This window comes from Melozone crissalis, unplaced genomic scaffold (assembly GCF_028551555.1).
Source record: "Melozone crissalis strain CALT ecotype California unplaced genomic scaffold, PUWL_Pcris_2 ptg000042l_1, whole genome shotgun sequence".
NCBI lineage: Eukaryota > Metazoa > Chordata > Aves > Passeriformes > Passerellidae > Melozone > Melozone crissalis.
Window position 1 is genome coordinate 20101236 of NW_026535820.1, and position 144179 is coordinate 20245414.

Sequence of the window (144179 nt, forward strand, 5' to 3'; positions counted from 1 at the left end):
ATATTACTTTTAATTATTATCTACAGGTTATTCTCTCTATATATACTATTTTTCTTTCTAAATTATGAAAATAAACATTTATTAACAAGTCACTGGGTCAAATCCTGCTCTCCACTGAAGGCAAATCCATTGACTTCAATGGGAAGGAGCCCCGTGTAAACAACGAAGGGCAAATTTGGCCCTTTATGTCCTGAAAAGTCTGCTTGTACCCACTGCCTTTCAATCCTGCAAGGAAATAGAGATTGAAGGGTGAACTAATCCTTACAAATTTCTCTTAAACTACCAGGGGAGTGTCAGTGAGATGCAGCAAAGATGTGAAAAAAAAAAAAAAAAAAGAAAGGAACCAATAAGTAATACTGCTTTAAAGAGAATTTTATCCATGTTTCAGAGCCAAAGTACAAAAAAGAGAGTGGATCTGGATCAAGCGCTACTGGCCTTTACTTTCTAAGCAACAACAAAATTCTTCATTTAGCTTCGGTGAAATGTTACACAACCATACAAAACAGAAGGAACCAAACAGTCCTTTACCTTTGCAAACATCATTTGCCCAAAGGTGAACACTGTCATCCCTTTGGATTCTCCACTAACTCCCACTGTCTGCACAGTGGAGTGGCAGCCACTGAAGACAAAACACATCTACTGTGCACATGAGTGAAACCTGTGGTGTCTTACAAACATAACATTTCGATGTTTTGAATACTAAAGAACACTAGGTGCTTTTAGACACAGAACAATACGATTTCAGATGCATTTACCACTTTTATTTCACTATGCAGAAACATACATTCACCATGTGTTGTGATGCAGCTGACAGTGTAATGGACGCTATCCCTTCCGTGGGTATTAGAGCTGGACACTAGCGAGTTTTCAGTGGACGTTCTGTACAGGTTAAGGCTTGACTCAGAACTAGATAGTAAATGCTGACCAGATTCTCAAACAGATTTTTTTTTTTTTCTCTGAGAACAAAAGGGAAATCAATAGAAAACCATCACGGTTATTTCAGATTAATAATTTTCTAAAGCTGCAAACTAAGTAAAATACAGATTTTTTTTTTTTCTCCAAAATAACTACATATAATTTACAAGGTTAGGATCTGTGAAGGGTGACTGGAAGATGACTCTGAACAATGCTGACAAAAATCATTGAAGTTAATATACTAAAATCATTACTACCTCATAAGGTATTCAGTCAGGTATACAAAGCACACTTTGTAAGCATTTATATGTTTTGATAAGAGTAAAGATTCATCATTGTTTATCGGGCAGTAATAAAACCAGATGAAACAAATATAAGATTCAAGTTGTTTACTGAATAAACTGTGTTATTGGCACATCTAATGTGTGGTAAAACATTATACACAGTACCTATACAGCTTCTAGCATTTTCGGGGTAATCTTCATTTACAATATTTGTAAACAAAAGGCTTGCCACCTAACAAATTTTAATTTGTTTAGACTTTCAGAAACTGTGAAAGGCATGAACTGTTTATGTGTTACATGAGATCACTGTTTATATTGTTTATGAACGTGCAGGTAAAGCTGAAAACTTAGACATTTTAAGAAAATTAAAAATGCTGCTTTTCTGTAATTTTATTGTTGCTTCATGCAATATTGTTTAACTGCTGCTGATTCAGATTGCTTTCTATGGGAAGGTATCTCTGCCAGTTTCTTTATTAACGGTCAAGATCAATTCTTCTGTACTGAAATTTTCCATAGACAGATACAAGTCAGTCAGGTTGGAACTGAGACTCCGTATAGGTTCTCGTATTCCTACTGGTATGCATGTCTGGATTCATATGCATTCTAGGTTATTCCTGCAGAAAAGAGAACTGAGTTAATTATTCAAAGCAACTACACTCTTGCAAAAGAGATTTTGTCAATTTGTTCATACAAGAAAAGCTGTTTGACAACGGCATATCCCACTATAAGCAACTTGGACCAAATCCAAAGTCCACTGACGCCAATGGAAAGAATTAGGGACATCAATAGACTTTTAAGCAAGCCACATTGAGCTGTCTCTGAAACAATTAGCAGAATACCACAAGAATCACAGCTACTCACTCCTTAGTGACTGGTTCCATCTTCCAAATAAATAACTGACACTGAAATTCAGTTTTCTTTAGGGTCTGTATATCCAAAAGCAGGAGAGCCAAAGAGCTTCAAAAGGTGCTGTGCATTATACTCTGTTACTTACACCAAGTGCTAGGGAATACATATTGTTTTAAGAATAAAATGCTGCTATCGATTCAACAAATCTGACAAGCAGCTTTTTCTTCCCCTTCTGCATACAGCATTCAAAGCAATTTGTGCAATGGTGCTGGCATTAAGAGCTTTTGCATAGCAGGTTAGTATGCATGACATGTTTCTGCACACAGAATAAATATAGGAATATTGAGACGTCTGTTTAGCCAGCCACTATTGGAGAGCATGCCTTTGCTGAGGAAAAGCTAGACGCAAGGAAAGCTGCATTATCATCTCATCCTGATAAACAATGCTGCTTTAAAACATTAAATGCTCTTTCAAGTACAAGAAAGCCAAGACACCCAAATACTGACAAACTAATTCACTGCGTTTAAAAACAACTTGGACCATATCTTTGCAAGTCGGGAATTGAAGCATAACTTTCAACATATCTGCACAAGACATTTAAAAAGCAGCTGTAGGTTTTTTCCCTTGGCATTTTTAAACAAAAATGCACACCTTTAAGAACAAATTGTTTTTGTTCTTAAATGACACAAAAGCGGACAACAGATTTTTTTATGACTTCAGAAGTAGAAAATTAGACTATAACAAAGCATGGACAATGAGGACTTTTCAGAGAGCCAACAAAAGCAAATGAGTAGTTTCTCTTTCTCCAGCTGGCACTGTTTAATGAAGCCAGATGTCTAGAGCTGAATATGGTTTACTTTCAAATATCAGAACTGATAACCAGCAACTTGAAAATGCCAGTGAGAGAAAGTGAAGAGTTAAAGGTGAAATATGGTAGGAAAACAACATCTGCAACATGCCAGCCCAGTAAATGCCTAGGAAAATCATCTGGTCCTCTTACCTGTGGTCAATCCTCCCCATCTTCTGGTGTGATTTCTGTCTCTTTATGTACCACTACTTTGGTCACTGACATGTCAGGGTGCTGCTCTTTGGCTTCTTTAATTGCCTGAGCCAGCGCCTATCCCAAGGAAACCACAGAAGGGCAAAAACAAAAAGGAGGTGGAACATGCATGATCAATAGCAAGGTGGAGAGATTCATGACATATTACACAATTTACAAATGAGGAAAATGATTAAAATATGAAATATACCATCACTAATTTAACTACTATTCCAGTTTAATATAAGGCATGCCAGTATGGATATCTGTCAAAGCAATATTTAGAAATGTTCTCTTTTTCAGTCGTCAGGGTGGCCTTTTTAGCAGTTTGTAGATTTTACCTGATCATGATCAATATCTGCATCTCCAGTGATGACTATTCGTTTTTCAATTCTTGTCTCTGAGATGCCTCCTTTCACAGTCTAGATGGGAGGGACAAAAATGCATGTCAGTAACTCACTTTAGATACTGCCATTCTCATGACTGGACCAAAACAGCTCAAAGACGTGACAACCTGGACTGCAAATGAGCAGCTCTGAGTTGGCCTGAATGCTCTGAATGGACTACTGACCTTCAGATGTCCTTCCAACACAGGTAATTTTATAATTTGAGTTAATCTGCGCATGCATCAAGAGAGATGTTTGTGTGTCAAAAATGCCAAACTTCTCCCATGAAAAACAGAATGGAAATACAGACAGCCCCATATTCAGACCTATTTAAGTCCAACTGCTTGCTTCAGAATGGCATACGGGGTGGCATGGCCTTTGTATGGCTCATCTACTAATGGGGGAACTTCAATGCAGAAAGATGAAATCCTGTTCTCAGTGAATACTGGTAGGAGTGCTGTCACAGCACTTAGTTTCTATTTAGGGAGGAACTGTTATTTAAATGCTACCGTAGAACCTGGAAGACACAGCAGGGTTTGTCTGTGCAGACGAGCTTTCGGCCTGGCTGTGGGCAAGCTCCTCAGGGTACCACCCAGAAACACAGCCAAGGTGTTGGAGCTGACTGAATGTCCTGTTATGGCTACAGGATATAGATTCACTATGTGCAGTGCTAAAATCTCAGGGCTGAAAGGCACAGTCATGTCAATGGAGCCTCATGTTCACACAAGTTATTCCTTCAAGGCTACCATATGATGCCAATGTGGTTTTACTCCTTCCAGTTCCAGGTAGCATTTGCAGCTAAATCAAGTGTTTCTGTACAACAAGGTTTTGTGTTTGCATAGACATACCTTAAGGGTTTAGGATTCATGTCAAGTCATTGGATGATGTATTAATCAACTCAGCATAGCCAAAGACAGGTGAATAAAGACAAGTATTTATGGTAAATTTACAACATATCGTCAAGAGAATAACAGAACATGTTCCCTCTCTGAAATAAATCATAGAACCAAAGCTAAGATAGCATACACCCTGGTGAAAAAGGAGCTCTCTGTTTTCTGAGGACTCACTTTGGTGATATGTGTAGTAGTTGTAGTGCTGGTGGTTTCAGATGTGATTGTTTGTGCACTCATCAATACACCTGGTTCAGAGTCAGCACCACAATCCACCTAGAAACCAGAAGAGAAAAGCAGTTACCAAAAAAATTATCCTGAGCACAGAACTGGACTGTTAAACTTCCCTATTTCTACCGTTTTCTTCATAAAGTGAGTATCTTATGGTATGAAAAAACTGCTATGAGGGCAACAATGTGTGAGTATTTCTCTGTGTATCTGGAGGCTGTCCCTCCCCTCTGGAAGCAGAGATGAGAAGATGACACTTAAATCTGCAGTTTCATCAATGTTCTGGAAAGGCCCTACAACAGGATGTGAGAGTGACCCTCAGGTAAGTTATTCTTATGTACATCCTCCTCACGCTAATATTTAATACTTGAACAACTTAGAAAATTTCACACTAAAACATACACTTAAAGATGGGTAAAGAAATAGGTTCCTTAAAGGCACATTAAATTAGACCATGTCTTTTGCAGAATTTCTTACCTGAGAAGACTCATATGTAATGGTTTTTGTTTCTGTATGGACTACTGGCACTTCCTTTGTTGAAATTTCAAGGGTTTCCCCACCAGCGGGAACACTGCTGAAACTTATAGTCTCAGTCTTCACAACTGGTGACTGCATGAACAAAAAAAAGAAGGAATTGGAACATTTAGCAGAGGTTATGGAATTCTCAGAACAATTTTTTTTTGTTTGGGGAAAAGAAAAAATAGCTAAAAATGTTCTGCATTTTAAAAAAAAGATAAAATTCTCTTAATTACAGTGGTACAGTCACATGTATAATGCTGGCAACATTTAGCACTTCCCTGGATTTTACAAAAACAAAGTCCAAAATGCTCTAAATGCTACAAGAGGCAATGGTCCCAACTTGAAAAACACGAGGGTCCCTGAGAACATCAGGAAACACTTTTTCACTGTAAGAGTGACTGAACACTGGCACTGGTTGCCCAAGTGTTCATTCCCACCACTGTGGAATGTTCTTCCTTGAATATACTCAGAAGAAGCTCTCTGGACACGTTCTTGAGCAGCAACTCACTCTGGATGTCCCTGTCTGATCAGAGAGCTGGAGCAGATGACCTCCAGAGGGCCCTTCAGCCTCAACTGTTCTGAGAACCTGTGATTCTACATTTTCTTAGAATGACAAGAGAATTAATTCTGTCCAGGCTTAGTCTTTAATCTCTGGGGAAAAAACCCTGCACAAAACAGCTCTTGAAATTCTACTAATGGGGCTAAAACAAAGAACCTGCTCTGTTTAAGACACAGTACACTTATTTATAATTGCATCAAACATGGAAAAAACAATCCTGTCTTTGGGGATATGTGAACTTTGCCAACCTCAATGGACTTTCCCAAACAGAATGCCAGCTGATCTTGTTATCTGTTGCATAAAATGCCATGAAATTTGGTACTTCTCTGTAGCATGAAAAGCAGTTACAAGTAAAACATGCATGGCATTGTGCTAATGATGGAAACCAGCAGCAAGCCTTGCAGGTGACATGCAAGGAGGAAATAAGAGGAGAAAAAACTTGCTTTCTGTAAAAGTGCAATCATATAAGCTGTGCACACTTTACTTTCAATGACAGGAATTAACTTAGCCTACTATTAGCCTACATTCACAATTCAGCACAGACACGACCAATTTAACAACAAGTTACCTCAAAATGAGGTTTTCTTTCCAAAGACTCTGAAAGTTGGACTGTTGTTCTGTGCTCCTCCGCCTGCTCACACGAAGCAGCGGCAGCGACTCCTTCCTGTTTGGTTTGGGCTTTCCCAGCCTCCTCCCTTTTTTCCTCCTTGGCCCCCTCAGTCCCAGCAGAGCCCTCCTTCCCTTTCACGCCGGCAGCCACCGCCGACGCTGCCTCAGCCTGGGCATCCAGCGTAAGTCCGGCCACTTTAGCAGGATCCCCGCCTGCATGCACCTCCATCCCATGTCTCTCCTTGACAACTACAGTCTCCTGTACAATCTTCTGCACTGTATCCTGATCCGGCTGAACTGCTTGCTTCATGTCACTGGAAGTTATCTCCTGAGACGTCGTTGTGTCTATTCTCTGCAGGGAAGGAGGAAAAAAACCCTCAGCATCAGAGGCAGACAACACTATCTGCAGTAGCGCTCAAGATTAATGTACTGTGAACATACATTTAAAAAAAATGGGCATTATATTTTGCCAAATTATTTCTCCCACATTGCATGGATTTTTGTTCTTGGGATGTTATCAGTATAGCAGAAATGGAAAACAAGGCAAGAAGCAAAATTTTTAAAAGTGAAGAGAAATTTTGATGTCGATGTTCTTCTCATTGGTATTGTTGTGTGAGTTTTTACAAAGGCAAAATACAGCACCCCACAAAATGACCAAAATAAAATGAAATTAAAGAAAAGTTGGTTGCAGCCTTTTTTTTTTTTTTTTTGATGAAGCTTCTGTTGTGGTCCATTGAATCAAAAGAAAACACACATGAATACATGCATTAGTTGTACAGTTCCATATTGTGCAAAAAACCACAAAATAAGAGAAAAGCAAAAGTAATTGGTGCATGGTTATGACATCGATGGAGGGAATCAAGCAGCCACCTGAGCCCAGGTATGGGAAGTAGAAGTAACCCCTCCTATGAACTCAGTTGGTTTTCTGGCGGACTCTATTAAAGTGAAGATATCTGAACCATCCAAGGTTTTTTCACTGGTGGACTGTTTAGTCTAAATAGACAAAGAAATGTAGAGTCATACACAGAAAAAAGGCAGACCCATATGCACAGACATATTAATTGCCAAAACCAGAGGCAGAGAAGGAGGAAAAGGAGAGAAGGTTGCAGGAGCACGGAGAAGTTGGAAACAGGAAAAGAATGGGAAAATAAATCAGAGCGAATTCATAATGGCTGTAGTAAGCAATAGTTAAAAAGCGTTGTTGTTAGCATTGGCGTTTTGCTGGTTCAAGCAAACCTTTTTTTTTTTTTCCTTTTATTAACAAGCCACAGCAGCAATACTGAATTTCAGTACATAAACCAGAAAGGTTGAAAGCCTTATATAATGTCTGCTTCAGACCGTGAGACGGATTCAAAGTATGAGAGAAAAAAAATAAGCCGGGTTGGCTGCTGTCAACATAAAGCCAGGCAGCAAGAGAACCAAAAGCTAGGGTGGTGTGAAGGGATTGCCTAAAAGAAGTCATGCTTTTATCTTTAAATCGTGGCATGAAGTCAAAGCCACTTGTTACCACTACTCTTGATGCAGACGACTCAGTAACATAGTGAGCAGTAGCAATGGTAAATGGCTGTTCTCGGGAATATCTCCACTCAGACAGGCTCTTATCTGTCCGGGCAAACGCCCCTGCTTTTACAGCTTCTCCACCAAGATGCTTTTCTGCTTTGCCAAGCTGTAAGCTTTCCAGTGTACCAAGTAACTTCAAATCCTGGTCCATCCTTAGTGTCTTTTTCAAACTCTCCTCTTCAGGACTTTGCAACTGAGATTCTGCTTCCTTTATGGGTGCCAGAGAGTCAGACAGCTTTCTTCTTGTGCTCTGCACATCAGATCCCCGCCTGGCTTTCTCATCAGTGACAGGCTTGAGGACTTCATACTTGGCCACTATTGGAATGGTTTTCACAGACTCTTGAACTTCCCTTTCCAGTTTTTGCAAAGTTTCTCCTGAAGGCTGTACCGCTTTCTCGCCCTCTTTAGCTTTACTTGTCATGGTTACAATTTTCCCAGATACGGTATCATAGGACTTTCCTAGGGTGAACATTTTCTGCTTATTCTCCTCATTGGATTGTATTTCACTTTCCAAGTCCTCAAAGCTCTGCATTAGAACGGTACTGGATTTTAATATCTCAGGTGGAAAGGCAGTTTTACTGCTCACAGTCACTACTTTGTATGCCAGATTTTTTTCCGATTCACCATCAACTACCTCAGAGGGTATTTTCTCTATAATAACCCAATCCTCAGTGCCCTATATTTGAGATATAAAAGCTAAATTAGAATATCTACAGGTTTATCTGTACTTCAGGAGCACTAAATTATGAAGATTTTTAAGAAATCATGTTGTTTCTTCTGAAAGCACATAGTAACTTCTAGCATTGTACCTCTCAGAGCAGTTATCAAGCAAATAAACAGAATCACCTTAGGGAAAATATGATTTCTTTGCATATTCTCTCTCTTCAGAGGTCCATATAACATGGACCCAAAAATATTACTTTTGCCACACTATTTCTTTGTATTTGTTTGAAGCAAAATAGCATGTCAGCACGTAATTATAGTGGTGATTGGAATCAGCTTGGGGTTAAAAATCACATATTGCAGTGGTTAACAAAGCTACAGTCAAAAACAAATTACAAAAATAGGGCAAATAAGCCCATTCAAATGTACCCTAGTTGTTACAAACATGCTGTTAATGACGTTTTAGAATAGTACTCTTCTGTACGTAGCCTGCACTGAATTTCCTTGTTTTCATTAGAACATCAAGCCCTTCAGGATTGTTTAAATGGAGAAGCACAACATAGCAAACTGTATAAACTAAGCATACTACTAAAAATTCTGAATGAAACTTAATTGCAGCATCTTTTTTCCTCCTCATGCAAATGTGCTATGTGATTTGCTTTGACTATGCAATCAGCATCCAGTTATTTGACTTTAAGACTGTAACTTCTGTAATTAACTAAGCAAATGATGTAGTTTAAAATCAAATGAGTTAAAAATAACCTCTAGGGATGATGGGATACTTTTCTGGATAATGATTTGATGAGAAGTAACCAAAGTGCCAGCAGATTCTCCTTCCTGCAGCTTCTTCTCTATCACACTTGGCTAATAGAAAAACCAATAAAAATATAAAGTTCACCATCACTCAACATACTCTAAATTCAGTTGACAATATAAAGGAAATGCATTCTCGTGACAGAAGTGCCTCATTCCCCAAAACGTTCTCAGTGAGGTTTATGCTGGAAATGCATGCAAACTGCAAACAACATCCAAACTGCACCGTGCAAGGAGACTTCTAACTGGCAGAGAAATCAGTCTGCTTTAGGAAGCCGTAAGCTCTGGAGAAGACCCATTCCTCAGAATTTGGTCTCCAGATTATACCTCTGCCTGGAACTTATTAAATAATAACAATAAAATAATATGAAAAGGGAGGGCTTGGAAAGGAAAAAAGATAATAAAATAATAAATCATTGCCATCCTTTCTGACTGCATTTCAATGAAGTATTGTTTGTTTTTACCTGCATTTCAAGGAATGTAGTACCTCCCTTCTGCAAAATTATGAGTTTTTCTGATTTTTCTGTTTCTTCTTTGGTCTAATGTCAGGGGAATAAATGATTTTAGTAAATGGAGGGTATAGATACTATACTTCACAGTAGCTCATATTTCTCTACAAATTATTAATCTCATGGAAAATTAGGAAACAGAACTAAAGAGAATCATTTTGCAGCACAGAGGTTTCCAATGAGAAGTGAAATCAGCGTCTCTCTATGGAGAGGAGACATGAGTATACAAATGGTATGCACAAGTGTAGCACAAAACCCACTAAACTGAGTAAGACCCAGGTGTGGATGCAGTGTGCTTGTTTCACTTCATATGATTTATTTAGCTGGGGCTGATGCCAGCTCACACAGCTTCCACCAATAGCCCAGAACAGGCCCCTGCACCTTCACTCTGGGCAAGGCTCCCTCCTGAGTTTGCAGCCCTCTCTGCTGAAGCAGGCAGAAGGTGTGCCCAGCCATGATTTCAGCTCTCCCTTTCTCCCTGCTGGTATTAGAAGTCTTAGAAGCACTTTTCCTACAGAGGGAGCTAACTGCTGTTCTATTATCCTGTAGTGTGACACCGAAACCTCCTCACTTTTATCCCATCAGCGCTTTCCCAGTGCTATGGGAATAATAAGAGTAGCTCTATCGTGGACAACTGGGAAAATGTTAAATGTAGGCAAGACTCAATTTCCCAAGGCTTTTGAGCCCACCTTCTGGGCTGGCCTCATTTGGCCATAAGCCCCTGCAGAGCAAAATGGGTTTCTTGCCAAACCCTTTCTAGTGACTTCAGTAACTACTATAATCAATAGATATGCCAATGTAAGTCCTATAACTGGCGTGATAAAAGGGTACATATACTCGAGAGGAAAGACAGAAATTTAAAGGGAAATATGAAACTAGAAAGGGATAAATGGTTCAACTCCCTGACTGCAAGGAGATGCACAACTCCTTTATTTCTAAATTGTTGATTTCATCCAATTCAGGTCAGATTAAACATTGTCAAGGACTTTGTCAATATGATGGCTTTTATGTTCTACAGCTGTCTGGCTGTAGATGTATCATGGAAGATATTTAAAACTATATTTTTCATTACTAAGGAAAACCAAATTATTTCCCTATCTGTTCTAAGAAACCAAGCAGTGACCAGTGGCTTAAAGTCACACTGACCAAACACTCAGGTGCCATGTGCTTGAAGATCGTATTTTGAAAAGACATCTTTTCTCTTCTGTTCTTGTTTTATTATAAGAAGGGGCTACAGCTAACAGCACTGAACATATTTTTAAAGTGGATAAGGTGTAACTTTTTTGACTAGCAGAAGGCACTACACTATCTTGACTTCCTCTGCATTTCTTAGTAGGCATCAAGATGCTGATTTTGACCTATGGATGATGGCTGCAGCTTTTTCCTGAAAAAATTCCCTCTCATCAGGACATGTGGACTGAAACCATCTCACTTACTGGGACCAAAGGAATGGCCAGGTGCTATCTACTGCAAAAGTCATTTCAGAGTTAGGCTCTGATAGCTCAAGTCTGCTCTTAATTTTCCTCAGAAATACCTTCATTTGGATGAGGTTCTGTGAAACAGATGTATTACATAAATGCATGTGTAATTCTTGCCCTTTTCCTTTCCAAATGAATGGTTAAATTCAGATGTGTTTCCTCAGGGTGAAGCCTACATAGCTGTGCAATACTCCAATACTGCTTGTTTGTTTTAATTAAAACTGTTTATTACATTTCTAAAATAATAAAGATATTAAACAAACAGGGTGGTGCTAAGTTTGCTTCCCCTGTAATCCTCTGATTCAGGCTCAGCTAGCCACCCTTTCCAACAGTTCCTTACATCTTAATTATGATAAATGCATTCTGTTCATTTTACTTACAATTTTAATTCTTAGAAGGATAAAACTTCATTTTTAACTACAATCAAAACAACCTGTTAGTAGGGTCTGTTATGATTCCTGAACATGGCAGTACGAGCAACACTAAAACTCCTCTGTGCTCCCCTCAAAAGGGAAGATTTGAGCACAGAGCCTGCTTTTTTACGTATTTTAATCCAACTTGAATGCCACAGTAATGCACATCTGGTGCCAGCAGCAGCCACTGGCTATAATGTGGGAGAGGAAGAGGTGAGACCCCTTTCCTTGGCAATATCCCTTTCCCTGTGAGGAGAAGCTGACACTTGCTACCTGCATGCCTCCAGGGATGCCCTTCCCCAGAGTTATGGGTCTGCAACACCAACCTCTGAGGTGAGAAAGCAGAACACTCTTTCAATTTACACTTTCCAGACAATTTTTACTGAGTTCCCTACAACATTATATCAGTGCTGTGGGCACAGGGAAAATCTCATGACCTTTTATTGGTTTCTAATGCTAAAACCAAGAGGAACCCATAAAGATAATTCCTGTGAGACAGAAACCAGATATCCATTAATAATAGAATAAAAAAATAACTCTCAGGCAGACCACACAAGCTTATTTCTTTTTGCTCCACTGGACTTAAGCCAAAACACTGCACTATGTATTTTATTGCAACACAAATGTTGCCTTGCTACCCCTACATGTCCTTATCCACCTACAGATCAAGTAAACACCAGCTTTTAAACTGGCAAGTTTCTCACAAGCTCTTCAAGAGTGCACAGTGAGCAAGATTTTTTTCACACACACACACTGCAGGAAAATGGAGATACTTAGCAATCTGCATTGGGTCTTCAATGACACTATCCAGCAGACTGCAGCAACCATCAGGTTCCTTATGGAACTGGCCAAGAAGGTCTAATTATTGTCATTATTACTTCCCCGTTTTCAGAGGCTGAGAGTTCTGCCCTTTGTTCTGTATTTTCCTTTCAAGCTTGGCACCACAGCCCCCACCTGTCTCACTACACCACTTTCCCCAGCCAGTCACCATTGTTTAAATTTCCTCTCCATCACTTTCATGGTTTCTTTACGCATGGCTGGACTTCCTCAAGCTCACCGAACCTGCAACAACGCCTGTATTTTGCACCCTCAGAGAGACCCAGTTCTGCCACATGGCTACCAGTGAATTTAATTCTCTATATACACATATACTTATATATGTATATATTTAAGGTATCTACTCTTCCTTTCATGCTTGCTGCCTGTGTCCTGAGAAAAGGGAGTGCCTGCAGGCAGGGATTGGCCTCTAACTACGGCCTCTAATCTAGTGAGAGCTGCTATAAGTAAAAATGCATAGAAAAATACATAATGAAGCCTTTCAGCTCACGCTGACCTCTTCAGGCACTAGTGGTTCAATCATAGGAGCATCCTCCTGCCTTGCTGCAAGCCGAACGGGAGATGTGGAAAGCCTCTTCTCCCACTCATTAGACACAGTCGTTTCTGTGGAGGTTTCCAAGAAGGTGCGTTTCAACTCGCTTATATTGGTCTGATGTTTCATCAGATCTTCCTGGGTTTTGTCTAGATCCTAGACAGTTTTAAAAGAATAGAGCAGTTTGTGATACATCCTAAGCCAACCACACTTTAGAGCCAAACACACAACTTGGTTAGTATAGAGGGAAGTAACAGCTCAGGGAGCCGGGGAGCACAGCACCAACACAACACTCTGTGAAAATGTGGCATTTTGAAAGAGAACAGCATAGCATATCTCGTACAAGTGAGCCTAAATACACTCTTAAAGAGCCTATCCATATCACTATAATTTGCACCTGATAAAGAGGCTCCAAACAAACATACATATGCGCGTGGAGGCACACACATAGAGGCACACGCATATATCGATATTGATAGTACAAGTTAGAGGAGTCATCATAATCTGAGAGAAAAATAATCTATTAGCAGGTGGGAGTACACAGTTCATGCATCATAGTGCAGATCCACAGTTTACCACTAAAACTAACACACATGTACGTACATGCACTGGTATATACCAATACCAACCTCTAACATAAGATTACTATGTTTGACATACACATTTTCACCCTGTATTCGCTTAATCAGACTATTCTGAAAGAAGTGAAAAAGAAAGGGAAAAGTAAGGGACACAGTATTGAAAGGATACAAAATGCTGTTTCTACACATTTCTTCACAGAGAACCGACAGTAACATGCTGAAAGAGGCAAACACCTCCAACATTGATACCTGAGCAACATCTAGACCTTTTGTTTCTGTACCTGTGCCTTTAGATCTCCGTCCTCCTCTTGATCCGACTGCCAGCATGAGAAAGATTGGAAAACAACACCTTACCCACTTGTATGAATGAAGGCTTTATGAACATTGGTGAGAGGTACACACTAGGTTAAAATCCCATTTTCTTCTCATTAAGGGTTTAAGGAGAAGGAGTAGACACACTCACTGGCTTTGCATGGTTTTCCTAACTCAGAGCAAATGTCCACTTCACAAATTTGTGTTTTGTTATCAAAGGGGTGTTAAACATCTTCTTTTTATAAATATTGCTACACTCCAGATTCATAAATCTCTATTTATGGAGCAGCAGTTGCACCTTCTCACCAAGGTCACGGCTAGTCTAGGACGGAACAGCAACAGCAAATGCTTTGGAATTCTGTAATCCCAGAATTTACACATAGGACATAATCTGGGCCACAAGCAAAGCTTTGCATAAACTCACCACGGGCAAACAACTTGCAACACTTTCTACAGAAAGAAGCACATTTTATCTGCTTAAAATGCTATTTCCCTAACCATAGTCCCTTTCTGTATTTCTGTAATTTTATTTAATATTTAGCCTGTATATATTCTTTCAGGACCTATCACCTGGAATGGCACACACATCCCGTCCACTTCAGTACACATTTTCAAAAGCAACACCATAAGGACTGTACCAGCAGCCCTATTTCCAAATGTGCAATTTTCAGGTGGCACATATACCACACATTTTGAAAATCAGGTATCCATATCCAACTGATATGTGCTATATCTTCTCTAAATAAAGATGGCAACTAGGAATAATAACACGCATTTTTTGGTAATAAACCGAACATTTAAAATGTCACAATTTTATGATTATTTTGTACTTTCTGTAGTGCTCAAGGCCTATGAGTGGAAGAAGCGCTTCAAAGCATTTTGTACTTCTGACTCATCTCAACAGACTTTATGTTGTCACACTGTTTGAATTCTTTTAATGCCCATGCTGCTATTTTATTATCAATTTTTCATATATTCCTAATTAGACAAATGACTCATGGGAAAATCTGTTGATTACTTTACAACTCCGTTCAAATTTATTTTATTTACAGCCAAGGCTGAATCGTCCTGACGTGTCATATAGAAAATTTTTCCTTGACGATAATTTTAACAGTCTCAAATATTAATGAGATCCTCCTGAAAACCTAGAGTAGTGTTTGTGGTAAGACTCTGTCTTCTAGCAGATGTCAGATGAAATTCAGCTCATGTTTGCAGCTGCAACCATATTAATTATGAAAGCATTACATGCACTTCAGTGAAGTCACATAAGGTTGAATTTGCCTGCACAGTCTATGTACCATGTTGTGGATATGAGGCTTCTTAGTGTAAGGAAAATATAAACATTTTACATTTCTCATCTAAAGAGAATACCTGGACTAGTAGTGGTCATATCTGAAGATTACATATGAAAGCCCTATGTGAAATTACATTAAAGAAATAACTTAGATATTTAAAATGCGAGAATATTCAGTAAATTTGAAAACAGATTTTCATTGTCTTCTCCCCACTCTCCCACTCAGGCTTCAGAGTCTAAGAGCAAACAAGCAAACAAAAACCCCCACGGTATGATGTGGCCAGCAGAACCCTCCGGGTGGGCAGCACTGGCGCGGGTGACACCGCCACTGCCCCACCAACCGCGCAACGCAGAGGCCTGGCAGCTTCCAAACCAAACTCAGGAATGAGAGGAGCCCACAGGGAACACCAGAAACTCAACGGTCCTGGCAAAGCTGTCCCGCTTGCAGGCACGCACATGCACACGCGCGCAGGGAGGGACCCTGAGCTGCCATAGTAGCAGACATGCGGTCAGGCCCCCAGGGTCGGGAGGAGGCGAGGCCAAACGCTCTCCCCTGCCATAGCTGGGCGCTGGCGACTGTACAAACCTCGGTGGCAGTGGTCTCACCATCAGCCGCAGTGTCCGTCTGCTCACTGTCAGTCTATTGGGTTAGACAAGTACCCGGGTCCCGAGAGGAAGGCAGGAATAAAGAATAAACCCAGCTCATCAGTACACGCGGCTCACGCGGGGAACTGTTAAACTCAACATCCCTGTGAACTGCATTAGCATTGCTCTTCAAACAACGCACATGTCAAAGAAGCAAAATAAAAATGCTATATTAGTAAACAGAACAGACTCAGAGGAAGACTCGAGGCGTACTGTACACAGTATATGGCTTTACTGGAACAAATTTATAAGCCAAACAAAGCATTCCTGGAAAAGTGTTATTTGAATAGCAGATTTTTTTTTTTTCCTTAAGAAAACCAGATAGTTTAAGAAAAAAAGGGGAAAAAAGTGACTAATATTTTCTAATTGAACTTTTCCTTCCATAATGAATTTTACAGAAAATTATTGAACTAATTTTTTGTTCTAGCCAATATAAGTAGTGGTTAAATTTTTATCTGGAGGGGAAAAAGATAATTTAAAACAACAACAACAACAAAAAAGCTACTTTAACAGTCATCTGACTTTCAGCCCCTCATTTGTACAGAGGTTATTCTTGTCTCCACATTTATACACCATGAGGCTGTCTGCATTACCAAGGAGTTCAAATAACCGTACCCCCAGCCCATCTACTGTCTGTCTGTGGAGTAATGGTAAGGCTCAGATCTCACTCGGTTCCAATAAAGAGCAGCTGATAATTGTTAATGATAGTAAAAAGAAAGAAAACTGCCATTAAAAGAAGAAAAAAATACTTCTCATTCCATTTAAGAGTATGGATGAAAGCAGGAGAAAAACAAAAGTAACTCCCCCCACCCCCAAACACTTACTAGGTATGAGTGATAAAAATGAAACAAAGCACAGCATTGCACAGACTGATCTATCCCTGCTTTGCATGAAGAACATTTCAGTGGAGAACACAAGTGTCAAGATTAAGAGAGAAGGGAGTGGAGGTTACTACAGACTGCAGAAGAGAGCTCAAAAAACTACTGTGATGTCAGGTAAGCATATGGAAAACTAGTAAGTAAAGTGCACCCTACTGCCCCAGACTCGCAAGACTGGCACATCCAAGTTGTTTTGATCTCAGTAAAAGCTCTGGTTTCCATTAGTGATTTTCTGTGGTCCTTAGATAGTAACCCCGGCAGGCAATTTAAAGCCAAGACAACACATCTCATCCTCCAATCCCATCAATATGAAATAGAACAAAAGAACAACCTACTGGTGGATGGAGTATCAGTCTCAGCTTTGAATTTCCTCCATTTTTTGGTCATTTTCTGACAACTCCATTGTTTCAAATGACACTGTTTTGATTTTTTTTCATAGCTTTGTTTTTTATTCTTTGAAGAGTTTGTATTGTTTGTGTGACAGACAGAAGAATAAACAAGCATTTTGCACTACTTGCTAAGTGCATGAATGGAAGTGACATGAAATTTTTCAAGTCATGACCACTCTTGAGACAGACCACATTTATTTTTAAATGGAAGTGTAATGTCAAAGCAGTCTATTAGGCTGGTCCAACTGCTTTCACTAAAGTGCTAGAAAATTGTTTCTTTATTAACAAAGGTTCTCATGTCTTTATAACATTACAGACAATTGTAAAGATATGGCAATAGAAAAAAAAGTATGCATTGTCACTCCTGTTTACAAAAATAAAAAGAAACAAAGAGGCATTAATGCATCTAGGCATTTAAAAAGAATTGAAAATTGTGTCAAGGCACTGTAACACATGTCTGGCACATAGAGTTCATTTTAAGAATGTGAAGTCAATAGAAAATTAGCTGCTAAGGTAAAAAACCAGAAGCTAGTGAATTCCAAGGAGTGAGATTTCATCTTTGACTGCATGGACTAACTCCAGATGCATAGCTCAAGGGAGAACAAGCTCAACAATGTAAGGTATTGGTTCAGGATACTGGCTGTAGTCCTCTGCATCCCTGTGTGCAATCTTTTGAGAACTGTGGGGGGCGGGAAACATTCCCATTTCTTTTACCACGAGTGGAATGAAATCCTAAATAAAGCATAAAGCTTGCTTTGTTGCAACATACATATCTGCTAATCAGCCAATCAACAGCCATGGAGTCAAAGTCAGCATTACTGAGTTACTTGAAAAAAAGATCTGGGGCTATCACAGAGCAGGGAATGGTGAGTTAAGGCTGAGTAAGGCAGGTCTCCTCTGTAGTGAAGAGTAAGGAAGGCCAGGCTCAGCTCCAGGATGGCCTGAGGTACAGCTGAGGTGGGGTTGGCAGGCAGGCGAGGGCTGGAGCGGGACAGAGGCAGCTTCTCCTGATGTGCTGTGGCCGCACCTCTCCTACCTTGTGATCATAATTGCTGTGATTTGTTTTGCCAATGTAATGCAGACATGCCCGAGTTTAAAACATATTCACTTTCATGCAATAATTTAAACAAGAAATACCCAGTGGATTAGGCACAAGTCTGTGTTGTCTGCCAGGAAGCACTGCCAGAGTAATCACCCTCATAAAAGAGCGATACTAAAAAGCCTATTTTAGATGTTTTTATGCTCAATACTTCCTAACTTTGCTAACAAAAAGAAGTGCTCATTTCTGAAAGAGGAACAGACTAATGTATTACATAAACACTGCCTCATGATTGCCTCTAGAGCTGGAAATATATTAATGCTGTTACTGCTATTAGATTAATCCAAGTGCAGAGCTAATGCAAATTGAGACCTAAATGCTGTCTCAAAATAAGGACAAGAAATAAGACAGCAGCAGTTTGGATGCCTTTTTCAGAAATAGTACATTATTTTTTAGTTGCAAGGCATCACAGAGCCAAAAGCATTTAAAGACAATGTTTTTACAAGACAAATTGTTGTGACTTTTGTCTTTCCATGAAAAGGAAATTAAATCCTGCACCAAGTCTTACAAAACCAACAGCAGCAGATGACAATGTTCAAGTTGGTTATTGAAGAGAGCTACTGCAATGGACTATCAAAAAGTGGCCAAGGTGGCTTTTTACATGGCCAGCCTGGTCTGTGATCATCTAATCTGGGCTTTTTTCTTTAAATACAAAGCAAACCTGTACTTTTGTATTTGAAGTTGAAAAAGAAAACAGAAAATCAAGGAAAACCTGAACTCATTATTTTATTCTGTCAACAAAGAATAATCAGGCTCCAGCAAAAACTGAGACGCCAGTTTCTTTGTTACTTAAGCAGATTCCTTTCCTATTTCTGGATTTACCATCACATCCACAGTACCCAGAGCCACTTCAGACTCCTGCTGCAGCTGGTTCATCTGCCCGTGATGACCCTGGTGGCTTAAGGCATCAGTTTTGGCAGTGCTAAACAAACACTGCAAATGTCAAAGCAGCCCACATGGCATGCTCCTGCAACAGCTGCAGAACAGCTGTCCCAATCTGACCCCTCACTGATAAGTTGGATTTAACCATGGGAAAACAATTTAATCTGCAGCAGAGATAGGATCAAGGCTGAAAATTGAGATCTAGGTTTTGTTGGATCAGAAAGACTTTTCTGGGGTTCAGCTACAGCTGATAGCCTTTTGCAAAAAGCTGAATCTATCTAGACTTTGAACATACTGAAGTTGCTGAGCGTGCTCATCATTGTTAGGCAGGTAGTCATATAAATAAATGTAGATACAGATTCATATATTTGGATGTTCAGTAATTATGCAGAAATATACTTAATACCCACTATATAGATAACTATCCTAACCCTAAAACTATTCTAAACTGATAGAGGGAAGAAAAAGGTCTTGTCATGTAGTGCAAGTCACTTTGAACCACCTGACACTGAGTTCAAGCCAAGCCTCTTCTACACAGTGTTGTGCCTAACCCTGGGCTCCGAGCTGTACTCCCAGCATGAGGAAAAAATAAAAAAGAAGAAAAAAATTAAAAACCAAAACAAAAAAACAACAACCCCCAAACCAAAAAAAAATCCCTTCTAACATATCAGCACAGACAGAAATGAGGCTCTGAAAGTAGGACCACTATTGCAGCAATCTAACACTGGTTAGGACTGAAGCACTGAACACGAAAAAGAGTGTGTTCGATGCCGAGGTACACACCTCTTCCTCTGAACTGTCACTCAGGTCATTGGCAAGTGAGGCACTCAAGGAGGCCGCCTTGGGCTCCAGGTAGCAGAGGCACATAGCCAGAGGAAAGGAGAGAGTGAGGGCGTATGGCACTGAGAAAGAGGCAGAGAGCAGAAAGAAAAAAATGAAGAGGAAGCAAGGCACGAGGGAGGGGGAGCGGATGGGGAGGTAGTGCTGCACACTGGCAGGCAGGAGGTTGGTTTCGGAGAGGTTAGGGAGCGACAGGTAGCCATCGTCATCCAGGAGGGAAGGAAATGACTCTGGAAGTTGCAAGGAGAAGGAGAACAGTGTTCCGCCTTTGCCGGCTTTTTGCTTGTAGCCAAAAGCCACGTCTTGCTCGGCGGAGCAAACTCGCCCCTTCCTGTCAGAGTCTGGCTCCGACTCGCTGTGCTTTGGAGCGCTCTCTTTGGGGGCCTCACAGCCTAAGGACTTTGTCCGAGTGCTCTCCTTGCATCTCCTGCGAAGCTTTGCTGAAGATACATGGGGGCCAGGCTGAGAGGATGGCGAGGAGTGGTGGGAGTCAGTGCCAAGCAAAGATGGCTGGTGACAGAGAAAGGGCAGCAAACAAGGCGCAAAAGCAAAAGGACAAAAAGAAAACTGTAATTAGTTAATTTTCTTCCGTGATGATAAATAATATATATTATATATTTAAAATTATAAACAGTATTTTAACACCACAGCTTTCCACTGAATTGAACGGTGCATGTTCCCACGCCACACACCACAGGTATGAGCGAATCAGGCTTCCAGCTTACAAAAGGCAACTTCTTGATTCAACATTTGTCTAGTCCTCTGCAGCACAGGATTTACATAAAAGCCTCCATGGCTACATGGGGAGTTTCAGGTGTTGCCAATTTCCACTTACTGCAAGACTGGTTTCTGATAATAAAGTTTTCAAACAAGAAGTATATGGAGAGCAACAAAGAAGGAAACATATTTCTAATACCAGCACTACTTGTGACAGCATTCTTGCAGTCAGGAGGAAACTTGGTGGGGGCCAAACGCTTCCCATCTATGCCTTGGACAACCTCAGCAGTAATAAGTAAAGCTCCAAGGACTTTAAATTTCTCAATTGCAGTATTTTTTAAAAAATCTAGGCCATAAACCAAATTAAAACACATTGTTTGGTGGGGGGAGCAGAAATCCATTCATCAATGCACCTGATGAAAAAAAAACCTGCTCAACAGATATTCCAGCAGCCAGTTCCTCAGCACGGCTCCCACCACTGGGCCCTGCTGGACATTCCTAGAGCCCTGCCTCACCTCTGCTCACTGTGAGCCCGAGCAGGCAGTGCTGGGGGCTCAGCCCCTCCCAGCCATGCACCCTGCCAGCCCCTCCATGCTGCCATCCCTTCAGCCGTACATTGGAAGAAGGGAGCTGAGACTTGAGGCTCAGCTGATCCCATAATCTCTCACTGGGGGTCTTAAGGGGGGCTGGCTAGAGAGAGGTCCTTGCCCCACACAGCCACATCTTCTCATAACCAAAATGTAACCCTTTACCCATAGTGAAGAGGCAAAAGTGCCCCTGATGCTGTTGCTACGCATTTTACCACAATGCCAAGAATACTGGCTGCCAACAAGCAGGATTTGCTTTGATATGCCACTTGTAGAGCATTCAACTGGCCTTTCAGGTCATTTGAGGTCAAAAAATTGGTAGGAGGAGGGAGGTGATTCAGTGGAAATGGTGACTGTCATTTCACATGCTCCCTGCAAGCAGAAACCACTGCTCTTTCGAAGGACAAAAACCACTGTCATCACCAAAATGTACACCCAGTACAACACATCAGCCACAATGCTGATGGATCAGAGATGTTTTGGCCAAAATCCCCCAAGTGCACGTAGCTGAAGTGGCCCACTGGATCCATGACCAAGCCCTAAGTGCCTGAGCTGCTCCATCCGTACTACATCTCCCCAGGGAGCTATAACAGCCATTTCATTTTCACTCCAGGCTCCCAAAAGCAAAATTTCTTAAAAACCACAACAGTATCTGCCTCCTGTTCAAGCTGATGTTGAACTGGAGGCAAAAAGTAGATCCAAGTTTTAGACACAGATTGCTACTAAGCCCGACTGTTACCAGGTATATTAATGGTAGGAATGGGACATAAGCCTAGTAATTACATGGAAGAACTCATTTCCTTCCTCTATCATATCTCCCTTTCTCTCTTCTGTAACAATTTATCAATTCAAAGAATCTGTATTCCCAAACTAAGCAATCAGAACCAAGCCTAGCTTCAAACCACTTAAAATGCCTTTATGGGTTTAATGTAGTAAGATCAAGTCAAAACTTAATGCTCATGGACAGGTTTTTGTGTGAGCTAAATACACACACAAATACAACTTCTCTTTACTGTAATGACAAAAATCCAAAGTAAATGTATTTTTTTCTAATTCAGACTATTCACTTGCTGACATCTCTACAGTGTTAATATTTAGAATAACTTCTGGTACTTCAATACACATGGATAAAACAAAGGCAAAATGTCTTAATGGAAAACACACCTAAAACACTTATATGCCCTTAAAAGGGATTTGATTTTGAGCTTGTACTTCTTGAGACATTCTCTTTATGATGACAGACCAATCTGTTAGCATGTCCATGTGGAAGCAGGACTGAGATCTCTGTAGGATTACACAACTGTAACTATTTATGACGGTTTAAAAAGAACTCATCTCTTGAGTGGGGGTAACAATCAATCATTTGTACATATAAAAGTTCCATCAAATTAGTCTCCTAAAATATCTCTAAGTATTTCTATCCATATATAAGGAATAGCTAGATGATCTTCAAAATGCAACTGATCCCTCCATTGACTTAAATTAACAAACACTTAGAACAGAACTAGCTTCTTTTGAATGTTTTCTACATATTTGTTTTTTATCACTCTTATTCCACGTGGAAACTAAAGGAGTTTCAAGAAGACCCCAGTTAAATTTAGTAGATATTATCTTTTAAATGCTACAATACAGCACAGACTTTCAAAAGAAAATCTTTCTCATTCGCAATTTTCAGTAACTCAATTTGTTTCTGGTATTCAGTAGCTTAACTGCAACTCTTTTTGAGGACTTGGTCCTTTTGCTATGTAGCTCATTGTGGCCTTGTACGATAAAGCTAAAAGTTGAGGTTCTAACATTTGCATACTTGACAGTTCTGTGGATATAAATATATATATCAAGGTTTTTCTTCCTAAAAGATGGGGGTAAACCTTACTTGTTTAGCAAGTGCATGCCACAGTACACTTTCTGAATGCTATTCTACTGCATTCCTCTTCACTGTCAATCTCTATTTACTATTTTTTCCATCCTTCTGTTTGGTTTACCCTGTTTTAATATCTCAGTAGATATTATGCACAAACATGTGTGTATGTTTGTGTGGTGGTGATGGTGGGATTGAAGATGATGAGGGATGACTCAAATTTAACAATTGTTAAGAGAACCATCAATAAAAAATGCTTTCCTCAACAGAAACTTCAAAGAAGTGAAGCAAATGCTTTTGTAAGCCAGAAAAAAATTGCTTATAATAACAGATTAATATCCAGAAGTTAATAGAGAAAAAATGCTCACTGAAATTCATGCAAGGAAACAGTGTTATGAGAAGTATAAGAGGAATAGTTTAAAGCACAGAGCTACATACAAGAATACAGAACTATTTTGTTGCCTTGTCAAAATAAAATCCAGGATGGCCATACTAAAGTCAAGATATGACCAAAAACCAGAAGGACAAACATGCACCGCCAGGCTACTTCTGGGCATTTCCTAAAGAGCTGTTGAATGTTGTGTGAAAAACATCATTCTGACTGGTAAACATATTTCAAAAAAGAAGTCCAAGGCAGGAACTAATCTTTACAACATCATATGAAAATTGAAAGGACTACAAAAACACTGATCCAAGACATGTGTATAAACACAGTATATTTCCTTTCACAGAATCAGTTTTATTTCCTCTTTCTCCCCTTTCCCTAAAAATTCTGTTTCTCCAAGCACTCTCAAGGCAGCCCTGTTTAATACAAAACCCTGAAATTTCTACCTTGGTGTCATGGCGTATTGCTGAAATCGGGGTGACTTCCTCTGCTCTCTTCTTTTTGCCCTCTTCATCATCTTTGTCCTCTTCTGTCTTTTTCTCTGGAGTCACAGTGGTTATCAAGTTGGTCTGAGAGATGCCCTTTGTTGTGGCGTACTGGCCAGTACCAACCTCTGCAGCAGACACAGAATCCTTCATGTACATTTCATGGTTTTCATTCACTGATGCTAAAAGCAAATATTTAAAGAGGGAAAATCTGAAATAGCTTTTGCTGAGAAGCTGCATAAAATTAAAAAAGCTGGTTTAGAAAAACATTTGAGATAACACTGAAAACACAACTATGTCATGTTTCAGGAAACCAGAAGCATGTGCATACATTTAAATAAACTGTTTACTTGAAGCTCATAGCTTTTATATGCATATACATATATTGTGGATGTGTATACACACATTACTATAGCTAATGTGTGCATTACACAGTTGTTAAATGTTAGCAAGCTGTTAAAATTAGTACTGTAGTAAAACACCACATAAAAAAAGCAATGCATTGCCACAGTTATCAGGCAGGAAACATAAGGAGAACCAGCTATGACATCAGCCATGGGGGTGGAAGAGATTTTTTTTTTCTCAATCTGTCAGAATATAAAAATGCAGATCAAATGCAGATTTAGTAACATGCTGCATTACACAAAATGACAGTATTGATATAGCACAGGCATAATACCTGAGAAAAAGGAATTGTGATCCTTGTATTATTGAGTACTAAAGTCTGCCACTTAGGTGAGCTCATTATCCTAAAAAATTCTGTGAAGTGATGATATTCAGTTCAGCAGACCCAACCAGAATATTTTAGGATACAAGTGCTCAATAATTAAACAGGTTTAAATATATAAAAGCCATTTTGAAAGAAATTATACCTTTACAGACAGAATATAATCAAAACTGTAACATATGCCCAGACCCTGCTCTTGACTATTGAGTAAATAATTTCTAAACCAATAGGATTATTCAAATTTGTAAACTCACTTGCATCTGTAAAAAATGACAGAGTCTGGATCTCAATGTAAGCACAATGCAGAATGCTACAGACACGTCTGCATTATAGTAACAATGCTAGTGATGAGATCATAAGCATTGATTTAAAAAACCTCTTTCCCCCATTAGCACTCAGGCAAATTAACACCTTGCAGAGTCTAACAAATGCTGGGTAAAATGTTTCAGGTATCTTGTCTCTTGGGATTAAGTTTAGGAGGCAGAAGAAAGCAAAGGGAATAAAGGGAGGCATCTTATTTAGATGTTACAAACAAAATAATGCAGAAGGATAATTTCTGCTTTGAAACACATGCACAGCAATCAGGTCACCAGTTGCTTGGTAACGAGAAAGAAGCACATCAGAATTAGAATATTCCAAAATAATCAATGACAAGCAGCACCTTTAGAGGGAGAGAAAAAGGCTTGTCACATGTACTTTTAAATCAAAGCTTCTCCCCATCCCCACCACCAACTATAGTCATTGCAATTTGTGATATTCTGCAAGAGAATTCACCTTTTTTTTTAATCTGTAATGAATCTGAGTTTAGTCTCAGTCTTTTTTTTTCCTACAAAAATAAACTACAAAACTACAGACTCTTTTAACTCAACAGCTGACAACAGTAACAGCTGATGAAATAGCTGATACTCTGAACTACACACTGATTTAAACAAAGTCAGCAGCAGAACCATGACCTCCATGAAGCAAGGATAAAGAGAGGAGGGATGCACTATTAACCTATGTATGTTACTCTCCATTTCATACCTTCAAAAATAATGTATGAAAAAATTCTCTTAGTGCTCATTGGAGTAGGATGTGAGGTAATTGGAATCAAGTGTTATTACTCAAGGGAAAAAATTATTAATTTCTGGATTGTAACAACTTAAGTGAAAAATCTACACAGAAGAAAATCTCAGATTCCACCAAAACCCAAACAGTCACTCATGCAAACTCTGAAAAAGTGTTAAAGCCTGACATTCTTGGGCAGGCAGGTCCATCCCATCCTTTCCCAAATCAGGGAAGCAGATATGAGGCCAAGGACAGAGGCTCTGTGAAGAGTGGGCTCCAAAGGATGTCACCCAGCCAAACATTTTGTAAGGACCACAACCGTACATTCAGCACAGAATTTCTCTGCATCCTCCTCCTCTACCCTTGCAGTGCAGGTACTCACAGCCTCCACCCAGCCAAATCTCAAGGAGAGGAGATGATGAGCTTTACATCTAATCTAAAGCAGTGACAATGTTTGATAAGGTCAGCTGAGAGGCCCTTACCCCCATCCAAGCTGCGAGACATGGTGTAACGTTTACTAGAGGAGCGCTCAAAGTAAGGGGCAGGACGGTCTATGAGGGCGCTGGCTCTTCTCGTCTGCGCCTGCGTCCGGCCGCTGTAGCGGAACTTGGAGCCCAACGTGAGGAACTTCTTTGGAGGTGCTTCTGGCAGCAGGAGCCTAAAACACACCAAGCAGTGCACCTGTTATTTCCTCTCCTCCAAAATCAGCCCACTGTTTCTGCAGAGGAGAGAAGATGACTGCTGGGCATCGCTCTCCATCATAACCTGTGCCTCAGAGGTCTGTGGCTAAAAGGGAATCAAAGGATGCCCCTCATACAGCATGACAAAACCACTTAGCTAAGCATTTGAAGATCTGAGTTCTTCCAAATGGGCAAGAATCACTCAGTTCCTTCATGCTTGAAAATCAAATTTACTATTTTCTGATTACCAAAACTAAAAAGAAGGTGGTTCCTTGTACCAGAGGCCCGACTGGGCTGAAATGCAGATGTATCTCTTAAAATTTAACATGGTGATGTTATGCTGAGGACAGGGCCAGAAATGATTTCCAGTGAATGACAGGCAGTATTCATTCACAGGGGTGTAGACATTTTTCAGGTTAGAGCTCTCCCACCCTCTGCAATTTGGGCATGGCAGCTGGGTGAAGAAGCCATTCTCCTGCTATGGAGTCTATGCATCAGACTATGCATTTATTTTTCATTAAAAATCAGAAAATACCCCAAAAATGCACACTCCATTTCTCTTTAGATCTTTTGCTGCTAAGACTGCATTTCATATGAATGTACAGACAGCCTGAACCAACAGTTTTAAGAAAGGAGGGAAATCCTTCAGTACTCCCAAACATTCTAAACAGTACTTAAGCACTGGACACACCCTTTCAAACTGTTGAAAATCTAATCCTTTTGGGTTTCTCTTTTTAAGTATCTGTTTGGTGACTATCTTAGCACAAACTAATTACAGCACTTATTTCACTATTCCACATTTTTCTCTGGTCTTCCTAGAAGTCAAAAAAATAGCTGCAAAACTCCTTAGTAATCCAAAAATTATAGCTATGGGTTGTGTATTCTGGGTGACCAAAAAATCCATGACCTACTACTGTCTGTACTTTCATATATAATTTAAAAAAAGTCTTCTTTTTTAAACTCTTTCCCACATCCCCCTGCAATCTTCCATATAAGTTGTTCTCTCTATGCAAGCTTATATGCAGTAATGCAGCAGAGTCCTTCACCTCTTTAATTATAGCAGCTGATAATATCATGGCACAGATAAAGCAAAGTGATTAATTAGGAACATATGGTGATTTTAAGCAATATCTATCTGAAGTAGTATGAATAATTTGGGTGCAGCATCTCAACTTTTGAAAAAGCAATAATGTTTCTTTATCTGCTCAGAGGTACCTCATGATCAAAATGAAAATTTGATTTGAAGGGTTTCATCTCTGCTGACAAAACTGATATTTTCTGTCGCATTTTACATCACACCTTTAGAAAAAGAAATCCACATACCTGAAAAATGTATGGTGCTCAACACACACTTTCCATAAGCGCTTTGCAGCACGATGATTTGGCAACTTAAACCCAATAGTGCTTTCAAACTGCTCAAACTAGGTAGGAAAAAAGAATAAGTATGTTTTTGATGCTGTGCATCTATTTCTAGGCAGTGTACACAGGTTCATCTCCATTTCCTCTGTCCGTATCACCTCATTGCAAGGGCAAATGTATATGCTCATGTACATAACCACATATATCCATATTCTACAGAAAGAATTCTGGGAAACAATCTGTAAATGATAATCTATGGCAACCTTTGAGGATCATTTCTGGGGGGAAACACTAGCAATGAGCAAGAGATTTCTTATGGTGACAGTGATGTTTTATACCCTATAGTAACAAAGAGTTGAGTTAAAACTTGGGGGACTTCTGAGAAAACATCATTCAAGTGTTTTATCCTGTTGATTTAATTTCACTAGTTATAACTACAGTGGGAAGCCTAGTAATAGCTGGAGGTGAGTAATAGTCCTTAGGGACTGATTTGGTCTCACACAGCCTTAGATTAAGGATATTTACAGAGAAAGTACTACTGTTAGTAAATCACATTGGTTAGAGTTAATTCATCTGAGGAGGATGAGGCAAGACAGGTAATTGAAAAGAGTTGTCCAGAGATAAAAACAGACCTCTTTAGATTGTACTGCAAATTTATATATTTCAGATGCAGAAGCTGTGCCAGCTATATCTGCTGTAACATGTTGATGGCTACATGCAGATAGCTGAGTGGGTAAAACAGAGTTGCTGTGATGGGGGAAAGGTAGACAGAAAGGCACTTGCAAGGAAGTCTGGATCCCTACAGAAGCTAACAGGGAAATAAGGCAGGAAATAACAAAATAATAAAGATGACGTGAGTTAGTGAATCACATTATCATCAAATGTAATTTGGACAGAGGCTGCATTGATTACAGAACTACAGAAATATTTTACACATGGAACTATGGCCTGGTCACAGGATACTGTGTACCAAGACCAGCAGAGCTCAACAGGGTAGCAGGGGTGGAGAGCTTCAGTGCAGGCATTGGGAATGCCAATGACTATTTGTTTGGGTTCTTAAAATCAAATTCAAGGCTAGAAATTTGGTTAATAAAACTGTGTCTGCTAATGGGCAGGAGACATAGGTTTGTGGACTTTGGTTTAGGACTCTAAAAAAGGCTCAGGCTCAGGGGTGGGGAGCCCCAGCAAGTTTCCCAGATCAATTATGAAGTCAGTCCCAGAGACACTGGCTGCATTAAGGGAGAAATGCCAGTCCTCATCTAAGTGGCTTCTGTCCTGCTACACAGCTCCACACTCTAAATGGATATGGGGATTTCATCTATCACAGGCCAACTATTGTAGCAGCATTTAAAATGGAAATCCTCCTTTGCTTGTGATGATCCTGAATTTCCCAAGAGTTACCATCTTATAGGCCAGGTTGGATGGAGCTTTGGACAACCTGGTCTAGTGGATGGCGTCCATGCCCACGGTGGAGGGCTTGGAAGTAGATGATCATTAAGGTCCCTTCCAACCCAAACCCTTCCATGATATCCATGATTCCTGGGAGGGCGCATGCTCAGCCCATGAGGTCGGTATTTGCTTCGCATCCTGAAGCTGAGCCACGAGAGGGCACTCACTGTACGAGGTTTCACATCCCCTTCTCCTGAGCCAGCACAGGAGCTCCTGCGGGCCTGGGAGGGCTAATGCGTGCAGCTACCCAAAATGCTGCAAGTATACTGGTCCTATATGTTTATAAAGGTTGCTAAGGCCTGTCTACATCTCTTAGTGGCTGAGATAAATGCCAGCTGCATGTACAACATGAGGGAGGATAAGAAGCTCTCCATGAATAAGCAATATGCTACTTAAATGCCCAAAGTATTCATGATATGGATGAGATTTTTATGTGCAAATGGCCATATTTATTCCTTACATTAGTTCATGGATGTAAACAGAAAAATACCAGAGTTGTTTTTTACCTGTATCTTAAAGAAAGTGTGTACCTAACCTTTCCTAGGAAAATCAGCATAAATTAGGAAATATAAATGGAGAGGAGTGTTAAAAGCTTATAAGACAAAACAAATCAACAAATCAGTAAAAACATATGTTTTCTCAAGAGGCTTATCCACTTAAGAGAGCCAGGATGCCCTTACCTCCCCTGGTCGGATTTTGATGTAGAAGTTGTTCCTCTTGTAGGAAATTTTCAAAACCTTTGGCCAGGCAAATCTATTTATTCTGAGTCTGTCTCGATATATTAAGAGTCCACTTGCACAGACTCCTAGCATGATTTCCACTCCTTCGGAATCCTGGAACAGCAAGCAGTGCACTTTGTTGAGCATTTCTATCCTTGCATCCTACAGTACTACAGATTCCTGTATCCTGTGTTTCTATCTGAGCTACGTCTTTTTAATGCATCAGCTGTAGTGACCTGATTTCTGAGCGTTACCCTCCTCACTGAATGCATTCATGCAAATAATAGTAAGGTTGGGCAGGGTGAAGGAAACTGAGGGTTTCCAATGTTTCCTTATATTTAACAAAGACTCCAAAAGGAGGAGGAAAATTTTAGATGTCATTAAAAGAAATACATCAATCATATAGCAAAGCTTTATTAGCATAATAAAAAAAGTGTTATTAGCATAAATACCAGATTGAAAGTAGGTATGACAGCATAAAAATTTACTTCTCCTGGTATCACTCATCTCCATGACTAAGCCTTGTGAATCCTTAGATAAATTTTTCTTCTGTAGTTTGCTCACCTTTAGTAGGTGGCTTTAGAAAGTTTGCTAATTTCTTTAATGCTTTTGCGTCTTTGCTCAGTATTTTCACTTTGAAATGCCCAGTGGGCATAAAGTTGGGCATTTGGACCAGAAAGGATTATTTTTTAAGAGTGTGTGACTGTGACTGTGCTATAACCTGTTTGCCAGGAGGCTGTAGCTCAGACGCAATAGCACTACACAAAAGATTTGTCCACAATCTTATCAGAACATAGGCATAAATACTGTTTTTTTTAAGAAAGAAATATAGATTTTTCTTTCCTTTAGAAGTCTTCAAATAGTCTAAAACCAATCTTCACTGTCTTACTATCTTCTATCACTGTTTTTTCATTTAGCTAAAGTACTAGTACTGATAGAGTAAAGAAGAATCCACTTCAAAGTACTGAGTTCTTCACAATTTGTTTTTAAATAACTTAAAGTCACAAAAACCTGAGCGCAGAAGCTATGAAGATGTTACCCTCTGATAAACATGAAAGGAATTCATAATTTTCCTCTAGTTTTCCCAACCAGCCATCTTTTAGGCACTTGGTGAAAATCTGATTCATTTCAAGACCAACACAATGGTATGCATGGTCAGTCATGATGAAACAGCTATGGCACAGCTTGAAATGAAAAAAAAAGTTTTAAAATCACAACACAGAAATAGTGCCACAAAGTCACTCCAGTGTTAGAAAACACATCAATAGAGGACATATGTTCCAACAACGATGGTACCACCACCTAAAGATAGATTTTTTCTAAATACAGCTCATGTGTGGTATCACCATCAGGCACTACAGAAATGACAAAGCTATTTTTTTTTCAGTGTACTTCAGTTTAATTTTCCTAAGCAAAGAGCAGTATCTAAGTACACTGAACAATTCTAAAATAAAAAGTCTCATTGCAATAATCACACCGCCTGGTGAATATCTGAAATGCAAGTGTGCTCATACATGGCACGTTTCTGCAGGTGCAAGCAGCTTCATCATTTTATACACTTTTTCAAAAATTGTTGAGAAATACCTTCTTCTCTTATCTCCATCATTACCACAAATCTAAGTTTATTCAAGACTTCTGTTACTTGGTGTCAGAGACTGTTTTCCAATATGCTACTTCTATTGCAAAATGAAACCTGAATAAAAGAATTTGGCTATTTGCAGGAGCCGTGTGGTTACATGGGACAGGAACCCGTTAGCTGTAATGTCCAAGGCACATCCCTCTAGCTCTGCATACAGATGGGGTGGCCTTCCTCAGAATGGTGACAGCCCAGAGGACAAGTCTGTCTATTTGAACATATTTTTCATCACAGCCTTGCATTTGATAACTGAGAACTCATTTTAATCTGAGCTGGAGAGTCCAACATTGAATATATTGGCACAACCTTAATGAATTGACATTTACATAGAGACATTTGCTGTGGCATGACTTCCAAAAGACATGCACAGAGATACTTGTCCCCTGGCCTGACATCATCAAATCTCACTGGCAGACTTAATTAAAACTAAACATGACTTCTCACGCAGAGTCTACTTTTCCCACCTTCAGTTCAGGTTTCAAGATGATTGTGGGGTTCCTTAACCCACAGACAGGCACATCTTGGTTATCACTGCAGCTTTTTAAAATAAAGAGCATCAGTTTGGAGAGAGATTAGCTTTTCTACTTTTTCTACTTTTCTCTGAGTCTTTCAATTTGAAAAAAAAAAGAAGAGCAAACCAGAATACTAATACTTTTTCAGGAAAGAATAAATAAAATGTTTTTTTATAATATCCCATCTTAAAATTCACAGCTTTTCTGCAATATTCTGAAAAAACACTTAGGCCTTAATGCTATGTTATGTAAAACTTTCAGTAACAAAGCCTGTAACTTTTTTAAAACAGTAATCCATTTAGTTGCTGGTTTTTGGACTTCTTTGCATTGTGACATTTGCCAATCCATTTCTCTCTGCTCCAAATGTGCCTCAAGACAGAGTGTGTATCTGCAGGATACAGGGAAGGCAGTGGCATCCCTCCTGGTAGATGTGGCCCCTTGAGCTGTACTCAGATTCTTCATTTTCAGTGAAGGCAATTAACAGAACACAAAAGATTGCCTTGAATTCTGTAACACACATGTACAACTCCTATGAAATGCCCCAGGGACACCGTTGCAGGCTCTTTCAAAATCCAAGCAGCAAATTTATCTCAATTCTTGAAAGGAGCTGCAGCAGCAAAAAACCAAGCTCACAATAACTTGACCTTTAGAGAAAATGCAGTTCCCTCCACAGGGCAGGATTCTTTGGTTCCATATTCATTTGCCAAGGATGCTTGCTAACCTCAAAAATGCTAAAATCCATTAGTCTTACTCTGAAGAGTGAAGAAAACAATAGTAATTATTTATTTGGGAAAAAAACCTTAAAACCAAAAATTCGACAACCAATACAAGGCTAATAAGTGACTCTCTCCAGCCACAGTAAGAACGACCATGTTTTATTCATAACTTAGCCTGCTGATGATTAGAGAAACTACTTGATCATGGGAGAATGTTTCCAGGAGAATTACTGCCCTCCCTGTCAACCGCAACAACCACACTTCAGGAAAGAGACAAGCTGCTCTCTCCCCATTATCATCAATCTGATTAGGTTTCCAGCACAGCTAAATAATTGCTTTAAAGTCCTTTGCAGCATAAAAATGATCTGCTATCCAGTTAAGATAGCATGGTTAACCTTACTAAACTGGAAAATGTAGCTGAATGAAAAGAAAATTCACCACTCTCCGGACAGCTTCTAAAATCCTCCCTCATCACCTCATCCACTAAGTATTTTCCTCAAGGATAGCGTTTGTTTAATCAACATGAAAGTTGATGTGCAACATCTTTGAATCTATAGGATAAGTTATGTTATGGTTACAAGATATATTTATGCTTATTTCATGAGTCACCTTTCCTCATGTTGACACATGAGTCATCTCTGTCTCAAAAATACAACAAAAAATAAATCAGGGAGTCCATGCAGATCCATGTACCATGCCACAGGAGACATGGCCAGTGAAGGAACCAAAGCACATACCTTGGCATGATGGAGGTCTACTCCATACATTGATAGTTTTTTGGCATTCTCCAGGAAATGCATCTCAGCTTCTGCAGGTGTCATTCCCCTGTGGAAAAGTAACCAGTTCTAGCATAAATGTTAAGGAAACAGAATCCAAAAGAAAATCCAGCAGCTGGAAAACACTTTCAGCCTGTCAGAACTATAGTTTTACCTTTTATGTATCTGGGTACCTACCAGAGCCAGAGCTCTAGTGCAGACCCTGTTAATCGACATGCTGCAAAGCTCTTCTCTGTCCAAAGACATGCAGAGGAGTCTTGCTGGAAAAATCTTAAGTACACCACTGCAGAATTTAACATCTCCTGATGCACCAAGATGGTACCTGAGGCAAGCTGGAGCTCACACTGACGCCTTGTGCTTACCTGTGGCTCTTGTGCAGCTCGATCACTTTGTCCTCCAGCTCCTTGGTGTGGTTGGGCGCGAAGCGGAACTCACTGATGTAGTCGCTGCCGTACTCGTCGGGGTCGTAGTCGCCGAGCTCCGACTGCACGGTGTAGGAGCCCAGCAGGGCCAGCGTGACGAAGGAGCAGGGCAGCCGGCCCGAAACGATGTCATCTCTCAGCTGCAGGCAGAGGTAGTACCTGCAGGGGAGCACCAGAGCAGCTCAGACAGGGCTCCTGCACCGCTGCCCCCAAAGCACCGCCCGAGCACTGGAAAGAGTTCCAACAGGCATTTGCAGACAGCCAAGCCCAGAGATCTTCAGCCATTCACAAGGACAATAATAATTTTGTAAAAACAATCCCAGAATGCCCGGAACCCCAAGCTCTTACCTAATTTATTAGTAGGAACACCTAATTTATCTTTATACAGCAGCATGGAGATCTCTAAATAAAATTATTACTTTGTTTAGTGAACTAGATGAAGAAATACCCATTAAACATACTAGATTTCTATCATAAATCACTTACATATAAAACTACTTCATAATTATTTCAGGAGAAAAAAAAATCTCTCATATAGTGTTCATTTAAGAACAGGAGAACTCCAAGTCTTTCAAAAAACATAAGCTGTCTCTTTAGCAACATGTTGTGCTTTCTCAAAAATACATTGAAACAGTAAGTGCTGTTAAAACCACAGAAATCTGCAGTGGAAGGTTTCACCAGATACATGAAAACAGAATAAAAAGTGAAGAGCACTGGTTTGGTGGCAAAGGCAGAGCTCCCAGGGGAAATTTAGGAGTCTGAAGAGGAATAAGGCAATCCTTTCCTTTGGAAGTCCTCTGTTCAATTGTGAACTCTTGGCACACTGTCTTTCTGCACAGTACCTACCACAGGGGACCCTGATCAAGGCTAAAGGCTTCATGCTACCTTAAAAGCATCAAGTAGTCCATAAAACACTGAAGGTTAAAAATATTCAAAGGTTGCCAAATGTTGAAAGGCTGGGGAACAGTTTGCTGATGGCACAAAAACTCATCACAGATCAAAACTTTTGTGCCTCCTTCCAAGGAGGAAATCAGGTGAAGTTTTGGGGTTTTTGTTGAGGTTGCAATGTGAATACAAAACCAAAGAGTAGAGGTGTAGAGTGCAGAGCTGAGTGACTTGAAGAGGAGGGAGCAGCTATTAATACTACCATATTCTCTATTCCATGCACATCAATTGCTTATTTTGTCAAATGATACACAAAATTTGCATATGCATGCTTATTCTCATCTATCCTGGCTTCAGCTGGGAGAGAGCGCATTTTTCCCTAAGTAGCTGGTACAGTGCTTGCTCTGTTTTGGATTCAGTATGGTCACAAAATCACAACATTATCTCACTTCTTTCCTTTGACAGTCATGATTTTACTTACGGTAATAACTTGTTACCACCATATATACAAAAATGGGCATCAGGCATCTTTGTGAAGATTAAAATCAACTGAAAGGAATTTACATATTGAAAAATCTGGGGATTAAGCTTAAACTACACAAAATACTTCATAACACAGAGGATAGACACTGTTCACACTATCTTTTTTGACAAAGTATTGCGTATTTTCCATAAGCTCATATGAAAAAGAGAGAGAATTGGAATATAAAACATTTCTTTTCTTGTATAATTAGAGTGTAAGTGCTACCAGGAACAGCTTTTAAGCCACTTCTTAAAAGGTATTTAATGTTTAAAACACCTGGTAATGTCTTCAGATAGCTGGGCAGGGTCTGGAGGGTAGAATTTCACATTAAATGCAAACTGCCAAGCACCACCTGGAAAAAAACATAGATTGACTGAAAGTACACTGCAAATGCAAACAGAGATGCTCATGCTATTCAATCACCAGCGGACTTAAAAATATCCCAGACAAGCAATTAATAAGAACAGGTTTTAGAATATTTTTCCCACACATCATACTGAAGATACTGTATTAGATCAGATTTTCTTTACTTATTTAGCAGGATTTCCACGGAAGTGAGGACTCTGGGTGAGCAGTAATTTATTACTAATACTAAAAAACCTCTCAGTGTGAGAACAATGTTTATTGAAAGTAAGCACCACACAGTCTGTACAAGTTTTAAAAACCAATAACCCAAAGCACAGAGACCACAAGCCAGAGTGAGAATGGGCTCTGGAGTAGGGTGATGTGCTGAGGCCTAGCTGCCCAAATCAGCTCACAGCATCCTCTCAGAGTGCTGCCTCAGCACATAGTTCCTTTCTTCAGCAGACATAAATTATTGTGCAGACAAAACTGCAAGGACAAACACAGAGTATGACTGCAAAAGTACATAGCACTGGGGAATTCTTATTTAATCATTTCACTAAATTTAGTTGACCCATGGGATGGATACTGGTTTGTATCTCCAGAGTTGGCAAAATTATTTCTGGAGTGTTAGCTTTAAACGTTGTAAAAAAAAATTATATCAAGATTTAAAAATAGAGTTGAACATGGTAGGTAAATTTAGAAGCTGTTCTGAAAAAAAAAAGGGTTAGGTTACACTAGCACATGACTAGAATGCAAATGAAAAGCAATAACAAAACCCCAAACCACACTGTTCTTACAAGCAACAAGGAAATTTTATCCCATGGGAGATCTCATCCACTTTGGTTATTTACACATCTAATCTCAAATGTTCAAGGCCAGGCTGGATGGGGCTTTGAGCAACCTGGTTTAGTGGGAGGTGTCCCTGCCCATGGCAGGGGTTGAAATTAGGTGATCTTTAAGGTCCCAACCAATCCAAATGATTCAATGATTTCATGAATGTGCAAGAAGAGTTTTGATGTTAACCATCAGGAATTCAGCTCTTGGCACGACTTTTGGGGTCCTTGATTCTAGGAACTTTTCCATTTTCTTGAGACATAAAAGATGGAGAAAGGAAGATTTGGCTGGCAGTGAGGATGGGGCATAGTCCCAGCAGAGAGTAGACCGTCCCCAAGGTGGGAATGCAGCCAGAGGTGACACCTGGTTCCACAACAGATGGAAGGGACCATGGCCTGTAAATCTATTCCTTGGCACAAAAAATACATCAAACCTATGATAAAGCCTATCATAATAGCACAGATGGTGAAGATAGAGGAGTAAGCAGTCTTCACCCCATTTTTACAGGGTTGGAATAAAACCTAACACTCTGCAAGTTAGTGGGATATAACTAACGGGATGTGAACCTTTCTCAAACACTGGGATGAAATCCCAGCAGTGTGGTCTGCACGTTGTACAACTCAGCCAGTTTAGCAGGACTATATATATGCTTTGGAAAGCAGTATGGGTAACAGCACTGCTTTTCCACTGTTGGCCTGTTCCAAACTTCTGGGATGAATTGTAGAGAGAAAGGAAATTATTATTGTCATTTTCTGCAAACACCACTGTCCACTGCCTCAAGTCCAGGATGAGATGCTTCTGCCCTGCTTAATCTCCCACTGTCACAACCTTTCATTGTCTATTTCATGGCTTGGGTACATATTAAATACATTTCAAATATGTGCTGGGAAGTTGAGCTGCTTTGCTTGCATTGACCATCTGTGGAAACTGACTCATTGTGGTCTAAAGCACCTTCCCCTCCAGATCCATCCCTTCAAGAGACTTAAAAAAGGCAAATCTACATTACTTTGTATTGCAGATCACTTGTAATGAAAATAATACTGGAGGAAAGGGGAAGTTGCTCATAGTAAGTGGGGAAATTTTCCCATCAGTGTAAATTAACCCTTTTAATCTTGAAGAGGGAAGGGATTTCTTTGCCAGGCTTTACCCAATTAATGTGAACTACCAGATACATTTGTTTGTGGAAGCAAAAGGGCTAGGTCATTTACAAAATGTGCAAAGAAAAAAATTTACTGGAGCTTTTCTGCCCACAGAAGCCATACACATAGACATTTTGTAAATTTTTAAAAGTGAGGGGAAGTAAAAAAATCCAAGTCTAGTTTTGAACCCAGCAGTCTCAAAAAGGTTTTCCTTTGAGCCGTTTTTGAATTTCTAATATATGAGGCCACAAAGTGAAATATAAATATAGATTTAGAATACATATTTTTGCTTTTAGTAGAAACTTATACTAAGTTGATAACTAGATGCCTAGTTATAACAACTGAGCTTTTAAAAAGATTAAAGTGAATTAGAAACTTCGTGGTCATTTTTGGAAGAGAGATCAATCTTCTGAAAAAGAAAGAAAAGGTATTTTAGAGTAATATTTTGCATCAGTGAATTATTTCAGTATGGGGCATGAACAGTGTTTCTGCATATGTTATAAATATCAGTAATGCAAGAAATAATTCAAATACATGGCCTAGTCCCTAAGGTTACATTGCTTAATGTCAAATTTCAGGATTTTGCATCACTGCAAATGTCAAGTTGTTTTCAGCAACACAAGTTCACGTGTTGTGAGCATAAGAAATGCTTCACCATCATCCTAGCACAAAAAATCTAAAGGATGTACATAATTCTTTTGCTAAAGACTTGGGACAGGATACAAAAGATAACTGTGAAATATGCTTTGTCCCCATGGGGAGACGTGTAGAAGGGGGCAACGATAACAAACTTACTTCGGATCTGCTTCTTGATTTCCTTGGCAGGGTCCAACCAATTCTGCAAAGAAAATGTTTCCTTTTTTCAATTTGAATTAGAAAACACAATAAATGTTATTTTTAAAATAGTGCTATAAGTCAAAGCTAGAACATGTGAAGCTCTGCCACTCCTTTCTCCTTGGGGTAGGCAGGGCTAACACTAACTTTCCAGATGTGGCCCTGGGTATAAACAGGAATTTCATTATCCTTCAGAGACTTTGAGGGCATGAATGATTTGAAATAAAAGAATAAAAAATAGGATTTGATAAAATAAACCCACAGAGATCTTTTTGCAGAGTATTTTCAGGTAAAATTGAATTTCTACTAGCTTGTTAAAAAGAAGTGGTTTTGATAGTTTTTTTTTTCCTCCAGTCCTGTGAAGGCTGAAAAGACTTGCTAGAGGATAAGCAAGCGCAGAGTAGGGATGTTTGCAATGCAGCATGGGCATGAGGGGCTCTCCAGGGAAAATCAGAGGCAGAACCACAGCACCTCTGCCCCCATCCACACCATGCAGAGCCCAATGACTATGCAAGACAAAACCCCTGCTGAGGAGGTGGAGAATTATCCCAGCGATGTGTTAGTACCCCAGGGATGCCAAGGAGCAGATAAAATCCCCCTGGAGGAGGCACACAGCAGCTTGGGGTCTCAGTGCCTCTGCTGTCTTGACCTCTCAGAGAATCATATTAATATTTAGAATGCGTCAGAGCCCAGAACAAAAAGTTCGCTTTCCCCAGGAAAGTTCCACTTTCTCCAAAGAAAGATAAACAGATATATCAGAGAGACAAAAAACCACTAAAGAAATACCAAACAAGCAGAACACAACAATCCCTCCCCAACAAAAACAACCAGTTTGCAGCTGTCCAAACCTGCTCTGTGGTGCAAAACCTGAGCCTGAAGATCTCCAGCTATTGCTGAGCACAAAAGCACATTATGCACCAAGAAATTAAAGACACATTAGGGTTTCTGTTTACAAAGAGGACATGGGATGTGGGCACATATGTTGTTGTCTGGCTGAAAGTTATGTGCCAGAGGATGGAGATGAATTGTTAAGTACTTTGACATTAAAAATATGCATGTTATTGATCAATAAAAGGGGTGGCAGGCAGTTGTTCTTTTAACTGTTCAGGTCTGTAAAGTAACTGGTCACCTATAAATATTTAGTGCTTCTAAACCAGGTGTTAATAATGAATCCATGCTTCTCTCTCCCATAGGAAAGCATACCTATCTGAAAATGCACTTAGATTTCTGCCTAGCTTTTCTCAAAACCCAAAACTAAGCACATGCTAGGACATTATCTTGTGCTGGCATGGACCAAGTATCCACTTGAGCGATTTTCTGAATTAGAAACAAAGAAGTCTGTAAAGAAAGGGGAAAAAGTAAACAAAAAGACTGATTAATTTAATATCACATATATTTGAAACAAAAGGAAGCCTAGAAAACACAACTGTTGCTCCCACAAGGCATAAACAGCTAAAAAAGTAGTAGAAGCACCAGCTCCATCAGGGAAGCCCTTACAGGCTTCACAAAGCACAAAATACCCTCAGCTGATGAGCTCTGCTGATCTACTGTGCATATTGCTAAGAAGTTTTGGTTTCTGTCAAAATATTTATCTTAAAATGCCAAAATAACACAACATATTTTAAATTATTTTTTGATACTCTCTCTTTCACGGTACCATGTCCCAAACACCTTCACATTAGATATCTTCAACTCTTGTAATACACAGCTTGTTTCATATGGAAGCTGGAATGCAGGACAGCAGAATGTGATTCACTATTGCTACCAACTGCTTCTGAAGACTAATGTCTTTAGTCAAATCAACAATAATGCTAAGATGAAGTCAAGGCTTAAAGCCTTCCCTTATCTTGGCAGTCAGCAGGAACAGCCAGACATCCCCTGCCTATTTGTGTCCCAATCACTATTATTAAGCCATATTTTAGTACGATATGTTTTGCAGTGTATCTATGAGTGTAAATCTGACTTTCATCTTGACAGTAAAGGAATAAATCATACTGGAAAGAGCACCAGCTCTATGATTAATATTTTCTATGTCATAAATTGCCGAAAGAGAGGGAACCCAGGGAAGCACAGGAGATGCTCTTGAGGAGTAAAGTCACAAAAAGACAATTGCTCAAACTGTGTCTGTGGAACTTGGCAAGGAAGATAAAACCACCTTCTGGATTGTTTACAGCTGTCTGGGGAGTGTCTCAGGGAGTTCTAATGCTCACATGCCAAAGGCCACCTGCATTTTTGTGGGTTACCTTTTGGTTTTCTGTGTCTCTGTATGTTAGCCCAAAGTAGTCTTTTTCCAAAAGGTTCAGATGCTCACACACTTTGTCAAATAGCACTTGACCTCTGGAACGTTTCTGTGGGAAATAACAGAAAACAAACAAAAAGATGCTTAAGTTTGCAAAATAAAGTAATATAAGCATTAAAATAACACCTTTTCTGTCAAACCAGTAACCTCAAAATGATTCAAATCAATGCATCCATCTTTCCAACCTATTGACCTGGAGCTTCATAACAATCTGCTGAGTGGGGCAAATCCTCTTTTCCTAAAACCTCAAGTCTTCTTGCAGAGTTAGAAATAAGTCATATATGTCATATTTCAACTTCCAGTAGTAAAATCTCTTCTGTCTTTCAGAAACCCCAGCTTCAAGAGCATGATGAGGTCACACCTTTGCAAACCGAAGCAATTCTTTGTGTGCAAGTAGCAACAAATAGCAGTACAAAATATTCCTGGTCATGGACTATCAGAGTTGTGACTGGCGGGGCAATCCACTGGAGGAAAAACCAAACATGGACATACTTTTTGCTTTGGTAACAGTGTGGACTGATTTCAGGACCCATTTTTGTCGTCACACAGGGAAACGTGATTATGCCATCTATGGAAATCATAAGAAGAGCCTGGAATCTGACTGGGAATGCAGCTGGGTAAAAAACAGCTTTCCAGTGCCCCAGTAACCTTCTTTACTGCTGGCACGGCAGATGAGAAGACCTCTCACTGTCAACATCTAGAGCCCTTAGCAGAACCTTTGCAGTATCTATCATACTGGACAGTAAAAATTCAGGTCATGCTGTTTCTCAGCGTTGTATGTGAAATTGAGAAAATAACCCTCCAGAAAACCAAACAGACAGAAACATCCTCTTTATAACCTACACATGCCAACTTTGATATGCATTAACTACGATAAACAATTCAAAATTATTTGGGCCATATTTATTGCTGTGTTTCATCACTGCCTGCTTCCCAAAGTGCAACTCAGCTAAAGGAAAAATCTCTCCACTTTATTCTGACCACACGCGTACATAAATATTTTAGTTGATGTCAGCACAGCATTTTCTTTATCTGTAGGTGGCTAGAAGCAGACTGGAAACACACTACTTGCTTCCAAGGCAATGCAGGCAGTTGACAAAAAAGAGGAGAGAATGCCACCTCCAAATTTACATGCATCTGCCAACAGAGCTGCACCCGGACTGCACTTCCAGCCCAGCAGCCTTGGCTGGGAGAGGGCAGCTCAAAATCCAAGCTGACACAGCTATGCCAGCAAACCCATGGTGCCCAATGCTGGCCTCAAAACTATTTTAGAAGTCCTAAGCAAGCCAAGAGAAAAAAAAGGAAAGAACTGAGGGTTGCTGCCTAACACCCAGTGAAAACATCACAAGAGATGATGAAGGGAGTTGTGCAGCGTAATCTAATTTGTGTTAAATTCGGTATTTTTACTGGCATTCAAATGGTATATTGGAAAGGGCGCTGGAAAACATCCTTTACGTTTTATCAATGGAGAAACTGAAGCGTGGCCTAAAAAATGTTCTCCAGCTGAGGAAGGAAAACCAGGCCCAGAAGTGCATTACAAGTGTATTCCTGTAACTTCATTTACTGTGCCTTCCAGCATTATTTGAGCAAACAGCTTTAGGGCCTTGTTCTGTGTGTCACATGCTTTCCACGCTGTAAGTAGGAAGCACAAATATGCTCCAGCTCCTTTATAGTGTCAAAACAAATGTTTAGTTAATTCTTCACGCCCTGAACTTGAAAGTAGGTAACGGGAGGTTGCTGGTTTTATATTTGGTGCTCTCTGTACAGAAAGAGGCAGACAAAAAAGATCTTAATACTAGTGTGTGGAGAGGAAGCAACTCAGAAACTTCAAGCCAAAATGGTGACATTTCTGCTGTGAGCAAGCAATGTTGCATTTTGACAAATTTCTTGCTCTTCTACTTGTTAACAAATTAAGTAGTTATACTGAATTGGGAAAAACAAGCAGGTTAGCTCTAGAGGACACCAGCTCTGAAAAACACTGGTCTGCACCAGTGCACCATTTACATGTATTCGAACTGCGGCACTTCAGTGCTCTCCTAATTTTAAGAGTCACTCAAGGCCAGCACAGGAGCTGTTTTATGTGGCCGATCCATAGCTACAGAGATCTACCCAGACGTCTGTTTTGAGAAATAGTAGCTAGCAGCTGCAAGGTATGATGTTTTAACAGGGAATTACAGGAAACAGTTGTGCAGGACTGCTGTAATAAAAACCAAATGTCCAGGACACCCCCAGTGCTCAGTATTTCTTGTTTGGCTACACACTGCAAGTGAGAGTATCTACAGCAATCTGGAACAATTTTCTTGGCAATCTAACCTCCTCTTCCTCCTCCTGAGTGAAGATGTCCAAGTTGTACATAAGTCATTTTCCACAAAACTCCTGCTGCATCAGGATGGGGGAAAACTCTGCTGGTGGCGCAAGAGGACATGAGAAATCAAAATGTAACTAACGGCCCCTCCTGGCCAGTGTCTTCTCTTCACAATCACGGGGTAAGAACTGGTGATAGTTGAGGGAAAGCCTGACCAAGATCACTTCTCCTCCTACAGAAAGAGCCATTAGTGTCCAAACACTCACATTGAGTGTTGGATGAGCCTCACACCATAGCCTCACCACTGCCCCTCACCCTGCCTGTTCTCAGGTCAGAGATGACCTGTGGGAGAAGGATTTGAGGGCTCTGATCACCTGGGGAGTTGGAGCAGCCTTAAATGGAGTCACCCCTGCTGTCCTCCTAATGCAAGAGAAATCCTCATGCCCCTGCACATAGGCAGCAGTGCCACTTTGTACCCATGTGTTGTGAGCAGGCACACTGTTTCTAAAGCACCATTGCACAGAAACAAAGTGAAGGGAAGCTGTTGCATAAATTCATGGGAAATTAGGAGATTCATTTGGAAATATATAATTAAAACAATTGAACAGCCTGTTTTGCCCTTGTTACTTGTTTTTGTTTTACTGCATGCCCAAATAACCCTGCCATGAAAGGCAAGGATATCATTGCTTTGGCAGGGAGAGAATGGGAGGGGAAGAGAAAGGTCAACTTACAAAATCATACAGCTTCTCAATCCATCCTAAACCTTCCTTTTCCATTTTGTTGGAGAGACAAGTCTAAGACGATGAAAGATTGACAGTCTGCTGGTTACTGTGGATCACAACTTAATGCCAAAAATGCCAATCAATTTCCAGCAGTCCCAAAATGTGGATCAAAAAATAAATCAAAAAGAAGACTTTGTGCTATAAAATACTGACTTTCTAAACGAAAAAAAATTTCTGAAAGGTAAATCTGGCAAGAGCATCCACTAGAAATATCGTTAGATATTTTTCAGGCATGAATGGGATGAAAGGAAATGTGCAGATTTGAAAAAAGACACTTAGCTTAAGCTCTGGGAAATCAAGTAAACAGAAGGGATACAAGACACAGATTAAACGGTATAAATGAACACAAAGGTCTGGGAGCAAAAACGTTATGTTTTTTCACAGCCTCATCCCTGCAGGTCTATAAAGGCCACGGCTCTCTCTTGAAGCTGGAATGGGAATAAACAGCCTCCTGGTGAAGTTCCCAGTGAAAGGAGCCAGCAGCAGCAAACTTGGCAAACCAGTGCCTGCCAGCAATTCTCACACATAAGGAGAAGCAGCCTCTCTTCTCACCAGCTTCTCCTCAGTTTTGACGCTAAGTTTCTCCTTCCTTGGGATGATGAAGGTCACAAAAGTCTCTCTTTTCCTCTAGTGGGCTTCTGCATTATGCTCAAATCTTCCCACATCATCTTCCTCAGCCCATATCCCTCCATCATACCCCCATCACCTTACAAGATCACCAGACCAAGATTGTGTGAACAGAGTACAGAGTGAAGAACTCAAAAATTCAAGAACTTCCACTTTTGCTCTGCCTGGATAACAACATTATTATCAAGTCAATTATTCTCATTGGCAAAAATTTAGATACAAAATTCAGCATTTCTTAATGCAGAACAACAATAAAAAAGTTTTCCTTTATTATGATTAAACTCATGAGCTGAAAAGTACTTATAATAAGCAAATATTATCAAAATGACAAAACCCCCTGTATTGTGCCAACCCAGCTACCAAACCCATATGTTATTGTACTGTGTTAAGCCACGAGGAAAATTACATTGAAAATGAGCAACCAACAACTTAATACAAAGGTATGATGCCAACTTCCTTGTCCTACAGGTGGTAGTAAGACTCCAGAAAATTCCTTTGGGAGTCAGTAAAATATAATGAAGATATCAGGAAGATTGAAAATGTTATGTGTTGGATCGTGTGTCCCAGGCTGGAAGCCAGTTGTGCCAGAGGAAAATTTATGAGGATTCAGATCTGCCACCTCCAATAGACAAATTTTATTTCTATGAAGGGCAGTAGGCTTAGCTGCCCCATGCCAGGAGGCACCACCTCTCCAAAAGGTCTTCAAGCTGCTGTGGCTCCTGGTTTGGCAAACCTGCCCTGTCCCTGAAACACAATCATTTGCAGTCTTTCTGCAGGCTATTTTGGCACCCACCCTGATAACGCAGCCTGAGGCTCTTCTGTTGCCCCTCAACCTGAATGACCCACTTTCACTTGTTGGGTAACCTCCAACCTACAGGCCCAGCCACCTTTCCTAGCTCTATGCCAGCTAGAGCTGTCCATGCTGAGGACCTGTTGATACTCAGGCTTCTTTCAGACAGAATCCAGCCCTCTGTCTGACAGATTTCTCACTGGAGGGGCAGTGCCATTCTGGGACTGGCAGCTCAGCACGGCTGAGGAGCCTCTGTTCTCAGAGGGTTTCAAGGCACTGGCCAGACAATGCCACAGCTGGCCTGACCACACCTGCTCCCTGCCCTGGCCACTGCCCTGCTCAAGTCAGGGGCCTCTCCAGCCCCTCTGAACCAGCACAGCCATGATACTGGGATTCCTGTGCACCTCCCCGGGTGCCAAGGGGTTCAGTGTCTGATTACAGCATAGAGTGCTGGTCTACTCTCAAGGCTCTATTTTTGCTCACTAGCAGATTACCCTCCTCTCACTGAGAGGGAAACAGGATGAGGAGCTGATGAGCAGCAAGCAGCCCTCTCTGCTTCCTAAAAATGAAAACCATTGCAGCCTCCAAAGGGACGCACTTTGGGGCGGTTCTGCTTTGGCTTTCAATGCTGCAGTCTCATGTGGGTGCAGAACGCTGAGTAAGGGCTGCTTGCAGCATGGAATCAATTACAAGGGATCACATTCAGACCAAATTTTGCAGTGCTAGGGAAAACAGAGTGAGAACAGAGTTCTTCAGCCAGACATCTATAACAGGATTCATTCTTGCCACCAATAACCATCAACTCCACTGCACAGTAACCACAAGGTCAGGACAGCCTGATGAACTGAAACTCCACTTCCCTTTCTAACCAGCCAAGGAGCACAGCAGGATGAAAATGTATCACAGCTGTGGACCTGGAATTTAAAAAGGATGAGTTTGCATGTAACTTTCTGCACAAATACATATGCAAATGACCTTGCTGCTTTCCTGGGAAAAGCTGCCAAGCTGCCAGTGAGCAATGTCACACTAGCTCCAGCCTGGCATCCAACTCCACACAATTACTGTAATAACTCTAGTTAGGCAGGATCGCTGGAATAAGGACAAACAGATCAGTATCATGAAATCCCAGTACGAATAATTGGACTCGAAGTGATGTTGAGGTTATCTGGTTCACATTCCTAATTAGCACTTGCACTTTCCAATGGATCTCAACAATGCACTGTATAAATGTGTGGGCTGGCTCTAGCCTTGCATGCTGTAATGTATTTTGGCATGTGGCTGTACTAACCTCTTCCTCTTCCCCTCTTCCTTCTGGTGGGAAAGAATTAGCTATTTTTTTTTTCCTTTCCAATGTTTCAATTTTTTTTTGATGAAGAAGATTCCAATTGTGTGCAGACCACTGATTTTATTTCATTTTCCTGTTACAATTTAAATTAATTTTGGCAATTTAATTTGGTTGATACTTTCATTTTCCACACTGCATGGGCTGCATGGTAGTCTCCTATGTGCAAATACAAGTAAAACACCATATACTAAAATGTATATGGCAACAAATAAGAAGCATAAACGAGGGAAGCTTCTCCATTCCCATGTTGCAGCTTCTGCAATTATTCTTGCAACACAAACAAGTGAAAATGATTAATTGGTTGTCAGGAATACTTTGTACTAACCACAGAGAGCACTCTCTCAACAAAATTCCCCCAGCTGAGTCTCTGAGTCGCTGAATTCCAGCCTCCTGACAACACAATTTCTCATTCTTTCCTCATGAACTACCCCATTAATACAAAATATATGCCAAATCCCAGAAAAAAAAAAACCCCAATACTTCAAATACTCATTACTTGCAAGCTAAAGTGACCAAGCTTGCAATATCACTTTTGTATGGAGAATCCCATCTCTGGGGGAGGGATATGAACATCACCCATACGTAATAAATTAATATGCATAGGCAAGTATATATATAATTTGATGCATACAATACATGGATACAAACAGATGTGAATTTGTAAGTGGATGTTCATTGTAGTTCCAAATGTAGAGAAGCTTGTGGCCACATCATGTTGCTTCTCCATCTACAGAAAGTCAACCAGAGATTCTAAACTCACACAGCTGTTCTGGTAAGGAGCACATTTTTATCTGTGAATGAAATAATAATCAACATACCATAACATTTCCCATGTTTTTCATGAAAAGAGTTTGAACGTTCAAGAACCAAAGAACTGAACTGAGAAATTCTAGGAGCTAATCATTGCACTTTAGGCCAGAAAGTCTCCAAACATGGAAGACATGTTTTTTGAACATGCCTTGATTCAAGCCAGCAGAAGGAAATCACTATTTTTCTCAAGGAAGATGAGTGGAAAAAGTCATTCCAAGAAAGTTTAACTCCATTTCACTTCTACACTTTTGTAATTTGCATTTTCAAAGGATTTACTCTTTCCCTGTTTACACTTCTCCGCAGTTTCTCTCCACAGGGAAAAGAAGATGAAGCAGAAAGGTGACAGGAGTGAAAACAATCCCCGAATTTCTTCAAATCTCTCGTTTCTCAACTGAAGTTCACAGCAGGAAGCTAAGTAAGGAGAATCCAGAACGAAAAACAGGATAGAGAATCTTTACTGGAGTCTTAACTGGCTGAAAATCAGTAAATTTTCCTCTGGTTTACTGAAGTAAATATCACATGTGTAATGTGTAGGATAAAAGCATCTGGGAGCATGACATGACTTAACCACTGGAATTTAGGTCTCTAAATCCCCCGCCGTGCTTGCTGAAAATGGCACTGGCAGCTCCAGAAGCATCAATACCAGTTAATTCATCAGAAAGTTCAATGTGTTGCGAGTCATGTTCCAGGCATTCCACAAAACATTTTCAAGTCTTTTCTCCTAGGGAAAAAAAACCTTTGGCAAAGTTATCAGTGCAACACTGTATGCCAAAGACAAAGGTAGGCTATTCATTGACAAAACAAACAAGAAATGCCCTACTCTTCCACACAGCCCTTTAAAATAAAGGAAATTAACTCATATTGACTTCTTTTTCCAACTACTTGGTTTCTTGCAGAAAAAAATCTGCATATGCAAACCATTATAAACCAATGGCCTGGGTTGGAAGTCCCCTTTACGATCGTCTAGTTCCACACCCCTGCCATAAGCAGGGACACCTTCCACTAAACCAGATTGCTTGAAGTCCCACCCAGCCTGGCCTTGAACACGTCCAGGGATGGGCATCCAAAACTACTCTGGGCAACCAGTGTCTCAGCACCCTCACAGAAAAGGAAATTCCCAACATCCAATATTTAGATTGGATGTTGGGAATTCTCTCCCAACATCCAATCTAAATATTCCTTCTTTTAGTTTAAAACAGTTCCCCTTTGTCTTATCACTATCTGTCTGAGTAAAATGTCTCTTTCCCTCTTTTCTGTAAGCCCCCTTTAACTCCTGGAAGGCCACAATAATTTCCCTGGATTCTTTTCCAGGCCAAACAACCCCAACCCTCTCAGTCCTGTCTTTACAGGAGAGGCACTCCAGCCCCCTGAGAATCTTTGTTGCCCTCCCCTGGATGAGGAGGAGACATAAATGTTCAAAATATAACACACGGTCATTAATCATAAATGTTCATAAATGTATCCCTAGGATGGACAGAACCCTCTCATCCAGTTTGTAAACAGCTGGCTAGCAAGTGTAGGAGATATTGAACAAGATATTTTTTCCAGCCTTTTAGGATAAAAAGGGTAAAAAGACATACTCCAAGAAAAGAAAATGCGCAAAGCAAAATACATTCATTTTTTGGTTCTCAAAAGTTTTCCATAATTCAACGATAAACTGTATTTGGTAATGTCCCAAGTCAAAACTCCAGATAATATCTACTTAATAAAATATTTAGCCAAAAGTAGGGGGAACTAAGAATTAGGCAATTTCAAAAAATTTTTTCTGAATAAAAGCTATATTAAAAAGACTTTTTTCCCCATTATGAAGCTACTTCATGTACAGAAATGCTTTTCCTGAAAGCTGCATATCAATGTAAGCTCTCCAACTGTTCTACTTCTTTATTAACTTCTTTATGTGTGAACCTTCATAAAACATCCCAGTAGGTGACTGATGTAGAGTAATCGTTTGAAATAAAACCTGCAATAATATTTTGCATATCTGTCTCTGCCTTTTAATTTAGAACACTATCTTATACTGCCTTGCACATATAAGTGATGGCACATAAGGAAACAGTAGATGAGAAGGTATTTTGACATACAGTGATGATTGATCACTGTCTTTTTTCCCCCATGATGGTAGTACTATAATTCAGCATCTTGTTGATATTTATTGTAGTACACCACATTGAAATGTATTACCATTCCTGAAAATAACCTTTTCTGTCGACTGCTAACCAAGCATTTAGATCAACAGATAAATATGTAACACTGCCTATGCTACCATTAAATACCTGCAGCAAATGTCAATGACATTGTATAATATGACATAGTTTTTATCAGGGGCAACCTTCTTTAATGCCATTTGAGCTGGCAATCCTAAACAGCCAGCACTAATCTAAAAAAACCCAGGGGACTGCTAAATCCCAGTAAGAAGATTGGTGACCTAGTCCTGATTCTGGCATCAAACCAAATTAGGGTTTTTGCCTTCTACCTCAGCAGCAGAGATCACACCAGCACTGGCACCACACAATCTCTAAGTGTACTGATGGGTGCTCCACACAGTTTGCATCCTTGGGAAAACAGTGAGCACTCCTTTCACGACAATGCAACCGTGCTGGGGGCACTCGATAAAAAATAAACAGTCTGGAGCATGTTTTTGGATCTGGAAGTGTGAGAGCCATGTCTGCACGTGCACAATGGCTACAGAAATACCTGTCAAATGTGATGATTATCAAATGCATCCCAAGTGCATCAACAGACTGCATACTGTATAAACTGAGGTCTGCTACCAGCTTATGAGCACTACCCTCTGATTAAATGAATATAAAAACAGTCTACACAATTTCTCAATTAGAAGTTCTGTTCTCAGCACATTTATTAGCTTTACACATTTGCTAAATCGTGACATAAAATAATAAACAGTATTCCATTTATGAAGGCCTTTCAGCAGAGAAAGTAACCCCCTCACTCAGCTTTCTTAAGAGCACAGATTGTTTGGGCTAGGATTTTAGCTAGACATGCAGCTGATCCATTGGCTTAATGCCTCCTGATTGCCCTACAGCCTCCTGCAAGACACTCTGCAGTAACTCAGGCAGGTCCCTTGGGATTCATGCAGCAGCTGAAGCTTTCCAGCAGTGGCTATAAATATTTTCCTTATTCTACCTATACTTGGATAAACTCAGCAAACACTCATCTCTCCTCATCTCACGTGCTAACTAACTGTGCACAAGCCTAGTACCAACATATCAAGGGGAACCAATCACTACCTGAGATATAAATAGTCCTTGGCATATATTGACAAAAAAACCCCCATAAACAGTTTGTTTATTTTCAGCTGAAAAAGCTCTACTGTCAACACAGTCCGATTTACAGAGTAATCTTGCCATATGAATTTAAAAGCCACAGAGCTCTCTCTGACCTACATTGCCAGCCTGGAGTGAAAAAAAAAATACACTGCAGAGAAAGAAAACTGCTTGAGGCAGAAGAGGGAGCAGGATGATCATGCTTTTAGATTTGGGGTACTTGAGATGGTATTGCACCATCAATCCTGGGGTTTTCATGAAAACTAACAAATCCTGTTCTCAAGCTACATCCAAGATTTATCCACTTCAGATCACAACCATTTCTGCCAGAGTGAGATAAACCATGAGAGACAGACCTTGCTGCCTATCAACACTTTGCTTTGCAAGCAGATACTTCACCACCCAGTCCTGTCTATGATGTTCTGTTCACTGTATCAACAGACAAGGATGAGAAAACATAAAAGCAGAGCAGTGTTGCACGTGGCTCAGCTGGAAAAAAAATAATCACCCGTATGAGGCATTAAGATTTTCTTTGACATGGTAATACATTTAGAGGATGATAATATAGTGAAGATTTACTTAGTTTGGGTCTGGAAACGGCAACTCTAAGTGTAAACGTGGGGAGAGCACCTATAAATTGGAGCAACTAGAGTTGATGAATTTAGACAGCTCAGTTGGGACTGGAACAAGCAGCAGGCACTTCATTGACACAGAAACAGAGCAGGAAACACGACAAAATGCAGGGAGGCTTGGCAGGAGCGTGACTGGGCAATGACATGAAAATCAGCAACTTCTGTGTTGGTTGGGCATGAGGTAGAGGAATGTACACATTGTACAGAAACAGCAGAAGGCTTTGAGTGTCCATTTGGAAAAGGGAAAAGACAAAGCCTGTCATCCACTCTTTTTTATTTATATTCCAGCAGTCATTAAAAAATACATGCAGAGGTTGGGTGCTGGCTGCACAAGGCACTCCAGTAAGAAGCTGGAGGCTCTCTGGGGCCAAGACCAGCCCAGGCAATAAGCCTGGAGAAGACAAACATGAAGGGTCTGATGCAGTCTTACCCTGGCGAGGCCATCAGCAAGGATGGTGCCAAGGACAGGACCCCTGGAGCCAACAGACATCTCTCAGTCTGGAGTGAAAGGCAGGTGGAAGATCATCCTCTCCTGGGCTCTTGCAAACAGATTAACCAGCAAGGAACCTTGCAGTACCTCAGTTTGAGTGTGCATGATCAAACCTAGTTTTCAAAAACTTTGCCAGATGGAGAACAAGCTCCTGTTGCCTGGCTTGTGTCCAGCTGCTTCCCCAAGGGGAGGGAACAAGAGACTATTTCAGTAGAAAGTTTTCAGCTAACCATTTATTCCCAAAATATATGCAGTTTCAGAGCAGCTAAAAGTATTTGTCAATGTAGGTGGACTGCTCACAATAGTTTTCAATGTAATGAAAAATGGCTGGCACCTCCAAGGTATCAAAATGAGTATTTTTGCCTGATAAACTCAGCATTTCACTGCACAAATAATTTTCAGAAACTATTAACAAAAGGCACTAGTTAAGAGGATTAGATGTAGAAAATGTAGATCTGGAGAAAATGTGTACAAGTCTTTTTTTCTGTTAAGCTTCTGGCATTTGACTGTGACCATGTCCTCTGCTGTGCCAAAATGTGCAATTTAAGGTTGCACCTGCTGTCCACTTGGTACATCTAAAGGAGTGACTTAGTTTTAATTTAATTTAATTGGTTCCTCATTCAGTCTCTAAAATACTTGCATGTGAACTGGAGAAAATATCTATCTAGTGGTTTAGGTGTCTGCCTGCCAAGGTTATAAGAGACCTTCCCCCTGAATAACACACAGCCCAGATGTTCCCAGCCACAGGAAGCTGTGGGGGGACCTGAGCCTGCCCTGGCAAGGCAGAAATTCTTCAGCCCCACTTCCTCTGCCTTGTGGAATTTTGAAAAGGCTTAGCTCAACCTGACTTGTTTTGATTTAGACTTCTTTAGCTTCAGTGAAATAAGAATAATAATCATAATCACTAAAAGGGAGCCCAAACATTTTTATTTTTGTTTTAATTACCAAACTGAAGGAAAAAACCCTTTCTCTTCTCAGCCTCACAGTTGATTATTGAGATCATTATGACACTGGTGCTGATTTCCAGATCATTATGCTTCTTGAATTGACAATTATTTTAACTCATAAAAAAAAGACCTACAGTATTTGGAAAAAGCAAGTCAGAAGAACTGTTTATTAACTTTATTCAGCTGAAACATATTCAGGCAATACTCAGACTCCTACTGACATGTGTCAGGTAACATAGATCTTAAGTGAATCCCCTGGCTAATCCGAGTCAGCCCTAATTAGAGGGTCTGGGAACAGAAAACATGCTGTGTAACAGCGACGATGCCTCTCAACCCAGCCACTTTTACTGAAACATATCCTGGGGAAGAAACAAGACCCAAAACAAAGGTCTTCATATTAAATTAAGTGAAGTGTAAGCAATGAGTAGGTCAAAAGGAAAAGACTTATTTAAAAAACTCCTCTTGCATTCAATAATCAGTTTCACATGTAAAGCCATTTGCAAGAGACTGCGTGGAATTCATTAAACAATTAAAATGTGCAGGGGGTAACCGAAACTGTATCCTTCAGAATGCAGAGTGCATCTTATTACAAGGTTTCCTTCCTGACCTTAAAACCTACCTCAAAACCAAGGAGAAATTTGATGTTATTAAACTCCCTGTGAAAAAGCAGCTGGCAGGTCCACACACGGAAACTCCCAGGGAAGGGCTAACTGGGACTGTGTGGGGAGGGGACCACAGGGCCATGCAGTCCCCCTCTATCATACAGAAACACAGGAGGATTTTTCCTCCAGAGGGAGTCTTGCAGGTCAGGAAAAGCAGCACAGGCAGCCACTGCTCTCCTTCTTTGCTGGCAGAAGTGGCAGTGCAGAAATAATTCTGCTTGTTCTCAACCCTTCAAGCCTGTCCTAAGACAAGCTTGTAGTCACACTTTTTAACAGGAAAATGAGAAATTAATGCGAGAAGCAATACTTCAACTATTAGAGAATCCATTTATTTCATGTCCATTTTGTCTTCAAAAAGGATTATCAGCCCATACTTTTGTAGGGCAGAAAGGGAACAGTTCACTCCAGTCTGCCTTGGTCCATGTTACAAGTCCTGGTTTCAAATGTATGAAAAGAAAACTTCTTGCTATTTAAACTCAATCATGCTACTCTGATGTCACCTGAGGATGTGGGGAAATCCATTAAGAAAGTGGGGTCTCCACCAGGGATGAAGTCACCAGGAGTTCATTACAAAGGTGTAACAGTGGCTACAGCATGGGACACCGAACCACTGCCCAAGTTGCGTGACTGAGAAAACTGGAGTTAAAAATACCCATCTACAGTGTATTTTTACTAGTCCCTTCCCACCTCAGCTGACCCCCACTCACTCAGAAGTGGGGTTAACAGTAATACTTTTTGAGTTGTTGTTTCTCCATGTGTTGTGCAGCTTATCTGGATCCTACGTCAATTTGCTGTTTGATGTAGGGCTGCAGAGATGCCACAGACAGGCTGCCATGGAAATATTTGTTTGCATTCACTGGTGGCCTGCATGATAAGAAAGTCTGAGTGGTACAGGAATGACGAAAGAGTATAAATTACCAATGGCCTCAGACAGCTGAGCCTTTCAAAATGAAATCTAATTATTTTACCATTTATTTAGACAGATTATGTTACAGCTTTCTGCCCTCACATTGTGAGTGACAGCATGTATATATTTAGAGCAGCAACAAAGACAAATTCCGACTTGTTTTAGGAAGACACTTTAAATTAGGCTATGTGTAATGGAGAGCATGACAGCTTGTTCCACTTGCATCTTTTAATTAAAATGCAGTGGTCTAGATAACAGAAAATTGAGATGGGGCAGATATGGACAAAAAGGGAAATAAATACTAGAAGAAACATATTGTACTACAGCATTTGAAAGCTCCTACTTAAAGCTGAAGAAACCCAGAAATAAGTCATTTTTGCTTGTTTTCTTGAATCTTAGGAAAAACTTGAACTAGTGCGTTCATTGCCTTTTTTAGGTTATCTGAAATTAATTTGCAGTCTTGGATCTTGCTTTCTCCTTAGCTCTTCAAAGCAATGAATGCAAAGCATAAGTCTAGCTTGCTTAAAAGAGACAATTTGAAATGCAGTTTTGGCCACAGCTCTGGCCTTGGATGCTTTGACAATCAACATTTCTGAGCATGATGCTGGTTGGGAGAACACAATGAACAACCCAAGGAGAACCACTGCCAGCAGCGGTGAACATCTGGTGGAAACCACCAGGCTTTGTCCCTCTGAATGGACTGCATTGACTCCTGTGATCCAACGCCCCTCAGAAATCCCCAGGTTCTTCGTGACATGGGAGAAACAGACAGCTGCCCTGAGGCTGTTTGTCTTGGCAGACTGGGGACAATGTCAATGTACAAATACCTCTTTCCCAAAAGCCAACAGCTTTCCCTGGGGAGGGGAAGCACCATCAGGTGGCCATCCCACCTTGGAAAGGAAACCCTGCTCTGAAATATGGCTGCCACTACCATCTGCAGGCTTCTGACAAGAGCAGCACTGGGGGCACAGATGGTGACACTGGTGGTTTATGGTTTTGGAGGAGGATGAATGAACAGGTTGGGTTACCTCCTTAACCTGGTTTTGGCTTGTAACGTGTTACTGCATGAAAGACTTTCTGGGTCAGGACAGATAGAGCACACAGGCAGCAACACTGCAGGGCCTCAAGGGAAAGCTTTTACCTGGTATTTGCTTAAGATTCTTTCACTGAATGGAGACTACATTAGATGACCCCCTGTTAACCTCAGCTTTGAAGTTGGCTCCACTACACTTTCCCTCATACATCTCATACAACATGAAAAAACCCCCAGTGTCACAAATGCAAAGTCCTGAATGTGAGAGAGATTGAAAGATATAGCAGCAGACAGTGAAAATGTTCAGCATTAAAAATGGAATAAGAAAGAGGGGCTTCTGAAACAAAGGGCAGCAAGGGCATAATGGATTAACCAAACTTGCCTCAGAAGTGTCTCAATCTGTGCGTACGTGCCACGTCGGCTGCCAGGTCATTAGTGGGATGAACACATAATTGATAAGTTGCAGGTTGCGCTCTACTGGAGAGCAATAAACTCCTTTAAATTACATTAATATTTAACATACATAAAAAGCATTTGTCATTTGCAAAGCACTTTATAGAGTAACTGATGGATTCTATAATGATCCCCAACTCCCAGACTAGGGAATGCAATTCTGGAGAGATAAATACCTGGCCTGCATCCAAATCAAGATTCACTGACAGAGCTATTATTCTAGCTCAAAATTAGGTTTCTAAGTTTCTGGTCCTTCCAGATTACATTGCTTTGAGCCTTCAGTAGGTAGAAGCATGATACACACAGAGCAGAAAGAAAGGAGTTGACAACACAGGGTGACATTTCTGACTCACATTTAAAAATTGTCGCATCCCTACCTTGGGTCACTGTCACTCTGAAAGATGCAGTTATGTGGGTTGAACACAAGGAATGGAAGTATTAAATATCTGATTGCCATGTTGTCTGTCCCTCTCCCTTTTCTTTTAAAGAATTAGTCTTGGGGTATTTACTGACCTCCATAATTTGTTGGGTGCCTTACTATACTTTATATTTTTTATATATATAAGAAAGAACTGAGATTAGCTCACTTGTTTACAGCATGGTGATAATAACACCAAGGAAGTAGGTTCAATCCCTGTATTGGCCATTCACTTAGGAGCTGGACTTAATGATCCTTTTGGGTTCCTTCCAACTCATAATATTCTGTGATTCTGTAAAGCTTCATGGCTTTGTGTGCTGCTGACAGAGAATAACACACATACATACATACATACATGCATACACACACACAGACACACAGACACACACATATATATATATATATATGTATATATATATATCAGTATGTGTTTATGCTTGTGCATATATACATTTCCCCCCCATTTAAACTGATACAGTGAGTTCACTTGAAGGTGATCCTTAAAATATGATAGCATTTTTCTGAAATATGATGGATTGTTTCTCATGCTGCAGCACTGAGTTTTTGTTACTGACACAGAACTTTATTACCCAAAACTTCTGTAGAACTTCGGCCTCCTACACAACTTCCTGAGATGTCTCCTGAGACTGACCCTCAGCTTTCCTGCCCTACTAACTCCCTTTGTGAATACTTTTTTACTCCTCTGGAGAAAAAGCACAGTGAAGGTCACATCATTTGTCTTGGCTGCACTCAGCACTCTTTTGCTGTAGCTAAACTTTATGCATGTAGGAAACAGACTTCCTTTGGATCTACCAAGAATTGCCATGGGCTAGAGTGGGCTGTGCCACAGAAGCACCTGCAGTTGTATCATCAATACAGATGCAAAGTCTGAATCACACTGTTTCGGGCATGTAAGGTGTATCACCATCCCATTTGCACTCATTCCCTGAAATATTTGTTCCTCCTAACTAATTTTTGTTTCAATGTACCCCATGGTCTACTCATCATCATAGCCTTACAGCTTCATCATTTTAAAGGCATCCTTTTAGGAGATCTCTCCTCATCAGTATTACATTCTGCCTGGGAAGCCTGATCATCTTAGAAGCAGATAAAATGATTACTGATGACAGTCAATACAACTTGAAAATATTTCAGCAATGTGAGTAGAAAAAAAAATCATACAAAACTTATATTGGACATTATTCAAGAGCTATTCAGAACTTGCAAAGCAGAAGGAGAAATTTGACAAGCAATAAAACAGGACGGCTTCCATATGCCAGTATTTTTATGCTTCAAGAGAACTCAAGTAGTGAAAGAGTGAAACTTCTTATAAAAAGTATTATTCACAGCATTTTTTTGCATAAGTGGAAATCTAACATAACAAATCTCCCTTTCTGCTCCATCTTAGATTCTGATAAAGCTCAGCCTGCTAGACAAGATTTCCATACAAATCTTATTTGGTAAGATTTGCTTGATTGTATTCCAAAAAGTGACTCACATTTTACAAGCAAGTGTCAAAAGCTGAAATGAGTTGACTCTTTCCATCAAAGCCAGTATGAGTCATTCCTCCAGCTTAATGGCTCCCACACTATCCTTGAGTGACAAGACTGAGACTGCAGGTCAAGAAATGACCATTTAATAGTCACAAAGGACGTGTCCAGATAGCCAGTCCTAGGCTGAAGGAAACAGCATGGGACTTGGCCAGTGAAATTAAAAGATACTCAGCCACATGGACAGCTAATTTGCTGTAAGAGTAGTAAAATAACAGCTTCTGTTTGCAGCTCACTCCTAGCATGACAACATTTGACCCAAACTGTAATGCTAGGGTTAACTATAAACCAATAAGGTTTTTCCTCACCTGCAACTCTCCAAAGCCCCTAAAATGAGAGCAGTTGAAGGACAAGGGGGCTGTGCACAATGTGATTGTAAAGATGCCAAAGATTTGGCTCCCAGTCAGGTACTCCTTTTCTCCATCCTTTCTCCTTCCCCATGCTCCTGTGGATTTCCCTTTCAAGCCTGCAGACTATTTCATCCCTGCCTTCATACTCTCCTGTTTGCCCCAGGTGGATTTTCTTCTCCATGGAATTCAGCAATTACCCAAAGGATGGCTGACTTAGCCAGGCCCCCCAAGACTCATCCTTCCCCTTCAGCCACTGCTTGGTCAGGCTCAGCCTTGTCTTGTGTTCATGACCTTCTGACCTAAGACGGGACAGGCTGGTCCACTGCCCAAAAATCACCTTGATGACAATGACTGAATGGAGAAAGGGTCCACCCTGAGATTCTGAATTTTCTCATGCTTACTCTGAGATGCTAAATGTGCTCACTTTTTGCTTTTCTGGGGCCTTCTGGAGTTGAAGGCATCCTCTTAGCATGGGTCTGCCCACAGGCACAGACTGGCTTTTAGAGTGACAGCAAAGATCATCCCTCCCAAAAGTAGGTTCCTCTCAGAGTCCCAGCAGGGAAGGCAAGATTCCTTGCAGAAAAATCACAGCATCTTTTTGCCAGTAACATTCAATTACAGTTATGATTCACAGACATCATGGAAAAGCACACAAAACTCTCCATTCTCACTGCTATTTGCACTTGACATTTTCCCCACTTGCCCAGGGTGTCTCTCATACCCACAGTAATCTCACAATAGTCAGAATTTCTGTATGGACAATGACTCAATGGAAGACTCAACTCAGTGAAGTACCAAGGAAAAGAAAAGCCCAGTGAGATCAAAATCCTTATTTGTTTATGGGCTTTGTTGCCCATACTTTGTTTTCTGCATTCTGCTGTGGCTTTTACAACAGAAAATTAATCCACAGTCTCTGGCTGTTTCAGGGAGTGCTCAGAATCCCTCACCTAGCACAAATCTGTGCACCATCTCCAACAACCTCCAGAGAAAACAATGAAAGTTTCTCTGTGCTTGGCACTGGTGAAATACCATGCCATTCATCCTTTTTGTTAAATTAGAAATACAATGTTCACCATTTATCTCCTGACAGGATGAAAAAAAAAGGTGACAAAAAGCCCTTTACCTCTACTTCACAGGCATACTCCGATCCATCCAGGAGCGTCACTTTGCATTGCATATTTTTCGGTTTCTTGACGATCTTTAGAGGAGACTTGGAAAGTTTGCTAGATGAAGATTTTTGAGAGAGCTTGTCGTCCTCTAGCTGCTGATATTCCAACTGTTTTGCACTCGCAGCAGCAAACTCCTGTTCTTTCTCTGTAGCCTATAAAGAGAAAAGAAAGATGGTTTTTGAAATAAGATAAACCAATCATGCCCTCCAATTCACTGTACATGCTGCACCCAAGCATTTAAGTGAGCCTTTTTTGGGAGCTTGGACAAGAAAGCCACTGGTGCAGGAGAGAGTCTTTACTGAAAAGATTTCCCATATTCCTTCCAGCCCTCCCTTCTCCCTCCAAAATGTACAGAAATGCCCACGAAGGAGGGGCATTCATGAAAATATTTTAAGGCTTCTGCTTTTCCCACAGGTACAAAATCCCACTTCCTGTACTTGTTTTTTGGCATTTTGGAAGCACTGAGTAATCAGAAAATTTTGTTGATGAACAGATACTCCTACACCTTCCTGATAATACTCTGAAGTCCTGTACCTGTTAAATAATACGATGTTTCCATGGTGTCATATGAATAGAAAAACACCATCAAGTTTGCACTAATTTTGCTGTCAGTGGCAAAACAGTCCCTGAATGAGAGCATGGATCCCCCCTGAACAGTGTGAATTCATAAGGGGCTGCTGACATCCCTGAGAGAGTGAAAGGCTCCTCAAGCACACAAGCAAAGGGTTAAGAAAACACGACAGAAGTGAGGGGCCAAACAACTTTAATGTGCAGCCAGCTGGCTAAACATACAGGATGAGAGGATGAGTTTTGCTCTCTCCTGATGCCCAGTAAGTGTCCCAAAGCTGGAGAGAAGGAGGTGCTATTTGGAAGAGGGGCAAGAAGTAAACGACCCTGGCTGCTTTTGCTCGGGTTTATCTGAGGGTCAGGCCATTTGAATTTCCCGTGATGCAGCTCAGCCCCCAGTCCTCTCCACAGCTCTAGATGAAAGCCAGAACAGCTCTACAGCATTTCACCCTTCCTAGCAACAGCACTGTGCTGCAGTCATTACCCTTCTCATCAGTTATATCCCTGGTAGACTCCAAACAAAACCTCAACAGGAGTGCAGTAATACCTTAGCTAAAGCTCAAGTTAAATAAAAACATCTTTCTGTTATCTCACTACAAGGCAAAAAAACCCAACCTGCTCTGGCTCTGAATTATTTCAGTGTAATAAGCAACAAGCATTAGTGGAAATATATTGTAAATTAATCCTGCAAGTCTGTTTCCATTCATTGTATATAATAAACCTTCATGAGAATGGAGCAAATCCATCCAAAGGCTCTAAGCTGCTTTGAGACCAGAACAATGTTGCATCATATAACCTGAAACAACATTGTACCTCTAATCACAGGGTACTGTCCCTGAGTGATTTCATAGAAAAAAGCTTTAAGTTCCTCCTGACAGTGGGGGAAAGGACAATTTGGAGCTGGCTGTGATCCCTACAGTGTTAGCTGCCACCAAAGCCCACAAATTACAAAGAGGTATAGCAAGACCTCACAGTCCTCCTCTACCTGCAAGGAGGACACAGCAATGGCCTCCTGGGCATTCCTGGATGGGAAACTGGAAAAGAGTGGGCTTAAAAGATAAAAAGGCAAGAGTTGCTTTCAAAAGCTATTGCATCTCCTGGGCCATGAATGTTCTTCCTCAGGAGCAGCCTTGCATCAGCCATCTCTTCCCCCATCTGGCTCCAGCACAAGAGGAATTTCTCCTTCCAGCAGCTGGACACCAGCTCTGTACCTGGACGTCAAGGTCCTCACATACCTTGAAAACTGGTGGGACAAGAAGGCACAGTGTAGGCAAGTGGATCAGCTGTTTGCTGAGCATTCAACACTCACAGCAGCTGTGCTGAAGAGGGAGAGACCCCCCGGGACCACAGCAAGGCTGGAGGCCAGCGAGCCTTCTACCACATCTGCAGCCAGCTGGCAATTGGTCCAGCCTTGTGCAAGGAGAAAAAACAACACTGAAGATGCCTCCTGCTTGGGCCCCTGTGCAAAACTGCATTGCTGCTGGTGGGAAGAGGGGCTGTGATGATTTCTGTATGTTTTGTCAAAAGAAATCTGCCAGAAAAGGTGCACATGCATATATGTTGGTAAAAAAATTAATTCCAGTGATGGGGAAAAATGCACTGTCTTACCCACTGGCTTATTACATCTCTCATGTGAGGGTTAGCCCTGTGCTCCAACAAAAAACAACCAACAAAATACCCCAGCATGGAACTAATCTCTTTCAAGAAAACAGAAAAGCTGCTTGAGAAAAAAATACACAAGGACACCCCTCATCCATTTAAACCTTAGAACCATACTCAGCCTGCAAGCAATTTATGTGAAACCAAATGGACTAGTCATTATTTTCCTTCATAAAGACAGTCAGTAGATCAGGACTACTGCAGAGTTTTGCTTATTTATAAATATTAAAAAATATTACTGAGGTTATTTTGTTTGTTAAGGTTCCCATCTACATTAAGATCAGGGGGATGTGTCTAGGTTAAAATCATACAAAAGGTTTTCCTCTCATTTTTCTGGAGAACAAAACATGCCAAGAGCTATTAGAGAAAATTCCCCCAAACTATGCTGACATGTTCAGGCATTGAGGTACTTTCAGACTGTATTAAGTCTCTTCTTCCTAAAGAAACCTGACATCCTGGAATCCAGGAAAAAAAAATGGCCAGTGAAAGACCCATGTACACAGTGAATTATTTTTCACTCTGCAAGCATGGATTCATTTTCTCCTAAATTCTTCTCCAAGGTATTTCTGCACTGTTTGTTTGTTTGGTTGGTTTTGTTGTTGTTTTTTTTTTTTTTAGTTTCTGTGTCCAGTTTTTGCAGTATTTTTAAAGTACTATGGACAAAATTCTAATGCAGCACAAGTTGCTTCAGGGTTTGCATTTTTTGAGCATAATCTCTCTCATGTATGACACACTATGTTCAAGCCCTTCTAAATCTGGACCTCCTCTCAAAGGATGCCTCTGGATTCAGGGGATTCAGCAATAAAGATCTTGGATCTTTAGCTCTGCAGCTTCTCACTGGGGTATGAAGCGATGTTGCAACACTTGCAAAACACATGAATCCCATTTACTTATGGCAGTTACTCAGAAACTTCGGTGCTCAACCTTGTGTGATGCCACCTTTTCTTTGTCAAAGAGACAGGAAGGCAGACAGAAAGTGAGGTTGCATTATTACACTTGATAGGAAGGACTCATTTTTCTAATCCTGTTAATCTCAATATGAAAAGGCTATTCACCTACATTAAAATGTTGGGGGGTTTTATGGGCATAGGATGACAAAGAAAAGTTACTGTCATGGACTGGTAACTTAAATCTTCCTTCCCAAGGTTCTCTCATACAAGTAAGAGCAAAAATACAATCTCTCACTGGGATTATGGACAGTAAGAGGGAGAATAAGATCTTTCAGTTTTTGGCTTTTTAATGACACTATTGCAAACAGCTTTGTCTCTTAGTGCTGCATTTAAATGTTCCTTTCCTGAGATGCAGACACTTAATGCACTATGAAATACACTGGGCTGATCCGTGCAGTTGGATTTGGCAGTCTGCTTACAGCATGGACATTTGGATTCAGTCTGGTAATCTCAGCAGGAAGGTGTCACATATCCCTTTCACTAACCCAGTTCTTCTATCTTGCCTTCTACAGAAAGCAGCTCACTGGTGATCTTTGGGAAAGAAGGGGATCATGCAGAGCACCCCACACCTCTAAACACACATGGACAGGCTTGGTGTCTAAATTAGTTTGGGCTTTTTATTGTGTGTGTGGGTTATTTTGGAGTTGGGCTTATTTTGTTGTTTGGAGTTTTTTTTTCTTGCTGTTGCTGTTGTTTATTTGTTTTACATTTTTAACGTGGAAAGAAGCTTGAAGTGGAAAGATCACTGAAGATGTCTGGAAAAACATCCATATAAATAATAATACTTATGCCAAAGACTGATAGAATTACGCTTTTAATCAATGACCAGTTTATTCAACACCTACCTCTTTTGGAGAAGCTTTGCTTCTTTTCCCCAAACTAATCTCAGGAAACTTCTGATCTATTTGAGAGATGAAAATTGCTTTGCCAGCATTGTCTACCCCAACCAGGTAAAGAACAGGAACCCAGTTCAAACAGATTTTTTAAAAGGATGGAGAAGAGGAGGAGCTAGACTGGCTTATTCCACTCTCCAAAGGTAAATGTAATCAGATGAGGGTCATAACCTTACGAAGCTAAAGGAAGAGATTTGCAGGTACCTCATTAATTGTGTGTCACTTACCCATGAAGAAAAATGTCTGTTAATCCTATTGACTGGAAATTATTAACGGAAAGAAGAAAGCAGCTTCTGGAAATTTAATAAGTGCAACAATGAACTAAATGGAAAAGCACGCAATAGCTCTTCTGAAACCTATTACATGAATAGCTCAAGTAATTATAATGCAGTCATTTCAGACCCACGAGAAACTTAAGGGACCACAGCTTCTTCATGGCTCACCCATCAGACAAGCAAGCATGAAATCAGTGTTCAGCAGGTGTCAAAAGAAATGAACTCTGAAAACATTTTCAGCTTCATAAAAACTGACACTGTTTGCTATCTAATGCAAACACAAGGTCAAAGATGTTTCCTGCTTAGTTAATGAGACTGCCCTCCTGTTTAAGCACTGGGGGCAGAAATAGCTGCTGTGAATTTGAAAACATTCTGCGTGACAACCGTTTTCCTTTAAACGCGCAAGACCAACCAGCCCAGACCTACAGCATCGCATCAAACGCCCTTCCACGCGTATCTGAACGTGCATTTGCGCTCCACACTGCCAGGCTGGTTATCCCCTGGGAGCAGTAGGTGGGCACTCAGCCAGTGGCGTGCAGTGAGGGTGCGTACGTGGCTGCCTTACCTGCTCCTTTCTGACGGGCGTGCTGTGCGCTGCCACGGCCGAGAACTGCTCGAGCGCGGTCTGCTGCTCCTCACTCGGCTGCTGCTGCTGCTGCTGAGGCTGCTGTGGCTGCTGCTCCTGAGGCTGGGTCTCTGCCGCCCCTTCCTGAGCAGGGCTCTCCTCCTGATCCTGCTCTTTATCCTTGGACTCGGAGTCTGATCCCGATTCTGTAGTCATGGTTGGTTATTCTGCAAGACAGGGTGAGCAGTACTGAGTACAATCTCATGGATGTGAAAGATCAGATGGTTTTACTCTCAATATCCTCAGCCTTTAAAACTTAAGTTCCTATCACACTGGCCCAACCAGGATCCCTAGGAAAGCTTACCTGGTGCAAAATACCAGGTAAGTGTATTGCATCCATACTCTAGGGAAAAATATGTTGCTAAAAAATCTTATTCTACATAGTAATACACAGACATCATAGGATTTATGTGCCAGTTAAATAGAGAATACATAGTTCATAATTCACAGAAATAGAGCAACACATTGGGCCTTAAATCTAACAAAATCCAGTGGAGTTTGGGTTTCTAAACCATGTGGAAACTTGAAAAATTAAATATTTTGTCCTTTACATTGAAATCAACAGAACTTAAGCTCCTCAACATCTGTACTCACTTTTAGAAATGTACTCAAGTACTTTTGATGCTTCCAAGCAATATATTAATAGTTGAACTAGATGATCTTAGAGGTCTTTTCCAACCTAAACGATTTTATGATTCTATAAATACTAGAAACATCTGAAATGGGTCCACCAACAACAGTGTAAACATACGTTTGCCCTTAAACCCAATTCTGTCCTCCCCACTTGAGTTCATCTACATTTCTATAATTTCTCTCTAAGTGCTAGAGCATCTAAAAGTAAAAATAGACTTCCATTAAGTCATTCTAAATGTTAGATTTCAAATGAAGGGAATACAACTTTCACTGAATGTGAAAAGTCTATGTTTGTACTTAACTTTGTCCAGTACTAAATCAAAATGAAAATATTAGCAACACTAATTCAAAATTTTAGCTACTTTAATTAAATAGTTTTGTAGCAAATATGTGGCTGGCACCCAATTCTCAAATATTCACAAACTCAAACTTTAAAAAAAATGCTGTGATTTTTTATCAAAACAAGGATTTGAAAAAGCAGACTGTGTCAGTTCAGCAAAGGGAGTGTGCTTTGATGTTTGTTATTCATACGTTCTCAGACCTCACAAACTTATTCTTGAATAGTTTGCTACTAAGCAACTTGTAGGCAAACCAGTCTGCTGCTATCTATTTCTGTTAGTCATCAGGACATGATTCCTTTAACCTGGTAGCCATGGCAACTGTGCAATTACAGGTGATTCCACAAAATATACATCTGCTAATTCACCTGCTAGAAAGTCACTGTGAACTCCTAGCATACACTACAATGCTTACTAGTAGAAGAAAGTTTATTATAGAACATAATGGAAGTACAAACGTTTCCCTTTTTCTTCATTTAAATGTTTGATAAGCTAAATTGGTTGGCAGAAAATGTTATAAACGAGGCCAATTACTATTTTCCAACTCACTTGCGTATTCTGCACTTTCAAGGCTAAGCTCTCCAGTGAATACATGTCTCTGCAGAGCAGAGCAAGTCACAGCATTCAGCCTGTGCTCAGCTCCTGCACTGTGTGTGAGCAGGGGGGTGCCTGCTCCCACCCCCTGCCAGCCAAAACAGCATGAGAGAGAAGCAGAACTAGAAAGCACATATGGCAGATTTATGCTTCAGGCCACATTTTCAAGGTACTAACATGTGACACACATGTTTAGAAACACATCATAAATTTCCACACTCAAACTGGCACAACTGTATAAAAAAACACTTTTTGAAATGTGCTATTTAACAAATTGTTCTTAGCATCTACAAAAAGCAATAATTAACTTGGGTCTTAAAATGTGAACAGTGAGAAAGGTGTTCATTTAATCAAACTCCAGCTGATCATATCTGAGATGGTCACTTTAAATGCAGAGCAGAAAAACAGACGTTTCAGAGAGGGATTCATCTGACCTATTTTAAATTCCTGCTTTAAGCTGTGATAAATCACATACTAGAGCGACTTCAATTTGCTACGAAGGAAGCCTAAACAAGTTCCTCCGATGCAGATCGCTCAAACCCATCCTCCATGTTCAATTCTCCTAAGCCATTCTTTTTTGTATGCTTTAAACATTAAATTGAACAACAATGTTAATCTCTAAGAGTTTTTCTTTACCCATCTGTCAAATCAACATGGAATAAACTATTCTTCATCTGGCACTCATCATATATGCCTTGCTTTAAAAACACCCAGGTCTCCACAAATGTCTCAAGTTTGCTGCCGCCCACCCCACCCTGTTTTGAACAAGTGCTTGAGGACATGAAATGCAAATTAGTCAAATAATTAGTGCAGTAAACTCAAACTATGTGTTCAGTTTTCTTCTCCATAAACCATGAATTAGGAAGCTACCAAAACCTAACTTAGAGCTACAAGAATCATTGCTCAAACAATATGAAAGAGCGCCTATGACCAATACAAAGAGTAAGCACAAAATAAGTTGTAATACTTTTTCCCTCCTCTTGATATTACTTAGAGCAGTGCAAATAAACAGCAACCATCCTACCTGATATATGATACATCTCTTTAGAAAGAGGTATTACTCTCTATAGGATCAGATTGCCAGCCAATACTAACCAAAACTCTGACTTTCAGCTGCCACTACCACGCCTCTGAAAGCTCATTTTTGCACCTGTGTAGCTTCTTAGCTAATGAACATTTGTATCCAGTCTGTTTGCAAGCATGGAAACAGACATTTAAAATAACCCCATAAACCAAAACTCCAAGTGGGATGAGATGTAAACAAGTTTTACTGTTCCTACCAGTTATAATTTTGAATCTCAGGGAACAACAAATGAGGTTCTTATATCCTTCTGGGACATTCCTGCATGAAGCGTAGCCTTATAATAGTGAGTTACTCTCTAGGAGTCACTGGTTTTCTCTCCAGTTCGATGAGTTCTTGCTGGCTTTAAGAGTGCTTTATTAGAAAACTTTGTGTGCTTTATCAAATCTTTCAGCGTAAGAGATTTCCTGGATCCAATATTACTATCATTAGTCAGACAGCAGATGGATTTAATTAACCCAGGGCTGCCCATTTCCAAATGTCTTTATTTCCCCATGCATGCAGCAGGTTTAATAACAAATACTGAGAACAAAATACTGTTCTTCCCACACTGTTCTCTTACAGGTGTAAATAGAAGCAAAGCAAACACATTGCAAACCCCATTTCTGACAAACTCCTCAGATGAGAGTATTGTTAAGATTTATCTCCTTCCATCTAGTGCGGGTTGGAAATACTAAATTACGAGGCAGGAAATAACATTCCTCTCTCAGTGCAAACCAATAAGTTGTTTTGCCTTCCTCAGCAAACAGCTGCTTATCCACATGAACTCTGACAGCATTTCATTTGTTATAAGTAGCACAACAATCCTCCTAGGAAGAGGTAATTTCACTTATTGAAAGAAATAACAGTAATCTTAAGAAATTTACCAACATAAATATTACTCTGCCTTTGTTTGTATGCAGCAAACCTGACAGAATAGCTGGTAGTGCCTAAACCTTTATCAAGCACCCAGCTGACTCGGAATTTCTTATTCTTATTTGATTATTTACTATAACTGGCTATGTACCAAAACCATGACTTCTAATGTGAACTTCAGCACAGGAAGAAAGAAAACACTCAAGTTCCTTAAACTTTTTCTGTTGCCAGCACAGCCTCTGTATCAAATTCCCCTTTCCAGCAAGCAGAAAACAAGGCAATGAAGAAAAACTGGGAGCACTACTTTATACAAATGAGGTAATACTATGCAAGCCAGATGTGCTCTTGGATAGCTCCACTTTGGCTTACAACCCAGTATTCAAAGATTCCAAAAGATTAGCTGAGTCCAAACTTAACACAGATGCTGCTATAACGAGATAGTCCAAGGCAAAAGTACATTTGGCTGCAGAATGAAAATAAGAATGAAAATTAAGTCTTTTGATTAAAGGGAGGGGCAGGGGGGAGAGGGGAAGCCCAAAACTAGCTTATTTTAATTGACTACTAAAATTTGAAGCTAAAATTGCATGTACAGTCGGCAGTGCAAAATAAAAATATCAGTAAAATATTAAAATGTCAGTGTTTTAGTGCTGCTGACAACAGGTAAGGGAATATAGATAATAATATACTATTAAAGTATTAAAACACAACTTCAAAAAATCAACATAGCATTCTGTAATGATTTTATATATACACAAACTTCACACTACACAAAGACATTACATAAGGATTACAAAACCTGCAAACCACTTATGCAAAATCCCTACATCCTAAAACCTGACACAACACCTAGGTCTTCTTTCCTTCAGCTACCAACCTACTGCAGCTTGAGAGATTCCCATTTCCATTACCAATTACTCACTACAGACTTAGACAATGTATTTTTTCAATAAGGGAACCAAAACCATGTCGTCCTCTGTGTCACCTGGTCCCCTGCAGCAAGTGACAGCCCCAATCTACTGTATAAATTCATACATTCAAAAACTTGACACTCTACCTCTCGTTTTCAGAGCACAGACTTTCTGTGCTGCATCCACTGAGCAACAAAATTCACAGCTAATTGACAGCAGAGCCCACAGTTTAATTAATGCTGCAGTCATTAATGAATCTTTATTTATATATAAATACATACTAGTGAAATATCAGCTATATTAAGCAAACAGAAGTCACATTAGACAAGAAATTGCAAATTGATTCCGAATAAATTGTGATGTAATGAGAAAACAAAATTGAACCCAGTATAATTAAATGAACTATACATAGCCACTAACTATTTCCTGTAATGCATGGATTAATGATTTACATTTAAATGCTTCTTTGATCTGATTAATTCTCTTTGTAGAAAGTTCTCCTTTAATTACAGTAATTCTTGAAGATTGTTATAAATCTTTGCAAAGGTCCAAATTTGGAAATTATGTAACAAAATAATGATTCCATACTTCAAAAATAATTTTCTGCATAATGAGAGACATATTTATCCAATAACGATGAGATGCTGATGAGAAGAGCATATGGAGAACAATATTGCTGCAATGAGCAGTGACAGAAATGCCAATATATGTTTCAAGAAAAGAATACACGCCAGAACGCTGACTTCTAAGCTTGAAATATAAACTGTTTTCATCAAACTGCCTGAACCTCAGCACACTTCATTCCAGTTTTCCAGTTGGGTTCCCTTTTAGGAAAACAATCATTTTCTGTTGATCCTCTTTAATGTGGATGAGTTTCACCCTCACAAGCAGGAGGCACCCAAGCCACAAACGCCTGGCACAGGGTCCCCAAGAGTTAAAACCAGCTCTTTCTTGATCCATCACCAGTGCCAGCAGCCTTGCAGAACAGCAAGCCTCACAGAGCACAGAGGGGGCACTTCCCTGGCCTTACAGTTACTTCAGTGGACATCAACCAGCCAAAGCAACTGTAGATGTGTCCTGAATGGACATGGGTGGGAACAACCCCAAAAAGGGCCACTGGATGCCCCCTCCCAACCTCATGCTCCTGTCACCTTTCTCATGCTGGCACCAGCGTGACTTTGGGAGCCTGGTGGTTCAGCTGGGAGGGCTGGACCTCCCCAGGATGGGGAGGGGGAAACAACAGCCCTCCTTTGGGCACTGCTGCGTACCCCATCTGTCTGACACAGCTGCGGGGCTCCAGCCCAGCAAGTGCAAACCTTATGCTTCAGTGCACAAACACACCGGCTGGGAGTTCACTACTGCACCTTAAATGTACATACATAAGCACAAATTCATCTAATCAGCACATTAAAAAAAAAGCATGAAAATAAAGTAAAAAAGGTAATAAGAAAAGAGACAAGAGGAAAAAAAATTGGAGAAAGGTGCTAAGCATCTGGATGAGCTGCCATTGTGCCAGCAGAGAGTGCTCTGGGCTAAATGACTTAACAGATGTGGTGGCAAAGGACAGGGGCCCAAGCACAGATGCAGGAGGGAGACTGCAGGGAGGGCAGGGAGGTGCTAATTAGCAATAGTAAAAAAAACTGGTTGGAAGTGTTGCAAGATATAGCATGATTTAAAATATTTGTTTGGCCCTCTAGGAAGGCGCATGATATGGATTTCTTTAAAGTTTCTTGATGAAGATGAAAGGAAAACCAGATGCAACATCTAAGGAAGTAGTAATATTATCTGGAGGAGATGGAGAAGGCACCTTAAAACCACCAGACACACCTTTCAAAGGGGACAAAAAGGGAACTGCAGACACGAGTTACTTGTCAGGACCCAAAACTCCCTGATCCCAGGCACATGTGCACCCCTTGGCAGCACCACCACAAAATGAAAATACAGCCAAGTGTTTCTGGAGAAACTTCACCTAGAAAGCCTGGGGACAGAAACTGACAGAAGCTTTGAAAGGACCTGGGAAGGGGAGGAATATATCAAAAAGGAATTGTACACCAAAGCAGAACCAGAGAGACATGACTCGGGGATGAACATAAAAGAGAAATGAAGACTAGGATGCCAAGTGACTTAGAATTAACCAAGAGATGTGGCAAACAGTAAGAAGAGAGTCTCTATAAACACATGAGAAGGAAAACCAGGCCTGTTACAAAACATGAGAAAGGCTGAATTCTCCAGTGCCTCATTTCACAGCAGCTAGCTGGGACCAGATAATGGGGGCATATTTCACTTGACACACAGGATGTGTGAGTTCAGGTTGGATGGAGTAAGGGAAGAACAGAGCAAACACATCAGTCAGCCAAGTGGTTTCAAGACAGCAGGAGCACTGAAAAGGTTCCTACAGTGCTTGGGGAACCACCATCAGTCATCTTTAAACCATTAACCACTGCTATGCAGATGCCAGAGAGGCCAGGTAACGTCTAAAATAAATGAAAAGACCAAACACAGCACCCAGCCTTACAAAGGAAAAATGGGAGCATAAAAGCCAGAATACTTCTAATATCAAAGTTACTGGAGCACACTGCAGTAGGATTTCTAATCCTGTAAAAATAATGAGATTAGGAACAAAACACCACAAATGGCCAACATTAATGTATCAAAAAGTCATGTCAAACTAGAGTAATGCCTCTCTCACTCTCTCTGACAGGGCATCTGTCCCAGCTGATAAAAAGGAAGTAGAGTAGTACAGATGACAGAGCCTATCTTTAGAAAGGCTTTTAAAACAGCCCCACATGACTTTTTCATGAGTGAAGTACAGAAATAGCTCACATTATCACAAAAGAAAAAGGAAGGGCAGGGGGCGGAAAGGTGTACAAGTGATTAGAAGAACCCAAACCCTTGACTACCTAGCCCACAAAGTTATCAGCACCATGATGACAACCTGCAAAAACTTATTGATTTTAGGAATCACAGCTATTTGGGGATCAGTGGAAGATGGGAGAGTGCCTGATTTGTGCTCAGTATCACACTGATGAGGTTAGGATACACCACTGGCATCCTCTCCTGACTTAAAGAAGAGCAAAGGAGTCTGAAAGAAAACCATATATGCGCTGACTCTGACTGCGTTCCTGTAAGGGTAATGGCAGCATCAGCAGGGACCTCAGAAGTGAAAAGTGGTGAGGAAGATGTGGCTTAGGCAGCAGGAATGAACCAGCATGAGGGTCTGATGAATTTCTGTGGGACATAATGCTGGAGGTGCTCTTCTCTCTGCAGCACCAGGGAGAGGTACACTGCATATTATATTTAAGATTGGGATTCATATGTTTTTGAAAAATATGCACTGAAGAGTGTCAAGAAGGGAGTAGGAAGAACAATAGCAGCTTTAGAAAATGTGACCGGTGGAAAAACATTTAAGGAACTGGATTTGTTTACTCTGGGAAAGGGAATAGAAAGAGGGCCTGATAAGAGCCTTGCAATACATTCAAGCTTCTTGCAGACAGAAAGTAATCAAGCATTTGCTAACAGTGGAGCAAGAGCTTGATTGGCATCAAGTGGGATTTAGAGTAGACAGCATATCAACTGTAATGACAGTCAAGAAGAGGTTATCTATAGCTGTGTGGAGTCATCATGGGACACTTAGATACTGATAAAAAAATCAACAAAATTCTCTGTTTGCAACTTTGTAAAGCATAAGATATTAAGATTTCTTCTCTTTTGCTACCCCTTCCACTTTGGTTGACAACCCTAAATTCACAAAATGCCTAAATGGTAACAACCTAAATTCACTTCTGTTTCAGAGCACCTGGACGCACAGGGTGACATTTTTGTCTCCTGTTTACCTTTAATTTCTATGAATCAATGAAATTACCTGGGTCTGTTTTTCTCTCTGAATGGGGGACTTCACACAGCAATAAAGCCCAGGATCACTGCCATTTCTGCTGCCCCACTTGCACACAAGGTTTACGAAGAGTCTGACTGACCAGGTTCCCTGAAAACACCGGATCACCTTTTGGAGGTCATAACACCTAGAGCACCCCAAGGCTACCCTAATTTCTGAACAGGAGAAGAAAAATCAGGCCATCGTAACATGTTTTGGATCACTTTTTCCTGTCCTGCTGATCCGAGCAGTTTTCCCCAGGGGCAAACATGGATTTGCCAGCGGAAGAAGGGAACTGCATTTTTCCCACTAATTTCACCATTCAGGTCTCCAGGCATGGGGTGCAGTTGTTGCTGCACCCTTCCTGCATCCAGAGTGAGGGGTGGCTCTGCCTCCCTCATCCCCCACTGCCAGGATTGATCCACCAGCTCCAAAAGCAGCGTTGATTATAATTACAGCCACTGCTCACGACTCAAGCCAGTTCCTGCAGATGGCTCCTGCCTGGAAGATCTCATGTACACGAGCTGGCAAAGCACACACCTCTCTGAGAGTGCTGGGTGTAACTGTAGAAATGCACAATTTAACCCAAACCTGACACTTGTTTTATTCATTAAAAAAACTCAAAAGTGAAAGCAGAACTCCTGAGAAACACAATGAACTGCTGCTTATAACAGACTTCACCAAAATGTCTGCTCCCAAAAAAGCTTTAATCCACTCAAATACTGCATTGCAGGAAGTTAAAGGGAACCAGAAATAATACACAAATAACTTAGTAAGTCTGTATAGTGAGAAACAAGAGGGAATTACAGGAAGGAGGCAGATGTGAGGAGGAGGAGAAGGAAATGAAGAAACCCATAATGGAGAATACAGCAACATCCCACAGATGTTGATCATGAGAGAATTGCATAGAAACACACCCAACTTCACCTCTCATTTCCACATTTCACAGAAAAATCTTGGCCAAAAAAAAACACCAACCCACAGCAAAACTGGTTGTAGTTTGATTACAAGCAATTGATAAATACTTCATTCAGAAACTAAAAAGGCAAGAAACAGCCCTCGATGGCACAGGCTGATTTTCTGCAAACAAGTGACTTTGATTACTTGGGTTACATTTACATGAGGTTTTGACCTTTCTAAATTGCTCTGGAGCCAAATGTTCACATGGGGCTCCCTGTGCAGCATTCCCTATTTAAAAGTTGTATTTAATGTCACAGAAGCTGAGTGTGCTTCAGGCATCACATCATTAAAGTTCATATTCTCTTATATTGAGCAGAAAATAGAACCAATTCAAACTTAAAAAAAAAAAGAGTTGCAGGGGGTTGCTGACACATGGCAGGTGTGCTACATTATCACACTACCCTCAGGCCAAAATACTGTAACACCTGTGAACAATATTTTTTGTTTCATGCAGTACCTAAATAGACTGTACTCCAGTGCTCCCAAGCCGGTGACCTGCCTAACCTCACAGAAACAAGAGAATCAGACAGACAAGGTACAAATCACAGCATCAAGCCCATCTCCTCCAAGGGCTTCTGACTCCCTCTGACCAGACATTTATCATTCCAGCTCAGGGGATGGAAGAGCCTATGCAGTAAAAGAAAATTTGAACTGTAATTTAAAAATATCATCTCAACTTTTCTGATTTATCTTATTAATTAGAATCCAGCAATTAAACCACTTGTTTTTTGCTTTATTTTACTGAATAGTGCTTGAAAAAGTCACAAAGGACTGCTCACTGACAAATTAAACCCTCCCTAGCTTATTACTTCCAAAAGCAATGTAGCAGTATATATTTTTTTGTTTGGGTTTGCTTGGATTTCTTTTCAGTGACTGGATACTTTTCCCCCATTTTTATGGTTTGGAGGGAATTCACTTACGTTTTTGTGGCCTTTTTCCCAATCCAGTGTGGTTCAGAGATGGAAGAAAGGAAGACAGGCATTTTGCAGCCAGTGGCCTGATGTTTCAGCTGGCCATAGCCATTCCCAGTGTCCAGCACTGCTTCTTCCCAGCAAGACACAAATCAGCACCGTGGCTGTCCCAGCTCCCAGCCCTGGCACAGGCTCACAGGCACTGCTGCCCTGCAGCATGCTCAGCCTCAGCAGGTTTTCCATAAAGCTCCCCAGAGCTGAGCATTTTAAAAGCAGTTTTTAAGGGGGTCATGAATCACTTCTTCCCAGAAGCAGATGTCTGACCTGGGTCATGCAAGGCAGGATGCCTGAGCAATGGCTTCCCCCACAACATCCCAGAGCAGTGCTTGCTCTCCACCTCTAGGAGCTCCAAGTGGATTCCTCCATGCTGGATTAAAATAATTGAGAAAACTTCAAAAATTCAGGCAGATGCCAAAGGAAGGAAGAAGTCACAGGCAGTGAAAAAAATGCAGAGGAACCACCCTGAATTCATGCTGGGTCCTAGTTAAATAAAGGCAGCTCTGTGTGATGAGAGCCATCATGCTGAGACCTGGGGACAAAAGTGCTCCTACTTCATCTTTTCCTTTTGTTCCTTCCTATATTAACACTAATAAAACCCCGTGTTTCAACTTTTGAAGACGCTAAATGGGTCTGATGCAGCAAGACTACTTGATGGTGAGGCATCACAGTGGTTTTAGTTGTAATAGCTTCTGTTTTTCTGAAATGGATTATTCATTTCATATTTAGATATTAATCTCCTGGGCATTCATGTCAGTTTTGAATATAAAACACATCCTGCAATATCAAGTAAAAGACTTTCCAGTATGGAGCACTGCCTCAGGAAACCACAGGCTCCCCAAACAAATTAAAATCTTGTGCACCTAAGCAACCAAACCCATGGCATCAGGCAGCTAGGTTTCCATACCTAAACTCTTCTGGGATCTCCATGGTCCCCAGAGCTTCAATTACCTGCTAGAGATTACAAAAATAGTGCTCAATTGGCACCAGCAGCTAGCCCATGACATGTGTGCTCCAGGTTACGCTGTCACTGGAAAAACAATCTCCCAACATCATCTGAAAATGCAGTTCCACATTTCCCTCTCCCCCACTCCCAAAACTCAAATGCACATACCAGCAATCAGCCCTAACGCCTCACAGACACCAGCTGTAAAATCATGTGTTGGATGCAAACCAGGATGTGAGGATGGTGTGGGAGCAGGGACTTCTAGGAACAAATTGGTCAGTGGAAATGCACGATCAACAAGTATATTTATGGTGGGTCCAGGCATCTGTAGAGTGATCTCACTCAAAAACAGCCAGAAAGCAGGATTCTCTCCAGAGCCAGTCACACTTGGATTTAGATGTTTTAGAACTCTTTTTAGTTACATGTTTCCAAAGCACAGGAAGCTCCTTTCACATCTCCCAATGCACACTAGTTCAGACCTGAGGGTCATTTGCACAATCAGCTCTGTAGGGAATTAAGAGCAAGCTTTCGGTGTCTTCATATAACATCCCAGTAAAGCCAAAATCTTCCACCATCTGTGCAGCTACACCATACTACAAGGATTTGCAGACCAGCATCCAATACAGCCTGACAAAGAAAATAGCTTTCTTTAAAGAGGCTCTAACCCTTTTTACCTATTAAACCCTGAAATGCTCCACATACAGCTCCATCGTAATTACATTATATAGTCCTGACCCAGTGTTATACTGGATTATGCTGTCTCTGAAGATGGATGTCACCAGATCTGGCAATTCCTCTGCAATGTGTATGACCTTCTTGGAGTTCAGACACATAGAAATGACAGCAGCTCAGAGAGGACAGAAGGGGTTGAGGCAATTGGGACAGACAGGTGGCCTAAAGTGTCCCCACAAGACAGCAGTCAGAAAACAAAAAATGAGGGAGGAAGGGAAAACAAGAAAGCAGAAAGTTGCAGTAATGCAGCTTAATCACAAAAAAAAAAAAAAAGGAATGGACAAACTCCTGCAGCAGAAAGAAAAGCTCTTTGAAAGCTCTTTGCAGCTTTTAAATCACTAGGGTTTAAAAAAAGTAAGTCACATAAATCTGGGTTACTCAACAGAAATGACAATAAAAATATATATTCTGTATCAAGTTCATAATTTAAAAGGAGAAGTGAAGGTAATTAAGCTAGATGCTGCAATTCCCAAACTCTGTAATAAATGACTCTAAAATCATTTCCTTCCCCACATACTTTTTAAAAAATATACCTTTGCTAAATGTTTGATGGTGTGTTTTTAAGACTACAAATTCTGTCCACTACAGAAGGCCACTAATTCTGTTGCTACAATCTACCTTAATTTAACGGAGAATGCTACAATTCAGAAACAAAGTGAGAGACTTTGATACCGGATCCTACTTAATGTGCTGAGTTTCAAACTTGTCACATGTGCTAATGAGGTAAGTGCCCAAATCAGTGAAACAAGTCCATGAACAGTGGCTTTTGCCATCTTTCCTCCTGATATTATGCAGGAGCCTATGCAAGAGTCTCTGGCCAAGTGACAAAGGACTGCTGTGCATTGTAACTAATGATTATTTTATACCAATCCATTTCCTTCAGTACCCTTCAGGTCACAGCATGTAAAATTAATTTACATTCCACACTACAGCTAGTTTGGGTGGTAAAAATAAAAAGGTAACTGCGTAACTGTCTAACTCCTTACTGGAAAATTTGCTCAGAAAGGCATTTATAATTTCAAAGTTTAACATATCAAACAACTTTGATACCTCAGTGCACAATTCAACCTTCTCAGGAGCTAATAAATACATAGGAAATACAGCTACTCCCTGGAGCATCATAAATGGTGACTCAACAACCACAAGCTTCTCCTAGAGCTATGTCTGATGCTAGATTAACAAGAGAGTCACATTTCACCTCTCCTTCCCCTCTTCTGCTCCCTCTGTAGTCTGTTGTCCATGGGGACACAAAACTCCATGCCAATTTTCACAGTGCCATTACATCTGAACTAAAAAATGAATGAGGTAATCCACCCCCTCCCTGGATGTCATGAATGCTCCAGGGAAGTGGTACCCTGCAGCTGGGCTCCAGCCCGATCTGCTCTCTGTCACCTTCACTACATGCATGAGTTTTACTGCAGCTGGGGCCACAGACACTTTTCCCTCAAGGAATCATTGCTTTAGAGGTTTCCAAAGAAGCAAGAAACCAACTAACTCTTCCCCCAGCTCCATTAATGATCCCTACTGCAGCAGCCACCACATTTTCTTTGAGAGATACAGAGATGCAAGCGTGCCAAAAGTACCACCACAAAACAAGCACATCAGATGCATATTAGATCTTAATTAGGGAGCTCATCTTGCACATTAACTTCAATGCTCCATGGTCCCCTTCCCAGCCCGCCTTGTCTGAACTCTATCTGACATATATTTATGTCAACTGTTACAAAAATCCCACAATGCTGAAGTTTACATATTCCCCATAGGCCATTTATTGCAATGACTCCCAAGCTTTGCTGTTTGGGAAAATTTTCCCAGATGTCTGACCTAGTTCTTCCCACTCAAAATGTACTGAGTTCTCCTCACCCTGGCAATGGTGGATGCATAGCATGGCTCTGCAGTTCATGGACAGCTGCTGTTTGCCCCTCAGACCACTCTCCTCTGCCTCTTCTGGCACTCCTATTTTTAGTCCTCTCTCAGGCTCCTTTTTCTCTGCTCTGTTCTCTTTGCCATCAGTTCACCTCTTTCCAGAGCAACAGCATCCAAACCCTACTTTCAGTTGAAGATCAACTGTCCTTACTGATGCTGAACTGCTTGCAAGGACAGCTTTATATCTGAGCTTTATTCTCTTCATAGCTCCAGCTAGCAAAGAGTTCAATATTTTCACCGTATTATGACAATTATCAACTTAGTTTAAACCTTTGATTCATTCAATTCGTTCATAATCCCACACTGTTTTCTCCACACTACTGCCTAAGGATCTGCGTGGTGGATAAAAACTAACTTAACTTCATTTTATCCAACAAAAAGTGAGGAAAGAGACCTACTTACTAGCTAGATTTTATTTGATTTTTTAAAAAATTTTATACTTACAAAGGCCCTTCTCTTTTGAAGGGTACCATTCAAAAAGTTAAAGCATTTATTACCACATAAGATCTAGTTTCAGTGACAGGAGTGCACATGATTTATGTTAGAACAACTGCAGCTCCCTGTGTCCAAATACATTCATGCCACAGTACTCTCATATTTATTAAAATATTAGGAAGTACCAATTGGAAAAATTTTCAATTTCATCTACAGTTTCAACTCACTGCTGACATACGCACTTCCGTTCCTTGACAGGTCTTGGGGGCATCAGAAACTTGGCCAGGCTGACTCCCAGCATGTTTGCTGTAATGGTTTCACAGGAGCTGAGAACACCTTCCAAACAAGGCAGAACTCAAAAGTTCTCGTCCACTTTCAAGAGCCATAGGGCCATTAAGCTGACCTGAGTGGCATTCCTGGCAGTGTCACAACTTATTAATAAATTGAGAGCAAGCTCACATCTGCTAGGAAAGGAAAGTCTAGTCTCCCTCATTTTATGGTCTCTAGCTGAGTCAAGCACATTAAAATATGTATTACCTCTGTCTACCTGTCACTTCGTGTAACATGCTTAGGTGAACCCATGGCTGCAAGCCAGAGCCCAAACTGTTCCAACGCAAGCAGTGCTTTTGGGGAAAAGTTATTTGCAACAGAAGTGTCAGGTTCCTCTCAGTATGCTGGCAAATGTTTGCCTCAACCCTTACAGAACCAAAAGTTAAATGGTGAGGAAAGACTGCAATTTCAGGTTAATTCTGGGCATCATAATACGCTCATGAAATGAACAACATGCTCTGCCTTAGCAATGAAAAAATGGAAAAATAAAGAGAGAAATCAAGACTGATTCCTTTAATATGCATTTTAAGAATAATTTCAATACTGGTTTCTCAGGAGGGGACAAAACCGCAGCCTACATTACACTACCAAGAAGACCTTGTCTTCTTACCTTTGGTACTGAGAGTGAACATGCCTTGGGGACAGGAAGCCAAAAAAGAGCTGACAGGCCAATATAGGATTCTGCTTCATTCCAACCAAGTGGTAGACAATGGCTGGCATTCAGACAACTGAAAACTTGCAGAGAAGCTAGTTCAAGCTGGCTTAAGTGGATGCAAGTGTGGGCTTGGATATTTAGGAGTTCTTAAGAAGAAAAGCAGCTTGCAATGTTTCAGGGTGGGGTTCTGAGACTTTCTTTTCTGTCTAATCCATTAGTAGTAAGTAAGACCAGGAACATGGCAGGGTCATGTGTGCCCAGAACTGCATCTAAGCCTCAGAATTACAGCTGCAATTAATGAGTTCTCCAAGGGGGACTTGAGGGGCAGGGGGAGGAAGGGAGAAGAATCCACTGGAGGGAAAAAAAAGCCCCACCAAAACTGAAACTACCCAGAAAACCACAGCAGCCTGCAGACTGAGCAAGTTAGAGATTTCTTCTCTTGCTCACATGCAAGCACACAATCAAGGGCACCATTTCCAAACCACACACATTTGAGGTTCTTCTCTGTTTCACCCCATTTATAATCTTTTACAGTCTTGTAAAAGTGTACTGCCTTCAAAAAGGCAAGGATTCTTTTTATCTCTTATTTCTTTTGCAGTTCAGCACTTGACCTGCACTGACATAACCTTAAGTGACACAGGTTCAACTATTCAGCTTCACCATCTCTAAAGTGAGATGCATTTTATTAGGGTTTTTTCCTTTTTCCTCTTCCTCTGCTCACACTTCAGTTGACAGGAAACGCCTGCTGTGAATTCTTGTCCAGCATTTTAAATAGCACATGAAGTGCTTTCTGTCCAATGTCAGACAGCTTCCCATGAACTGTAAGCTCTCCAAGAACCAGAGGTGTAAATCCCTTTGTCCCTCCTCAGTGAGTGGGAAGCAGCTGGGCCAGAGAGGGAGCCCACAACCTCTGTGTGCCACTGCACCCACCCAGCTCCCACTAAAGCCAGCAAGGACAGAAGATACCATCAGCCCCTTCACTCAACTCCAGCTGTAACCAAAACTGGCAAGCATCCAAAAGCTCCCAATTTTTTAATGAATATTTTTCTATGAATATTATTTTGTTATTTTTCAAGCGCTCACTGTACCACCCTCTTCACCACAGCCATACATTCATTAAGGTTGGTCACATGCAAGTAAGTGCAGACAGGCTGAATTATTTTTGCCACAACCTCAGTGTTCTAACACCCAGAAGTCTCATAGGAGACAGTTTTTCAGCTTATTAAACTAAATACATTTCTGTGCTCTGCAAGTTTTAATTGTCAAGGAAGATCATGTGCAGTTATAAATCTATGAAATGTATTATAAATAACACAAATGATCAGCTTAGTTCAATATTAATGGAGAAGATGATTCTTTGAGTTTACTCCTCTCCATAACTGTCTGCAAGGTACAGCAGGTCTACTACTCTGACTGAATAGAAGGCAATTTTAAAACTCACATACATGAAGGATAAATCCAAACTTCTCTAAGAGTAGAAACACCAACATGCCGTGGTTGCACATCTGTTTCAAACACTCCTCATAACAAAAAGGCTGGATTTTTGGTTTGGGTTTTGTGCACTGGTTGGGGGTTTTGGGTTGCCTTTGGGAGTTTCTTGGATTTCGGGGGTTGGAGGGGTGTTTGACTTTATGGGGGGAATTTTTGATTTTTCTCAAAAGATGGCTTATGTTTTAATTCTCTGTCCTCTCAGAGGATGACATCTGCTTACTGCAGAAAGCAGTTTTATGTTAGAAAGCAGACTTGTTAAGTCATGTATGCACCTAGCAAGCTTAGGTCTGGCACACATCCCTTCCAACTCCTCTTCATTCAAACAAAATTTATATAGTGAAAAACCTGTGCCATACAAGAAAAAAAAAATACTATTTAGCTATTTTCAGAACAGACTGAATGTATGTGAATGAAAAACCTAGACTGAGTACCTAGGAGAATGACAGAACAAGAGGACTGGTTCAGCCTTAGTACTGTGATGGCTGTAACCATCCTTGCCCTTTGCAGTGTTTCTAACCTCAGCAGTAGTGCCTGACCCGTACAATGGGATTTATGGGTACCCTGAGCAGATGCAGAACTATTTCCCAATGATGTACTGCTGTCAGAAGCAAAAGGATTTGGAGTTTCCCTCAAGCTGCATGTGTGGGTCTGCAACACCAGCTACGATGTGCTTACAACCCCTACACTCTGTGCCTTGAGTTTTCTAACTTGTTTTGGTTCACGGGTCTGTGCAGGCACAGGCAGTGTGCTGCTTGGGACAAGAGCAAAGCCAGGGCATGGGCATGTCAGGGCCTCAGCCCAAACATTTCATGGTATGGATCCCCTTCTCCCAGGCCAACTCCACTCTCCTAATGAGGATATGAGTACATGCTTCTCTCCTGGTCTATATTTATCCCTGGCCCAGGTGCTGTTTTCCAACTGTGAACACAAGCTCCCCTGTGCTAGGGACCCTGAAACTGAAAGAAAGAATTTCTCCCCCCTCCACAAGTGCAAGGAGGGCAAAATGAATTCCCTCAAACTGGTGTCACATGCCAAGGCACAAAGGCCTGGTGTTTTTGAATGTTCAAAGCCAGCATATGTTTGTCCCTACGCTTATCTTCTATATGTTTTTGCCTCATTGAAGCCTACAGCAAACAGCTGTCATTAACATTCACCCCTTCTGCTACCACTTTCCTTAATCCCTAACTGACTTCCCAGCCTATAATTAAACTTTCCAGCTGCCACACTAAGAGACGGCACCAATATCCATCATTTATTTCTAAGTAGTCCTTAAAAGGCTCTTTTTCCAATTTCCAAGACCATGGACTAGAATCAAAGCCTCTTGCCCTTACAGAGCAAGATTTTTTTTTTGGCTAAAACCCTTCCATTCACTTAAAAACTGCCTCATCTTTTACCAGAGAAATTAAATGGCAAAGTAGTATTATCTTAACAATTAAACTAATGCATTTTTATAGTGCCAATAGCTGGAATGCAAAGAGCTTGAAAACTGATTCATAAACACTGCATGTGTTTACACATTTTGTATGGAAAATATATTAGAAAGAGCTCTATAACCAACAGCATTTACAAAGCTGTTTGGTTCAAGCCCAATGCTTAAACAGGAGCCTGAATTAAAATAATGAAAGGCCTGATATCTTACTTCAGATTGCAACAGTAAATTGGGGTTAGCACTTCAATCTTGAAAATGTGCTTTTCACATTTATGTAAGAGATTATTTGAACAGCAGAGCTAGTTGTCAACATTTCTGTCTGGTACTATTCTTGCAGTGTTCAAGAGGACTTGATATTTTATAAGAAAATTACTGGCTTCACAGTTGAAAAAGGGAGATGTCTGAAGCTAATACTGTACTTTTTGGTAATGTGACATAACAAGACCCCGAGGAAGCTGAGCAAAGCAGGTGAAGGCAGTGTAACACCCAGTGGGAACACAGTGTGGGGTTCACAGACTCGTCATCCACAAGCCCTTCAGATCCACCACAAGAAAACCCCCCCAAACGGCCACAAAATGTATTTATTTTTGTAAGCCCCAAATGTCTGGGACACCTGCTGGGCCTTTGAGCCCAAAAGGTTTCCCCAGCCCAAACCTGCAGGCTGGAGAGACATACACATCATCCTCAATCCCAGAGCTCTGCAACTCTGCACGCCAAAACCCAGGAGCCTTTATCTCCAAACAGTATCTGTTATAGAGCAGGGCAACATCTGCTCGACTGCTGAAGCACCATCACCGAAAACAACAAGCAGGCTCCATTCATAGCATGATTGGCAAATGCCAGCTGGCAATCCTGACAGCCCAGAGCCTGTAGCCTGCTGATGAAGGCTCAGGGATGTTTGGGATTGGCCACCTCGGTGTCTCCTTCAGCCCATTCAGGAGTCACATCATGGTCTGGTTTTGCCTTTTGCCTCATGTGGCAGAGTAAAATTGAGTGTCAAGAGGCAGCCTTCACGTTGATGAAGTTACCAGCCATTTAAACAAAGTGGGGCCTCTTCAGGAAAGGAGTGCATTGGTTTTCCATTTCATACTAGTGCTTGATATTAACAATTCAACATCAAGGTTTTAATGGATTTCCATAACTGTGCATAAATTTATCAGCTGCTGTAAGGCTATTTTGGTAGGCTACCAGATTAAACGTTCAGGTTTTGTTAAGTCTAAAAGCATCACTTCTCAGCAAAGAGATCATGCCAGACAGGTGCAGAAATTCAAAGCCTGAACAGCTATGGCTTTGTTCCTAGCAGCAAGGCAAAAAAGGTCAATAATTTAGGTGAAAATGGATACACTTTCAATTCTCTCTAAACCACAGGTGAAAACTTTTCTCCCTCCTTACATTAAACATATAATTTTAAAGACGGTTTTCGAAGAGTGCGTGTGACACTCTTAAGCTTCAAATACGTATGTGTTGAGAGGTTAGGAGAACATGAAAACAGTATTTCATTGAAACCCGTTTGTCATTTTTAATCACAGGATAACTCTAGAAGAGGTGTGACTGATGCTATTTAAATTTTCACCTGACAAACTGAATTATTCATCTTGGCGGCGCCTACAACAAAAGACCAAGCGGAGCAGGCAGTCAGTCAGCCACCAGCCCCAGGAGCTGCTACAGAGCATCCTTGAGAAGGGGAAGCCATGTCCTGCAGCACCACAGGGTGAAGTCTGCTCCTTGCAAACACAACAGCCAGGAGGGCCCAGCCCCTCGTCCTTGTCCCCACTGCCACCTCCTACCTTTTGTTTTCCAAAGCAGGGGAGGACTCTGGGCAGGCCCACTGATAAGAAATGCTGTGATTTGCAAGGATGATGACAGAAACAAAGTTGAAGCCTTTATCTGCACCTGGAAAGAGCTGTGTGTTCTGTACTTGTAGGTCAGACAGGGAGGACTAAGGACACTGAGGGGCTTTTTATTTGAAACTGAATGAAAACTTTTCCTGTTGCTAGTCACTACTACATTTGCCAGTGATGAGATCTGAGGCAATAGCCTGAAGTGTGTCAGGGGAGGTTTGAGTTAGATATTAGGAAAAGGTTCACCCAGAAGGTGCTGGTCACTGGAATAGGCTCACCAGGGAAGTGGCCACAGCACTAAGCCCGGCAGAGTTCAAGGAGCGTTTGGACAATGCTCTCAAGCCCATGGTGTGATGGTTGGGCCAGGAATTGGACTTGAAGATCCTTGAAGGTCCCTTCCAATTCAGCTTATTCAATGTGTCTGTGAAATATGCCAAGCTCACACTAAGCCTTCAAAGAATTGCCTTTTTCTAACGGAATGCACTTGTCATCATGCCTTGTCATCCCAGTTTCGGAAGATACCATGCATTTTTCAGAACTGTTATCTTAAGCAATGCTGTATTATTACTTTTATATCCCAATTCTGTGCCTCTCTAGTATTAGTGATCAATAGTTTCTTCACTGCATGTCCTACTGGAATTGAGAAAGAAATAAAGTTCCAAAAATTTCCAGTGTTAATAAAATGGGTTTTCCATACACCACAACTTCAGAATAGTAGGTTCAGTGTAGGCTATCCAAGGTCTTAAAACAAAGACTAAATGCCACCAGAAAGCAGGATTCCTTGCTTGGAAATGTAGAGATGTCAGGCTTAAACATGAGATTAGTCAAAGAGTGAATTCTGCTCAGCCCACATCTCCAGTATGTTTTTAAGTAGGAAATAATTCTATTCATTATGTAAACTCTTCTTCAGACTCTTGTTAATGTTTATGCTATCCATTCTGAATTTCTGGACAGTTTCTTTCAGACTCAGCAGCCAACATTTAATTAAGAAATATTTAACAACTAGTGTTTTTTAAACAACGTCACGTTTGCAGGAATAATTGCATATCACATCTACTTTACAAAATCAAAATACAGCCAGTGGAAACCAGATACAAAACACATGCTTTCAGCTGAGCTAGTTTTGTTTAGAATATGAACAGACAATGTATTTCCTTGGCTGAGACCTTGATCTGTTTGCCAAATACTGTCCTGCAGAGCTTTTTCTTCTTACAACAACATTCCAGGCACAGAGGACGCTATCAAGGAAGCACACTCACAGTTCTGCAGGTTAGGAACAATGATAACCTTGGCGTGCCTTAAAAGAAAGGTGGCAAAGCATTTTCAGCGAAGCACACAATGCCGTATGTAGTTACTGTATCTGTTTTATTCCTTTATAGCTGCTTGGAAGCCAGAGAGTGATGGGTATCTTCTTAAGCAATTAGAAAGTTTTTAACTTGATGTTTTGTTGCCCCATCTTCTAGTGCATGCCAGCACTTTTTCACTTAGAAAAAGAAAAAAAAAACACAGCACAATTTCTTATGAATCTATGGAAATATCAAACACTTCTATCAACTTCCACAGACTGGTTTAAAGAAGGAGGCATAACTACACCAAGGGTGTTCTTCAAAGCAGCATCACAGGATCAGAAGGTCATGAGGGGCATCTTTTTTTGTACCAGCTATTTTGCTTTTAGATAGAAGAAACACTGGCTAGAGTTAGAAAGGGGCACTTCAGATGATGGAAAATGCAGGACACAGGAAAACAGAAAAATAAATTGCAATACCCAGACTCCCACTGGGGTGAGGCAAGGTGATTCAGAGCAACAAAGAATGGGGAAAATACAGTGATCATGTCTGCAAAGCAGATAGGTTAAAACAACATTGCAGCTTGAGAGGGAGGAAGTCCAAAACCAGGTAAAGAGTTTGCTTTAATACAGACATTACTGTTACAGAAGCTGCTAGTGTCCTTCTGGTCAATGTAGCCATTTTGCCTCCATGGGTAACCCCAAAACCATGCAGTTTGCCCCGTTCTGACAAGAGACATTTTATGTCTGTTCCTACAGCACATCAATGGGAAGTTGGCAACAATTTAAAAGGAAGGAACTTTTTATTCTTCAGCTCTGCATCCTTAATTCAATCACTGTCCCCTAGGGCTGAGAAAAGGACTGAATTTACTGCTCTGCATTATCATGTTGGCAGAGAAGCTACACAGAAAAATATTCCTAGTTTATACATGATGCAAGTGTAAGAAAAACAGTTTCAGGTTCATACAATGAAGAATAAGTCAAGAAATCTAAGTCAAAGAAGTAGCAGATAAGGAGAGAACACTTTCAAACCTTAAGTATGAAATTCTGTGTGGTTGAGGTTCACAAGAGCTGTGGCCAACAGGTAACAGATCAGAAATGAGAACCTTAGCACCAATACTTAGAAAAATAAGGTCAGCTTTTCAAGTGTGTTTAGTTTAGCTTTAGTAGTTTCAGCATTTCTTTGATATATACTTTCAAGTATATCAGCATTTCACCATCACAGTAATTGTGTAGCATATTTAGTTTGTGCAAATAAAAGTAGATACATTGTTTATGCGGACAGCCTGGTTGAATATATTTAAATATATTGATGAAGGAAGTGGGTGCTGTCTTTTCTCCTTATCTTGGAAAACCAATGAGGACAGAAGCATTGTCTGCTGGCTCTGCTTCTCCAACCCAGGCACGAAGGGATTCCCAAGATCAGGATAGTGAGACAAATCAACTATTCTCTATTTCTTGAGACTGTCATTAAATAGGGTGGCATGAGAAGTGGCTGTGGGTGATGGTTTGGGTTTTTTTTTCTAAAATATCTACTACAGCCCATGAATAGGTGATTATAATCCACAAATACTAGTAGTGGCACTGAGGGCAGGACTGAACACAGAAAGCAAACCACTGTCAATACCAGATCTAAGCTGGCATAGAGCCTGTCCCCAGCCTGTGTTTTCTGCACTTAGCACACTACCCCTGCAAGTAACTGATGAAACCCCAACAGTGCTGACACAGTATTAAAGGATCCTCCTAATTGCCATGCTTCAAATTCCAGCTCTAAGCCTGCTAAGAGAAAGTCTGCAAAACTCTTTAATAAATCATAGAAATCAGAGACGAAAATTAGGTCATGTCACCCACGCCTCCGATCTGCACCGTGAGTCTGTTACCCCTACAGTGCTGCCGAGTGCTCCGTCTCGACAACTCCTAAATGATTCAAGTGCTGAGGCTTCTCCCAATTCCCCAGGCAGACTGTTACACAGCCCAGTGAACACCACCATCCACAGGCGTTTCACTGACCAGCCTCATCCTCTCCACACCAATTTTATCTTTGTCCCATTTTGTTCCGTTCCTATTTATATCTTCCTCCAACTTCCCCCAAATCTGCTCTTGATGCTACCTCAACCACTATCCGGCAAAAATTGTTGCTCAGGAAACGTTCTTCTGCCTCTCCTGTAATACTGCTGTAGCGTGCTGCTATTTTTAGGAGAAAAAAGGAGGTGGTAAGGGAATGAAAGGCTGCCAGCTCCAGCTGTACAAGAATAATGCTCCAGTACAGTGGAAACTACATTACAGTGTTTCTCTTTAAGCACATATAATTGACCAAAACCTTAGTCTTCTGGAATGATCTAAATGGGAAAGATGGAAGAAATGGAAAAGACAAACTCCAAGGCTAAAAAAATAACTCTTGTCATCTCACTTCACCTTTCAATCCTACAGCTGGGCTCTTCCTTCCAGGGCTGCTCTTGAGATTTTACAACAGCATTGCCCAGTTAGACACATGATTAAAGTAGCAACATACTGCCATTATCCTAAAATAATTTAGGTTGGAAGGGACCTTAAAACTCACCAAGTTCCAGCCCCCTTGCCATGGACAGGGACACCTTCCACTAGACTAGGTTGCTTAAAGCCCCATCCAACCCTGCCTTGAGCACCTGGCCTTTGGCAATGCTTTCAGGCACATGGTGTGAATCTTGGGGTGTTCTGGACACGTCCAGCAGTTGGATTTTATGATCCCTGATGGGGCCTTCCAAATCAGTATATTCTATGATTCTATGACTTTCAGGGATGGAGCATCCACAACTTCTCTAGAAAACCTGGCTATTCCTCCTTGTACTATCACTACATGCTCGTGTAAAAAGTCTCTCCATCTTTTCTGTAAGGCCCCTCAAATGTCCCAATGCAGTTTCCCCAGAGCTTTCTCTGCTCCAGTCTGAACAACTCCAACTCTTTCAGTCTGTCTTCTTAGCAGAGGTGTTCCAGCCCTCTGATCACATCCATGGCCCTCCTCTGTATCTGCTCCAACTTCTGCTCTGAGGACCCAGAGGGGGAAGCAATATTCCAGGTAAGGTCTCATGGGAGCAGAGCCCCATCCCTCAGCTGGCTGGCCACACTGTTTTTGACGGAGCCCAGGATGCTGTTGGCTTTCTGGGCTGTGATCATGCCTTGCTGTCATGATGAGTTTCTCTTACACAAACACCTCCAAGTATTTTTCCTCAGGCCTGCTCTCAATCCATCTCTCAGCCTGTATTTGAGCTTGGATTTGTCCCGACCTCCGTGAAGGACCTTCCATTGACCTTGCTGAACTTCAAGAGGTTCACTTGGGCCCACCTCTCCAGCCTGTCAAGGCCTCTCTGAATGCCATGCCTTCCTTCCAGCACGTCAGCCACACCAAACCGCTTGGTAGTGTCAGCAAACTGCATGATCAATTAAAAATGATCAATTAAGAAACCTGCTTACAAGAAGCCACTTCACCTTGGGCCAGCACCTCAAATGGAAGTTAGATCTGTGTTTTATGCCTGCTTCAAGACACAGTGACATGCTGACCTCCAAAAAGGCAGCTGCCCATCATTCCCCCACCTCCCCAGCCAATGCTGGTGCCAGACACTGCACACAGAGAGCTCTGTGCAACCAGTGCCTGGACTATTGAGACCATCTGGCCAAACTAAAAGACCCTGCTTTCCTTTTATACATCACCCACTGACTTTATCAAACCTGATTTCTACTGATATAAAAGGTTAGGAACCACTACCAGGAACAAAGCAGAGTTATCAGATTTTTTGCTACAAATAATTCTGACAGCTAAGCAGTGATGTTTCTCTTTGTATGGATGCATATGTCCATGTATGGACTCCAGGGCATCTATGGGGCACCTTCAGGAATCACATCATGCTGGGAGCAGAGGGGCTAAGCTCCATCTGCCCCAACAGTTGTTCTGCAACAGCAGTAATTTAATAGAAAGAAAGGAGTGATAAATACAGAGCACCTGGTGAAGTAATAATTTCCAGTGTCCTTAGCAAGATTTCAGCTTCCTGACCTAAGCTACAATTTGGCTGGGTCAGATTTTGGTACCTCCATCTAAACCAAACTGAGCCTTGCTTCACAGCCAGGCTTACTGATTTCCGTGGGAAGATTGGCGGACTAGGATACTCCCCAACATGAGTCAGGGTGCAAGAACAGGTCTCTCAGTTAGTATAAACATATGTTTCCTAGGTCTGGAAGAGCTGGTGTGTTTTTTTGGTTTTTTGTTTTTTTCTTCTTCTGTTCTTCACAGCCTGTTTACATTTCCTGGCTTGTTAAACTAGATTTTATTTGCAGCCAGTACATCCTAGGGAACTGGAGGTGTTACACATAATTGCCCTCAGATTCATAAGGACTAAACAAAGTAACCTCCACCACCAAGGAGTCCCCCTGCAGTGTCAAGTTCCCTGGATGCCATGAGTGGTGTCAGCTCCTGCCACCAGGGAAAGAGCTGCTGGTGCAACCCAGCATGTGGCTGTCTCCCGGGATTTACTCACCTCCTCCAGGGAGGTGGAGAGTGCTGTGACTGAGCTGCTGCAAGGGAGGAAGCTCTGAGGATGAGGAATATGAAAGAATAATCCCAAATGAGGAGGAGGAGAAGCAAGCTAGTGGCCAAGTACTTGGCCACTTTCTTGGGTGATGGGAAAAATGGAGAGTGCCAGAGGATAGGGTTCCATTAGGGATTCCACCAAGGAGCCCAAAGACAGGGGGACCCAGCCAGTGACTGAAGCCAGGGAGAGGGGACAAGCAGGGGGAGCAATAGGCAAGAGCCTGACTGGAGGAGCAGGACACGACTACAGAGCAGAAGAAAACCACAGGCCTAAGTGTGCAGCTTGCCCTAGCCTGATGTGGGCCAGGACCAGGTGGTTTCCCTACCTCTATCCCATGAACATCCCACTGTCCATCAACAGGGCTCCCAACAAAAGCCCACCAGGGTCAGCTGTTGCCACCTCAAATTATTCACTCACTTGCTACCTGCAGCCCATCTGGGAACAAAAAACCAACTCCTGTTTTGGGAAAAAGGCTGCAGTAAAAGCCAGGCAATGGGCACATGCTACACCTTGGTAATCCCAAATTTAACACAGCCCTAAATCAGAATCATCAACCATTCTCTATCCCACACAGGAGCTTTCTTCTCCCAAGTCTCACCTAATAGAGCAAAGCTGTGACTGCTTGCCCCTGACCCATTTGCCAATAAACATCTGTTTTTTACAAACACCCGTACATGAACAGGTATTCAAAATTGTATCCTGCTTTTTTTGTCTTCACATTCCCCTACCCTTTCTGAATATTTTTTTATTTTCACATATGCTTTGCATTTATTCTAGCCCTTTATCCCCAACACATGCTGTGAGTCCCCAGTTTCCACATTCTTCTTTAACCCTTTAAACTGAAAGACTTTCTCAGTGGGATCAAATATCTGGTGGGTGATCCTTATGCAGATTTAAGTACTTCTTTTGTTTCTCAGCTTGCAACAGATCAGTTTTGATAGATAGTGAAACCACTGAAAAGGAGTCTCTGTCTGTAGCACACAAAGTATTTCCAAGATCTATAAAGGAAAGGGTAAAAATTGATGAGGTCTATGTAGAAAAGCCCACCCCCTTTTTTTTTTTTTTGTTCTGTGTACTTTTTAAACTTTCATTTATGTAATACTCTTTCATGCACTGCATCCCATAGGATGCAAATAGATTCATGATTTAATAGATTATAATTTCCTTTTTGCTTTTACCCACTTTATACAAGAACAGCCAGCTCTGCTGATACAAAGACAAAGTAAAATTTAAAGATTTCATTTTCCTCCAGAGACAAAAAGCTGACAATTACTCAAATTGCATTATATCAATTACTCAGGAAGGGTGCAGGAGATATTGACTCTGCTGCCTATACAGCACACTGTCTCAGATTAACTCAGTTGTCCCAAATACTGACCCATTTCTGCTTTTCCAGAGCTACTCAGTCCTCAGCGATGCTCCCGAGCTTCCTCTGCACTGATGGCGATGGTGACAGCGATTGAGAGTGGCAGGGCAGGGAGCAAAGGGCCTGTAGGTTATCTCTTACCAAAGCCAGGAAAAGTGCTTATGCTCCTTTTCTCCACTACCTGGGCTGTTCCCTTTAAGAAATTGAGATCTTCCCAAAGAAAACAAGCCTTTCTTTTTGGGTGTTTCGAGCCAGCTATTGAGAGAGGCAGTGCTATGTGTCCATATACTCATTTAGACTTGGACCATTCCCCAGCCATTATAAATGGCTAACACTGGAGATTGAAAATTTAGAGAAACATGCTATAAAAGCTAGCTAATCTATCGTTCTTCCAGTGGTTCATCTCTTTTAAATACTTCCTTTATGCTACTGACTCGAACTGCTTAGTGATGCTTATTTAAGTTTAGTTCTGGGTAACACTCTTATACTCTACAATTTTTATACAAAATAGAAACAATCCATCATACAGAATAAACACTTTTTCAGTCTAATTTTCAGCTTAGTTGACAGCAATCATATTTTTCAGTTATGTGCATGCATTTATACTCACTTGATTAGAGAGAAATTTTGTTTGAACAAAACACTTTGAACATTCAAACACTGCAGTCATAACATATTTCCTGTAAAAATGTGATAAATAAGATGCTAAACCACAAAATCCTAGGGCCATGCTACATTGAGAAATCACAATCCTGCAGACTCACAACAGCCCTCCCTGCATAGACTGACCCTTTGTTTTCAAAGCCCAACTTATATTAAACATGCACTGAACACACATTCTCAGCCAAGGATGTATTTTGATGTGACAAAGTCACATAGTTTCACACTTTTGTGTGGAAAATGCCGTAGCCCAAGAAATAAAGCTGATGCTTCATCTCATGAGAGACAAGAAGTCTTTTATGACCACTTATAAATGGTTTGATGTTTTCCCTCAGACAACAAGCAGTCATTTACTGGTACATGAGATTTCCATGAAAAGAGTCTGAATGTCACCCACCGTGAATAACACATTTAACACATTTCAAGAACTTTCTGTTAACTCATAATCATGCCTGAAATACAAAAAAAGTGACATTTCACATATTTTAGGAAAACAACCATGCAAAACCCCCATGAAACTCACAACCATGCACCAAACAACAAACATAACAAACATAGGTGGGACCACACTGCTGTGGGACAAATCTACTATCACCTACCCCTTCCCGGATTTCAAAGAAAAATCTCTGAATAACAATGATTTCTCATTAAAGACTAAATATTCAGCAGGTTTCCACTACAGACAAGAAAAAAATTAATCCTGATTAAATGAAAAATTACGTAAGTTGCAGCTTCACCTTCACTTGCTCCTTCTGGGGAGAGAGAGCAGAGCCCCGACCCAAACCAGCCCTCTCCAGCTTTGGTGCAGCTCTCCAGCAGCCAGGCACAGCCCTGCCCAGCGAGGAGCGCCAAGGCAGAGGCGCAGGGGGAGGATGGGGATGGATGGGGAGGATGGGGATGGGTGCCACACCCTGCGCCCCCCCTCCCCGCGGCTCCTCCTCGAGGCTGAACCTGCCCACCGCAGCAGCGGGCTCCCAGGGGATGAGCTCCTGATGCGCATCCGAGCAGCTCCTCCTCCTATGGGGAAGCCTTTGGGGAGAAAAGGCCATCAGCTGCACCACTAACAGAGGGATGCGACTGCAGGCAATTAGAGAGGGGAGAGGCCGGCGCTGCGCTGGTCTGATAAAATAGAGCCAGTGTATTTTTAATGTTCCCCGATGTGTTTCGTGTTCCCTGCTGCAGCAAGCAGGTCTACAGCATGCCAGCAGCTCAAGGAGCTTTTGCGTTCATGCAGTGCCACAAGGAATAAAGTTCCAGCAGCTCTTACTCCAATGCAGTGCTCTCAGGCTCTCAGTCTCTCCTCCCCTGATTGCCATGCAGCTCCCATCCTCACGCTAGAGCTGAAACTTTCCAACCCAAGGAGACCAGCATAGCAGTATTTGCCTATACTCTATTATGCATGTACACACTCAGAGGTGCAGCAAGAGCAGTGAATTTAACAACATCAGTGATGCAGCATGATCATCTTGACCTTTTAATACTCTCTGAAACGACTCTTCTGCATAGAATTAGAGAAAAAGTATACATTCAACTGCATCTGACCTTTACTGGTCCAAGCCTTATGCAGTTTGCTTATATTCTTATTTTTAGTGGGATTTAATAATGCTTTCTTTATAACAAACCTTTCAGTTTTCTATGGACAGAGATAATTGCTGACAGCACCAAAAGTTAAACAAAAAGGTATCACTCAGCTCACCAGGCTGTAAAAGAACAGATACGCATGGGACACACCTAACCCGGAGCTTTTTTCCCTTTTTTTTTTTTTTTTTTTTCCTTTTTCTGGCAATCGGGCCTCTGACTTGCAATCATTTTGACAGAAAAACATTGTAAGTAGTTTCCCTTCAACTTCGAAGCAACGTGCATGTTCAGTGGAGGAAAACAGTTTCTGCCTCAAACAGGGGCACACGCCGGAGAACTGCGGTGAGAGCAACAACCGCCTTGACCCAGCGCTTTCCTCCTCCAGCACAGCCCCAAGAGAAATTAAATCAAGAGAGCACAAGGCCAGACAGGGATGATTTGCTCTTGCGATTTCCACAGGAGTGCAAGTTTTTAAGCTTCTCGCTATATGTGATGAAGTTTCGCCTTTGAATGAAAAATGGGACAACCGAAAAAGACAAAATCCTTCTCCGCCGACCCGCCCCGGTCCCTCTGTGGCAGCCCAAGGGCGCGGGGCCGCACCCAGGATGCGGGAGCACCGACGGACCCGCTCAGCCCCCGCGCTGGTCGCACCCGCGGCTTCTCCATTGCCCTTTCCCCACACACCTGGCCGAGCACCGACACTTCCACGCCGCGCTCCGCGGGGCCAGGAGGAGGGATGGGGAACAGTGAGGGGTTCCAGGGTCCGAGCCGCGCTCCCGAGCACCTGGGGCAGGGAGGCGCGATGGCTCCAGCGCGGGGCGGAGCAGAGCAGCCCGGCCCGGCCCGGCGGGGCCCCTCGCTGCCGGCCAGGCGGGGGCCGGCGCGGTGCTGCCACTGCAGCGGTCCGGGGCTGCGATGTGCTCCGTGCATAACCACACCCACCGCATTGCAGAAGCCACGGCCCGGGGCGGGCGGGTACGGGGTAACCCCCCCATGGCGAGTAGCGCAGCCGGGCCCCCGCACCGCCCAGGTGTGGCGTCCCCCAGGTGAGCGGGGCACGGCCCTAGGGGGGCTCGGGGTGCGCCCCACCACGCCACACGCCTCGCCCGCCCCCCTCCGCCGCCTACAGAAGTTTCCCACAGAAATGCGTATCGTCCTAAAAAAATTGAAATTGCGCTCGCCCTCCCACCGCCCGGCAGAGCTGCGGCGGGAGCGGCCGAGCCTGTGTGTGTCCCCGCAGAGCCCCCGCCGCCCTCCCCGCTCTGCGGGGACACCGCTGGCCGCCTGCCCCGCTCCCCCAGGCAGCCTGGCCGCACGCACACGCCGCCCCCCAACTTAAAAATGGCTCCTAAGAATGATGTAGATATATATACACACATATATTTATATACATGTCTATATATATACACACACGCACGTATATAAATAAATGCGTATCTATTACAAAAAGGGGGAGATGCGACGTGCCTCCGCCCCCCGGGCATACCCTGGGCTCCCCGCGGCGGGAGCGCACCGCAGGCGGAGCGGCGCGGAGCTTCCTCGGGCGCGGAGCGGAGCGCGGCGGCGGCGGCGGGCGCGGGGCTGCTCCCGGCGCGGCGGCGGCCACGCGTCAGCAGCGGCAGCGCAGCCCGGCTCTGCCCAGAGCGAGCCTCCGCCGCTCCCCAGCAAATCAGGGCTGCCGAGGCTCCTCCGGCGAGAGGGAGGGAAAAAGGAAAGGGGAAAAAAAAAAAAAAAAAATGGAAAAAAAAAAAGAACTGTACGCAGGGGAGAGCGGCAAAAGCAGGATGGCAGCAGGTTTGTGGAGGCAGCCTGCCCTACTCCCTGGGCCACCGCAGGCTGCTCCCCGGGAACGGCATAGAGCCACCCCGCCAGCACAGGGATCCCCACCTGCGTCCGGAGGGATTCGGCCGGTTTTTGGCCCAGCTAAATGAATCCGTGTATTTAGGGAGATGAGTATAGCTGCAGCAGTTTCAGGCAAACCCCTGCGATTGAGAAGCTCCCTGTCAACTTAAAAGCAGCAAGCTGTGAGCTGGCAAGGTCTGGCTTTGAGTAACATGTGGGAGTTTTGATGGAGGGCCTTTTCAATTTTAATTTTCAGTGACAAACTACATGTTCTTAAAATATGAACTGTATTTCCCTCAAGAAGACTGCCAAAATGTAAAAAAAAATTAAATACATAAGTCCTGTTGCACATCAGCTCCTGATCCAAAAGGGATAATGCAAAACCAAAGATGACTTTGAAGTTTGTACTCCAGTACAGACCACAACATGCCACATGTCAGAAAGCATCAAAAAATTTGTAGTGCATACAAAAGCAGTTCGGGAGGGGATTAATCTGACTTGCACCATTCCAAGTGTTGTAAATATATATCTCCTCTTAGAGCACAAAACTGACTTCTCCCTTCTACACACACAGGAGTGGCTGTTGGGTTTGAGACTGCTGCATCACCATGCTCAGAGGCACTGGTCATTTGCTTCTCTGGGGGACAAGAAGCAGCTGAGCTTGCTCTTTTCTGGAGGAGGAATTGACCACAGGAAGGGCAGTGATGGCTTGGCTGCAGAAGAGTGACAGGTGATGCTGCACCTTCAATCCTAGTACAGCAAAGTGGATAAATGAGGTTTATTCTCTCTTTAGATAGGGCACTTACAGAGCTCCCAAAACTTATGAGATCCAAATCATACTCAGGGCTCTGACATGAATCGAGGGGAGAGGGAGGGGCAGAGAACAGCTCTCTTAATTAGCAGCATCTCTGGGGGATTTAAGAAGAGAAGAAGGTTTTGACAGTAGGCAGAAGCATACCATTTCTCAGATCTGCAAAACTCTGCTGTTCTGTATTTCACATGGAATCATAGCCAGCCACACACCACCCTCCTCACCTGCTATGCAAGAGTGCCTGGCACACTGTAATGTGCCTGAGAAGGAAAGAGAACTCAAAAGGAAAATGCATGCCATCAACTAAGGGAGGGCATACCTCTGGTCACGCAGTTGAAATAACAAGACTTGTATACTCTTTTCCACCAGGAGCTCTGGAAGCCATCACAAATCACACGGGAATGGTCTTGACAGCTAAGATGCACATTAGAGTTAACAAGGTTTGATTTGAAAAAAAACCAAAACAAAACAAGAGGAAAGTAAGAAAAGGACTGACTTGCTCTGAATCAAATTGAGTCTCTAAAGCAAACTAGGAGACTCGAGAAATATTTGTGAAAAAACAGCAAGAATTTACCAGCTCAATCTTTGGCAGCTCTTGCACTGCCCATTAGAGAGGAAGGTGTTGACATCACTTTTATGCAGACACATCACAGGAGTTATTAGTGCTCCCCAGCCACCCATGTCGTCCTTGAGCAGCACTGCAGGCAGATTTGCCCCACAGTTACACTATTCTCTGTGATCCCTTTTGTGGATATTCTGCATACATAATGGCATCTTTCATCTGAGGCTCTAGAAGGCTTCCAGCACATTGACTTAACCTCAAAGCATCAAGTGGTATTAACAGGCTGCTCCTCCAAACAAGAAATCTTTGCAACAGATTAAAGGCAGCTGGTACCTCTGGGCTACCAATATGGGCTTAAGTTTCAGAGCTCTCAACACAGTATTTTTTTTTTTCATTTTCAAATGTTAATTTATAATTTCAAAGTGGGTTTGTTGCCCCACTTGTCATGACTTTTGTCAGAAGGAAGCTCCAAGGATGTTTGGGTTTCCACGAATCAGCATTTTAAAATTTTTTAAATGTTTTTTTCAGTAATTTATAGCAAGCCTGAATCCATACTTTTCTTACACAGGTGGGAAATGTGAAAAATCCCTCTGCACTTCACTGGAATTAACACAGTGTCCATTTACAGAAAAGGAAGACACCAGATGACAGGTCCAGGTAGCACGAGAAGAGACTGATCTCCTGCCTTGCTATGGGACAATATTTTTATTTTTACTATTTTCTTTTCTTTCTGGAGGTGGTGCTTCAGACCTAGATGTCAGGAGCAAATGGTTCCATTTGAGTTACATTCATCTCAACTCCCAACACATCAGGCTTGGTGCAGCCCAAGGCAGTCCCTCCTCACCTCCAAATGATGCCCTGCTGGCAGCAAGTCACACAGCCCTTGTTGCTTGCCATGGAGGAATGTTTAACTCCTACATTCTGCTTATTTAAAAACAGCACCAGGTTGGGTGGGATGCATGTGGGATGCCACACACTGGCACTCGCTCTGAACACACAGCCTTTGAACCCCCCGCACCCTGCTGCTCTAGACATGAGCTCCCTGGGTGCCACCACCCACACACCATCTCCCCTCCATTTCAGTGACGGCAGAACACCTCTCCCTGCTCCTGTTACACCATCCCCTTTCCTCTTCTCATACCCAGTCTGGCCCATTCTCCCCCTCTCTCTATTAGCACCATACCTATTGGCCAGGGATTTCCCAAACATCTTCCACCTCAGCCCTTACAAAAGGCATATCTTCATCTTCCCTCTAAAGCAGTTTCCTTCCCCTCATACCATATATCTTCCCCACATTTTCTCCATTTTCTGTATTGAGATGGCAGGACCCAACTGTATGAGCAAGAGTCAGAGTCACTCAGGCGAATGAGCCACAGCTGGGGAAGGGGGTAAAAGAGGTGGAAAGTTCTGCCCTCCATTCTCTTCTCTACCCATACACCCCTTTTGCCCTTCCAGTTTCTCAGCTTTGGTGAACACTTGCAACTTGCTGGAGAAAGCCCTTCAAAGGGAGGAAGAAAAAGCCATGGAAGAATAATAGCAAACATGCAGCAGGTAAATTAGAGGTGGGGAAGGAAAAGGTGCCAACACACACACACACCCCCACACCCCTTCCCCACGGGGTTCCACTCAGAGGAAAACAGTGGTAAGGAAAACAGGCCTGTGCAAAGCATTTGGCCACTACAAGAACTTTTTTTTTATAGGGGAGAGGAATGGGGAGACACATGGTCTCTGCCAGGAAAAGATGAATAGGCAACCCTGGAAGAACAGGGACAAGGATTATTGCCCAGCTCTGGGAACTGATGCCTAAAACATTCTTGTGATTCCCTAATTGATTGGACATGGCATTCAAAATAGCACATAACAGAAAAGCAAGACACAAAAATGCTATCAAACTCAGCAAAAAGCCGTCTCAAGTCCAGCCAACGATGAATTAGCTGGGCACAGCACTTTGAGAAATGGCAAGTACTATAAAAGTACTAGCATTAATACAGCATTATTAAGAAGATACTTCTTAGCAGACAGGAGCTTGGCACTATCTGTCTAGACGGGCAGATGGGTTTGGAGTCAAACTGATTTTTTTTCTTTTTTTTTTTTTTTATTATTACCGTATCCACTTCCATTTATTAAAAGCAAACCATTCTGTCCATGACTCATGCAGCTTAACTTTCTGCATGGCAATGAAACAAAATTCTCATAATTAAGAATGATCACTGTGAACAGATGAAGGTAAGATTTAGAAACCAAACCAAATTTTCTATTTCTGTCTTCACTCACTACAAACATAATGCCCACTAATTGGCCAATATTACCATTGCCTTAAAATATGTCAGTAGTAAACCTGTAGATGAGCTATCCTTAAGCAGAACTCAGTGACACAGCAGGTTAGATTCATTCTTGACACTGGTTTACTGACCTCAGAGAGGAGATTTATTTGGTCTGTTGTCTGTAATTCTCTGCCTGTCACTGCCAAATCCACCCCATTTTAAGACTACTGAAGGAACAATAAGTAAATTTGGCCCCAGCGCTGTGCAACTGAAATCCTGCCCGTAGAAGATTTACTGCAATTAATTCAGCACTGCCCTTTGCCACTTTCATATCTGTGGCCACTTTCTGACTGAAAGCATTAACTGGATTATCAAGGATTACCTCCTGCTGCAGTTCTCCAGCCCCCATTATGAGCCAAAGGTAGTCACATTTTATGGATACATAAATGTGATGCTTTGGGATGTACCTGAGGCTGTGACCAAAACATATGAGGGTTATCTTTCAGAGAGAATAATAAACCGAAGCTTTGAATCACAGTTAAGGTTTTAATTTTTGATTTAGTTTGTTTATTCATAGTCATTAATAAGGCTTAACCGTAGTTTGATTTAATATGTGCTGACTACAGGAAACCAACAGCACAATATGCAGTCAGTACAAATTTATTTTCATTTCATTAGTGTTCCTGAAGCCCAACAATAAGGGAGGGGAGGACAACTTTCATTTTTCAGTAGCACCTCTAGGACCACAAACTTCCCAGATGGCAACCATCTCTATGGAGGTTAACACAGACTATTTTCCTTTACTAGGTTGCTTCCTTCATTATTTTCCATACCATTAAATCCTGTCTTGCATTTTCGTTATAAAACTATTGTTAGCTCTTCTATGTCTTTTCATCTAATTCAGAGAAAGATTTAAGGTGAAGTTTACGTAAGCATAAGCTAGAGTCTTACTGAGTTAAAGAACAATCAATTCTCATTTTTATGGACTACTATCAGAAATAGACATGCCATCCTGAATCATAACTGCTTTCTACAAATCCCATGAGGAAGATGTCTCTTCCTCATGACATCTATAATAAAATGGCTTGCAGTGGCCAGGTTAATAGGCATAGCCCCCAACTGCTTTCATATCATTTGTCTTCGTTAGCTGCAAGATTTACCAGGGAGGGAAGGCACTTTAATGAGTGTTTGCATAGCACCCAACACAGTTCAGCTCTCATCCTAATTAAGGTTAAAAGCAATTAAGGGAAGCAGTAGTAGGTTCTTGTTTAAAATACAATGAATGTTTATGTTTATCATCATACTAAAATGCTATTGGGAAAGGATAAGAAGGCCTGCTCAAAACAGAACACATTTATCCTTTATCTTTGTTGTCTTATAGGCTAAGATGTCCCAGGTTGCTTTTTTCAATAGTTGAAGGATTCCTTTAGGCTCAAGGATTCCTTGCAATTGAAACATTTCTGGCCTGGCATGTCTAAACAAGAACTTTAGGTTCACTATCTTTGCTGTTGAGCTATCCCTCTCCATTTTTAATCTCCCAGAGTGACAGAGGAGTAGAAAAACCCAGATTGGACAACAATAAGTAAACTCTCAGAAAGGAGAAGGGCTGGTGTTTCTAATCTATCAAATACACTTTTTGAAGAAAACAACAACAACAAGCAAAACCCCAATTTATGCACTGTAATTTCTCTGTCTCTAATTAGAAAAGTGCACAGTTGTTCCCAGTATGCTGCCTCATCTTGCTCTTATATCTTTCCTTGCACAAAACTTTACAGCAGAAGTGGCTGCTCTTCACAAAACAAGGACCTGGGGCTGTGCCCGGTGGCTCCAAGCCCACCAAGCCAGATGTCACCCTTGTTCCTCACAGCCTGTCCCTGGCCCAGTTTGCCACATTCTCCCAGTTAGACATTCGCAATACCAACAGGAGAAACCTCTTTATTAATCCCACAATTTCTCAGTTGCTCCTTCCCACCTCCATCTCCTGCCCCTTTCACTAAGCCACTACAAATATTTATTAAGTCTGTGGGAAGAAGCAGGCAAACACTTTCAAGTTAGAACTGAAAATAGAGGAGAAGCAATAAATCTGATCAATTCCTCACCGTGATTTCCTGTGAGAGCTCATCAATACGAGACTGAGGAGTGGGTGGTGTGGTGTGACATGAGCAGTGAGAATGACAGCAATATCACACCACTGCCTCTGGCAGGAGCTATGCCAGCTTGTGCTGGCATCAGACGATGATGTTGGGCATCAGCCTTTACTTATGTGAGCAACTGATCAAAATTATACCCCTATCCTTCAGCCCCCACCTGAGTGGGGTTCACAGGGGCTGGCCCAGCACCAGCAAACAGCCTCTGCACATAGCCAGGAGCTCCTCCACCTGACATTCATAGCTGCTCAGACGCTTTCGAAATGCATTAAAACATCATCTGATCCAGATTACAGTTTAAGTCTCACATTCAATTCATGGGACACTGCCAGTTAAAATGAAGGCAGTGAAGAGACATTCATCCCTTCCTTCTGCTTCAACAGCTTACTCCCTCTGCAACTCGCTCTCACTATCAGTACTCATGGAGAAAAAATCAGAAGTAACTCACTGATGCAGGGTTTTTGTGTTTTTTCCTCAGCAAATACAGTGGCATACCTTAAAGTTAGATGCCTTGTGTACCCAGCAAATTGTATATCATGATAGAAAGTAGCAGAGGGTCACACTCCACTGTCTTCTTTCTAACTGAAATGCAGCCAATTGCTAACTTGACACAGACCTGCAAAACAGCCCCATGGTATCTGCCTTGGGATCTCCAAAGGGTAAATCCTCTTAACAGCATGAAAATGACACTGGTACAACTGGGGGGTGGGGAAAGGCAACACCATAACAAACCATCATCTTCAACTCACAGCTTTAAACTAAACAAATTTCACTCAGCCAAATGACAAATGGTATGTGTCTGTCCCCTAGGCACCAAAAAATAGCCAGGAAGGCATCTCAGCCTCTCACCTTCTGAAAAGCTTTTTACACATTTCAAATAACGAGTATCATGAACAGCCTCTCACAGTGCAAATGTTTAATTTATCACACATCCCTTGAAACAATAATTTTAGGACTGGGTTTACTTGGTCACCACCAGGCTCTGCTCCCAGTCAGCCTGTGTGCAAACATCTGTCCAGCTGCTCCCACAGAAACTCATGCACAGCCCAAAGTTGCCAGGCAACGTCCTCGATGCCTTAAGCATCAGGCCAGCTCGCCTGCTTTAAAAAAGTTACTTGGAAAAATAGGCTGATAGGAATGCACAAGCTTACATAAGAAACATGCATTTAGAAGAAAAGATGCTGTGCTGTTTTCCCAGAAAATTAATTTTTGGGTGCACAATTTGTTTTTGGTAAAAAAGTAAATGTCATAATTCCTGTCCTGTCATCACATTCAAGAAACAGAAAAGGCAAACAATTAGTGTGCAGAAGTTTCTAAGATTTCTAAATTAAAATCTGAACAAATAGTCAGGTTGAAAAATCTATTTCCTGGGCAAAACTACACAAAGCACACACTGCCTTTCCATTCCTTCCCCAAATCCAGGAATTAGCAAGCATCCCTTCAGTGTACCTGAGGGCTGACACAGAACCACTGGTGACAGTAACAGTCAAGCACATCAGTGGTTTCAAATGCATAACTATAAAATAATGTATTTACAAAGAGCCTGTGAACCAAAGAGTTCCAGGCTACAGTCTTCTCCGCATTTGAACTAATTTTGCTCAAACTTTAGTCAACTTATTTCCAAGGCCCTCTTTAACACACCAATCAGAGCAGCCTAGCACTCCCACTTTCCAGGGTTTTAGTGTAGCTCTTCTCTCAAAACAAAGTAACAAACAGAAAAAGTGGGACTGGAATCTGTTTCAAGACAAAATCATGTCAGTAGCGTCAGGGCTTACACACAGGGCTGGTCCTCAGTTTGCCAACTTGCCCGCTCTACCCTGATGGCACCATGGTGATGGGTTGCATCACTCTGCACTGGGGTATCCTGACCCATCTGCTAAGGACAAATTTGCAATTGCCATTGCACCTGTTACCATGCACCATGAACGGTCCTTTCTCAACCAAAGTTACCAGACCTTGCTGATGCTTGAGGTGCCAGCCAAGGGCAATAAGGCTGGAAAAGGAGTGTTTTCAGTTTAAGACACTGTTTTCCCCCGACAAGACACGCAGTGTAAGACATAATGAAACCTACAAATATTTTCTCAAAGGAAAAACACAGTGACATTGACACCAAGTATTACATTTACACAACATGTAGTGTACAGTTGTTGCCTTTACAATTGCAAGAAAATTCTATAACTCAATTAGTTTGGAATTAAATGTCCCAAACTCCTCCAATTCTGACTTTGCTATTAAGTCCATTCTTGAAGGATTGGGCCATTTTACTGATCTTTGTACAGCAGCTAATCTATAGTCTAAGAGTTATTTTTATAGACAAAAATAATAGAAGAACAGCAGAAGAAAGAAGTTACAAAGAAACACAAGCAAGCCAGATAAATGAACTCATAAAACAGCCTTCAGAGGGTTCAGATGACTTCAATGAGTTGCTCTCATATCTTCCTTTCACATTTTGGGGAGAAAAATTGGAAAGATGAAAATGAAATATGGGAAAGGTTGCGTTCATAAGGTTTTATTACTGCTCCTAGTCCTCTACACTCCATGCTTGCCCCAGCAAGCTCAGTGCTATGAGTACCCCTCTGAATCTTTCTACAAGGCAGGCAGGAGCATATGCCCCGGCAGTGTGTGAGCTGACAGGCAGCACTGCTCACACTGATTGTCTATCACCACACACGCTGCGATTAATCAAACAGGATCCCTGCCCACTAGGGCTCACACCCAAACAAAACCTGTCCCCTAGAGAGAGAGGCAGGCTTTGCTCCTCTGGACCATCCATTCTAGACCACCATGGCTTCACCACCAGCACTGCTTGTCTCTCTTTGTCACAGCACTGCGCAGGATGGATTGGAATGCTCAGCATCACAGATGCTGTGGCAGTGTCTCGTGGCGCAGAGCCGCCGTGTCTCTCCCTGCGCCAGCCACCCTCTGCTTTGCATTAAGCAATACAAAGTCTTGCTTTATTTTCCTTTGTGGGGGATTCTGCCACGCTTTGAAGGAACCTGAAAGTGATTATACAGAGGAATGATGAAACATGAGCTCTTGTTCTCATGTTCCATCCAGACAAAAAGGCAGGAGATAGAATGGCTTATTCTTGGAGAACTCAGCCTTGACTATCCACCACAATTGTGGTGATGCATTTCTTAGGGTGCAAGAGTGCCAAACCCCTTCAGAGAGCAAGATCATTTTTGTTCAGTACTCTGAAATCATCTTCAAAAAGAAAGTGTTCTCATGTCATCAGTGGATTCCTCACTGGTAGGTTTTCGGTTTGTTTTCCTTTTCCCTGTTTTTAATGAGTAGCAAATAACAATGATAAAAACAACAATAATAATAATTTTAAACTTTTAATGGGCAGTTGTTGGAATAACATGACAAAAGGTCTAGCCTTTGAGTGAAATAAATTTTCTATACTCCACAACACCCATGAAGTCAAATACTCTGATGTATGTCAGCTATAATGATTAGGGTAAGGACTTCTGAAGTTAAACTCACCAATGATGAATTTACAAAGTAAAGCAAAGCAAAGTTTTGTTTTTCTGTAATTGACTGTGATCTTGAAATGCATGTGAATGACAAGGTCTGTTGCAAAAGCTGCATCATCAATGTGGATATTTTATTCATTTACCTTCTTCAAAGCCTCTGTAGAGCTAAAATTATGTTCCCTATTATTTATCAATTTTATTTCATCTTATCAAATAAAATTTTCACTTTGCAACTTCCCAGACATCCCGTTATGTGATGTGCCTAAAGTTTGTATAGAATTCATCAGTCGATGAATGCAGCAACGCAACGTTCACCAGGCAATTACAGCATCTGAGAAACTCGCCATAAAGCAGCAGTTATAATGCATCATGTACATGCAAACTGAGCCATTATGGAAGATAATGTAGCATGTTACATCTTAATTTCTTATCTTTGAAGTCCTTAATGCCCTCAGATTCTCTACCATGAGTACAGCGACTGCTTTTAACCACTTGTTACCTCTTTCAGTACCTGAAACCTATATAACACTTGCCCTGTGTAAGGAAAAGTTCAGGTTTTTTTGCTTGCTTCCAAGAGAAAAGGAAAGTGATGAAGAATAGAGACATTTTTGAAATGCCGACAGCATTACTAAGTTAAATAATAAGGAACATTTTGGGTAGGATTTACTTAGCCCACAGAAAGCAGTTATAGCTACACTTAGGCATTCGCAAATATTTGAGAGGTTTTCATACGGGGAACAGCCGTGCACAGAGATGTCACATTTGAAGCAGAGTGAGAGGGAGAAACAACAGCTACTTGTAACCATGCAAGAGTGCTGAGCTTGCACAAGCCCAGAGGGCACCTCCACCTCCCACCTGTAGTGGGAACTCACCTCCACCACCCCTGCGCTCAAGCTCAGGGGCGCTGGAGAGGTGAGGAACACTGTCAGTGACCTGGGTACCTGAGCATGGCTCCAGAGGATACCAGGATCACACTGCAGGAAGACTTTGTCTTAATTATTGATATACGATCAACCTGGTTTGTTATGAAAGACCAACAATGAATCTGACCTGAGAAATCTAGGTTCTGTGGAATAAATGAGTTGTAAAATACTAACAAGTAGGGCAGACTAAAACCAGCCGGAAATTTCTACCAGGGAAAGCATTTTGAAAACAATGTATCAATAATGTAATTTTCAACTGTATTGTATATTCTCTTTCAATAATTTCCAATGTTCCTATATTTGTTTCTACACTGGGTTCTCTTTATACATATATATTTAGGGAAATAAAAATATACCAGGTCTCTCTGATAATTTCAATTCTCTCTTCTTCCTCCCACCCACATCTCTACATCTCCACTTTGCTTAAACCTTATGGTTTCAAAGAGTAGTAAAGAAACTCGTGGAAGTGAAGCTGGGTGTTGTATCAGCTATTCAAATGAGAAAATTAAACATGGGAAGGAGAGGTGGTATGAATCATGCTGAGTCATGTGACATTTCTTAAATCCCAACAAAGAAAAGTTTTAAAAATTTTTTAGTTAATAATAGCATTGCATATCTCAGATTCCTTAGTGGACAGACAATATTTGTCTGTCTTATTTGACAGTAAGCCTGCTCTTACCCAGGCTTCTTATACCTCTATAGACTATAATTTTCCTTACTTTTTGTAGTTTTCATTGCACTCTGATAAAATTTACTTTCTAGCATAGAAGAAATTCAAACTAATCATGGCTGTGCTGATGAGAAAAAGAAATCAAGACATTTTGTCCAATGCTCACTATATACACTGAGAATGCATCCCCTAATAGGTTCTAACACCTATTATATTCTCTAGTAAGTGATTTTATGAAGTGGCATCCCCAAGTTATTCTAAGCCATTAAAGGATATTAAGAAAAAATTTCTCAACTGAAAAAGATAACAAGCACTGGAACAGGCTGTCCAGTGAAGTTGTGGAATCTCCAACCCTGTAAGTGTTAAAAAACCCCATGTAGATGTGGGACTTATGGACATGGTTTAGTGGTGGATCGGGCAGAGCTGGGTCATTGGTTGGACCCAATGGTCTTAGAGGTGTTTTCCAATCTTAATGATTCTATGATTTTCAAGACCAGAATCAGAGTTAGCAGTTTGCTTAAACAAACAGGTTTCAAATCAGATTTGAACGCTGCCCTGACTCTGAGCACGTTGGTGAGAGGAAAGGAGGGGTCAGACAGAAGCAGCCCTGCTTCCTCCATACCATTTCCTAACGCACACTCTGCTCTCTGGCAGCAGCAGCCAATAATTATATCAGATTTCACAAGAGGGCTTCTCTGCCTGAACAGTTGGGCTGTTTATAAAACTAGGAATTATAGCAGCATTATAAACCACACAAATAAGCCTCCTCTCTGCTTGTTTGCACGTGGGTTACCCATAGGCAATACTGACAGGCCTTATCTCAACACATTCTTTTCCATCCAAGCCACTGAGAAACAACAGAGACTTTCTAAACCTGTTTGAAAATCGTATCACTCACTCACTCACTCAACGAGAGCCTTAAACAGACTATCAGGATTACAGCACAGGTGGAAAAAAACCATAAAGTCTGTTCTATCCACGGGAGCTTTACATAAGCAAACATGCTACTCCTCCCTGCAACAAAGAGGTCTAATCTCAACAGTTCAGTAGGTGAAGCCCTCACCATTGAAAAGGACAGGAAAACTCATCGGTTTAATGATGAAAGGCTGTCCCTGCCCTGTGCAGGGTGGCCAAGCCCAACAAAACCAACAGAAATATACTGTCAGAGAGAAACAATGCATTGTCTGACTGCTCTGTTTTGCAAATTAGACAAAGACTATTTTAATAGCTGTACAGTTTTGACTCAATTCCTTTATTTGCATTTTATCCAAGGGCAGCAATGCCATATTTGTGGAGAATTTTTTCAAATACCTTTTTTCTAAATAAATGAAAAGAGTACATTCAAGAGAAACAGATAAATTATGCTCAGCAATGAACTAATTATTACAAAATACACATTCATCCCAAAAGAATTCTAACTTATTATTTCAGCCCATTTGATAATTCAATTCAAATGCAGAAAATATTTGAAAATGACACAAACATACTAGCACATAAAAGGACAGCAACTGTGTTTAATATGGACAGTTAGTGCAATTACAGTAATTTCTCATCCAAGTTAGGTGTGCAGTTGATTCTGTGTGCATCCCTCAGCATCAGACCCAACAGACCCCCCCAGTGCAGCGCATGAAGGTCAGCTGCTCCTAATGCCGGAAATTTAGTGAAACAGCTCGGTTTGTTATTGCATTGGAACTGCCTTTAGCCAGGCCAGCTCGCAGCTAAATGGCAGGCAGAACAAGCAAATTCAATTAAAATAGCTCTGAGGCAAAAAGGAGATGAGTGTATTAGGAAACTATAAATGGGAACTTAAATGGGTGCTGCAAGAGCACAACCAGCCCACATCACAACCCCGTCTTTCCCTCTTTCATGCCCATGTTTTTCTCTAACAATGATGAATATTTTTAAATAGGTTGCTCCATTTCACAACTTTATCTTATCTTGGCATGCAATGAGCAGACACAGAAGACCTGGGTTTTCATCAATCCTAACACACCAATCCTTCCCTGTTGAGGAGAACTTTCAAAGCACATAGACTATCCCACTTTCCCAACTTATTTTTTGTCCCCCTCCACAGAGAGAAGGCACACAGAGCATCCTTTTGGCACAATGTCAGGCTAAACACAGGCAGGGCATGAGCTGCCATCAGCCTCTGAGGGAAGAGAAGAGTAGGGCACAGCCCCCACAGCTCCAGGACTGCTCTGCCAGGAACTTCAGAAATTAGCCTGAAAGTTATTCAGGCCAGCAGAAACATTGCCAATATTCACATATTCACACAGATGGGCACAGAATTTTTTTTCCTTCCTTCAAATCATTGCAAGACACTGCTCCACATGTGGTCAAGGGTAGTATAATATTTTCTTGGGCTCACAGCTCAGGATGGGAGTAGTTAGGGGCCAATTCTCTAGAGGTGGTTTTAATCTGAAGAGTTCTAGAGAAGAACATCACCCGTGAACTGTGCAGCCTCCCCAAGAGCCTTGTCTTCTGTACTAGGGCTCATCCATGCCTTGTTTTGCAATTACTTTCATGCAGTTCCTTCCCTTCATCATTGCTTGTGGCACCACTTTTGTTTCCCAGCTGAAGAAAACTATCTAGATAAGGGAAAATCAAACCCTTTTTAGTCTCACCAGATATCAGACAGTCCTACATCATACAGAAGAGCATCAGGAATAAAATTAACATTTTATATTCAACTACTTCTGTGTCTCTCAATGAGAGTCTCTCTTATTTTTTAATTTTTAAATCAGCTACATATGTGTTTGCTTAACATCTACCCTAGATCCTAAAAAAAATTGTTTTCAGTGGGTCTCTGTTGCTATAATAGCTGTGATGTGCAGCTACATACTTCTGCACCAGCACTGGATCAGATGCCAGGATTTATCCAAATTACCAATTCAGTTCTGTTTCTTTGACTCTGCCACAAGTTAAAAAAAAAAAAAAAGTCATCAAAGCAATGTTCAAGTAATGAACATTACACAAGTTCAACCTCAAAGTTTTACTCTTCAGAGCTAACTAAAACCAGGCATTTTCTGAACTGATGTAAGTAAAACAAAGCTGTTTGTGGTTGTTGTTTTGCTGGGGTTTTTTTCCTTTTTTTCTTTTCTTAGCATCAAAGTAATGCATCTTCAAGCACAAATATTTTATTTTCTCAAAGCAGGGCCAGATTTTCATTGTGGTTTACATGACAGCCTTAATAATCAGAAAACTAATGAACTTGGGATGAAGACAGACCTCAGAGTACAATGAATAAAATCTTTTCTGTCCTTAGTACCATCTACTACTAGGACCACCTCCTTTTTAAGAAAGATAAAATATTTTTCTCCTGTATTTTCTTTTTTTCCCCTCACACACAATTTATTTCACAGTTTTAGTGATCACTTTCAGATGTCAGTATGAAAACAACAATTTTTTTTCATTAATACACATAAAGCTACTTTATTATTTCTTCTCTTGTAGCATCTCAGAACTCCAGGCGGTGAAAGGAGCTAAAGCACACTATAATCTTTATACATCAACAACAGGTAGCCCTTGCTTTATACAGCCAGAATTAAGACTAGGAACAGTACTAAAGTGAAATTATTTTGAAACGAAACCCCCTTTTCACAGTGAATCCCAGGAAATTCACATTTCTTTCATGTAATTATGTTTATGTTGTGTCTAGAGCAAGTGAAACTTGGCAGGAGTGCAACACTCAGCAGACAGATATGGCAGCAGGAGAAAAGATAGCAATTCTAAAAAAAAAGGCTTCAACAGTATCACACACAGGAGCCAAAATTCAGAAGAAATATGTGTTCACTATCAGTGAGGTTAAAGAACTGTTGGAAACCCGTGCAGCAGAAAAGTCCACTCAGCCTCTGAAAGATAATTTTACCTTTTCTTTAAGCAAACTGGACAAGACAACCTGGACTTCTTCTTTTACATCAGTAATGTTGAATAATGCAAGCAGACTGAGAAGCTTCAGAGGAATCATTAGGGCCCATGCTTACAACAAAAATATTGACCAATCTAATAGGAACACAGTTTTTAGGTAAAATTACCCACCAGAATACATTAACATTATAGAAGTCAATACTTAGAAATGTCAAAATTAAGTTGCATTCTACATGCACTATGTTCAACCTTCCTCTTTCTTCTTCTTTTTTGGCCAGGAGGGGACTGCTGCCTTATCCAGTGGAAAAGGTAAAGAGTATTTAAGGAACTGAGTCATGAGGACAGAGTTATCAATTTCCTCACTTCCTTTCCTGTGGTGCTTAACACTGATAAACGAGCACTGCAAGAATAGCCATCAATACTGATAATTGCCACCTTTCCAGCCACATTTTCTACACAGGGAACTGAGCCACACACATGAATGTCAAAAGCATCCATCAGTTTGGGATCCCCAACTGGTGCCACCCAGGCAAGATCATTTACACCATGTCGTATCTTCTAGGACAATCCCAATACTTTTCAGCTGCAGCTCATCACTTTTGTACTGAAATTCTCAAATCACAGCTCAAACTTCAGGAAAGGGAAAATTCAGATAATTGGCATAGCCTCAGTAGGGAACTTCAGGGTAATGGACAGGACTGAGTGGATCAGTGCAGTCCAGCCTGCTACTTCATCTCCCCCATGGCCTTGCCCTGTTATCACAGCCCTTCTGCAAAATATAAACAGAAGTTGGTCAGCTTCTGAGCACACCACTAAACAAGCCCTAACTCGGACAAAGCAGGCATCACTCTCTAGTCCCTTCCCCTGACTTGTTACTGTCCTGCTTCCTTCTTTTCCCCCACTTCCTGATCTTCATCACACTCTCTACTCAGAGGCTTCCCTTCCACCCATGCCTAGTCTCACCAACTTGAACTCAAATCCTCATCAAACATAAACTTTTTGTGCAGCACTTCACTCAGTAAGGCCTTGCCAAAAAGCCATGCAGCCTGCCAAGATAATAGGCTTTGCCTGAAAGCACAAGAACAACAGAACATTTGAGAAAGAACAGAAAAAAAAATCCTAATATAGGTAAAACAATGTATTATCCTTTTATTTCTGAAAACAAGGTTAAGATCATTTTGGCTTGGTAAAAAACCCATATCCCTTATCTTCCCCTCCAGGTGAGGCATACACTCCTTTTGGATAAAAGAGTTAGCTGAAGCATTCCAAATCATGGGTTGAAAAACAATTTCCATGAGAAACACCTCACTAGCAGTCTGATAAAAATCAAAAGAGTTCAAAAAGCATAGGATTTGAATTGAATCATTGAATAATTATGATTAGAAGAATCAAAATCATTAAGTCCTATCTCCTTGCTGAAAGCAAGGTTAACTTCAAAGTTAGATCAGACTGTTTGAGCATTTGTTCTGTCAAATTCTGAATACCTTCAAGGATAAAGACTGGATACTCCCTGGGCAAAATTTGCTGATATTTGATCCTCTTTACCCTGAAATTTGGTTTTTTACACCTAGCAGGAAATCCTTCTGCTGCCATACACTTCCAGGATGAGGCTGGTCCACCTTATTGATAGACAATTCATAAGATTCCTCTTTGATTACTTTCTTCTCTGAGATATATAAAGTCACACTTTCCACCTCTCTTGGTCCTTCATTTTATTCTTCAGCCTCCTTGCTATCTAGATAATCTGCATTCTGAAAATGAAAGCCTTTCTTCCATGGGAACAAACTGGGCATGGGACTCCAGATATAACCTGTCTTTGGCTGACTATGGGGAACTTCTCTTGACATTCCATCTATGCTCTTCTTTAACCATGGACATGGTTTAGTGGAAGACTTGGCAATGTTATTTTTATGGCTGGACTTAATAATCTAAAGGGTCTTTTCCAACCTAAATGATTTTATAGTCTGTGATTCTGTCGTTGCCCTTCACTGCTGACTCATGTTCAGTTTGTGCACCAAAAGGACTTGTAGGTCCTCTCCTGCAGTCCTGTTACTGAGGCAGCATCCCCCAGACAGTTCTTATTCCCTCCCAGGTGCAGTTCTCTGCATTTTTCTATGCTGAGCTTCACAGGACTCCCTCTTGTTCCACTAGTGCAGTTTTTTGTGGCTCTCTCTAACTCCTAAAAACTGCAGTCCCTTGTGTGGCACTGTAATGGTGAATGGGAATGACTTACATTCATCGAGGGAAAAGCCTTTGGAGAATAAAGTCCCTGTCAGGACTGCCCATCCAGACCTGGAACCAACCTAGCACACCTCTTAACAGCTCTTGTCCGAGCCTAGGACTGAGACACTCCTGCTCACTCAGGGAGCCCCTCAGTGCCCACTGCTCTCACAGACAGCTCCACTAATGCAGAGCAACCTCTGCAGGTTCATGAAGCCTCCATTAGAAAAGGTCCCCCAAAACACTTCCCACAGAAGGAACAGGTATGTTTCTTCCATCATCACTTCTGGAAACATTAACTACCGGCATCTGAAGGCAGACAAAAAAATCAACACAAACTAGGAAGTACTAAACCAGATGTGCAACAAGAAGAAATGATGGATCTTTTGGGGAACAAGATGAAGGACGTGGAATTGACAGGTTTCTTTTCTCCTTCTCTGAGAAAAGCATGAAGCTGATGGATGATTTTTTTTTAAAGGAACATATTGTTAAAAATGTTGGCAACATATTATCAACCTCTAGGGTATATTTAATCAATTAAAATGTCTGTCTCTGAAAGAATCAAATTAATATTAGACACAAAAGTTGAAGAAAAAGCAGAAAGCTGGAGAAAGGAATAGCTTTAGCTGATTCATCCCTCTGAGATTCTTGTTTAATTACACTTTGCCCACAATGGAGAATGAATTGTTTGTCAAGTGTAAAGTTCATGGAAGGTAAATCCATCCATTGCCACTGCAGCAATGTAGGTAGGATGCTGTGTTCCTACACTATTTAATTGACCCAGTAAGTGATATGACTGGTTCCCCCTGAGATCTAGTGCATGGCCCCACACCAAACAGCTGATGGTGATCTCAGCTGGGGTGTAATCACCTCCCACACCAATGGCATTGCTGTTTTGCTCTTGTCTGACAAAATGCTTTAGCAGTGTTCCTGCTGTGGCCAGCTGGGCTTCCTCATCATCCTCTGCCCTCTCCCAAAGTACTAAAGCCCCATGTGCTACATTCCTAGGGGTTTTTGGTGTGATTGCATTCAGTATCTTGTCCTCTGCTAGAATTCTGTGAGGAGGGCTGCTACAACAGCAGGTGAACTTCACTATTTGTACTTGACACATGTTTCTGCTGTGGAACAAAAATAAAAAGGAATGTTCTTGTTTGCTAGCAGTTCAGCTCCACTTGTGGTTACTGCATTGGATGTCAGGGTCAAAAACTAGATGTGAAAAACACAGATCTGATGCTCTCTGTAGGGAGCCAGTTTCTCATCTGTCCCAGGCTGGCACAGCTCCACATTGACAGTTTGGCTCCCAGTGTAAATGGGCTATAAACATGGTCTTTGCTTTATCTGCGAGGCTTGAGGTATCTTAAATTCGACAGCCACTGAATAAAACCTTGCTCTGAAGTTTAGAGGTGAATTATTGAACTGACTTGGTAAATTACACTTCATTAGCTGTAGGAACATTACAATTTCAGCCTTTGTTATTTGAGCCTTCAATTTGATTTTGTCAAGACTCTCACTGCACAATTTTCTAAAGCATATTATTCTGAAAGGTTGGGCAAATGGCATAAAAAGCAGCAACAGAGTAATGACTTTCTTAGCAATAGCCAGAGGTGGTGGGAATTCATTTTTGCAAAACCAAAATTTTCTAAGGCTTCTCAGATCAAGAGTCCTCAACGAGTTCATATTCTCAACCCAAAGTGTAAACCCCAAGGAGCATGGCAATGTGAGAGTTTTGCACTCCTGTTTGTGAGGAGCCTCAGTGAGCTGTGATTTGATATGCATCACAGCAAAAGAATTGCCAGTTGCCAGCAGAAAAGGAAAAGACATTGAAAACAAAGTTTGAATTACTTTTGTAATTCATCAGCTAGGTATTAAGAAAAAGAAAAGAAGAATGACTGAGTCAAAGCCTGTAAGGAATTACTAGGTTTAAATTTACCTCTGGAGAGAATGAAATCACATCTGGAGCTTATTAACTTTTTCCACAGAAGAAGAGCATATTTGCTTGTGAAATCTTAAACAGCATGAAATGATAGACATGTAAAATAAAATTTAAAAAAACCAGATTCCAATAAAAGATTTTGAAAACAACAGCTTTAGGCATCATAAAGACTGTGGGCCTACAAAAGTTATTAAAATTTTTTAATGTAGTTTATTCACTTCCTAATATTATTGTGCATATTCTCATATATGATCAGTTTTTGTATTCTGCTGTACTTGAGAAGAGCAGCCCCACGACAGTTTTAAGCTGTAGGGTGTAAAACTGGTTGATGTACCTCAAAACCATGCTCTGAGCACAGCCTTGGCTTGGGAAGTTTTCAGGAACAAGAAAGGCAGCCACTGAATTAACACGTGATATTTTGGATCATATTGCTTATTACCAAAGATTAAAAAGATTTGTGTTTGCTTTTGGGTAGCTTCAGAGAATAATCCAAAGAACCAGGCTCAGGTTTAAAAAGCTTAGGGAACCTTATCCGAGAGCTGTTTGCCACCACAATCACATGTGACATCCGAGAAGGTACTAAAGCTCCATCCACCACTCAGAGAACATGCCACACTATAATCCTTACACATCAACAACAGGTAGCCCTTGCTTTATACAACCAGAACTAAGACTAGGAACAGTACTAAAGTGAAATTATTTTGAAACTAAAACCCCTTTTCACAGTGAATCCCAGGAATCTGGGGAATTTGGAGTTCTGAAATTCCTTCAGCACCCCAAATCCTTCCTGCTTCAGACTGCTGTCATTGCTGTGCTTGGGCACTACTGGAGCACAATGCCAAGGACACAGGGGCTGTATCTGGATGCTGGCTCACATTAGTCACAAATACCTTACAGAACATGAGACAAGGTTTCCCATTCCTGGACCTGCAATGCAAGTGAATGAAACCTGTGTTGGGGTGAAGCATACTCTCAAAAAAGCCAAACCAAATCTGAAAAACCTACCAAGAGCTTATTTGTCCTAGCAGATCTGCATTTCTAGAAGCAGAATGAGGCATTTAGGTAGAATAAAAAAAAAAATAATAAAAATGAAAACCAAGTCTGAAAACCTTTGCAGTCATTTCTTATGGAAGGAGTGGAGGAGGGGGAACACCTAAACCTTAATTTCCTACTCTAGTTTGAAATTAGTACAAAACGCAGCAAAATAAAGCCCTGCCCAATTATGGAAATTTATGGTGTAAATGAAAAATCTCTGCCAGCACATGAGGCTCCCACCTACTTCAGGATGCCCTGGAACAACCCACAGCTCGATTTGACCTCAACTTGGTTTGACCTCATCAAACAACGACCTCTTCCATTTTTGAAAACACGCTTTTCTCACAAGTGCCATGGCTGAACACCAGAGGAATGTTTTGGCAACAGCAGACAAGAGGCATCAGACTGAGCCATGAAATCATGGAAAATCCAGAGTATTTAAGGAAGTTAATGTTTTTTGTGATTTCCAGAGACATCACTGCTGGATTTGGAGCACAGGAGGTTTGTGCAGCCACAGCCCAGGCAGCAGCTCCCGGCAGAGACCCCAGTGCTGCTGTGCCTCATTCTAAAGCAGCTGCTGGATCAACGAAGTGAAGCATCCACAGCATGCAGCCCCAAGGTCTGCCATGCACTCACAGATATTTCATCTGTGGTTCCTGCCACCAGAGAATTTCCCTGATTCACAGCAGGGAGGCCTCACTGAGCAGCCAAAACACTCCCATTGGGTCATCAGCACCAACTGAGAGGAGGAAAAGCATAATTTTAAAGTTGCATAGCCTAGAAATTTAATCCAAGTCTCCTGAGCAGGGTTCAGTTCTCCAGGAGGCTGGAGAATTATTTCACCTTACCAAAACCATCTTCGTTCTCCTGAGTGCTTCCTAATCCACAAAGTGTGTAAAATTTTCTAATCTTACAAGCACAACAGAGTTCTCCATCAAAACCAAAACCACAGCCCATGTCTCCCCCCTACAAAAAAAACCCCAAACTCAAAACAAATCAAAACAAACCTAAACCAAACTTACTAAAGAGCTCTGCCATTACTAAAAACAGAGATAACCCAACCCTACTCGCCAGCGGCACCCACATTGTGAAAAATTCAAATCTCTCTGAATTTTTATGATATAAGGTGAAGGTTATCAGCTCAAGGTGTCCCTTTAGACATTTTATTCCCATTCCTCTTAGTGTGCTTTGTAAAAATGCCACGTGTACTGTGTAGGGCAAAGAGTCAGTCCAGAAAATTCTACATGCACGACATGAATAAACCAGATCTTTATCTAAGTCATTATAGTGTTATATAGAGGGTAAAAACATTTGCATATAAGGAAACAATGTATTTCTACAAAGTTCTTGCAGGAACTTGCAGTAACCAGCTGGCCAGCAGTAGAGCTGTTTCAAACTTACCTTAGGTTTTCAGCAATATTCACATCCCTACATTGTGAATTTGAGAGACACAAACTTGAGAAACAAAAATTATTCACCTCTTAAACCAAACCACAGAAAAAGACCTGCACATAATTCGCATTTGTGCTTTTAAGTACATTCCTCAAATCTCACAATCAATTTTATCTTATACTTTCACTTCCCTTTCCAAAGTTCCCAATACCAGGGACAGAACACATATCAATATCATAGAAAATACCATTGCAACACACTTTCTTGGGAGAAAAATTAAAATTAAGAGAGCATGCTTAACTTCTTTTCCCAAAGGATCAAGAGTTCCAGGCAGCAAAAAATGCTCACCAGAGCTGTTACAGGGGTAGAGCTTTTTGAGGATCCGCACCAAACCTGCAGGAATGCAAGAGCCTTCCCTGTAGCCAGCTGGCTGTCAAAGAGCAATGGATTACTTAGCCAAATTACAGGAGCAACCAATTTTGAGGTGATTTGTTTGATGTTAAATCCTGACTGTGACTCAAAACAATCTCCTTTAACCTCATCCTGGTACCTCCGTAAGAGACTTCATTAGGATTTGTGCTTCCATTAGACAAAACAACGCAATCAAACCCTCCAGTTTTGCCTGTGTAAAGAGCAGCTGCACTTTGCCAGGACACATTCTGAACCCAAGACTGAACCAGAGCCTCTGTCCACCCTGACTGACAAAACAAAGTTTCACCACAGAAGTAGGAATTGGGGAAAATCTCCACTCCCCATCTGGGCTGACCCATGGGTACTTTTCCTCCACTCATAGGGAATAATTTATCCATGTATACACATCCAGAGCACAGTATTGGAGAATATGACATTTTTTATTAGTTCTTAATGTTTTAATATCTGTCCATGCCAAGATAACCACAGATCATATCTCATCAAATGCATAACGAGCCAAATTATTCTCTAGCACTGTAAATCAGTGAAGGTCCATTGATCTCATTACAGGAGAGCAATTTACACTTGTGAAGAAGGTGGGGAAATAATTCTAAATGAGGAAAGAGAACAAACCCCTTAATCATGGGAAACCTAATTCAGGAAGAAAATGCACACAGAAAAAAAAAAAACAGGGTGGTTTTTGGTTTTTTTTTTTTTTTTTTTTTGTTTTGGTTTTTGTTTTTTTTTAGCTGAACAGCTATGTTTCTACCAAATATTTACACTCAAGAGTTAACTAGTTTTAGAACAACTTACTGAGCTTCAGAGACTTTGAGGACTCTCTGCAGTGTTTGCAGAGTTGAATAAAAGCAGTTTCCTTCCCCTGCAAAGCCACAAAATGCTTGGGACTCACTTGGCATTCCTAAAGCATTCCTGCCTCCATCCCTTAGCAATGATAGCCAGGGCCACTGACCACCAGCCACCCTGTTCACCCTCTCCTCTGCAGCCACCACGGGTGACACTGCCAAATGCAACACAGAAACCTGAGCAGCACCTCTGCTAATGTAATTGCCAAAGCGTCTGGTGAACTCTGGGCACATGTTTTATAAATCCGGGGCAGGGGGAAGGATTCATGAGCAAATGAGATATCCTGATCTCTCTGCCATGCATTGCCTTATAAGAACTTCTGAGGAAAAGAAAGAAGGAACACTTCAAAAATCAAAATATAGCGGACTTTTGCTCTGCGGACTGATGATGGCTTTATGTTTCCCCTTGGTATGTGATAATATATGTCTTGCTACAATGTAGGCTAGCTGGGAAAACACATTTTGACACAGACTTGTTGAAACTGCCTGCAAATTAACAAACTGATATATCAGAAAATTACGTATTTTTGCATGGTGTATTAAGTTTTTAAGCATATGAATCTAAAGGTATCATTTTTTAAATGGTATCATGAAGAACTACTCATATTAAACTTGATTATTTAGTACACACAGACTTGCATGGAAACTTCCAAACCAGCTTGATAGAAGTTACTTAACTCTAGTACACAGCATGAAGTAGAAGGACTAAAGAACAAACCAAAACGACTTCAACAGGCATAATGCAGTTTATTTGAATGCAGTTTATTTGGCAGAGCTAACATCTCACATATAATACTAAAAAGAAAAAAAGCTTAACCAGCTGCTTTTGATTCCATATGCAGCTCAGAAAAAGGCTGAGAAGATGCTGAAGGAAGACAATTAACTAGGGGGAATCTCTTCCAATGGTCCTCCCAGGGAGCTGTCATTAGGAAAAAAAAATTTTCTCTGCTGGGCAAGAGGCCACAGACATCATCTCTGAGGATGGGATACTTGAAAAACCAATAGTACATTTTTGGGGGATTTCTTGGTTTTTTTGGGTTTATTTTTAAGGATTTCTGCTGGTATAGTATTTTCCTTTAACTGCTGTTACTCCAACCAATGCTTTGTGTTGAATTGTTGCCTTCTGAGACCCACAAAAGAAGACAGGATGTCTCTCAGCTCCATACCTGGTAGAACCTACCCTAAAGGGAGAGAAATTTACCTCTCACAAAGTACTAGCAAAAATAAATAATAAAATAATAGTTATCATCATCACTGGACTCAAAGAACAGCATCCCAGCTGGGGAAGGCATATGGAAGAAGCTGCAAAGTCTGTACAGAAGAAGTCTCTCTCTGGCACATAGAAGAAAGGATAATAGATCTCTCCATATAAAAGCCCAACCTCCTGCTGGTGGAAGTAAGGATGTTTGGATTTGATTAATAACTGCAAAATGCTTTTCTCTCCTTTACAAGAGCCTGTTAATGGTATATTACTTTCATTATCAGGAGGAGGTATGTCACTGTAGGAAGGAACAGCAGTTGCATCCCTCCCAAATGCTGCTTCAAGGCAGATACTGCAACAGGGGCATAGGACTGGAGCCAGAGCCAATTCCTGGGACACAGCAGGGCAGGCAGGAGAAGGCCATGGACACCCAGCAGGCCTGTAATTAGCAATCACTGCTTTTCTCTCAGTGTCACCACAAAAGGGAGCCTTTAGAAAGATAAAAAGCTCACAAGAGCCATTTATGAATTTGAGGTACTGGTCTGAAAACTTGACAGCTAATACTAGTCCTTTTCTGGCTATATTTTGTACAGGAACCAGGGGTAAAGGAGAACCTGGAGAAAGGCAGCAGGCAAGAAAAATTGTTTGATATGTAAACAGAAGACTAAAACACAGAAGATAAGAGGGCTACTCTGTATTTTATCAATTGTCAATCTGGAAGAAACATCCAAGTGAAAGCTGAGGTACTGCAGGGAGAGGGAGAAAAGGAACTGGACCATGAATATGAGATGGTGAAGGCAGGAAAGAGTTGAGAGAAGGATGCTCTCCTGCTGGACTGGCAGAGCTCCAAGCTAAAAACCATGATACCAGAGAGGAGGAGAGAATTAATTTATCCACTATCTGCCACACACACACTGCAGGACATTTGTGTTATTCTGCTCAGCGGTGATATTAAAGCCTGGGCTATCTTCAGGCTGCCATTTAACCATGGTTAGAAAGAAAATCTCCAGAAGGTAAAATCTTGTAGCATAGGAGCAAGCACCAGCAGGTCCTGAGGAAGTGCAAGGGAAGGATGTTTTCACCAGCAGTAGTGATATATATTCATTCAATCCATAAGTAGATCTTTATGTTGCTGGACAAAACACAATGCCTTGTTCAAAAAACAGTACCCCATGATGGATGAAAAAAGCATTTATCTAACATGCTGTATGTCCAAAATGAAAATAAAAATAGTTAAGCTGCTATAATTCAGTGTATTCCTATTCAAAAGTTCAGAAGATTTGATATAATAAAAAACATTATTTACAGAATAACTGTGATGAGCCAGAAAAGTACTGATTCATTTGAGCCTGACATAAGAACAAATCTAACTGCATTAAAATGAAATAATTAAAGTTTCTTCCAGTAAATATGAACATTTGGAAAATACACATCGGTAACTAAAATGTTAACTTTATTGCAATGATTTTCTTCTCCCCATGAGACACCATGTACATATCTAAGGTTGGCATCAGACATCAATTACGGGCAGGGAACATTCTGTAGAGGTTAAAAAACAAAAGCTGTCTTTGGTGACCACTCTAGATAGCAACAGCAAGCCAAATGGCTCCACTTCTGGGACACTTCCAAATCAGTTCTCAGCCTATAACCACAAGAAAATGAAAGGCTTTTAAAGGGAAACTCATTTTTCAAAACTTTAATGCAGTTCAAAAGATTTGTCCTGGTAAGTGACCCAAACAGAAACAAGCTTTCCAGTGCTGCTCTTAGGATCCTGGGCCTTGTGCTTCCATTCTGTTCCCAATCAGAAAGTTTCAGTGGGTCTGCAGCACTTTGCTTCAGCTTCAGGAGAGCCACAAAAACCAGAGCGGGAGGGAAATGAAAAGAGCTGGTAAATGCGAACATAGCATTTAAATTAGGAAAAGTGGGATACAAGGGAAGAACGGGAAACCATCCAGCCACTTGTGAGTCTGTGCAAAGAGAGTCACCAGCCTCGGCAGCACAGCACCCCGTGCAGCTGCCCAGGGCCAGCAAAGGTGTGGTGCAATGGGATGAGGTTGGCAGTGAGGTGGGATCCAAGGGACACAGGGCTGAGACGATGGGCAGAGCCCTGCCAGCAGGACTTGGTGAGGGGCACCTGGGCTTCTGCAGCATGGCAGGAGGGCATGGAAGGGCAGCAAGAGCTGGACATCAGCAAGTGGAGGTCAGGAGCACTAAATCATGGAGCAATGGGAAGATCCAAAGGAGACATCTGTATGCAGTGGGGAGGGAACAGCACATCTGAGGGTTGTAACAAAACAGGTCAGGCAGAACCACAGCAAGACTCCAAAGAGAAACCCCAACAAGGGGTTACAGGTGTGCTTTGGGAGGAGGACTGCATTTGTCAAAAAAAGATTCCCAATTTCTGTCTCATTATTTCCTTCTTCTAATGGTAGAATAGGTGGTTTAAAATTTTTCTTTCCTATTTCAAGCAATAAGAATTTATTAGCAGCAATATTTTTCCAAGACAGCTAGGGACATAATCAGAGAATCATAGAATGGTTTGGGTTGGAAGGCACCTTAAAGATCATTGACTTCCAAACCTGCCTGCCATGGCAAGGGACACCTTCCACTAGACCAGGTTGCTCAAAATTTTATCCAACCTGGCCTTGAACACTTCCAGGGATGGGCCATTGATGGCTTCTCTGGGCAACCTCTTCCAGTGCTTCAACATTTTTACAGTAAAGAATTTCTTCCTAAAAATCCCACAATTATAAAGTCACTTAAACTCAAGCATGCAAGAGGGCCTTTTGGCACTGAGACCACTCACATACTCACTCTTAGGCAAATATGGAGTATGTGCATGAATTAATAAATTAGGCATGTGTCTAATTTAATTGCTCAATGCCCTCTGCATCTTCTGCTTCACTTTCAGACTGCAACTCCTCTTAATGCACATCTTTCACCTACCTTCTTGCCAGCAGGCTTCAAGCAACAGGGCTTTTCCCACTTTTACTTTTTTAAAGCTGGAAATGTCGCAGCAAGCCATTTTAATAATATACAGAGTAGCACCACTAACAACAGCAACACTAAATTTTACATGCAAAGCAATCAAGTTCCTACTGCAACATATGTATGAAGTTATAAAAATAGGCTGATCTGAGATGCAGTGCAGCCATAGATTTTTCAAGGCACATTTCCTTTGTAAAAAACATAAAGGACTACATTCTCTCAACAATAAAATGAGTTTTCTTTCTCACACCTCCATCCAGAAAAAGGAAATACAAGGGTGTTTCATAATGGGTGTCAAAGTTATAATTTCCAAATATCCCAGAAGTGATGGTTTATTTTCTATTAAAAACAAACACATTGAAATACAGCAGGTAAAATAAGTCCAACAAGAAAAGTTACCACTCCTGTGTAGTCCAGCACTGATTAGCTCCTGTGAGCTCTATAAATACGCTTTGGTGACAATACCACCTGAAATATCTCACTTGGTGGCATCATCATTTATCAATACCGCATTTTTCCTGCTCTGATTGAGCTATTTTTATGTAACAACAAAATTGTTCTTGAAATATTCAAAACTCTGATTATTGCACTTTTCTGAGAAGCATATATTTTTTTAATATTATTTCTCCTAGTACTGATAACATTTACATTTTTCTCTGGAAGAAAAAGATTTGTCTTCATAGCTTTTCTTTGTATTTTGCTTTATTTTGTCTTTTTCAACACTGAGCACAGCAAGGAAGAAACATTTGCATGCTAATGAAAATCAAGGCATGAAAGCCATTAAATCAAACAAAAAGTAAAACCACCTCTGGAATTAATGAAACTACTTTTCTCCTTTCACAACACTAATTCAACACTTTCTTTTACACACCAGTTGACTACTTGTCAACTCTTCCCTTAACCAAAATTATCAAGAGAAACAAACTTTCATGAATTCAACATTGAATTGTGCATTCTTAAAAAAAAAAAAAAGAAAAAAGGTATAATTTTTTTTTGTATTCAAGGACATGGATGTTTTAATTGACAAATTTAGCTCACATACCAATTTTTCTAGGATCTAAAACTTTTAAGTGTGTGCTGCACCTTATACCTTAAGAGCAAAGCAGAAATTTGAGAAGAAGGATAAAACCATCACAAATGTTATTGCATATTTCAGTTCAATCTAGTTTTATATTGCTATTTACACAGCAATCAGCTCCCAGATAACTCCAATTAACCTCATGCCTATTTTTTAATGGAGGATAGCTGCAAACCTGCTTGGGCTTCAAGCAAAAGGGCCTTAGTGCAAGGGCAGGCAGTCTGGCATAGCAAACTAATGAAACCTGGATTACTTGTAACCTGCAAACTGCACTGCTGGCAGAGCAGCAACTTTTGGCCATTGCACAAAGTCTCATTTTAGAAGGAACTCTGCTTGGGTTTTGTAACCAAATAAACCTCAAATGATTTTAATGGTGTGTATTTGGGTTTAATAATGCTATTTAAAACTATATATTAAGTTGTGTAACTTCTACCTTCAGACCAGGCAATTTCATTACTTTCCCCTATAAAAAGTGGCTTTAATAACTAAGCTTTTAAATTGTTTTCCCCATAATAAATAAATGACGTTAAAAGGCACTTGTCAGCACTGAAGATCTGGATCCAGTCCCAGAGTAGACATTAAGGACATAGATTAGATCAAGCCAACAAAACACTTAAAGCAAAGGTTTTCCCTTTTAGCTGTAGCAATTTTTAAACGAGATACAGTAATAAGATTTTAATGCCAGGAGAATGAGGTGAGACAAAAAAGAAATTACGTCAGCAATAACAGGCAAATTTGTACTAATTTCATGTCTACCAATTAGCACAAGCTTTCCTTCAGAAATGATTTCTGTCTCAGCATAAAAGTAACCAAAAACAAGACATTTCACAACATCAAACTCATGAGAACAGAGCTACAATACAATAATGTTTGTTATCATTTCTTACAGACACATTAAGAAGGAGGATGATAGCATCTCTTTCCCAACCAAGAAGAAAATTGAATGATAAAAGCAATGGTTTAGGTTATGAAACCAATCATCTCAATTTCAGGACAGTGAAGTTGCCTTCCCCATTTCTTTTCCTCCAATTTAAATGAATGCCCTTTTAGGAGCACATTTCTGGCTCATAAATTTCCAATGTCACATGCTACCATGGCAGAGACCCAGGAGGTTGTGCAGCTACCAAAGACATCAATCCCCAGCAGAGCAAGAAAGGAGTTCAAGTCAGGTAACCAAAACCAATGCAACACTGTAGGGGCTAGCTGGGTCCAGCTCCCAGGCCAGCAGGCTCAAGTTTGTGTGGGGAAAAGGGACAAAGGTGCAAGAGAGGTGAACATACATCTACTGTGACACAGGTGCTGTGCCCACCATGCTGAGGAGCACTAACAGCCAGAACCTGATCACACCAGTCTGAAATGCTGATTGCAGAATGGTTTATGTTGGAAAAGACCTCCAAGACCATCGAATCCAACTGTTAACCTACCGCTGCCAAATCCGGTGCTAAACCACATCTACACACCTTAAAAATACCTCTGGTCTAAATTAAGGATCTTAGCACTCTTAGTCTCATTAATCGATGTATTAGTGTATTCTCTCTCTCAAAATACACTACCCTGCATGTCAATTAGCTGATGCCAACTGTCTGCCCTTAATATTTACTTCCACAGCACTGTGTGTTACCTCTGCCTTAAAAAAGAACAGGTAGATGACAAGTTATTTTATTACATAATTTTACTGGGAGATATCAAGTCTAAAATAGTTAAATTATCTTCATAGTCAAATGTTTTCTCCTCCTCCTCCCAACCCTTTTATTTATAGCTTTCTTTTTCTTTCAGGTTAAATAGGTTAGGAATAATTACATCATCTTCATGACCTGCACTACTTCAAACCATGAATTATTTCTGCTCTTTTCCATTCCATCTCTGTGTTAGCATTTTACATCTCTAACAGTGCAATACGAATGATCAGAAAGCTCCAAATCCAATTTTCATGTATTGGAACCGCCTTTCCAACCTCATGTTCTTTGCTTTCCTTTTCAATTCCTGTCACAAACTCTGCAACAGCTCTCCAAGTACAGCAGAGCATCTCTCTTCTAGATAACACTCAGTTTTGCCATTTTGCAGTGCACAGAGACTATCTGGCATTTGCTTTAGTCTCCTCTCTGCTCAGCACAGGGACCTGCTGGATGCAGCAAACCACAGGACTTAGAAGCTTCCCCTGATGCCACCACCACGTTGCCTGCTGTTGATCCTCATGACTAGATCCAGACTTCCTGAGGTTTTTCCTCCTCCACAGAGCTTTACCATATACCATCCTGGACACAACAAGTAAGTGCTAGTGCAGTTGTGCCATGAGGCCGTGCTGGGGGGAAAGGACAACTACTTTGGGACTTCTCTCCCCTGCCACCAGCAAACCATTGGTGATGAGACACCCTCACTGTGATCCCAGCAGTGCTGGACATGGCAAGCAGAGGTTCACAGTTCACCTCTCACAGATTCCAAGAATCAGAGTGAGTGAAGCATCCCATCCTGTTACCTGGTGGGTGACAACAAAAGCCACCTGCAGGACCTTAGAGGTCACTTTGACCTCAGCTCAAAGTTTGGTGTTGGTTACCATGCAAAGGGCATTTGTGAGTGGTACAGTGTTTGAGTTGATGGCAGACAAAAAAAAATAAATACTGCCTTGCCCTTCAGCGACCTTACAAATACATTTCAAAGGCACAGCAGCAGTTTAGATTTGGCCCAGATTTCATTATGTTTAAAGTGACAAAAGGATTTAAGGAAAACACAGGTATTTCCAGCTTTTGTTTGGAAATTGAAATATAACCACAGCTTCTACATAGATAACTCATAAACACACAACCCACAAAATATTAGTGATCTACTGGATTACCATAAGACCCAAAAGCCTTCAGTGACACAAACATGCTTGCTTTCCTTGTCCTTCACTTCTAGAACAAGTGTGAAATTAAGTAACATGGAAAATGAAACTAAATTTAACAATGTGGTATTTTATATTTAGAAAAAAACTCAACAAGATAACAAAATGTTGGTTTGTTTTGTTCTTTTCCTACAGAAGACGGCATTTAACAGTAAAAGAAATCCAGATGTCTACTCCAATGTCATCACCTCTTGTGAGGCTGAGAGACCAAGTTTATACCTACAGGGGAAGTGTAGAGGTTGCCAAGTACACCAATGTCTCAAAAGCTTAAACAAAAAACAACAATACAAAACAAAACAAAAAAGAAGGCAACAAAAGCAACAACAACAACAAAGGATGAGCTGCCAAGAAAGTGTGTGTGTGTATCCATACTTAAGCCCCCACTCTACAACTTCTGGCTGCCTTCCTCTTCCAAATGAAACCAGCACAGCCCAGCACTGGGAGGCTCCAGGGCTTGGCAGTGATGCCCCATGCCCAGGGGGTTTCATCACCCTCATCCCATTTCCATGGCTGTCCTCTTCAGCTCCAATCCTTCCCCCAGCACTGCAGACACGCGGGCAGCCCAGCACCCCACCACAACAGCTCCCCATTTTCACCCCATGGCCAAGGCACCATCTCTCCACTCCCTCCTGGCACCACATGTTTCCCATTAACTTCGTCCGCACTCGGCTCACAAGTGTCGAGTGGAAAGCCCAGACCCCAAATATTTTACAGATGAAACAACAACAGGCTGTTTGCCAATGACTCAGGCCTGGATCCCAGCCCCTGCTCCACGCTTCTCAGGCAAGTGGCAGAAAACAAGCCAAGAGCTGTCTGGGGATTTGCATGGGGGATCTCCTCCACCTGGCAGGGGCAGGCAGCTCTGCAGCCGCAGTGTGAGCAACACCAGGGCAGCACCCACAGCCCCAGGGTGTCTTTGAGGAAGGGCAGGGGTCTGCAACACCCCCGTGCAGGCACGCAGGGAGGGGCGGTGGCTCGGGCTGCTTCAGTCACACTCAGCCCAGCCACGGTGCCCACCTGCCTCTTTCCTCATCAGTCTCACAGTGCTGCAAGTGCCAGAGTCTCAGGGTAAAATCTTGTTTAAGTGGCCCCAAATGCCCCTTTAAGGAGTGGGAAAAATCACAACCACACAAAACCCCACTGTAGTAATAATGAATCAGTTGTCAGACAGCGGAGGTTTTCCTCTCTTCCTTCCCAAGCAGGTTTGTTGTTGTGCCCTCTTGACCAAAATTCTGAGTTCCTGCTTCTTCAGTATGGAGTTTAGTAAGTAAATCTGCATTCAGTCTTAAGTATTCAAAAACTTTCTCAAGTTGTTCCAGTTTCAAAAAAAAAAAAAAGCCAACCAAAAACCTTATTGGTGCTTCTTGTCTCTGTTTCACAGCATTTATTATCAGGGCACTGGAGACATGATAGATTAGCTATCAAATACTACTCTATTTTAGTTAAAGACAGTTCAGAATGTAATAAAATTTTTAATTAAAAAATTAGTATTTGAGGGAGGGTTAAATATTACAAAACCTGAAATACTAAGAAAACTATAGAGGGTGGAATCCCACATGCTTCTTTATAGAAGCATTACATATTGGAAGATATTCTGTTGACTGGATATTACAACCCAAAACACATTTCAAAATTCATTACTTTGTAAAAGAACCCCATTAGTTTTCTAATTTTGATTTTATAGATGAGCAGGCTGGTTTCCAACATGCCACATCAAACACTGTGAGAGGAACTAACCACAAAATATTCCAGGATCAAATCACTGCCATGTTGGTTTAATTTCTTTTTATCCATATGCTATTTCATAATAGAATTATTTTAGCTTCATGTACACATGTAAAGCAGATGCAGTGCTTCAGGTTCCATTCCCATACTGGCTGTACTGGAAAAAGTCTCATTCTAGATAATCATCAGCAAAAGCAATGCCTATCACAATTCCTCCTCTGTGTCCTTTCTCCACACTGCAAGGGCGTTTAAGAAAAGGAACTGGAGTCTAATCTTTAAATTAAACACTAGATGGAGCCCACTTCCCAAGCCTGAAAAATGAAAGCTCTCCTTGCAGCAAACTCTTTGAGCCTATTGCGATATCTGGTCATGCATAAACATGACAGAACTCAAACAGCTGCAGTGACTGTCCTTAATGCAAAAATATATACTGTCCAGCAATTACATCTCTGCATAAAGGGACAGTCTTCAATACCAGGCAACTGCAAAGGGATTTTTATTCCTCTACAGATATAATAGTTTGGTGTAAAAGACCCACAATACTTGAAATAAATTAGGCGCACATTAATTTTTGTAATATCATTTGATAAACATAATGCTAGGTTGAGAGAACTATGGCTGGGTTCTCACATCTCTTTATTTTGACAATAAACTGCACTGCTTCCAACTGCATGAAAATTTTTCACATGCAAATTAAAATTAAATAGGAAGAATCCTTTTTCAGTTGGTTTGAATTAGCTCTAGCAAGAAGGTTCATTTGTGACAGTTGATAAAATGCCTCCTCTCTCAAATGAAACATACCACACATTCAACGAGAGATAAGCGAGCTTTGGTGTTAAAAATAGGACTCAACAACACCAAACCTCAGCACAACTATTCTGGTGAGAAAGAAAAAGAAGAAAAAGGAGCCAAGTTGCCAAGATCCAAACTGAGCAGCCTCATGGATACTGGATAAACCCACTTATCTCGGGCTCCACCACAAACAACTGCCAGTTCTGCAGAATTTTGGCCCCACTCTGGACTGGCCTCACAATGCAAAGGGCAGGCAGAAATTGCAGGCAGACAACCCTTGGCCCTTCCTCAGCTTATTGAAGGACACGCTCGCAGGAACAGCTGGGAGCCAAGCAGACAATAAAGTTGTGCAAAGCCTCAGACCAATTGCCAGCAGTGCAATTCTGCTGACAGCCAAGCTATCACTGATTGCTTTAGCCTTTGCTCAGTCCAGGCCACTGCCTTCACCTCATTCTGTTCCCAACAAACCTATGGTAATAGCTTCATGGAGGTTAAGATAAGCACAAAGGCAGTTATCTTTACCACTGAAAGCTACCTTTTGCTCACAGCGATCCATTCTTGTTCAAACAAAATTAACCACAGTAACCCTGCTTGCCTCAGGGCATTTTATAAACTGGCTGGGAGGAGGGACAAAGGGAAGTTATGACCTACCACCTACATAGATCCTAATGGTTACTTCCAGAAGGGAAAATACAGTATCTATGATGATCAGTGGAAGTTTTCTTTTACCCTAAAGGGTCCTACTCACTCCTTATTTCTGTGAAAGGCCTACATAGAACATTTCCTTGGTCCCACATCCCTGTGGATGAAAGATGGTCTTTGGGTTCTTGCAGGTTACTGCTGGGATGTTCTAAAAGCAAGCGAAGCTCTTCAAACATGAGACCTGCTGCTAGGAGATGGTGGCTTGTATTCCCCATCACACTGACAAGTGCCTGCTCGACCCCACAAAAAGCACGCACAGACAATGATCACATGTGTTTGTCAGAGCTGGGGCTTGTGAGCAAACATACTGCAGCCATAAAAGCAATGGGCTTTGCAGCTGTAGTAAGCACACAGCCTGCTCAAACATTGATACTTCAGTCTGTGAATATCCTCCTTCAGTCCTATTACCTTTGCCTTCCAGTATATTTAAGCTGGACACATATCTGGTCCCAGATGGAAAGATTGATTTTTGCCTTAGTTTTGTTTATTTATTTTTTTTTAACAGTGGGTAAGCACCTAATAGCAAGCACCTAACGTTTCCTTTACAAGTAAATCTGAAAATAATTAGCAATTGTTTTGCTCTTGACCTAAAACGATCTGGGAGAACACACCCATGTACTTCCACAAGCTTCTGGTTCAATAAAACAGGGACTTTATTAGCAGGAAGAATATCTCACCAACCACACAAATTAAATGTCAGCAAAAGGAGGAGACAATTGAAGTACCAGCCACAGTTGTAGGTTTGACTAAATAGCAATGTTTAACTACTTCCTTATCACAATCTTCCTATACAACTATAATTTAGGAACCTTTGCCACTGTAATTTCCCCTGCTTCATTTTCTTTACGGCTATGCTTTTATGTGTCAGACTAAATACTTGTTCATCAGCACTATTATCCATGCAACAGCTGAAAATAACCAGCTATGGGAAAAACACAGAGAAGAACAAATACAAAGGCTTTGCATATGTATAAAAGAAATTAAAAGAAAAGGCAAATTACCCAGTGTAGTATCTGATGCTGCAGGGAAAGTGGGCACAAAGCCCCTACAGTTACACAAGTGTAACTCTGAAAACACTGTGCAGACACATGGAGCAGAATGGCTACAGACAAGGTAAAGTTAAGCCTAAAATCTAAACTTTTCAGTTTCTTACAGCAATAATTCTGATGGCTTTCAGTCTCAGAACATGAAAGGGATGAAACTCTGGCCTAGCTGGGAGCTCACCCACTGACTGCATCCCATCACAGCTGGGGCATGACTAGCAAGAGTCAAAGTTCATTAAGTATGTGGATGGAAGCAGGTGGAATAGTGGTTTAAAAAGTGCAAAAATAAGCAAAAACTTTTAAAATCCCATTTGGAATTACTAACTGTTGCTTTTCACATTCACCTGTGTTGCCTCCAAACACAAAAGAGTAAAGTTAATCTGTAGGTTAAACTAATGCCCTTCCAGTAGAAAGAAAAATCAAGCAAAAAACCCCAAAAGCAGACATTTTTCTGTTTTCTTTCAAGTGTTTGCCAGACTAACTCCAGTGTTGCAGGCCATCTTCCTGAAAACTCAGAGGAAAACACACTTGGAGGGTTGTGTAAACCATTAGCAGTGCTTTGGTCCTCCAAAGGCTCTGTGGTCATCTCTGACACATCCATACTCCTCTTTATGGGTTCACCTCTTTCACCTTGCAAGGTTGTGCCAGTACCTTGACCACTTTTCTCCCCCTCTACAGAAGCACTGTTTGGCTTCACATAACCACCCATAAGCACCTACATCACTTTGGGGAGCTGGCCCATGTTCAGTCTGATCAACCCACAGATTTTCATCCGCCTCCTATTTGCACTCCCACAATTTTTGAAGGATTGCAAATATATATCAATCTCTAAAAAAAGAAAAAAAAACCAAAAAACCAATCAGCTAAACAAAAAGTCCCTGAAAGATTGGAAGTCTTCTGCATGAAGAACTTTCTCCTGAAATCTCTTCCCACAAAGTGGTATATTAACCAAAATAAACAAGAGTCAACTGATTATTTTCAAAATTTTAGAAATTAGTTATACAGCTACCATTGGCATAAAACAAAGAACATAGAGCTTCTTCAGAAACAGCAAGTGTCAGGTTTTAATTGCTTTGCTCAATTAAAAACTAAAAGCAACAAACCTTCACAGACAGCCCCAGCCAGCACTCCAGATGCTACATCCCTTTTCATCTTACAGCAGCCACCACCAGCTTGCTGTCATCACAACACCCTCCATGACCATGCCACTTGACTCTTCCAGTTTTACTCCTTTTCCCAACATAAAGATCCCTCTAAATTCAAGTGGTTTTTTAATGGATCACAAATTAGTTCAGGCTAGGAGCAGGCTCACAAGGTCCAGGCTTCTGCCCCAAGTAGGGCCAGCTGTGAGATCCAGCTCAGGGCTTTGTTCAGTCAGGTACTGAAAACTCACAACAATGGAGACTGCCCAGCCTCCCCAGGCAACCTGTGTCCCAGCTGTCTGTCCTCAGAATGAAAACACTTTATCCTTGCAACCAGTGTGATCTCCTCTCATTTCAACTGGTATACACTGAGAAGAGCTTGCAATGATGTCACTCTTTCAGTGAAAAGAAAGCACTCCTTAAACTTTTAGCTCTGCTATTTATCTGTTTATGCAAAGTATGCTTTGCTCTGTGATTTAGATTGCTGTTTCAGATTTTAACTTTGCTAACAGCATTTGCCAAAAATTCAAATATAACCAAATCAGAGTGAAAGTGAAAAACAAATCTAAGAATAAAACTTGGGTGGAAAGCTTACCCATGTGATCACATCAAACTTTCCCTGATGTGCCATGGTGATGGCAGCACTTCAGCACTCATTACTGCATTTCCAGATATCGAAGAAGCATCTCTTTATATAGGTGCAACAAGAGAGCCAATTATTCATGCAGATTCCAAAATAGGCCAAAAAAGCAACATACATGCTGGAGCAAAGCTATGAGGAATGCAGTCTGCTAGTTCTCAGACTCAAAGAGCTTTGAGCAGTGTGTCCATCACAGTAAATATGCATTGCTTCCTGGCCCCAGAAGCTATTGCTCTCTCAGGCTCCTCAAGGCTCCTTAGCACATCAAAGGACAGCAATTTGAATCAGCAGTTGCCTTACAGACCTTACTGCTACTCAGTCACCAAATTACCAAGTACCAGTCCTGCAGAAGGCTTCTTAACTGCACTTTTAAGCCATGCAGCTGAGTGAAAGACATAACCAGAACTAAGAGCAAAGGTAAATGCAGCAGTGCAACAAATGTTCATCCTGCCTAAAAGGTCACATGATATGTGATTAATGCCATTATCCTCCAGGACTCTGGAAATTGCCCCGAGACATGAGCTTCCCAGCATAAGCTACAGATCAATAAAAAGGATTAAGCAACAATACTTTAGAAACGATCAAAAGTAAACTATCAGGCTTCATCTCAAATTTCCTCTAAATCTGTCCCTGATAAGAAATTCTTAAGTTTGATGTCCATCTCTTGGTCTCAGGCTCTTTGCACCACTGCAAGAACGCAGGTGACGCAGACCGTGCACACTCAAGAGACTGAAAAAGGAGGAGGAGAGGGAGAGTGAGCCAATGTCAACCTTCCCCCCTCCCCCCAAAGGGATGTGTTCCAGCTAAACTCAGCCACAATCTGTCAGCAAGCAGCCAGTGCCAGCCCCACGCTCGCTCCCACGCCTTGCCCAGGACAGGGCCGTCACCGCACCAGGAGCACTCGCCTCACCCTGGGATAGGGCACACAGCCGATCCTCCTCCCAAACCACCTTTGTCTTGTCCCTCAAAACTTCAGGCTGTGCATAAGCAAGGCTGTCACCACACAAGTGAGAGGTGAAGCAAGTTGTTTTCCCTAATTAAACCTATTAGTAGTAACGAGTCACTCCTGCTAGGTCTAAATAGCTCAGAGATAAATCCCAAGGCTGCTAAGCTGCCAACCTCCCCTCGGTGCTCAGAGGCAGCTTTTTCACTCCTACAGACAACACTGGGTAAATACTACCACCTCCAGCCCTGCTCCTGGAGCAGATCTCCAGGTTGATATACTCAAAGCAAATGTTTTCCCTGCAGCTGTCCAGTCACCTTTATTGAAAGCCCAAAGTGCCAAAACCTCCTCCTCAGGGAGCAACAGCAGGTGCCGCCAGAAGAATATTCTGCAGGTCTGGTGTCTGCACACAAGGAAAGAGTGTGACCCCGACAGAACTTTGCGCTTTTTTAATTTTTAAAAAAGAAACCTCACCAGAGACTACTTGGGATGGAAGACCTTTTCATGGAAAATTCTTCTACAATATTTAATACAAACACATCACCAACACATCATCTCTTAAAAGCTCTCACCACAGGCAACACCGGTATTAGGAACAGTAAGGAAAACAACATAGTGCTTTTCTAAAAAGCCATCCAATGAATCTTCTGTCTGAACTGTTTGCAGAAACAACTGAATAAGCCAGAAAAGAAAAATTAAAATGTTCTAAGCTGTTGCTTCACAGCATGTCTTACAGAAAAGTAATTTAAAAGTTATTACGAAGACAATAACACTCAATCTCATAACATGACACTATTTCAAATTAATCCAGAGCATGTTAATTCTTTCACCTTTGCCAGTGATAAAACAGAATAAGGAAAGAAATAACCCATTCCATCAAAAATAATTTGAAATTTAGTAAGCTTTACCTGTTGCATTGACAAAACCAACACTGCAAAAACAGCCTTAGCTTTCACCAAGCACAACTTCCAATACATAACATCCTTCATCTTTATCCCAAGCAAGTAGAAGTAAGTGAAACTCATTTTGCAGACTCACCAAAATTATCCATATTCCAGGAGGCAGCCATTCATCCAGTTTATGAAGTCCATGGTTTCAGCACAGTCATAGCCATCAGCAGGAAAATGAAGAGAAAAAGAAGAAAAAAAAACCTCTTGAGATTCAATGAACAAATACAACACTACCTCTTACTGTTACTACTGAACATAAACAACCCTCCACTCTCCAATTTACTCTAGAAAGAAATAAAAAACCCCACAATATCAGTGTTAATAAAAGAATAATAATTACAGTCTAACAAAGATCTGTCACGGCTGACCTCAGAAAAGGAACAGTTTGTGAGGGGGGAAAAATGTCTTTTAAAAAAAAAAAACAAAACAACCTTCCACTGTACTTCCCCCATCAGGCAGTAACAGGTGTGCACTATCACAAACAGAAAAAAGTATATTATTTTCTCTTATACTGCTGACATTTTGAAATCCTTGATGAGGAGATGTAACACTTGGCAAGGAAGGAAGGCAAAGCCACCACAGTGACTGCTCAGTTTCAGAATCCTCAGTCAAGGATGGGGGATTGGTAATTTATTCTTTGCAATTAAGGAGGCCTGCAGCTTACCCCACAGCTGAGTATCTATGCACTATTACACATCTGCAAACCATCAAGAACACCCAAGCTGAAACAACTTTTTTTTTTTCAATGTGGACTTTGAACAGTATCTGAGTGACCAAACTCAGTGTGTGTCACTTCTCTCCTACTAATAAAAACCCAAGAAAGAATTTTACAGCTTTCCCAGGCTCAGCATTGATTTCTTTTGGCAACTGTTCCAATACAGTCGACCAACTTAGTGTTTGGGGTTTTTTTGCTTTTCTGTTCAGTTGGGTTTTTTTTTAATTATTAATCCTTTGGAGACAAAATGCTTCAAAGAGATCAGTACAAAATGCCAATTGCTACGGGTTAACCTAAACAAACTGCATGTGTGTATGTAAGGGCAGACAAAGGCATGCTCTACTTTTGACTGGAGAAATCAATTGCATGTGCAAGTTCAGGAAGTGCACAAGGTCCTGAGCACAGAGGAGCAGGCGAGGAGGGTGCTGAAGCCTGTGGTGGAAGGAAAGAAGGCAGTGGAGGAAATGCTGTCATCATCTCCCAGCAGCTCTGTGACCATCAGAGTGATCACCAGGACAAGGCTGAAAAGATGTCAAAAAGCCAAAGGCCATTGCAAAGTCCCTTTCAACAGATTGGGATGTATCTTCTCAGTTCACATGTTTCAACCATCCAAATTCTCCAAACCAACTGTTCTCAGGAATAGTCGTCCTCACAACTCAATGCTCTTCAGCTGGGTCCCAGTAAAGGGACTTTCATTTTCACCTCCACAAATCTCAAGGCAACTCAGGAGGGCAGTGAGCCACCAGCACAGCCCCTGATGCAGTTTCTATTTGATCTCTGCAGAAACTATGCCTTATGAAGGCAAATTTATCTGTTGGTGTCAAAAAAAAAAAAAAAAAAACAAAACCAAAAAAACCCAACAAAACTGGCACAAGCAAGTAATTTGCAGCTCCCCCCTACTCCATCGATAATGGCTGATGAGTTACCTCCTCCTCAGCCTTCATGGCCCATTAATAAGACAGCACGAAAGGCTGCAGAAAAAGGAAGATGATTGCTCACATATTTACCGCTTTGCTAGCAAACAACTTTTTTGTGTTGTTGTTGCTGTTTTTGTAGGAGTGATTTTACAGTAGAAGCCTTTCCAGTGGCTTCATGTGAAAAATATTGGAGGGGAAAGGGAAAAGGGATTGTAAAAGATTTGCCTTCATTTCTGATTTCTCTTGTCAGTCTTGTGTACCCCAGTCCTTCCCCAGAGCTGCAACCATGCCCCATTACTGTCAGTGTGACTGTAGCTACAGATTGCCCTCAAGATATTACCTGTCCTTTAGTCCTGCAAGGTAAACTGAAATTACTGGGAGAACATTTTCATTGGAGCAGACACGACTCCAAGGTATCCCAAGGACTGTAAAGGCCATTGAGTCCCCTGACTGGACACAAGACTTCATATTAAGGAAAGTGAGATTTTGATGGTGGCATGGAGCAAGCACAACATTAACAAATTTATCAGGATATGAGAGGTCACATGAAAGCAGATGTTGAGTAGGTGGGAGTGGCGGGAAACATGGTGTGCAAAAACACGAGGAAGGAACAAAACAAAAATGTATGGATGACTCAGAGCTGGCAGAATTCGTGCAGGAGAGCTGCTGAACTGGTTTATTTAGAATGGGGAGGAGACAGGAGAGCAGCAGCCCATTGACAATACTGCAGATACACTTCTGAGTGAAAACAAGAGGTGGCTGTTGAAGTTTGACAGGTTATAAGGGGCAGAGCTCCATTATCAGCTCAGAAGGTTTGTGGGGGGAAAAAAAGGTCACAATATGCCATAATGGAATGGATGAATGAATGTAAATTGCCTTGAGAATTGCAGCAGTATCCACTGCCTACACCACATGCCAGTTGCTCGGGTCAGGGGGAGGAAAGATACATAAGAGCAAGACCACAGGGACATTCTGAATTTCCCGTGTTCCTCTTCACATACTATTTTTGCATGACACTGGTTATGAAACTGAAAACGTTGGTTCAGCTTCAGGCAGCAATTTTAGGGTCAATTGCTTCTTCACCAGACACTGAAATCACAATTTGTCAAGCATCAAATTAACTGTGAACATTTTAGGGGACAGTGAACTTGAGTTATGCGTTATTATTGGGCCCCTTCCTCAAAAGCCTACCTTGTAATCCCTCTTGATATGGCAGGTGCTTTTTTTTTTTGCTAGAATCACACTTTAAGATGAACTCTGCAATTACACTATCTGCTTTTTGCTCCATCAACTCATTTCTGACTGCTATGCACTCTTGAAAGTACAGATCTCAAGTGGTGGAATACGCTTTCGAAACCATGTGAAGCGTTTTATCAATTTATCACAAGAGTACATCAATATAGGTTTTCCAGCTGAAAGCATTTAAAAGTTTTCAGGAAACTTTTATAGTGCAGCTTGGACCCACTCCTAATCCACAGACAGGGTAAAAGAATCATCTGGCACCAGCACACCACAAAATCAGTAAGCAATAAAGTCATAATGAGGTCCAACAAAGCCCCAGTAGCCAGGGCTGTGCATCTCTCCCTAACACTGTCAGCACAACACAGAACAACTACAAGCCTTGGTGCTGCAACTGATGTCATTCAGTATTCAGCTGAATCAAACTGGTGTTTAAGCATCATTCCAGCCCCAGCAGGCTAGAAGAGATGGAAGCTAGTGGAAATTGGAAAGTCATTGCTGGGAATTATGTCAGATTTGGATGTATTGTGTCACCTTCAGAAGAAATTCTGGGTCAGAATCAAACTTTTATATTTTACTCTTAAATGCAAATATTAGAGAGTGAATATGAAAAATGTATTCCTTAAAATGCAAAAAAAAAAAGTCCATCAATATTCTGCAAGTCCAATAGGTCTGCAGGTAATTTAAATGAGAAGTGATATTTTGTATCCAGGTGGGATGCTCATAAATCTTTTGGACATATGTGAGTTAAGATGAAGAAAAATATGAAATCAGCAGTGCTGTGAAGATTCTACATTTAAGTGATACATTACAAAGTTGACTTTGGTCTGTTGGGCCTCCATTTCAGTTCTACCTTGCCAGCCTGGGATCTGACCATCGAGGTGCTTGTGAAAGCTGAACCACACCATGAGCTATGCAGCTGAAAGTTCCCACTTGCCTTCAGTAAAACCAAGGCAGCACTAAATGTCAGCTCTATCAACATTTCCCCTTTACCCCTGAAATACAAAGCCCAGGTGCTGTTTGAGTGTCACCAAACACAAGCTGTGCTAAGTCCTCAGAAGGTGAGGAACTTCAGGTCTGCCTTAGCAAGGTGTCATAGCTTCACCCAAGAACGAACACGTGTGTGGAAAAGCTGTACACCTGCATGCAAATAAACACATACATAACCACAGCAAGTGTATGTAAACACAAATGCATCATGCATATGTATAATTACGTGTATGTATATATATAACGATGTATTTATAATTGGTATCGAGTGCTCAGCACCCAGCAGGTGGCACTCACACCCTGAGCTCCCGAGCTGGAGCGCCGTGGGAGGCTGGCACTCCTCGCCGCTCTACAGGAGGCACCACCTCACTGAGGTAAAGCCACCATGGGCACAAAAGCACTCATCACCCTTTTGCAAGGCCTGATGTGTCGGTTCCAGCATCTGGGCCAAAATCCCATTTAGCTTACTGGCCAGGCACCCCCTCCATTAATTCCCCTGGCAGCTGCAAGGCTCCCCCTTGACTGCTGCTGATTCTCAAGTGCTCTTGCAGCCTTTCCAGAGGAGCAGCAGTTTGGGGACTGAAAGGGTCCTGGAATATTTTCCATATAGAAGCTTCACATTATGACATCAAGAACAATACAGCTAGATGTAAAGCTTCCTTCAGACTTCATCACTTCTTTTTTCCATTTGACACACCCAACTAGCTTTCAATTAGTCCCACTAATAATTTGGGCTTTTGAAGATCTTATGAATGAGCAAATCAGAATTGGCAGAGGAAATGCTGTTTTCCTTTGATTAAAATTAAAGACTTGTTTTCACCCTAGACTTAAGTATCACTATCATATGTACATTCTTAATACACCTCCTTCTAAAGCCGAGTGGTGCTTCAACTTCAGCTGAGTGGGTTTGTTTTTAAAAAAATATTTTCCTTTCCAATTCAATATTCCACCCATCTCCCTTCCTTCTCAAAAAAAAAAACAAACCAAAAAACAAAAAAAAAAACACCCAATAAAATCAGTTTAGAAGCATCAATTTGAAAACATCAGCTCTTTGTGGAGCAGTGCTGTTCCCTGTTAAGAGAATGCTTCGTGTCAGATTGAAAGATACCTTTCCAAGGTCATTTCATGTTCCAATGGGTTTGTTATGAAGTTGTGGAATGGCAGATAAGGTTGCATGAGATAGTAAAGTGCCTTCCTAAGCTAGTTCTGGGCAGTAATGTGCAACCAATATTTGAGCAAGGGACTTCAAGAAACTTCATATGCTGAAATAAATGCTGCTGCAGGAAGGACAGAAGTAGTACTCAGATAGTGATAATCTGTTTCCCAATAAAAAAACAAAAGGCCATTTTCTTGGCAAGTTTGCACAAACTGCACACGTTTGTGGCACTTGGCAAAGGTTGGATGCTTCTAGGAATATTAGGGGGTACCTCTTCAGTAAGTTAAAATACCCAACCCTGTGTCATAATGAAGATTTGATGCTAAAAAAATGCTCAATTCAGAATCAATAGTGATGGCGTCAAATTGCAAGAACAAGGATACAAGAGTAGCTCCCTATTAAGTATGAGGACCAATAATTTGCAAGGTTAAAAAAGGGGGACGAAAAAAAATAAAAGCTGCATATCTAAGAACAGTTCTTTGAAAGTCTTGTAGTTACAAGTGTGAGGAATGATGATCCAGTATTTTTAGACTGCTTCTAACAGATCCCAAAAATGGAGGAAACCATAAAACAGTATCCTCTTAGCAAGCTTTTAATACTGCCTGAGCCTATCCCAAACTCTGAAAGAAGGTAAGCATCTGGCAGCACACTGAATTGCGTGCCACCATTTCAGCCATCATACCAGGGACTAAATCCTTCCCTGGAAGTAACAGAGGAACAAACATGCAAACTCCAGAGAGAAGCGGGGGAAAAGATCCTCCTCACAAATGGTTAGCTACATCTTAACGTGGTTTCTAGCTTGATGAAGGATCACCCGTTTGGAATACAAAAATACAAGTATTTGGCATCGAAACAGCCCTAACAAAAGGGCAGGGGAGCCTGAGGGGGTGTTTTTTCAAGTCCCAAATGAGCATTTTGGGGGGGGTCTAACAGCCTGACAGGAAAAAGATTAGAAAAATGGCCACCCAGCACTGAACTATGCACAAAATGCAGAGTTTCGGCGCTTCCAGTTCTGCATTGCACCCTGCGCTCCCAGCCCCCCGCATTCCCACAGGCTCCCAAACGCCCCCTGCTCCCCCTCCGCTGTCCGCTGCCGGGGAGCGGGGGGGCCACGGTCCCTCGGCGCTATCTGCAGTCACCCCGGGGCTCCATTACTACTACTTTTCCTTTTCCTGCTAGTATCACTTTTCTAATGAATTGCTGTTACTACAGAAATGTAAATGTCACCAGCTGAGTAGGTCGGGGTTTTTTTTTTAAACACCCGAAAAGGTAGGGAAAAGGGGGAGGGGAGGTGGGGAACACCTCATGAATATCCACTACTAAACATTTTTTAACGCTAAAGCAGCACCGACCCCGCCGCCCGCAGAACCTTGCGGCTTCATCACCGCTGGCCCCAAGCCCCAGAAGGGGTTTCAGCGCCTCATCGGCCCCGGCAGGGCTGAGCAGCGATGCTCCCCCGGCCGCGCTCCGGCTTGCGCAGCCCCCGCAGCCCACCCGCCCCCGCCGCACCGCGCGGAACTTTGCGGGCGCCGCCGCGTCCCAGCCCGCGCTGCTCTTCCGCGGGAGATGCTGCGCTCCGCGGCGGGCAGAACGGCGGGAAGGGCGGCTGAGGGACAGGGTCCGGCAGGAGCCGAGCCATAGCCCGCCTGCGGCACTCCGCACCGCGCATCCCGCGCCGCACCGCGGGCAGCAAGTCCGCCCCGCCGCCGGAGCGGGGGCAAACCCTGCCCGGGGACCCCGAAACGACCCACGGCGAGGACGAGCGGGGGCACGGGACTGCCAAAAGGAAAAGCGCGGAGAGGGGAATGGGAAGAGGCGAAGAGACGCCCCCGCGCCGCAGCCCCGCCGGCCCAGCCCTCCCTCCCTCCCCGCGCAGCGGCGCGGAGCGATGCGCAGCAGCAGCGCGCCCCGCGGGGGCAGCGCAGCCCCTCGGCCCTCCCCGCTGACCTCAAGCCAAGGACAGCCCGGCGGTCCCGCTGCGCATCGCCACCCGCGGGCCCCGCCGAGCGCAGCCAGGCCGGGGCGGCAGCAAGGGCGGCCGGGGGAGCGAGGGGAGCGGGGCTCCTCACCTGAGCCTGTCCCGGGAGGTGCTGTCCGCCGCCGCCGCCGCCGCGGGAGGGACGCGGCTCCTGCCTCTCTCCGCAAAGAAGGCTATCCCGGACAGTCCCGGCCCGGCGAAGTTACGCGCCGTCGCGGAGCCGGGCTCCCACCTGCAGCGCCCGTCAGACTCCGGCAGCCGGCACGGCACGGCACCGCACGGCTCGGCTCGGCCCGCCCCCCTCCTCCCCATTGGAGCCGCCGCCGCCCCGCCTCCGCCCGCCCGCCCGGAGCGCCCGCGGGGGCGGCGGTGGGCAGCGCTGCGGGACCCTCCTGCCGCGGAGCTGGCGGCCGGGGCAGGTGAGGAGTCGAGCGAGGCAGCAGCTCCTCTTGCCATCTTGCCACCCCACCGCAGTCCCTGGTTTGGCTTGGTTTTTTGGGGTTTTTTTGGGTTTTTTTTTCTTTTCTGTGGGAAGAAGGAAAGTACTAAAAGCGGGTCCGTGAGGTTGCTTTATGCCGATGTTCCGTGCTGTTAGGCTTACGCGGAGCTCGTTGCCGCAGCAGCCGCTGAGAGGCTTTGATGCAGGCGCTGCCGCCCGGTCCGAACCATCTGAACACGGTCACTAATGCCCCGAGCAGGCAGCGGCAGCTCAGGCAGGATGTCACCGGGCGAGTAGTCCGTGACAGATCCAGGGAAACTGCAAACTTCTGTGCAACAGCTAGAGGATAGGGCCGGTTGGGCTTCCCTAGCAATGCTGCCTGCAAAAAAAACCTCAGCACCTCATCCTTTCAGTCTGTTTTTCTATTTAAATTATGGGTAGCCCCTTCACAAGTGCACTCTAGACACATAGAAGGACAGCATTTGGGGCCTGTGGGGCAGAAACAAGAATGCAGCTGCACTGGCACAGGAGTTTGAAAAAGCAGTTTCCAAATAGTGGAAATTCCCCCTTAGATTTGGGAGCAACCACCCTGAAATTGTGGGGAAGTGAGGTTGCAGTTCCTGGGAACACAGCTGTCTCAAGATGGGAAATTTTCAGCCATATTTGAGGTGATGGGAATACCCATAGAGTAGTGAGAATTTCCTGCACCAAAGCATACAGAGGAAGAACCAGAACCACTCTCAGCTGACTTGTCTTGGCAAAATGGTAATGAGAAGTCCCTCCAGACGAGCGGAAGACTGTTCCCAGACCAGGAGCTTTGGGTGTCATGCCTAAGTCATTAACACCAAGATTATACCTGACCCTGCCAAGGTTTGTAAATCACGCCGAGGCTGACTTATCCCCCGTGGGAGGCAGCCAGAATTGCTGCATTTAGAAAGCCTGCTGACTACACAGTGCCCAGCAAATCCCTCTGCTCTGCTCGGCAGCAGGGAAGGCCGTCTCCCTTCCCGGAGGCGGCAAGTGACAGGGCAGGGAGGGCTGTGTCCCAGAGGCCACAGTGCAAGGCAGCCGTAGGAAGGGCTGTGGCGTCCCTTGGCTTCCAGCCAGTGTCACCGCTGCCTGAAGTTTGCCCACAGTGCAAATAATTGCTGAGATCCATCACATGTAGTCTTAAGAGTTCAAAGGATACCCGTGAGGGAGATTTCCTTGGGAGGCGGGGCACGGTGTGCCAGCTTCCAGTGGCAAAGGTTGAAGTTCCAATGGGGAAAGTTTTGTTCAGCACATGAGATAATTTTCTCTGATAAGTTATGCTTAGGTCGGCTCAGAGGGAACATCCTGCTATTGAAGGGAGTTGTGCGGCAAGCAAATTTCCCGGCACCTGCATTTGTGGTTTTTTGGTCTTTTACAGCTTTGCAAATTGATATGCAAGAGGTGCACAGGACGAGGTGAGTGACTTGGGACATGACCCTGGCCGATGCATCAGCAGGAATCCAGTGATGTCAGCAGAGACACAGCTCCAGCGTGTGGGAGAGTGTGGGCCAGGCTGCCCAGCAGGAGCAGGGCTGCCAGGCAAGCAGTGAAACTGTGAGCAGGAAAGTGGCATTGCCATGCCCCACAGATTTCCACTGGTTATTGTGGAATGGACTGACAGTGCACCCCACACTATAAGAGTCGCGGTGGGCTCTAGGAATGAGCCACATGTGTAGAACCAGTGTGTGCTAGGTGACAAAGTGAGTGAGTGCTAGGTTTGGGAAGGCTCCTGGGGAAGCTGGTGTTTTGCCAAGGTGGCAGCAGGTACCTGGGGCTTTAGGGCAACTGGGTTCAGGTAATTCATAAGCGATCACCCAGCCCTGGGACAAAATGGCTGAAGCCTATTTTGTTCTGCTGATGTGGAAAAGGCCACGCCAGTCCCTGTTGGAGAGGCATTAATTAAAGGAACTAATGGCGAGTTCCTAAAATATCTATCAGAGTGATCAGGATGTCTGCCGAGAGAAATCTGACTTGCTGGGCTTCAAGTTGTGCCAAGCCATTGTGTTCATCAGGAAATGAGGGTGTTCTGGGGCAGGTAAAACAGAAATAAATCACGCTGACCCTCCGCGGGTGCTTTCTGCTCCTATCTCCAAAGCCAGGTTTCAGGAGGTGGCTTACATACATTTGTTACATCGTTACTTAATAGGATGTAACAGCTCTAAGCCTTTTCTTCTTTTTTTTTTCTTTCTTTTTTTTTTTTTAATATTGTTGTTAGTGCTTTTAGCACACTGTATGGGAGTCTCTCCTTACTGAAATTACCATCCTAAGCACCCCTTTCTGAAACTCCCCTGCCAAGTTTTCCCTGCAAAG

The 144179-nt window shown here is 41.8% G+C and overlaps 1 protein-coding gene across 16 annotated transcripts; it reads right to left on the reverse strand.

Moving 5' to 3' along the window:
- Positions 1 to 746: 746 nt before the first annotated feature.
- Positions 747 to 95473, reverse strand: EPB41L3 (erythrocyte membrane protein band 4.1 like 3). Of its 16 annotated transcripts, none has more exons than XM_054285225.1 (25): positions 95391 to 95473; positions 64401 to 64627; positions 59446 to 59643; positions 40882 to 40986; positions 38600 to 38642; positions 35763 to 35838; positions 34019 to 34237; positions 33618 to 33705; positions 29978 to 30130; positions 27813 to 27910; positions 26292 to 26467; positions 23997 to 24163; positions 19947 to 20513; positions 15857 to 15910; positions 13946 to 13981; positions 13713 to 13778; positions 13048 to 13239; positions 9779 to 9853; positions 7149 to 7271; positions 6238 to 6630; positions 5069 to 5200; positions 4541 to 4639; positions 3429 to 3509; positions 3049 to 3165; positions 747 to 1813 (listed from the first exon to the last, which is right to left on the reverse strand). In XM_054285225.1, the coding sequence occupies exons 2-24, from the start codon at positions 64614 to 64616 to the stop codon at positions 3055 to 3057; spliced, it is 3468 nt and encodes a 1155-aa protein (XP_054141200.1). In that variant the 5' UTR covers positions 64617 to 64627; positions 95391 to 95473; the 3' UTR covers positions 747 to 1813; positions 3049 to 3054. The 16 variants fall into 16 exon arrangements, with proteins under 16 accessions (XP_054141200.1, XP_054141197.1, XP_054141198.1 ...); XM_054285222.1 differs by having other exon boundaries at positions 23997 to 24217; XM_054285223.1 differs by lacking the exon at positions 95391 to 95473 and adding an exon at positions 94589 to 94606 and having other exon boundaries at positions 23997 to 24217.
- Between the last annotated feature and the right edge of the window lie 48706 nt (positions 95474 to 144179).

Coding starts and splice junctions, on each gene's coding strand:
- EPB41L3 (XM_054285222.1), bottom strand. CDS start 64,616: ATGACTACAGAATCGGGATCAGACTCCGAGTCCAAGGATAAAGAGCAG. Junction 24,218..26,291: donor GTCTCGCAGCTTGGATGGGG/GTAAGGGCCTCT, acceptor ATTTGCTTTTAG/CATCAGTGAATGAAAACCAT. Junction 6,631..7,148: donor CTTCCCATACCTGGGCTCAG/GTGGCTGCTTGA, acceptor CCTTCCCTGCAG/AGAATAGACACAACGACGTC.